Raw genomic sequence first — 144,179 nt, 5'->3', positions numbered from 1 at the left:
ACAGCATCACTCAGGGGCACCACAACATCACTATGCGCTACCACAGCATCACTGAACGCCACAGCATCACTCGTCGCCTCCACAACATCACTCCGCGCCATCACAGCATCAATCTGTGCAACCATTCAACAACAACTGGTTCAAATATGTTCTCTCAATGTTTCAAGCTTTATTACAAATGTCACAAAAAGATGTTAATATTTCACTTCTGTTCTTGGATTTTTGGCACAATAAAATACACTGAACATAATCTTCACAAAAGTTATTTACAAAAGTTTAAGCTATTGCCATTATAAATTACAATCACTTTTATTTAAGTATTAATTCATTAAAAAAATTAAGCCATTGTTATTTGTAATATCAATACATCTAAGTCCCGTAAATACAAAACGTGTTGCATTACAAATGCTATAGGTGTCACATTTGCGAAAGTTATAACTATTGGCATTGTAAATGACAAAGCTATTAATTTAGCTATTTTCAAAGCCAACACATAAATAAAAAAATTGTCATTTACAAGACCAATAGCTCAAACTTTCCTAATGCGAGACCTATTGCATTGCAAATGCTTGTTTTCAATTTGAGGTGCTATGCAGGTTCAGCCACGTTACTACCAAAAGGTGCTAGTTGCAGATTAGAAAACTAATGTGCTCCAAACAATGAACATGTTAGAACCTACTTTTAAGCACTCTCTCCCCAAAAATATAAAAGACCATTTAGTCATCAATGTAATATCAGCTTGAATATAATAATCCGTGATGTGCCCAGTTCAAAACCGAAATCCAAAGTTAGACTTCTCTCTTCTCGAGACATAAGTGACTGAAAAAGTCCAAAATGTTAATTATTCCCACCATTGTTTTATTATTTGTTTGGTCCAGACATCAGCCGACACGTGTTTCATCTTATTCATAAGACTTTTTCAAGGCAGTTCCTCAATTTTGTCTCAAGACATCCATGGCCTGTTGTACAGATAAAACCGTCCACAAATCAACATCCAACTAATCCGTAGGATTTCTAGAGTAAACCGTTTTTCTAAGAAAAAATATATGGGCATGCAATGTTGAATCTTCAATGCGTGTTGTATAGGTCCATATATCAAAAGTTTGTGGCTCGCGACGCAGCACAGCGTGGAGTCCTTGATAAGCTCCTCGATTCAGTACGTCAATTGACTACCGAGACACAACGCAGATTTGTATTTTCCAGCTCTGTGTGTGCGAACTCATGATTGATGGCTTTTTGTGCGCCCTCCAAACAAAATCACTAATCGTCAACAATCTCCGTAATTACCTCAGTAATTGCTGAAGGAAGAAAAAAAACTTGCCTTCAACAATACAGCACACCGCAGTACTGCATGTAAAATGGCCGCCACTTCACATAATCCAACGCGACATAGCGCATCACAGAAAGACTGGTCTGCTACTACCTCAGCAACTTCCCCCACAATGGCTGCACCGAATTTTGTAGCTGCACACAACGTTATAGCATGACGTAGCACGTTATTTGTTAGGAAGATGACGCACAGGCCAGGCTCCGTCCCTCACTCCTTGCCTGGAGGTTTGTCATATCTCCACGTTGCAGCAAGCACTTCGCATCCTTATGTCCTATAGTATCTCCAACTGCCGTTATTAATGCTTCACTTACCCCCAGATCACTTAGTATCGCCAACTGTCGCTATGAACGCTTCACTTACTCCCCAGATCATCGCCAAAATGTAATAAGTTCATACGCAGATATTGGATAAGTTGTATTTTATTTATTAGACATTCAATAAGCCAAGGAAGTGGGCCCATAAGCTTGCATCCATGCAATCATCAACTGCCAACGAGCAGAACGTCAAAGCCAGAGTGCATCTATTAGGTTACAGTCAAGAGATGCACTCAAGGATACAACCTAACACATGTAATCACCTTGTTTCCTTACATCTACTGCATCTGACTGCACCCAGACAGGACACTTTCAAATATGTACTTTGGCACAGTCTGCCTTAGACTGTGCCACTGTGCACTAAGGTGTGTTCTTACTCAGTTTACCATTATCTGTTGTATGTTTCAACACATGCATGCCGTTAGTGAGTTAATACATCAAAGTTTGTGTATAGCTGCCAAGGTTTCCAATTGGTATGTGTGACATTTTTATAATTTCAGAGTAATTATGAGTGACGTTTCAACCACCATGAGTGACACTTTCTCGCGAGCAAAATCAAGCAGTATAGACGAGGGACCATATATAAATATCAGAAATGACACTCATTTGAGCAACAAGAAACAAAGAAAATCTTAAAACTGCAGGAAATCACAGAAATAGAGGAGCACTAAATGTGCCCTTGTAAATTGATCGTAGTTTTTGGAATATGCAATGTATCATTGGTACAGTCAAGTGCTTTCAACAGGGATATTTAACCCTTCTCTGTTCGAAATCACTTTGTTGGCATTAATTAAATTATACATTGTCTATAGTAATGTCACAACACTAGCAGTGCTGCACCTATGTGGGGAAAAATAATAGAGCTGCCAAGGCCTTGAGAAGTGTCTCTATGTGTGTTACCTTCACTGGCTTAGCCGGCTTCATACACACACTGAGAGCTGGCTTTAGTGCTGGTGGTGCCCTGTGCGACAATGTTTGTTGGCTCCTCCCAATGACCACTGTTGCCACAGATTCGCTCACTACCGCCGTTTAACAGCGCCCCTCAATTCTCCATAACTATCTCTCAGATTTATTTAGGTTTATAGCGCCACACATTCCAGTGTGTGGTGTCAGAGCTCTTTACATCATACACACATTTAACAGAGACAATCACAAGTGTAAATCAGTGTATAGGAAATGTTACATAAGATATAGGAGTCACATGTCATCCATACTGGTAGGCAGTATAGTTTAAGAGTCCTTAGTCTGGAAAAGCACAAATTCAGAATTTAAACCATAACACTAATTGTTAGTTTTTTTTCCTAATAATAATTAATATTTCTACCCAAATGAACCCCGTTTGCAAGATTAGGTTAGGGAAAGACCGGTCAACAAAACATGTAGGTCTAATATACACCTTGCAGTTTGCATACAGCTCTGTGACAGTTAATAGCTCATTGTTTTATATTAGGATTTTAACTTATAAACTGCAGGTAACAAAAATATCTCTCTGACTTTGCAGTAACCCATTGACCTATTAACATTATATACACTTTGTGATCTGCATGGCACATGTTCTTAGCAGCAGCCATTTTAACTCTCTGCCCTACCTTACAAGGCGTAAAACTTCCACTAGACAAAACTCCATGTCTCCCCAGGAAGAAGATTAATCACCGGAGTTATCTTGACATTTTTACTGATGTCTGAAAATTGCTGGAGGCAAGGAACAGGGCAGCAGGTGGTTTTCAAGCCATAATATATTTGCAAACAGGGCGCCCCCACCCCAAGTCAACACCCGGTGCGGTGGCACCGATCGCACCGCCCTAGAGCCGGCCCTGCACACACTCAGCTGCTGTACAGTAGCAAAGTGAGTCTATCCCCAGTCACGACGCTGGTGAGGACTTCTGGGTACAAAATTGGTCACTGGGATGCATATTTGTATTTTGCACATTAATGGGAACTTTTTCTCTGAATTACCAATGCTTCAAACCTGCATGGTTTCTGTTAAAAAATTGCCTTCATTAGATTTACAGTTTCCTGCTAGGTGTGTATGAGAGGCGTGCCTGCCCTAAACACCACCTGCTCAGCCTCTCCCGGACTCAGCAGTGTGCATGAGGAGTTCGAATCTCGTCAGGAGACAACTACAGTTACCAGGGGCCCGGGCTGGGGCAGAGGCTGAGGGAGGGAATAAACATAGGAAAGCACTGCAAATGTTAGTGTACTAGTACGCTACAATGACCTAGTCACATAGCTCAGTACTGTAACTGCAATTTATATATGCAGTTATGGAGAAGTGTTTTTAAGATGCAATTGATCACTACAGTTAATATATTACCTGCTCTCCCAGGCACTTACTGGTTATGCATCATGATCGTCACCGGGCAACTGTGCTCAGCTGGTGGCACTGGGTCCCGGTTGCGTGAGATTTTACATCTTTACCGCCGATGGCGGTATCAGCAGCTTTTAGCCTAGCCTGTAGCCCTGCCCTGCCTGAAGCAGTATTTTTACTCCGCTGCAGCGCTGAAAACGGGACAGCGTTGCAAGAAGTTTGGAACAACGGATATGTTGGATCACTCTCAAAAGTCATCTCTGAATCAAGTTTACCAAACAGGTTTGCCTCTCTGATCCAAGTACACTGTGTCCGGTATAGGGAGGTCAGAAACGCCAGCCCACAGAAATCACTTTGAGCCTCTCGAAAGTCAGCTGCAGTCGACGTTGGTTATTATGTCGGAAATCTATTACCTCATCCTGCAGCCCTGCTGTGGTGAGAGCGGCGAGCTCAGAAGGAGCAGGAGCTGCGCAGAACTTTAAGAAGCGCGGGCGGCAAGAAGTCAATTAACTTCACCAGTGGGCACTGACTGCAGTGACGTCAGTTTAAGTTCGGCGCCACATGTCGGTCCGGGTGCATCTCCACAACTTGGATACTTTGTAGCAGTACTTGCAGAGCTTCAGCAGATCTAGTCAGCCCCATTAGCCTCTGCCTGCTGGGAGTAGTGCACACCGCGCTGACAGGCGCTGCAGCTCAGTTCATGTGCATTATAGTAGCACTCCAGGTAGCAGCTGAGGAGGTGGAATAATGCGTGACAACAGTAGGGGCTCGTAGTGGGAGTGTTGCTGGCCTTTGGGGATAGTAAACTCCGGCATACGGCTGACCGGAGGTAAGTACATAAATAAACAACAAAATAGAAGGGGGTTCCCAAAAGGGGATTTAGGGATAACAGGCAGGCCAAGGGGTACAACAGCAGAAAAGAAAACAAGAAACCCTGCCCAGTTAATATACAAAAGGTCCTTCTAGACTAGAGGATCCTACTTCTTACATGTAAGAAATAGGATCCTCTAGAAGGGCATAAATAAATAAAACTAATTACATTGCGTGAGTTGCAACGCAAATGGCGTTGCAGCGCGTGCAATGTAATTAGTGTTATTTATTTATGTACTTACCTCCGGTCGGCCGTATGCCGGAGTTTACTACCCCCCACCCTGCCACTGATCCCCCCATTCCGCTTCACCGCCCGCAACACTCCCACTACGAGCCGCTACTTCGTGACAATGCATTTCAGTGCGGTGATGCGGTTCACCACACTGAAATGCGTTAGACTAACGTGTGATGCGTGATACTCGGTAGGACTGTTTGTGGTTTGTCCAGTTTTGAGTTCTACATACATTTTGAGTGATTGCCAGTCAGCTAACAGGTGTGTTTTCATTTAAAAGCCCTTTTGTTCAGCTTGGGAAACACAAAATAATAAGGCAGACCACGTTAGGCCTAACATGTCTGCTCATTATCTGCCTATATTTTTTCCAGTATTGGAACGATCTGCGGTCATTAAGGTTGGGCTGGAAGCAGTTGCTTGCCGGAAGGGAAAGGTGTGGTCACACCGGAAGCGGAGGGTCATCCGGCTGGGATGGAACATGGAAGCAGAAGTGGACATACTCTGAGTTTGTGGGATCCGGGAGGGCGACTGGGTGAGGGGCGTCTCCGTTATACCGGGCCATAAATGACCACGAGCCTAGCAGCAAAACATCGCCCCTGATAAACTCCTTCACTTTCTGCAGGGGTCATAAGTAATAGTCCGCCCCTCCTACCGTTTCTGAGGGTATTGGAAGAAGATAACAGCGTCCCGCCCTCCAAGATGAAAGTTAGGTTTTTCGCAAAGCAAGTCAGCGGCGCTGACTTGCTTTGCGAAAAACCCAACTTTCACCTTGGAGGGCGGCGGGTGTAGTTCTTTTCAAGGTGGGCGACGGGAAATGTAGTTGCTATTACGGACAATGGCGCCAGTCGTGGTTCTATTTCACGGGCATGCCGGGAGATGTAGTTTGTTTGATTACTGGCCGTTGCTAGGATCCCCGCCCCTTCCTGCTCCCGCTGCCCGGCCCGGGAGACTCAAACTGCGGTTGAAGGAAGGGGAGGCGGGGGCAAAGAGGAAAGGGCAACGGACAAAAAGAGCTTAGAAGCAGACGCTGAACCAGCTAGTCCCAGGCAAAAGTGGACGGGGCTCTGCAGAAGAAGACCTACAGCGTCAAAGGCGACCCGAATAGTCTGACGGCAGAAACGTAATACTGTCAGAGAGTGCATATCATCACGAGTGTTGCACTTAAATGATGGTCGCTGAGGTCTGGCAACAACTGAACGTGTTTAATCGAAAGGCATACGGCAGATAGCGACCGCATTTAAGCTTCCACCAGAGAGCGCCACCCAGCTATTGAGACAGCACAACAGCGGTAAATCCATCAGACTGCCACCAACAATTCAGACTGCTAGTCAACGGCTACCAACAAACCGTGCAACGAATCGGAAGGTTAACCGCACACTGGAGAGTTTGAAACAGCGCTAAAAGGGCGTCTATCAAATCACTGGGGAGTACGTCCCATCAACCGATGCAGCACAAGCAGTAATCTCAACAAGAGAGGCTCTCAGTATAAGGAACCACTGAACGATAAAAGAAAACAACGTGTTGCGATGTGTCAGTGCATATAAGACTGGGCTACTTGAATGATAAACACCTCCAGGGGTAAGAAAACATCCACTTATGCTTGACCTTACCAGGAGATATCAGCAGAAAAACTAACGGAAAGGGCAAGCAGTAGCCTCAGTGCACAGTAAAACTGGGGCTGTTTTTTAAAGTCTTGAGGTCGAAGCACTTAAGCACGTTCTGGTGTAACCCCTAGAGCCTAAGACGATTGAGTTGTGTTATAGACCCAAGGGACAGAGACAAAACTATGTCCTCATCAAGGAATGATGGGTCTAATGAGGAAAGTGAAAGAGAAGATGCACAAGATGTTCGGTTTGATAGCCCCCTGCAAGAACCAACATGGGGCATGCGGCGGAGGCAGACTCGTGATGAGGAGCCCACTGCACGCCAAGAGATCACAGAGGAGGAGCTACGCCGGGAACTGGCTCTCCTGGGCTTCAGTGGCATTCCCCGTGAGAGACTCCTGGAGTTCAAGCAGGACTTGGAGCAACTGATGGAGCGCCGAGCTGGGCTGATACCAGGGCCTGAGGGAGACATGGCGCGGACTGCCCAGAATGAACTCACACCAGAGACGTCCCCCTCTTCCAGCGACCCATGGTCTGATGAAAACCCTTGGCCTGGCGATGCATGGCGACCAGACAACCAACAGCAGGAACCTAGCTATAGTCCTACCAGTGATGAGCATGCTGTGGATCCAGCGCAGCATTGTGCTGTCAAAGCAGATTCAGGAAGAGGAGCATGGGCTGGCCCATCTTCTTGGCAGGCACCGAGTGACAGCCAACCCCCTTCCAGAGGTCCTGTTGCGACTGGGCAATCTCGTGGCAACACTGCACCAGAGTGGCCCCCTCGCCCCACCGGGGCTCCTCCGAGTGACTCTTACAGCAAGCACACAGTGGCCATTGGAAGGCACTGGCCATCAGCACCCATTTCTAGCAATGCCCCTAGATTGAGCAGCCAAAGAGGTGAGAGGCTGGTACCCCTCTCAAACAGCCCAGGGGGCAGCAGCCCTGGGGACAGCAGCAGCAGTTCCCAGGATTTTCCTGGACGGCGACCTGTGATGAAGAGGAAGGTGCTGCGAAGGAGACATGATGGCAAGACTTTAATTTCTGATGAGTCCATCATCTCTGAAACTGACTCTGACTTCTGGGAACCTAGAGCAGTGTTCCAAGGAGAAACAGTAACTGACAGTGATTCGCTTTCCTCTGACATGCAGTCAAGCAGGTGGATCCAACGGCCTGCCAACTGGGACAGACACAAGTCATTCATCCGTCCTAGAATGGAGCCGCTGCTCGATGGCTACCGGAAGAGGACTGACCCTGTGGCTAAGTACATGAACTACAAGCAGAGCTGGGACTCCATGCAGATGTCTGTGGAGAAGGGTCGAAGGGAGCTGTGCTGGGGCATACGTGAGCAGATGCTGTATAAGGCACCACAGGTGATTTCTAGGCCTCCACAGGTTTATGTGCCCAACAGTTATGTTGTGCCCACTGAGAAGAAGAGGTACGCCTTACGATGGGGGGTCCGCTATGACCTCGTCAATGGGATCATACCACAAGCCCACTAAGTTTTTTTTCTTCTCATTTTAAGTTCCTTGTGTAGTTAGGTTTTATATGCACCTACATACACCTTTCCCTCATCATTTTGCTTTTAGTACCATCCAATGAGGGTTCCCGTCTTCTCTTAAAAAAAACAGCGTATTTCTCCATGAATATGCAGCATACAACCATATGTCACCTGGATATTTTTTTCGTCCTTTGCAAAGACCTGCTGTCTGATCAGCCATTGGTCTGCCTTGAAATTCCATAGTAATTCCTCCCTCTTAAAGACCATTTCTATCCCAGAAACCAACTGCATCACCTTAGTCTCATCCTGAGTAAGAGACTAATTCTTCCCTAAAGATTCGACATTTACCATGTCGCCATCGAGATCTTAGGGAATTTGGTCTGTGTCTCAGTAACGTCTACCACCACAAACATATATGGCACCATTGTTCCCCTGGGATTTCTAGTACCTCCAAAAGACTCCTTACATTGCAGTGATCCCTCTCATCTTGTGTAACTCTTGGAGATTTCGTAGATGTTCATCTCTCTTATATCAAATCCGACCTTGAGGAATCACCTCGGCATCACATGCGTAAGAAGATCCAATAAGATTTCCCTGCTGTGCTAGATTCATAACATTTCATCTTGCTTGTCCCATGAAGTTTCTTGTTCCACCAAAGGACTCCAGCCTTTCACCTCTTAGATTCAATTCATTTAGCGTCTTTTCACCTTGAATATCCCTACTATGTTTTTGTTCATCTTGAACATTTCAGGCGTCTTCCTGCGTCATCCAGTGATGCTTCTCACACCAGAAAGACAGCAGTTACCCTTTATCCTTTCTGAACACCCCGAATGCTTTGTCTCACGAGTCCTTATTTCCTGAAAACTCACCACAGCTGGTTTGGGGTAGCTAGAGACCGCAAACCAGTTTCTAACCACTCTGAAGACACTTCTCCCTCACACCCTTCATGGTTCTTGAGTTTCTGATTCATCTTGCATGTTTACTATCCTGCACGATATTCAGCCCACACCTGCATTCAAGCCATATTTACTACCAATTTACGACTCCTACTCAGAAGCCTAAGCACAATCTCTCCATTAGCTGGGTAATGAAATCTGGACAAATGCCTTTCTGGAGGACCAAAGACCATAATCTCCAAATTTGCTTATTTTAAATTATCAACATGTACTAAACAACCTTGTGCTCAGAATTTACCAACTGGTTCAATGCTCTTGTCTTAAAATCAGCTTGATTGTAAACTTTTCTCTGAGGGGCTTTCTAAAAAATAAATAAACCTATGGTCACTTGCCGTCTTTCAGCCGATGCTCTCCTCAGATGTGTGCTCTGTTTTTATGAGTGTGTCCTTTCAAAAAACATGTTTTAATAAAATATTTGCAGATACTTGTTTCTGTAGAGGCATCATTTAATATGGGGATAGATGAGTACTGTGCTTTTACATGCTTCAAATGTCGTTGTGAGTGCTCTGATAGTCGTGTTCGGGGGGGGGGGATCTGGGGGGGTTAAGATCATCATGCTTCCTGACCTCTAGTCCTGGCAGTTCATGCAACATCTATTGCATTCTCAGTGTTAGTCTGGTTTGTCCCTATTGCTCTAATTAGAAGTGGGGGGATAGTATTTATTCATTAAAATGTTTGTGATTTTTAGGGAAATGGGTAATTTTGTAGAACAGGAGCCCTATACACCCTTGGGTATTAGTGCAGGTTACAAATTAAAATTTAATTTCTATAGGTTAAGAGATTAGTGATGGCACCTCGCGCTGGAGTGCAGATCTCTACAGTTACTTTACAGGGATGTTCTATCAGTTCACTAACATTCTTTCATCCTGCTCTTAAAGGAGATGAATGAAGGGATAGTCCTGAGTATCAGAGTGGTGCTGTTCTAGCTTCAGGTTCACCCCTGAGAATGATTTATTTTCTGCTTGTAAAATGTAAGAATTTCAAGCTCTAGTCACTCCCTGTGTTTGTTTTTTCATCTTAGTATGCTGTTTGTGAACTAAGTAGGTCTGGAAACTAAATTGTACTGCTTTATAGGTTACACATGCCCATCTGACTCAGCAGCCAATTGAGAGATCTTTTGAGACCGTTGTCAAATATGAAACACAGGATCTTTGCTTTACTAACAATAATTGTTGTGTTTTCTAATGAGATTGAGTCCGGGATGAGAATTGTAAACTAGAAATAATTTGGTTTTATCAGAGTTAAGCCTCATTGTGTGTTTGGAGAGCCGTGTCCTAGTCACTTTGAGGCCTGTCTTTAGATTGGTAGTTTCTGTTCAAACAGTGAACTTGAGTTCTGCGAGGTAAGGTGTAAAAGTATTTTAGCTTTACCTGGTAGGGGCACTTGATTGTCTCTAGCATTACCATAGTAATGTATTCAACAGGCCTCCACATTTTAATATTTAAAGAAAAACTAGGTCGCAAAACAGAATTCTAGGAAAATTTAGTATCGGACGTGTACTTGGACCAGAACGATCACTCATAACATTACATTTCATGGGTTTTGTTTATCTTCAATTCCATCCAGAGTAGCTCTTCTGCGTGAACCTGTACACATTCCGGAGAACATAGGCATTCTTGTGCTGGATTTGGCCCTAGTGGCATCTCATTGACTCAAACATGATTTTCAGTGCTAGCCCAAACCCATTATACTGACAACATATGATGACTCCTATCCAAAATTGCATGCTTGTAGACATATCAGTTTGTCAATTGAAAAAGTACTCTATAGATTGTCTAGTGTGTGGTTTTCATTAATTAAAAAATTGTATTTCACTCAGATGCTCCACTCGTAAAATACAACCTGAATGTGGTACACTTTAATTTTGAGATGCTCCTGCTGTTATGAAGCTGTTACTTTAAAGGGCTTTTCCATTAGTTGGATTTAAGTTCACAACAGAGAAAATACATAAAATAACAGTGATGGAAGTCTCTCTCTACTGCGCTATCTTGGAGTTTTTTTTAACCTGTAATGTAAATTGACGTGTTCAGTAAACACTCAAACTACTCAGCCTTTATTTGGGATTTCAGCTTTTAACTTTCAGGAGAAGCAGCTGTATTGAAGATGGTCAACCCTATAAGCTATTTATCATCAACTTTTTCTACGATGAAATTCATCAAACACAGACCCCTCTCAGTATCCTTCACCACTGCCACCATACCATATACTTTTAGTCCAGTACACCATCATGTGATGTAACGTCTCTGAAAAATATTGTCCAGCAGCATGTAAGTATCTCTCCAGCCTATTTCTTTAAGGAGTCCAAGTAGCCGCCAGTGATTTCTTCATATGTGCTATAGTGAGTAGGAGATGTCCTAATCATCCGGCACGGAGAGTGAACCCAGGACAGAATCAGCTTGGGTCTTCAAGAACTAAGTTGCACTTGATTGAAGGAACAATCCACTACTTCTGAAGGGGAAAGGGGCTGGTATGTATTTACAACCACCTCTTAGTTGCGCTAAGAGGTTTGAGCTACACTGAGCAATAGGTCAGAAGGGCAATGGGACTGCAAAGTTCAGGGCTTGTCAAACATTGGCTTCTGTGAGTGCCAAACCGACATCATTACTTTCAGGAAAGGGGCGTTGGCAAGTTTTATAAACTGCTCTTACAAAATGGCGACCTGTCAAATGAATTCTACCCGAGGTTTCCAAATCCAACATTAAGTGTTCTTTTACTGTGATGTCAGTTCCCACTTGAATCATATGAGGCATTTACAAGTGATGAATACTCTCAGCGCATCCATTCCCTTATTTTTCATTATGTTTGCTCCCTAGTTAGTATTTGTGTGCCTGATTTTTAGGTTGAGCCACCAGACAGCAGAAGCTGTGTTGCAGTGACCTTTTGTAGACTTACCAAGAATTTGCAGGGGTTTACAGTCTGCCCATTACTTACTGTTTGTGTTTATTGTTCCTCTCATTTGCTTGCTTCTTTTTTTGTGGTTTCCATGTCCCAGTGTGTCCAACTTGTTCATCCCTCCCATGGAGCATAGGCTTTTTACTGTCTCTGAGGGGCTGTCGTTTATTCTTCCACTGCTCACTTTTAGGCAATTACCTTTTTCTTTTTTGCTAGGGCACTTATTGAGAGTGCATATGTTTTTCAGCACATACCTCGTGCTTCTCCCTTGCCAAATACTACCCTGCATTCTGTGTTGACTCCCTTGTGCTGCAAGCCACCTTTCAAATTCCATCTCCCCTCTGCTCTGTTACTTTGTAACTTGTGTGGTTCTCCTCCCCCTGTGTTGCTAATTTACTCCCTCCGCCCACTTCCCTTTGCTACATCAATAGGTCCTTCGTTACGGTGCCCTCCCACCAGGCCACCAACATTTTTTTCTGTGTTTTTTGTGGAGGGTTGGGCTGGCCTAGCCCCTTTGCCTTAAAGAAAAAAGTACTTTCAGGCTGCTACTTTTTAAATATTTGTCTTATTTACTTGTCCAACGTGGATCGGCAAATAAGAAAAGGGTGCCTGCATCATTTTGAAGGTGCACCTTCCCAATAATCGATGCACGTTAACATGCACGCAAGCACTTATAATATGGCGATTTTGCTAATGCTGTACAACATTGTGAAAAGGCATTGGCACAGCCTGTAAGTCACAAAGGTGAGACCTATTGCCTTTGGCAAGGTTTGTTGCTTCACGCAGTTAAAACGTCTGGGTCTACTTCTAGATACTCTTGCTTAGCTCTTACATCTTCTCTGATGTCTAGCGGAGTTTGATGCCTTGCTAATAATATCTGTATTAATCTTCATTTCCTATCAAGAAATACAAGATTTTTAAAATACTTTTCCCTCCTACCCTGAATGTTTTATAATAATTATGACAGCGACTCTAGGTGCAGCATTTCCACTCACGCTGAAGTAGTTGGTAAGTCGAAGAACTTTGCAGCAGAATGGGCACTGGGCCGAATCATAAACCGGTGAACTAAAGATGCATCTGTACTAGACAAATGGGAACACTTGCGGTAAACAGGCAGTGTTAAACGTGAAGCACTGAATAGTTCTGCTACCATATCTGATTTTTGTTATTTAAGCAACTGTTTATTGATTTTTGGATTTAGCTGTGTTTGCATACACGTTACATACATAACATTTGCTCGACTTTACAGGAGGTGAATAGTCATGGTACACACCAAATAATGGTTACAGCCATGTTGGCACGTTTAACCATGAGCATGTAGTGTGTCTCTATAGCAAAGTTGCCAATGACTGTGTAGATTCGAATAGGCTGTAAAGTTGTTAAGTCCACTAATTCGACAATTATGCAACAGATTTAAACATGAGCAACACGAATTTCTGAGCATTCTAGTACAATTTCACTTCACTGCATGAGGTAAGCTGTCTCTGGCTTGCTTCCCCCTTAAGCTTACGCTGTACTATAATAACAAAGCAGATGTTGTGCGCGACACTGCACACACAGCTCACCACTGACTGATTTATATGGTTGATTTAATACTGAGAGGGCAGTATGCAAACCACCTGGGTTGCAGAACATATGCTGCTAATGTGGTATGCTTAGTTTGTGATTGGGTATTTCATGCATGACTGTTTGGGCTGTTACCACTGGGCCCACTCCAGTAGTGCCCCTCCCAGCCCCCCATCTCAGGGGCCGTAAAATAAAACAAGCACGTGGGGAGGTAGGTGAAGCAACAACGCAAGCCAGCCGCACCTCAAGGGGGAGCTGCAGGCTGCAACCTCCCATCGAGGATGGTGTCTACAGGGGGGCAGTGACTGAGGACCCTGACCCACCCTCCAGTAACCTGTGAAATTACTGCAATATGGCCTCCCATTGTGTTACAATAGGTACTTTACGGAGGCCACTGATGTCCTCCACGCCGAGCGCTCTGCCCTCTGTTCTAGCCCATGGTAAGAGTGATTGACTCCACTCCTCTATGACTGGTGATCTGAGTTTTTTTTTCCTGGTTTTTGGTTGTGTTTTGCGGTTAACAAGCCTAGGTCTAGGAAGCGGGAAATGGCTTTAGCTTCTTACTTCTAGGATAGAGATGCAGTGTACATTCCTCCCAGGTGTGCTCAAGCTGATGACTCGTGGCTGCCGCTAGGGCATCACAGACTTCATTCCAATATGTATGTATGTATTGGTTAGTAGGCCCACCGCATGTGCAACAAGGTGGTTCCTAGGTGATTACATCTGGGGCTTGCCCCATCTGCCCTTCTGTAATACTTATTCATTTTTTCCAGTGTGAGATAGGCCCTCTGAAGTACATAGTGTTGTATAAGTCTAAAAGCATGAGTTACGTTGAATGTATGTCGGAATGAGTAGTGCCTCTGACCATTTGTCTGTGAATAGCCGTCCTCTACCTCCCGCCTCTGTCTAACGGGCATCATTGTTGCCGTTGTGTGGATCCGGAGTGACTCTGCAAACCATCTAGTATGGTGCACACCCCTGCCCATGACATGTATGTATTGCACGGAAAGGTGTATGGGCTGCTCTGCACTCATGTCGCCCCAGTTGTCCCTCAGTGTTGCTAAAATTGAGTAGTATTGTAAGAACTGACCAGGTGCTAGCTCGTACGCCTCCGCCAGCTCCATATATGGAAGAAGCACACCGTCTTGATAAGGATCTCCCAACGTTTGTACCCCCACAGACAGACAGGTCACCAGTTCTGCAGCAACTACCAGGGTCTGCGAGGCGTGCCCTGTAATGATAAAGCTGGGGCATACAGAGTTGTTGAGGGTGTTATGTACAGGCTTCTACGATTCGCTTTATGCGCAACTTGAAGAAAAAGCTGATCCGGCTGTCTGCATCTGGTACATGGATGAAACGTGGAGTATGTCTCCCACAGACCAGGATGGGTCCTCTGTGTCAATGTCCTATAGCTGTAATCCCGCCACCCACTGAAGTTGCGAGGCCAAATAGTATTGCTCCATGCTGCATACCCTTAGGCCACCCTCGTTGGATGGGAGATAAAGCTTCGCAAGAGCTACACAACAGCAAGAGCCAATCCAGATGAATTAAAATCTCTGCAACAGAGCTGGTGCCACGTAGATGGGGAGATTGGTAAAATGGTATAACAGTCTGGGGAGTACCACCATTTTCAACAGTACAATGCTGCCAGCAATCGACAGCAGGAGCGTGCGCCAGAAGGACATTCGCAAACTCAATACAGTAATTTCTCGCCTCCGATTGCCCTCCAGTAGATCCTCCCGTTTATGATATATACGGATCCCTAGATATCGGAACGTGTCCGGCGGCCAAGGTATACACACATCATTATACCAGAGTGCCGGATAGGCGTGTTCCTGACTGAAGGCATACAGGCAGGATTTGCTCCAATTCCCTTTCCCTTTCATTCAAAGATCAGCGAAGTTTACCAGCGTATGTGTAAGCGTAGGCAGAAGGTCACGCGCATCCCTGAGATCTATCAGGATATCATTGGCGTATAATGACACTGCATGTGTGCCATCACCCATGGGGATACCCCACTCCACACCCTGTTTTCTGAGCATTGCAGCTAATGGCTCCACTGCCAAAGCAAATAACAGTGGAAACAGGGGGCACCCCTGACTGGTACCACGCCGCCTGATCGATAAAGGGTCCAGAAATATAATTGCCTGTCTTAACTCTTGACGTTGGTTGTGCATACAGCAGCTGGGCCTAAACAGAGAAACCGGCCTGTAACATCCAGTTTATTAAGCACCGCAAAGAGAGAGTTCCATTTCAGTGAGTTGAATGCCTACTCCAAATCCAATACCAGGCAGCTCGAGTGTGGCCAGCTTAGGGGAAAATAGGCAGCAACCCTGAAGAAGCGGTAAAGATTAAATGACTTATTGAGGGCCGGGACGAAGCCATTCTGATCTGCACCCACCAGCAGCGGCATCAACAGGGCCAGACGATCAACAAGCACCGTAGCCAGTATTTTGTAGTCTGTGTTTAGTGGAGCTAACAGGCGATATGATCCAGGCTCCGTCTGATCTTTATCCGGTTTGATAAGAGACAGGACCAGTGCATCCCGCAGAGAGGGAGAGGAGACCCACATCAAATGCAGTGTTACACAATTGTTACAGGTGTGGTGTCACTACAGGTGCATAAGCTCTTATACAGTCAGAAGGAAGGCTGTCCGTGCCCGGGGGTTTGCCTGTGGCTAATGCTCTTATTGCTGCTCCGATCTCAATGGAAGTAGTATGCTCTTCCAACTCTAATATTTGTGCCTGATCCAGTGTTGGGACACAGAGACCAGAGTTAACCCAGTCGAGACCCGGGTACAATATGTATACAAAAAAACATGTCTCACCTGGAGATTATTTCTTGTAACAAATTTAGAAGCAGATTTAATCAAATCGAAGAACAGAAAAAATGTGGGAGACCCCAATACAGTCGTAGAGAAACAAAGGGTTCTTATTTGCAAGTAGTTATGACAGCACTACAATACATTGTGTGGAGTGGGCGAAGTCAAATAGACCCGTCGAATTGACTTCGCCCGCTCCTCACAAGCATTGATTGCTCCTTACACGTTGACCGCTGCAACGCGTTCCAGTCAGCCCGCTGAATTTCCCTCACAAACGGCATTTCCAGTGTAGGACGAATGCCTCACGAGGATCGTTCCAGACCTCACCTACTCCAGAACGCTTCCGAATCGAGCGTTAATTGTTTCAGTGTCGGTTAGCTTACAGCAGCTCCACTGCCCTCCTTCAACTGCTACCTGCTCTATCCACTGCAGAACTTCCTGGACCTTCCCCTTTCCCAACGATTGCCACTTGGGTCGTTCTCTCCCCTCAATTCAGCACTACCACCAACTCAAGTAACCTGGTCCTGATGACGACCTGATGTCAGACAGGTCGAAACTCCGTCAACCACCCAGCGTCATTCTTTGGTTCTAATGTGGTCAATTTAAATGAATTGAAATTACTTATGAAATAGTTCACCTGTACATATTTCCTCCTGTTAAATGACCACAATTTTGTTGAAATGTTTGCGCCGTTCACGCTGCTCGTTCACTTTTTTGTGTCACTGCGCCGTTCACTGTCACTAGCCCGTCCAGTGCACAACCTATTTATGGTTACTTTTACATACAATGTATTGTAGTTCTGTCATAACTACTTGCAAATAAGAACGCTTTGTTTTTCTACGACTGTCTTTGGGTCTCCCACAGTGTTGGGAGCATTCACTGGGAAAGTATGGAATCAAATTGTGTGTCACTTAATGTGTTTCCGGATGTATAGAGGATGGTATAGTAGTGAGCCAGTCCAGCGTGTATTTCAAATTGTGTGCAGAGCAGCCATCCATCTGCATCACGAAGGACAGTTATGGGCTGCAATATTTGGTCTTGCCGTACTGGCTGAGTGTGCCGCATAGTTAACATTTCGCAGGTGCTCCAATAAATCTGCTAATTTGCCCCGTTTTGCTTCGAGTGCCGCCAGGCTCTCTGACCTGACTGACCAGTCCGTTTCTAAGTGCATTAGCTCGTTCTCTACCCTCCCACCTCTCCCTCCAGCTGCCTTCGGATGTGCCAATTACTACCAAGACAACTGCCCCTGATGGTCACCTAAAATGCCTCCCATTCTGTTAGTATGCCACCGTCCGACCCCTGTTAAGTTCAATGAATTCAGCAGTGGCTGTACCCACACCCCGAAATGGTGCGTCTTCTAGGGCCGATGGTTGGAGGCGCCATGTGGGTATTATTGGGCGAGGTGCTTCCCATTTCAGGTGCATAAACGGTGGGTTGTGATGAGAGTGTGTTCAGCTTAGATATGCTGCATGTTCTAACATGGGGTGGAATGCCAGAGGCCCACTATCCGATCCATTCGCACATGCAGGCCGCATGGCGCAGAGTAGTAAGAATATACCCTTCTGTTTGGGTAACGTGTCCACCATAAGTCTGCCAGTGTCCAATGATGCATCCATTTGCGCAGGGCCCAAGCGTTATTCTGGGATTGCGTACCTAGTAATGGAGGGAAGGAGCGGTCCAGCGATGTGTCATGGACAGCATTGTAGTTGCCCACAATCAGCCATGGAAGACTACTCCATCTCACCAGGGCCGCTGAGAGAGACCAGAGAAACAGGGGCGTATATCACACCCAACGCCAGTGGGATACCATTAAGACGGGCTTTTATGAAGACGTATCGCCCTATAGCCGTGGTCCCCAAAGTGTGCGCCGCGGCGCCCTGGTGCGCCGTGATGAGAAGCCAGGGGCGCCGCGACGCCGTGCAGGATGTGGGTCGTGAAAACTGCAGCCACAAGTCCTCCCCCTCCTTTGTGCTGCCAGGTCAATTGATCCCAGCCCTCGTCCTCTGCATATGAATGGCTCTAGGGCTGTGCTCATCAGACCCAGCGCCTTGCCTGCTCCTGCTGCCTCAGTAACGAGCTGCTAATTACTGGACTCCATTGACTGTGCAGATAAGGCCGGCCAGGGCGGGGGTTCTGTGATAACAGCTAATGTCAGGTGTGCATTTTACATAGCTGCCAAGGTTTCAGATTGTTATGTGTGACATTTTCATGATTTCATTGTAATTATGAGTGACATTTGAACGACTATGAGAGACACTTTCACCCAATCAAAATCAAGCAATGAAGAAAACTAGGCAAACATATAAATATCAGAAATTACAGCCGTCTGAGCAATAAGAAACTACAAGATGATCTTTAAACTGCTCCGAAGAACCAGAAATGGAGGCGCACTAAACTAATGCCCTTGTAAGATCGTACTGTTATACAAATGTGCAATCATGATATTAAACAAGTCTTTTCGAGGAAGTATTTTATTATAGTCCTGTGCCCATTTGCAGACATGCACAGTTAAATAGAAAAGGTAATACTAAATCAATAAAGTCAGCTGACTCGCGAACACTGACAGGCACTGGACATTAATTGGGCAAGCCTCAGCTGAGGCACACACAGTAACATACACTACATCAGCGCACCCTCGGTGCCCGCTGTGAGTTATTATACTCTCCCAATTCATTAATTCCCTAAATCAGTCCCGTCTGCCCTGGTTGGCGCACAGCTACCTGCCAGCCCCTCAGCTACTCTATGATGGTGTTGTATGCATTGCAATGTACTTTATAAGATCTTTGTGATTGCAAATAAAGTTTTAAATGGTGATGGCTACTCTGAATCCTTCATTACGTCTAGGCTTGATTCTTCATGTAGACCAGTGGTTCCCAAAGTGTGCGCCGCGGTGCGCCGGTAAAAAAATGGTGGGGAGCCACGGCCAACTGCCAATTAGGTCAAGGGAGCCACGGGTCAAAAAAGTTTGGGAACCACTGCCCTATAGGGTCAGTTTTTACCTCTTCCGATATGAACGGGGTTTCCGCCCGCACCCATATTAGCGCCACTCTGGCGGTTGAGGAATAATCGGTAGCATAGACCTGACCTCGCCAGCGGCGGCACAGGTTCTTTGTCTCCTGGTGGATCTCCTGCAGGAGAGCGACGTGTAGCTCTGTGCTTCAGGTAGGTATAGACCGCATAGCGGCGCGCTGGAGTGTCCATACCCCTCACAGTCCATGTTATTATATTTACGTGAGACATTGTCGCTGTGGCAGCACGTGCTTCGGACCATCCCGCCCCCGTGGCCAGAGGTGTCTACCCTCCCAAAATGATGACGTGTGCAGGGGGGGATGCAGCATTCGTGATATCATTGCTCAGTAACTAGGTAACTAACATAACAAATCATGAGATGTAATTTACGCAATCATGATGGAGCAACAAATGCATTACCCCATTTGTGTTGGAGTGGGTGTGCATGTCATGCAAAGGTTGGGGGGTGAGGATCACTATGCCCCTGTGCCCATTTAAACACATAAATTATATGCCAGAGTGGTACCTTGCAGTCGCATATGTTGGGTCCACTTCTATGTGTTCCTGGAGCTGTCCCCCTCCCGCGTGTGTTTTGCATCTAATGTTGACCACAGTTGTGGATCAGGAGTGCTTAAGGGGGGCCCATAGCACAAGCCTGGATCCATCAGCACTGTAACACAGAACAATCCGTGTTAGTGATTACAATGAGTGCCCTTACTAGGAGTGTGTGCCACCGATTTAGACGGTGTGGTCAGCTGTTTGCGGTGTCACTTCCGGTGCCAGTGTGTCAGATTCTGAAGTATGCCCTGTTATGGAGTGGATTTCTCCCTATCATTGTCTGCATCTGAAACCTGCTGTACAGGGTGCGGCACTGCGCCGTCCGTATGGCATTTTTTCTTGTTCCAAAAGCCCTCTCCAATCCGGCGGGGTGCGATGCCACTGCTGCATGTCCCACCTGCTCCATCCAGTCCCACACATCCGTTGGATCATCAAAGAATATGGTGTTGCCATTATCCACCACCCGTTGGCGTCCAAGTAAGAGCAGTGAATTCCATATATTTAGCTCATGGAGCCGCAGCTTCACCGCCAAGTAGGAGTGCCTCTGATTCTGGACTGTTACAGTGTAATCCGGGAACAACATCAATACAGCACCGTAAGCCTTGCACTCGTGCCCATGGCGGGCCTCTTGCAGTATGCTGTCAACGTCCCTGTAATTGAGTAGGCGGAACAGGAAGGATCTGGGGGCAGTCCCCGGCGGTGATTTCCATACCGGCACACAGTGCGCCCTCTCGACCTCAAATGAGACAGACTGCGCTGCTTGGGGCATCCATTCATGTAGCCGGCCCTCTATATACTTCACAGCATCTTGGCCTTCTTTCCCTTCAGGCAGACCTAAGACGCGTATGCTGTTGGGCCGCGATCTTCCCTCCGCATCCTCAACTCTGTCTTCCAGCACAGCTATGCCACCAAGGAGTGCCTGTAACGTATCAGCTTTTTCCCGGGTGACTGGTTGTAGTTTTTCCAGTTGTATTTCAGTTGTGCGCTGTTTGTCAGCCAGCTTGCGCTGGTCCACCTACAGCTGGTTGAAATCTATATTGAATTTGTCAATTTTGTCAGTTTTGCTTTCGAGGGACACTCTTGTGGTTTCTAGGTATGCCCAATTTTCTCCACTGCAGACAGCACACAGTCTAACTTGTTGCCCAGTGCCACATCAATTTGTACGGGTTTAGGCTGTGAGTCACTCTCCACTAGTTTCCCCGGTGTTTGGTAGTGCTCCGCTGGGGTGAATGGAAGGTTAAAACAGAGACGACCCATGACTAATTGTTGTGCTGTGGGATACGGAGCTTCAGGTAGGCACGTCCATCCATCTTGGCTTGCTGGCCATTGGTACCATAGCTGATAATCACTTGATACTTTTGTACTTTTCTTAGGATGTTGATATTGTGTATCATTTTCAAAAGATGTGTTTACATGCCTAATAAAAGCACAATAAATAACTTGTGTTCCAACTTGCCCCATTTGAGATCATTCAGAGATATGGGCCTCAGTCCGGGCCCTTTTAATAAGCAAATTTGGTTAACTAATGTAGGCTTGATGGTTATGTGGAATATGGGTGGTTGGAGTGGCAATGGTGCTGGGGGTAAGCATGGGGTTGGTAGTTGAAGCTACTGACGTTGGTCTATTGTCCGCGTAAAGTTGTTTTTTTACAGCCTTCCTTTCTCATTCTAATTGCTGACAAGGTTTGGATGTGGATCACGCTATCTTTGGCGTCTGAGGCGACAGCTCTTAACTGTTGTAAATTCTGTGGGGTGGTAATCTGAAGCATCCAGTGTGTCCACTGTTAGGTCGGTTAAGCACCTCCCATGTGTTTTAGGGGTTTGCGCCACTGGACCTGATTGACTGAAGTTCTGTATTTAGGCATGTGGGTGCAAGGGTCTCCAAAGAATTTGAATGCTAATTAGCTAGATGGTGCCTGCCCCTCTTTCACATGATCGTAATTTCCTTTAACATTCGCTCGCTTTGCCTACAATGCACCGGAGGCACTGCTTACTAATATTCATTTTATATTTGTAAACGCCCAAGTATTTAATGTTGTTTTAAACATAAAGGGGCCGATTATGATGAGGCCTGTAAAGGCTCTCCTGGCCGCATTGTAACAGGCCGCTAAGTTTACTTTCCGACCACAGCATTATAATGCTGGTGTTTGGAAAGTAAATCAGTCATTGCGGCTCGCTTCAGACAGGCTCATGGAGCCCATCGGCCAGTCAGAGCCGGCTCGTATTCCCAAAGGGCGAGCCTTTCCGCACTTGGGATTACGATGCACGGTTTCCAACATGGTTTTCATGCCCGCCTGTCCGACATTGAAACCATGTTGAAAAGCGTGTTTGGGGCCCCCCAGAAGGACTCCCGGGTTGTGACCGGTTGATCCCTTCACCTTGTGGCAGGCACCTTGAGGTGCCTGCTACGAAGTGCAAGGAGGAACAACACCTCTCATTTCTCAATGGAACCTTGTCTTACGGCCGTACCACGAGCTCCCATTGAGAAATGGGAGTATGCGATCAAACAGTGTTCGGTTACATTGTAATCAGCCAGTACGGACCGCTGACTGGAGGTCGGTCGGTCCCTGGCCTGAGACTGTGTCGGGCAGACGCAAGTCCTCCCAACATCGTAATCAGGCCCAAAGTCTTGTCTCAGGCACACATGTGGATGATATCAAAGGAGCATATTGTCTTGTAGCAGGACGGTGTACTGTTCATCTCTACTAGGCTGTGTTATGTTGATGTACAAGACTTAATGGAATCCTATTTGAAGACGGTTTCTTTACCTACAGTAATGTCTACAATAATATCCACATCGTTAGAAAGGTAAAATTACTTATTGTACTAATAATTTTACACTTGGAGGGTTGTGTGGCTGACTTAATAGCATATAGTCATCTCTTTCTCCTTTTTCCTGGCAGAATGCAAATACATACATGTTTAGCCACGGTACCCTTAGGAAAACTTCGAAATATTCACCTGTTTAAATTATTGAATTGAAATGGTGTATTCTAGAGTAATTTGTGGGCAAATTGATAATTGTATGGAATATTCCAAACTCACATTTTTGGCCAACTAAAAGTATGTTTAGCATTCGAATCTAATAACATAAGAGTAAATCAGTTTTTACTGATTTTCCAGGATGATGTTTTGATAACTATATCTTGTATTCAGCATTTCAAGGAGATAATTGTGAGTCCTGGAAATTAGGATGCATGTTAATGGCCACACATGTCACTGGTCATTTTGAAATTCCACATTATCTGTTACTCAGTATTTGCAGTCGGGTATTACCTGTGGATAGTCTTGCTAGAATTGCCTGTTACTGGGTTTATAGGGACTTTAATTGGTGGTTGATGAACATCTGCACGGTGGCTTTGCCTGCTGTGGAGAATGGGGAGAGTTGCTTTCCACAAGTGAAATTTAGCCATGCACCTATTACTGGGTATTTGGAGACTGAACGTATCTGTTGATAGTCATGTGGTGTTGTGCGATACATAATGCAGGGCAAGTGGCGGCTGGGCATGTGGAGGCTGGTATTGCCATTAGTAGGTTATCTAGCAGCTGGCATTGGCTTCTGGTATGGAGGGGAAGGCTAATATGAAATGTTGCTGGGCATGTGAGGACTGCTGCTTTTTATGAGGTAGCCAGACATACCTGTGGTGCGTATTGCTGGGCATTGGGAGATTAGTCGTCTTGGTTTAGGACATCGGCAGATTGGCATTTATGTTTTCTGAGCAGGTGGAGGCTGTTTATGCCTATTGTTGGATTTGTGAAGCTGACCATGCATAATGCTGGCCCTTTAGAGGCTAGTATTACATGTTGCTGGGCGTGTGGAAATTGTGAATGCCTGGTACTGGGCATGATGGAGCTGATAATACATATTGCCAAGTGTATGGCATCTGGTCTCACTTATTGATGGGCCTATTGAGATGGGTATTACCTGTTACCGGGTATGTGGAGGCCGCCCATGGCTTGGATTAAAACGCAACTTGAATAGAGGTGGTGTGTTTTTTAGCTGTGCAACAATACCGCTGTGATGGAGAATAGCTACTAAGGTTAGGAAACATGGCCTGGTACCGTTTGTCTGAACTACTGCTGTGTGGCGAAGATGGAAATGGTATTGGTTTCTTAAATGAGAAATTACTGGCCTGTCTGGGGCAAGAGGATGCCATCAGAACTGAGGATTGGATAAAACTTCAGGAGATAACCATGCTTTGCAGGTTGTGATCGAAGGGGCAATTGGAGATTGCTACCATGGTATGGGAGAGGTAATTCTGGAGTGTTTGGTTTGTGAGAGATCCATTAGGGTTGTAACAAAACGTGAACAGGTCTGCCCTCCATGAATTGATGTGATGTTTCTGTAGTAGGGGATCTCTGTGTATAGTCATAATCTAGTGAATAGTCCCGCCCATGTGCGTGGACCCCGGAGCCATCAAAAATAATCTCTTACAGTGTCAAAAAATGCAGAAAATGCATAGACACTTAAGAGAGAATTTAAAGACAGATAATGCAGCCAAAAAGGCTACACTGTCCAGTACTTCAACTAGAAATTCCACCATAAAATCCACAAAACAGCAAAGCCTGTACAGATTTCCCTTGCTTAACAGCAAAATCCCTCAGGAATGATAGAGAGAAGAACCTGGACAGACAAGCCCCATAGGCTGCCATTATGTGGCTTAATTAGGATACTGTGCCTTTAAGGAACCTTCCAGAACCATCTCTCAGTATCCCAGAATGCATAGCAGGTCCAACTTAGCCTCAGTTCTTTTTTCCGGCTCCTGCAAGCAGGACCCTGGAGCATTGAGCTCTCCCTTTTCAAGGGTTTTTGTTAGTGTTTTACACTAATTTCGATTTTTGGTGCTTTTAAAGTACTTTGGTGACTTTCTTTCTGTGTTTCTGCACTCTTTTTTGTCCATAATGCCTGCATTATTCGACAAATGCCCTGAGTGCTCAAGGAAGAAGGCCAAGTCAGACTCCCATGAGGTCTGTATTCTCTGCCTTCCCTCTTCCCACATTCCTGAGGACTGTGTGATCTGCAGAGGCTTCTCTGGAAGGACCCTGAAGGAGAGGAAGAAGACCAGGCTTCAGGGACTTGAAGAGAGAAGGTTGAAGGCACGAGGTGGGTCAGGAGGGGCTCCTTCTACCCATGCTGAGGCCTCTGGGGGGCTCCCCAGGGGCAGGAAGACCAGCCCTCGCCCAAGATCTCCGTCTGGGTCAGTTGCGCTGACCACGACGTCGAGGGGGCGGTCAACGGCCAGTTCCAGGTCTCCCCAGGGCTCTGGGTCGAGAAAACGTCGCCCGTCGACGTCGAGGAACGTGTTCCGGCCGCCGTCGAAGCCGGTGTCGATCTCCTCGTCGTCGGTGTCGGCGTCGAGTGGTCGACATCGGAGGGCCCGGCGTCGGCGCTCGCCGTCGAGGCGACACCGCCGTTCGCCGTCGAGGACATCGTCGTCGAGGGGATCCTCGTCGTCGAGGTCGCCGTCGAGACGGAAGGCGTCTCCGGCGCCGAAGAGGTCGACGTCGAAGCATTCTAAAAGACCGACGTCGAGACGGTCAAGGAGATCGACGTCGAGACGGTCAAGGAGATCGACGTCGAGAAGGTCCGAGAGGTCGACATCGAGAAGATCCAAAGGGTCGACGTCGAAGCGATCCAAGAAGTCGACGTCGAGGCCGGCGAAGAGGTCGAGGTCGCCGTCGAGGCACCATCGCCCGTCGTCGAGGTTTCGTGGTTCGTCGATCTGGTCGGGGTCGACGTCGAGACGGAGACACGGTTCGACGTCGAGAAGTGTGAATCGGTCGACGCCGAAGGACCGTTCGACGTCGAGGGGCCATCGGTCGTCGTCTGGGCACCGATCTTCAGCGTCTGGAGGTCCTAAGGACAGGCCCAGGACTGTGGGGGGCTCCCCACACTCCGCAAGAGATGGTGGCTCGCCGGGAACGGCGCATTCCGGGGTGGATACTCCGATGAAGCCTTCTACACCTCCTTCGCGGCCGGCTGTGCCGAAGGGTCCGCCTCCGAAGGCCCCGACCCCACCTCCGAAGCCGGGTCCGCAGACCCCGCGTGCGGTTACTCCTCCACCCCCGGTTCCACCGAGGGCGGTGTCGATGCCTAAGTTTCCGACGCCTCCGAAGAAGACACCTAAGAAGCCTGGGGCTCCTGACCCTGGGAGGCCGAAGGAGCGTCCGAGGCCCAAACGGTCGAGGTCTCGCTCGGGGAGGCGGGACAGATCGAGGAGTGGGCATGGATCTTCCTCACGATCCAGGCGTCACCACAAGAGACGTCGGTCCAGGTCACGTTCTCCCTCTGGGACCCGTTCCTACTCGCCCACGCTGTCCGATTCGCCGGAGACTAGGGTGTCTCCGATAGACGATATTAGCACATTTCAGGAAGTTCTCCTGCGTGGAGCGGCGAAGTTGGGCATCAAGGTTGAAGCGCCTACGACTTCTACCTCGGTGATATTTGAGACATTACACAAAAGGCACTTGTCTCGCCCCCTGTTACCTCTGGTGCCGGGGCTCCTTGAGCCCGCCGAACAGCTATTCCTGACGCCGGCAACGGTGAAGTCTGCACCTTCCAGGATCCTAAAAAAGTACAGGGCTCCGGACTCAGACCCAGCCTTCTTGAGGAAGGACCCGGTACCGGATTCGGTCATCGTGACTGCTGCACGAAAGCTTCATGCCACCTCCCCTGCGTCCACGGTGCCTCCGGACAAGGAGAGCCGCTGGATCGATTCTGCTGGTCGTAAGGCGTGTGGGACATCCGCCTCGTCGATGAAGGCCGCCAGTGACTCGGCTTTGCTGGGGCGTTACGACCGGTCCCTGTGGGACTCGATGGAGCAGTTCGCAGACCTTGTCCCTCGAGACCGCAAGGAGGACTTTATGGAGATCGTCCAGGAGGGGATGCTGGTCTCTAACCAGGCCATCGGCGCCGCAGCGGACATATCATTGCTGTCCGCGCACGGATATTGCCACGGGATTCACCAGAGACGCCATGCTTGGCTCAGGTTGACGTCACTGAAACCGGAAGCACAGCAACGCGTGGCGAATCTCCCGTTTTCCGGAGATACCCTCTTCGGGAAACACGCAGATGACGAGATGGCCAGGATGAAGGCCGAGGCGGAGACCCTGACGGCAGTGGGCTTGGAGAAGCCCAAGGAAAAGAAACCCTTCCGACAGTACCAACGTCGGTTTGGGTCGCAGGGTCGTGGAAGGGGTCAGTCTGCTGGACAACATCAACAGCAGCAGCAGCAGCAGCAGTACAGGCGGCCCTTCCAGAAGCGCCAAGGTGGTAGAGGTCGTCAACAGCCCTCTACCGCGACCAAGGGCCCGGCCGGGTCCCGTCCCTGAGCTGTTACTTCCCCCTCGTCCGTTACCCGCTCCGGTGGGGGGAAGCGTTCAATTTTTTCTGGCAGAGTGGAGAAAAATTACTCAGGACAAGTGGGTGCTGAATATTGTTTGCAATGGATACAGTCTACGTTTCACCAGCCCTCCTCCATCGATTCCTCCCGTCAGCTCGCAGTATCAACTGCGCGAGCTTCAGGCGGAGGCGGACGTTCTGCTAAGGAAAAGGGCGATCGAGGACGTACCTCTGTCTCAAAGAGGAAGAGGTCTGTACTCTCGGTTCTTTCTTGTCCGCAAGAAGGACAAAAACGAGTTCAGGCCCATTCTGGATTTGCGGCAGGCAAACAAGTGGATTCGCAGAGAAAAGTTTTGCATGCTGTCGTTGCATCAGATCTACCCTCAGCTGCAACGAGGAGACTGGATGTGTGCCATAGATCTACAGGACGCATACTTCCACGTGCCCATTGCATGCAAACACAGGAAATTTCTGCGCTTTCAAGTCGGCACCAATCACTATCAGTACACGGTGCTACCCTTCGGACTGAAGTCTGCACCCAGGACATTCTCAAAATGTATGGCAGTGGTAGCGGCACACCTGACGAAGAACAAGGTGTTTGTCTACCCGTACCTGGACGATTGGTTGATCAAAGCCTCCTCCTTCTCGGAAGCTCAAGCACACTTCCAGAAGACGTGCGTTCTCTTGAACAAGCTGGGGTTGCACATCAACATGTCCAAGTCGGTCCCGATTCCGGTACAGTGCATCCAGTACTTGGGGGCCTCCATCAATACGCTGTCAGCAAGCGTGTCTCCTTCGGAAGAGCGACGTTTATCACTCGTTCGGAAGGCTCAGGCTCTCATGAGAACTCCGTCTACGACTGTGAGGACGGTGTCTTCTCTACTGGGATCGATGGCCTCTTGCATCTTTCTCACTCCTCACGCACGGCTACAGATGAGACCTCTGCAGGAGTGCTTGGAGGATCAGTGGGACCAGAGGAGAGGTTCTTGGGACGACAGGATACGACTGTCTCTACATGCTCTTCAGTCTCTGAAGTGGTGGTGCTCGAAGGAGAATCTCCTCAGAGGGGTTCCCTTCCACAAGGACATTCCCACACAGACCATCGTGACGGATGCGTCTCTCCAAGGTTGGGGGGCGCACTCCGGAGACCTGCAAATTCAAGGGACGTGGTCCCCGACGGAGTCCACGTACCACATCAATTTCCTGGAACTGAGAGCTGTTCACTTGGCACTGAAGGCCTTTCATCCGTCCTTTCAGACCAACTCTCTGCTTGTTCAGACGGACAACACGACAACGATGTATTACCTCAACAAGCAGGGGGGCTCGAGATCGCGCACTCTGTCGCAGGAGGCGCAGGCGATCTGGCACTGGCTTCTGGCTCGAGGACTGTCGATAACGGCCACCCATCTGCCAGGTGTGCAGAATGTTCAGGCAGACGAACTGAGCAGACTCATGCAGGAAAACCACGAATGGGTCATAAACGACGAAGTACTAGGAGAAGTCTTCGCAAGGTGGGGAACTCCAGACGTAGATCTGTTCGCCACCGCCGACAACAGCAAATGCCGAGGCTTCGCCTCCGGGTACTACCAGCCGGGGACGCTGGGGAACGCGTTATGGATCAACTGGTCGAACAGCTTTCTGTACGCTTTTCCACCAATTCCCCTGATTCCGGCGGTTCTCATCAAGCTGTCTCAATCCAGGGCGAGAATGATTCTGATTGCCCCGGAATGGCCCAGACAGTGGTGGTTCACGGACCTGCTTCACCGATCTCTCCTCCCTCACATGAAGCTGCCGTGCAGGCCGGACCTTCTCACGAAGTTCGGGGGGCGGATGGTGCACCCCAACCTCTCGTCTTTGAGTTTGGCGGCATGGCTCCTGAAATAGTGCAATATGGCCATCTGAATCTCCCAGAGGATTGTATGGACATACTGAAGGAGGCTAAGCGACCTTCCACTAGGACTTCCTATGCTTACAAGTGGAAGAGGTTTTGCATCTGGTGCAAGTCTAAGAACTATGACCCTACGACATGCAAGGAAGATGTCATCCTTCCATATCTGCTTCATCTGGCGCAGTCGGGCCTTAATGTCCATTCCATTAAGGTTCATCTGGCCGCTTTGACTGCCTACAGGAAAGGCCCTTCACAGACTTCCTTTTTCCAGATCCCTGTGATCAAAGATTTTTTGGAAGGCTTGAAGAAAGTGTTCCCTCCTGTCAGGCTTCCTTCGCCTTCATGGGACCTGAATGTGGTGCTGTCCAGATTGATGAAGGAGCCTTTTGAACCCATTCATAAGGCTTCGTTGCAGCACCTGTCCTGGAAGGCGGCGTTCCTCGTGGCCATTACATCGGCCCGCAGGGTGAGTGAGATTCAGGCATTGTGTTGCCAAGAACCTTATACTGTATTTCATAATGCTAAAGTTGTTATGCGTACTCACCCTAAGTTTCTTCCCAAGGTTGTTTCTGATTTTCATATCAATCAGACTATCACTTTGCCTACGTTCTTTCAGAACCCTTCATCTCCAGCGGAAAGGTCTTTACATTCCCTGGATGTGCGGAGGGTGCTGAAGTTTTATCTTGATAAAACTAAAGATATTCGTAGGTCAGACCAATTGTTCATCAATTATGGCTCAGTCAGGACAGGTCTTGCTACCTCTAAACAGTCCATCTCTAGGTGGATTGTGTCCTGCATTCAGTTGTGTTACTGCAAAGCTAATAAGACCTTAGGGGGCAAACCTAAGGCTCATTCCACCAGGGGCAAGGCTGCTACGACAGCTATGCTCCGTAATGTTCCCATTGCAGAGATCTGCAAGGCGGCCACTTGGAAGTCGGTCCATACCTTTGCTAAGCATTACTGCCTGGACACTGATGCCAGGGCAGACGCTCAGGTTGGGCAGGCTTCGCTGCGGAATCTGTTCGCACAGTAGTGGCGTTATTTTATTCTCCACCGCCGCTTGGTGTGGGGATGGGCTTGCCATTCTATTCACTAGATTATGACTATACACAGAGATCCCCTACTACAGAAGGAGTAGTTTCTGTCCTGTAACTCCAGTTCTGTAGTAGGGGTATCTCTGTTATAGTCATAAGCGCCCTCCCGCCTCCCCGGTGGAGTGTTGTTCATGATCATAATGCTACAGGTCTGGCGTTTTCTGCGCCTTCAAAAAGAACTGAGGCTAAGTTGGACCTGCTATGCATTCTGGGATACTGAGAGAAGGTTCTGGAAGGTTCCTTAAAGGCACAGTATCCTAATTAAGCCACATAATGGCAGCCTATGGGGCTTGTCTGTCCAGGTTCTTCTCTCTATCATTCCTGAGGGATTTTGCTGTTAAGCAAGGGAAATCTGTACAGGCTTTGCTGTTTTGTGGATTTTATGGTGGAATTTCTAGTTGAAGTACTGGACAGTGTAGCCTTTTTGGCTGCATTATCTGTCTTTAAATTCTCTCTTGAGTGTCTATGCATTTTCTGCATTTTTTGACACTGTAAGAGATTATTTTTGATTGCTCCGGGGTCCACGCACATGGGCGGGACTATTCACTAGATTATGACTATAACAGAGATACCCCTACTACAGAACTGGAGTTACAGGACAGAAACTACTCCTTCTCAAACTTCCCCCAGGTAGCTATCGTCCGATCTGAACCATTTGTCCTACTTGTGTCATCTTCACCACTGACCTTTTTTATTTGAATTCATACTTGTGACCCACAGATTATAAGTAGTTCTCCAATACCACAGAGATATTTTATGAGCTTTTGTTTATTTTATTTTTTTAACTCGAGACCTACATATTACTAAGATGTCTACTACAAACACACTAACCACCTGATGCATCTTACCAGTATTGGATTCAAATACACAATGACTAAACTCTCCAACGTGTATGCGCTCCTTGACTCAATAAGCTAAACATCTAGAATATGCACTTTACCAGAAGATATGGCCAGTATTAGAGCTTAGTGGACGGATGTATGACATTACAACGCATGCTTTTACATCGCATGCTTTTACAACGCTGTTTTTACAACGCATACCATTACAACGCATAGTGCTTTTAGGCGCTGGATAGTGAATTGTTTAATTTACTATTCCAACTCCAGTCCCCGTGGACAGTAGGGAAGGTGTTGGATAGTACATTAAACACATTCCCTATCCTAGAGCGCCCCCAGCGCAATGCGTTGTAATGGTTTGCGTCGTAAAGGCACTGCGTGGTAAAAGTTGCGTTGTAAAGGATGTTTCCCTTCGTGGACCAATGCAGGAGCAGGATAATCTTATTTAAAAACCCATAAATTAATTGAGGGAGAGACTAGTGAAACAATAGGGTGAAGTCATGAAGGGTGGAGGCAGTGGTGAGGTGGCACCATGAAGATGGTGACAGCTAACCTATGGGTTACCAGCACATATGCGTTCCCTGCACAATCTCCTACCCTCAATAAATTGGCAGTAAAAAAAGGGCGATAGTATAGCTGTTTTGCTTTAATTAATTTACATTTTAGATAGCTTAGCAGTTAACGAACCTACAATGGGCGCATACGCGAATCCAACAAGTCTCCGGGTATAATACTGGTGACGATAGCTCGGGATTCAATGTACTTGCTGGGGAGATCACTGTGTAACCTTGGGTAACCGGTTTGAATCATACAAAACAAGCTTCTAGTATAAATGTACCTCAAGCAGAGCATAATGTGTAGGTCACAGATTTGTATGATCAGTAGGATAGCTTAATGCATTGATGTGGATTGTTGTAGAGGTCCTGGTCAAACTCTCTGGTCACAAGTTACATTTCTGAGAAAGTCGTTCGGTGAGTTATGCATGCACTGCCTATGACCTGCCAATGAACTCAATCTTTCTTAATCCAGAGGTTCATAAAAGAAGTTATTTTTGGCAGTATTAACACCTATTTTCAAGAGCCAAAAAACAGTTAAGGTGCCTCGATAGCCAGTGGTAAAACATTACTTAATCAATAGGTCGCAAGTTTGAAACCAGGCTCTGTGAGGAGTTGAGTGCCATTAATAGGAAAAGGACATTATCATTAGTCAATTTCATGTGGCTACTTTACCTCTTTAAGTAGGGCTATTGTAGCACTTAAGTACGCGCCTCATTTCACATACATATGGGGCTTAATATCAGAAAGCACTTTCATATCTCAATTTATGTATTGGTTACTTCTGAAGTTATTGACACGCTTGATCTTCCCCTGTTAAACTGCTGCATCCAAGGTGAATCCAGCTGTGCTCTTTGTCCTTCAACATCTGGGTCAGGAAATACTGATAGTCCATGTAGTCAGGTACTGGCAGCTGGACCATGCTGGGAAGGGGAAACAAGACCCTATGTGCCCTCTGCTGACCGCCCTTCTATACAGCACAAAAACAATGAATGTGAAAGCACTGCTACCTGTGTCCTAATGTTGGTATACTGGAGAGGGAAGGGGGGTTATTGCAAAGGCTGGAACGCAGTATGGTTCTGGCTTAACAGTAGCTGCTGGAACCTGAATTTGTCTGGTTCCCCCTTAATGTCTGTACTGCAGCGAAATCAGTTTCATCATGTGGTTATTAGGGTTTCTTGACGGTTGCTGGTTTTCAAACTCGTTGTTGCTTTCTATGCTTTTCACCCTTCTAAGGTTTATAAAAGGAGTACTGTTAAGGTAAGGATTCCTTGCGAGTGTGCCTGTGCACATTTCTATGTATAGAACTGTTTGCGTGTAAAAGGATAATGCAAGCACGTTTTCCACATCACATTTAAATCCCCATTTTTTTAGAACTCTTAAAAGAAGGCCACCGGGACGAGACTACACAACTTGACTTGGAGGTAAAGAAAATGACAGATAAGTGGAGAAGTGAATGTAAGAAGACAAAGAAGAAGTGAAAGACAGTAACTTTTTCCCACTCTGGCAAAGTGATGGAGGCAGAGTCTGTGTTCAGTAAAAATATTATGCTGAGTCCAGCAGAACATGACTGGCATAGGATAATTAGGGCTCATCTGAAACATTGTGCCATTACAGGAATAATTCATATAATAAATTGCCACCTGAAGTTACCTCAAACGGAAAATAATTTTCCTTCACAATTAAGACTACCATTTCAAAGACAATCGTTCTCTGTTACAGCAACTGTAAAGAACATTCTGACACCCACTGAAAAATGAGGAATGCATGTATTTGATGGCACAGCAACATTAATTGAATAGTTTGTTTGTACCATTACCCTGTGAAAGTACTGTGTCAAAGATTAAGTGCCCTCCAAAGTTCCAGAGATTTTGCCGTCCAGAGTTTCTATGTCACATGTCAAGGAACAGAGCCAGAAAATAATGGTGTGTAAAATTATTGCGCCCGAAAGTTATTGTTGGTTAACATTTCTATTCCAAAGGAAATTGGCGGCATCCTATCCACCCACCCTGCACTAGCATTCACACTTCACAATCTGTGATCTTGGTTCAATCACTTGTTTCCTTATTTTCGTTATTTGAAACAACTGTTTCTTTATCCGTCCACATGTACAGATGTAATACCAATGTTGCTGTGGGCTATAAATAAAACCTGTGTCTTTCCAAATAATTATGTATCATGTACCTCAAACTGCATTGGCTTTTGATTCCTCCTAATAAGTTCTGGTAACCAACAATCATTTTATCAGCTGGTAAAGCCTTACACATCTTGACGAAGGAATAGTATTTTGCCCGAATACTTAAGAATTAGGTTAAATACTATGATTTTAGTGGCAAGGATGCAAAGATAGCCAGTATGCACTATAAGGTATCGACCAAATCTCTCTTAGCTGATGGTATGAGAGCAATCTCTAGATGGATGACGGAAAACTTCCTCCAGTTTAATGCAGCTAAAACTGAAATCTTGCTATCCGGCAACACCAAACCACTGTGGTCCCCCAACTGTTGGCCCTCAGTGCTGGGTTCAGCCCCTACGACTAATCTTATGGCTAAAAATCTGGGAGACCACATCATGGCCACCTCAGGAACCGTTTCCGCATGTTGAGTCTTCTGTGTAGAGTGTTCCATCTCCATCCCTTATCTGTCCGCAGGGCCCTGATTCAAGCCCTAGTGATCAGCCGTCTTGAATCCTGCAACGCCCTTCTTATGTCCGTTAATGAATCCCTGCTGAATAGACTGCAGGTGGTTCAGAATACCGCAGCCTGCCTGGCTCTTAACATGCCCCCATAAGCCCTTCTCAGCCACTGTTGCAACAGCTCCACTGGATTCTCATCCGTCAGAGAATCAAATTTAAAATTTGCAATCTAGTCCACAAGGCACTACATGGCAGAGGCCCAAGATACCTTGCGGAAAAACGTAAGCCCTATCTACCTGGCAGATCCCTTCGCTCTGGGGAGAAAGCTCTGCTGATTATTCCCCCGCTACAGAAATCTTCGGGCGGGAGGCAAAGGTTTTGAATATCTTGCTCCAGTGTACTGGAACTCATTGACCGTTTAACTACAGAGGTGCACTAATCTCATCCACTTTAGGAAACTCTCAAAGACTCAACTGTTCAGTAACTAACCGCCTTGGCTCTGCATCTTCTGCTACCCTGGCGTGGAGATACCCCTTAGGGAGCGATTCCTGCGCTTTACTAATTCAATTCAAATTTACAAATTATATATATTTTTTTTTTATTGATGACTAGTTCACACATCTTATACATTTTACCAACAGTAGCAATCAAGAGTATATCCATTGTTGGCCTTTCACAGAAAGTACAGAGCCTGACTACGACTATAAGATAATATATTTAACAAGTTGACTCGCTGGTCTACAATGGGACATCCCCATATCTTTGCCTCGGGGGCTCGCATATTTCTCCCATGTAATTATTCCACCTCTCCCAGATCTGCGACCACTTGCTGGGACACCCTCTAGATTCATACACTGTGCTCTCTGTCAACATACACCAGTTCCAAGTCGTTTTTCCAGTCCTTAAGGGCCGGTGGACCCTGCGCCCCCCACCCCACAATCTTGCGATGTTACGTTTTGCATTTGTCATACCAAGAGTCACCCATATTTTCTCTTTGGTGTTGAGATCAGTGGGGCCCCATACATTCAGAAGGCACAGCTTGATATTATAGTTAATCTCAAAACCCATCACTTCTGCCTTACATTTCGTTCACTCGGACCAGTACACCTGTATGTATGTATATTCCCAGAGTGTATGGATGAAGGTTCCCTCCTGACCACACTTTCTCGTACATCCGGTTCCATTCTGTAGCTCATCTTTACCGTTGCAGAGCCCGCAAGATAGATCCTGTGGAACACCTTCAATTTTACCAGTCTCAGCCTGGAGGAGAGAGCTATCTCCCTAGGGGACACAAGTGCCTCAAGCCATTCTTTGTCTTCCAGCCCCGCCACATTGTGTTCCCATTTGGACCGAAGGCGGAGAAGGGGATCAGACATATTAAACATTTGTTTCTTATAAGTCAAAGTAGTGGCTTTTTCTGGCATGTATCCATCTAAGATTCTATCTTCTAGTGGGGAGAATTCAGGTAATGTCTCCCGCGACTATTGTAGTCTGCAGTGCATGTTTAATCTGCATGTATCTAAAATATTCAGTGCTGGCCAAGTGTCTACTTCTCCCACTTTCCAAAGATATCCAACCCTAGAGATGCAGATTAGATCCCATCAGTCGAAAACCTTAGCTTTCCTGAGGTTGCCAAAAACCTCTGCGTCCCAGAGAGGGGTGGTGTGTGATATTTTCCCTCCCCAAGCCAAGCTTTTCGTAGCTGCCCACCAAAACTGTACTGTATGCATTGTGGGGCCAGTCAGTTTTAATCTCATGGGTTTGGTATATAACACCCTTGTGAAATCCCCGTCTGGAAGCAGCCACCTGTCCATTTGATATCCTGGATTCCCAGGGGGGCCTATAAGTGCAATGGTTAATTGCAGGTAGTTGTGAAGCCCAGTAGTATCGCTTAATACCGGCAAGCACAATCCCTCCAACATACCACACACAAGTGAGTTTTTGAATGGAGCCTTCTCTGGGCACTTTCTATGGATCTAAAATAGTCTGCCCCTACCTGCCAAGGCGAGTTTTGTAGTACATATAAGAAAAGCGGCAGGGTCATCATTTTGAGCAATGTTGCGCACCCCAATAGGAACAGCAGAAGAGATTACCAATGTTTAACATCTGATCTTAGTCTTTGTAAGGGGGCAGGAGATTTTGCTCGTAGAAGAGGTTTAGATTCTTCCAAACATGGATCCCCAGATACCTAAAACCTGATTGTGTTTCACTAATATTGATACCCAGTGGCAATGTAGGTGGTTTGCTGCACAGGACATAGATGACTGACTTGGACCAGTTTATGCTATTGCCAGAGCACTTCCCAAAAGCTATAAAGATATGCATTGCTCTATTTAGGGAAGCACTGGGTGACACCAGATATAACAGTATATCGTCAGCATACAAGGAAATACGGCCCTCCCACTCCTCAGCCCATTTTAATCCCCTGATAACAGGATCCTTTCTTATCCACATTGCTAATGGTTTCAACATAAGGGCGAAAAACAGTGGAGAAAGGGGGCAACCCTGTCTGGTTCCTCTCCCGAGTGCAAACATTGGGGATCTTCGATTATTGACCACCACTTGAGCCAACCGGTCAACAGGTTTTTGTACAGTAGGTGTATCCAGCTCAGAAAAATCGGGCCAAATCCCAATTTCTTCAAGACAGAACATATAGGGCCATTCAGTCGTATCAAACGCCATTGCGGCATCCAAGGACACCACCACTGCGTCTTTGCGTATTGTATTCACTCAATCTATTACCCCATACAAGTTAATAGCGGTGTTTCTGGCTGGCATAAAGCCGGACTGGTCCGGATGGGCTAATTTGGTAATAACTGGTAGCAGGCGGGTAGCCACTATATTAACTAGGATTTTTGCTTCCGCATTGAGCAGTGATATCAGTCTGTAAGAGGAGCTTTTGTTTTTAGGTTTACCATTTTTGTGAATCACTACTATGGTAGCTAGTCTCTGATTCAGCGGGTGAGTTCCCGACTCTCCTGAAACATAGCTGTAAGATAAGGTGCGAGTCTGCTGGGGACAAGTTTATACAGTTCAATAGGCAAGCCGTTTGGGCCCATTGCCTTGCCCGAGCTCCAGTCTTGTATCGCTTTTTCTACCTCTGTAGTGGCCAGCTATTGCTCTATTTGTTTCATTGTTCATCAGAGAGCACGGGTAGGGAAATATCTTTCAGGAATGCATCTGCGTCCTCTCCTGTGTAATTTGTTTGGGATCAGTAAATTTGGTCATAGTAAGTGTCAAAGGTGTTCGCAATTTCTTGTGGCTCAGTGTGTATATAATTAAAATCATTGCTGAGTTCCACCACCACTCTATTGGCTAGCTCTCTGCTGTCCAACCATGCTAATAATTTCCCGGCCTTATTCCCCACCTCGTATATTCTATTAAGAGTTGCCCTGTGTTGTGCTTTGGCAGCGTCTGTGGCTTGGGGCACGTATTCTTTGTCTTCAATTTCAAGGAGTGTCTGATATCATCTGCGTTGGTTACCCTTAATTGACTTTCCAATACCAGTATTTCTGCTTCAAGACTTTCCATTACTACCTGCTTTTCTTTCTTGGTGCCTGCAATCAGGAAGACAGCATAGCCTCAGATTACTGTTTTAAAGACCTCCCATAGTGTCTGAGAAGGCTCCACCAAATCCTCGTTTTCACTGAAATAAAGATTGATTTCTTTCACTGGTTTTTCTTTATCAATGGAACCTTAAGATACCATGGGTTTATTGGGACCACCCTTCCAATCTGCAGCTCCCCCTTTTCTATCAGGGCCCAGATAGGCGAGTGATCTGATATACCCCTCGCTAGATGTCTCACTTCAGTGACCTGACCCAGCTGATCCGATCATATAGTCAATTCTGGACATGCTGCGGTGGGCACCTGAATAAAATGTATATGGTAGCTCCATGTGGTGACGCGCCCTCCAAGTATTGATGATCCCCATTGCTTCCATGAAATTATGTATCTGCGTATGTGAAGGCGGCAAGTTTTTAGGGGGCCAACGATCAAGACTATCCGAGACAATCAAATTGAAATCTCCCCCACAAGGAGTCTTCCCTCCGGCAGAGCCAGCAGCAAATCACCCAGGTCACCAAAGGCTTAGGCATGGAGGCCGGGTGGGATATACACTGACACTAACTTCAATATTCGGCCCTCCCATCTCCCCGAGATTGCGACAAATCTACCCAGGTTATTCGTTCAGGTGTGGCCAATCGCCAATTGGAGGCTTTTACGTACCATTATGCCCACTCCCCGAGCCCCAGTTCCAAACGCAGAGTGCGCCACGAGTCGGAAACCCCATCTGGTCAATGCCTTACAGGCGTTTCCCAAAAAGTGTGTCTTCTGGAGTAAAATTACATAGGGCGAATGTCTCTTGAGATATTGCAACACTATGCCTCTCTTTAATTTATTTCCCAGGCCGTTTACATTCCAGGATAACAGTTTAAGTCCCTACTTTAATAGAGGACCCATTGCTAACTACGCTAATAGTTTGTTTCGTCCCCTGTGTTCGTTCAGGCCTCTTTCAAACCAAATATAGCGATGTCAAACAACGCGCACGACATTCCTCTCTTCACTCAGTGCAAGGTGTGTGAGCCCAATTGATCAGTCTGTTGTACCAAGTCATCAGTCTTCAAAGTAAACCTAAAACACAACAAACTTCCCTTCACCCCTTTTCTGTCAGAACATATGTCTGGATGCATTTTGTTGTGTTTCCCATCGTCCGTGTCGGAGTTGCTTGCTAACAGAAATCCCACCCCCAAACTTTCCCCCTTACCCCCACCCACCTCCCTGCATGGCGGTGTTAGAACCTCCTACCTCCCCATATCTGCAGAGCGTTTATGGCCCACCCTTGAAACTAGCGGTGCGTGGATCAGCCGCCAGTTTTTTTCGGCATCAACTGTAAGAGAGAAAACCGTGCAAAATTAGAACTCTTTTCAGAGACCCGATCTATCCCTTGTTCCACTCCCCATTCTCTATTTAGGAAATAAATTATGCATTGTTCAAGACCTTACTTGTATGTCCATTGGGGCTGCTGCGGGCCATCTAGGTAGAGCGGAGCAGAGGAGACTGCGTCTCATTTCTAATTATCAGCAGTCCAAAGTATCGAGCAGTTATTTTGGAGTGTCATCAGCCAGTGGTGCACCACCGGTTTCGTTCCCTGCATCGTCCTCAGTGTGGGATTTTCCCAATTTATCCCGTTGACTTTGAGGATTCTTTTCCCCCACAGTTAGCCATCCATCGAACCAGTCCCAAGCTTCATCCGGGGTAGTGAAGAACCAAGCTTTTCCTTATGCTTTTATACGCAATTTGGCTGGGAAGAGCATTGCATATTTGAGTCCCCTTTTACGCATAGCCTTCTTTATGCTTTTAAAATCTGAATTAATTTCCATGCTATGTGCTCATTATCCAATAATTGAAGTAAGAACATGGCTTGAAGGCACTGCCTCAGCCCTAATTTTTTTAAAAAAAAGGAACAATCCAAACTTTTCTTGGCTCTAGATAAAATTTGCAGAACAGGACATAGTAGACTGGTCGGAGACGTTGTCACATGGAAACAGTATTAAGTTGCGCGACCAGTCATTCAATTTCGGGAAAGACACAAGTCTATGAATATTACCCAATCATAGCCTGGTTAGAAGTAATCTATCAAAGGTACCTGGTACGAATGATAGGTAAGGCTCCATCCCCAGGGTAGTGCGTATCAGCTGGTGATGCCTCACTTGCTTCCAATAACTGCAGGCCCTCTTTCTTTAAGGCCTTTCTAGAGATCTCCAAAATTGATGTGGGGTTTAAAAAATATTCTGAGTGACCCAGGTCATTCATAAAGTCATGTACAAATGTGATCCAAGGGATTGATAAGGCCCCTTCTAATCTCAAGCTATCTGTCAGGATCTCCCTGTTTAGCCTTGTCTGATCCTTACACCAGACTCTATGCCACAGGAGTATAGGCTCATGTTTGACAAGATTTGCTATGTGATGGAGAGCTAACTCTTCATGGCAGATAAAGGTGGATGTGCTAGGGGGTATAGAGAGAATATGCCTTATACATTTTTTTTGACTATTTGTAGCGGGGTGGTATCTACAAAATCCCACACCCCAGCCCCATAAATTGCCATGGTGACGCATTTTGCTTTGTACATTTGTACTGTTCAGGGGAGTTTTCCTACCCAGTTTATTAGCAAAAGTTATTAGTGCTGCAGTAGATCTGGTAAAAGCCATTTTTTTGCAGATATAGTTGCGGCCCATGAGTCATGCTGATTAAAAAGTACACCTAGATAGGATTTTTTTTTTTTTTATAGATGATAACTTCTTCCCGTCTATAAACATTTCACAGGTCTTCTGAGTCCCTTACCTATATCTCATAACATAGGTCTTAGTTATGTTAGTTTTAAGACCAAGGTCCCTCATGAAAGTACTAAAACTATCCAGGGCTCTCTGAAGGCCATTTTGAGTGTGTGCCAACCGTATAGCATCATCTGCATAAAGAAGTGCGGGAATAGGGCGACACCCAGCTTGGGGAAAGTCTTTACCCTGGAGAAGCAATGCATCTTCAAGTCCATTAATGTACAGATTAAAAAGGAAAGGGGCCAGAACACATCCTTCTCTGACCCCTCTCCAAATTGGAAAGGCTTCCGTGCATTCACCCTTCTGGCCGATCCTGACTCTTGCGGAAAGCTCCGCTATACAACCGCCTTAGGAGCGTAATAATTTGTAAATCAACCCCTACCTTTTCAAGGACCTCCCACAGCCTGTTATGCTTTACTGAATCGCGGTGAGGTCGACAAAGGCAAAATATAAGCTTCCTTTTTTTGCTCTGGTATACTTGATTATCAGTATTGAGAGATTTAGAGACTGTTCAATGGTGTCAAGTCCCTCACAAAATCCGTACTGCAAGTCTGATAGTATCTGGCTATCCTCTGCCCAGTCTGAAAGGCGCTCCAGGATGACCCTCCCTAACACTTTGACCAAAGAGTCCAGGAGGGAGATAGGTCTGTAACACCCGGATCTTCACAGTTACCCTTTTTAAAAATTGGAATTATTATTAATTGCGCTCAGGTCTGGGGAGGTTGGACTTTATACCAGCATTGAATACCTGGGTCAATATAGGCCCCCACAGGGAGACTTTGTTTAAATATATCAACAGGGACCCCATCAGGTCCAGGGGCTTTGCCACCCGAACTTTGTGCCAAAGCCCTAAACACCTCCTCCAGGGTGATTTCTAGGTCAATCTGTTCACCATTGTTTGTATTTCAATCATCAGGTTACCCCCCTGGGTTCCCCTGTTCATTGTATAGCTTTGAAAAATGGCTATTCCATGTTTTTTCAGCAATTGCTATTTCCACAGAGGAGCCATTGCTTGGACCTAAAAAAGGGTTTCTCAGAACCTTCCAGAACGCAATACTATCTTTCTGCTGGGCAGCGCTGTGTAAAGAATCCCAGGCTTCATTTTGCAAAGTTTGTTTCCTTTCTTTTAGTACTCTTCTGTAATCTAATCTGGCTTGACGGATATTAGATGTTGATCTGGGTTGTATGCACAATACCTTTTTAAAGTTAGGATAAGCCCTAGTGCATTTTTCATTGAACCAAACAGGAGATTTCCCTTTGTTACTTAATTGTACTATTAATACATTTCTAACCTCCCTGGTGATGTCTAAGAAAGAATTCACAATAGCTACGTCCGGAGCAACCTCATTCAGGCAGGTATCTAGTGCAGATTTACAGTTCACTATGACATTATTGATTAACACGTCTGCATCCACTTTAGACCACTTTAGTCAGTAGCCATTTGTTTTATTCAGTGCTACATTTCCCAGCATTCAGGTAGATTGCTCAGGCTTGTTGGAACTGTGAATAGGTAGCTTAAGCTTTATAAGGAGGGGTAAATGGTCACTTAAAGCAATATCACCCACCTCAAAAGAAAAAAACGAACGCGGGTGGGAACATGAAGTCAATATGAAATCAATGGTGGTTGTGTGACCTCTCCCATTAAAAGTAGGGGGCATACCAACTGGTTTGGTTAATAATTTGTTAGCAAATCCAAGATCCAGTTTGAAGATAAGCTCATTTAAAGAGTCCCCCATCTTGGTGTGGTTGAAATGAGTACTACTGTCTACTTGGTTAGAAATACCACATAATCTATCATCAGAGTAATAACATATACCACAGTTGACATCACCCGTCAGCAGGATCATTGTATATTTAGCTTTCCGAAAACATATTTTTGAAACAACCTCCATAATGCTTTTTACCACTAGCTCTAGGTTATTTTGGGTGGCATTATTATATAAATTAATCAAAAGTATGCAATGGGTTGCATTTGGACTTAGCTCTACTAAGTGAAAGTGGGTACCTCCCTCGTGAAACAAAGTATTACTTAGAGACAACTTATTTGAGATGTAAGTAGCATTACCGCCTTTTGGTCTCCCTACCAGACCTTTCACTGCCTGGGTGTGAAACGTCATATAACCATTTATGTGAATACGTTCAATTGCCCAAGTCTCCTGCAGACATAGAATATCTATGCTCTCAATGAAAACATCCCATACTGGATTCTGTAGCTTAGTACGTAAGCCTGAGATATTCCAAGAAACCACTGTGCTCATATTAGAGTCAGATATACATAGGGGTTTAATTATAATCGGCCTAGCTTCATTGGGAGGGTCCAGGTTGAGTGGCGTAGATAACCCTACCATATCATCATGTTGATCCAAAGGGAGCACTGGGGCCCGTGGCTTCCCTTCCTACTTGTAAGTTCCTCTATACACTCGGGGGTTAAAGCCCTTGGTCATTCCTCACTCAAATGTAGGCCAGATTGCGGGGAGGAATCCAGAATAGTGGTAGCTCGTTGTTCTCCCCTACCTCTAGGCGTATCAACAGGTATCACCAGTCAATCAACCCCGTCCAGGCTATAAAGGGGATCAAAGAAATTGGATGTTGGAATACCATATCTATATTGTGCAATGCCACTGGTGTTGGAAAGTGTAGGGGCCTGCTGGGGCACCGAAATGGGCTGATAGAAGAAACCTAAAGGGACCACACTGACACCCCATTTGCTGACCGGGTTATACCCAGACACGTCTAGGATACTTTTGACTAAATCCGGGGACCAAAAGGTGATCACAACACAATCCCCCGCCAATGTTTTGGGTGAGCATCCTACCCACGGGATTCGGCGAGCCATCTTAAATTCTGTGAACAGAGCATTAGTGTATCCTGTCTTAATGGACAATGTGTGTAACGCCTTATTTTTCAGGGAATACCAGTGCTCGAAATCTCCATTTGGGAGTGTGGGTACATTGGTTAAGACAATGGTGTAAGGTGTGGCCTGTGGGGGGAGATGTAAAGACCTCAAATCTGGTAAATTACTATGCTTCTGTCTCCCACTAATCGCCCCAATTGGCTCCCTGGCCAAGTTTATCTGTTTTGCCTGGGTTGGGGCATGTACAAAGCCCACCTCCCCTCTACTGCCACAAAGACTGTTATCAGAGGGTACTTGATGATACAGTCGGGGGGCCGGGTGCGGACAACCAATGTCTCCGTATCCCGCTCAGGATTAACTGTGGAGTTGCCAGGCAGTCAGGTTGTCAGGTGGGTGAATGTTGTGTAAAGGACTCAATCCAGGTGTGCCCTGGAAGTTATTATCCATGGGCTCTCCTCTAGTGCCTATCTTTTCCGCCTCTCCACATTTCTGCACAAAGAGATGTGAGGGCGCTAGGGAGCATTTAACCGCCCCTTCCAGAACCAGTAGCCTTTCTTCGATGGAGGATAACTTAATTATCACTGATCTGATTAAAGCTACTATGGAACCCTCTAGTTTTTCCCAGAATTCCTCCGGATTCATATTAGTTATCCCCCCAGTTGCAAGGTTATCAACTGTGGGCATAGGGGCTTCCAGTGGTGATACTATGGCTCCATTTTCCGCCTCTATCCCTATGGTGTTATGCCTATGTCGAGGTATTTTATGAATATTTGCCCCCAGCCCTCTTCTTTTTTTAGGTGGAGGGGCTGATCCTTTGCCCTGACTGATCTCCATTTTTTGGCCCTTCGTCTGAACATTCAGTTTGGTTGTTGTGGCTGGGTTTGGTAGGTCCTGTGAATCCGGTGGTGAAGCTAATGAGGTCGGCAAGACTTCTTCCCCAGGGAGCAATGTGGGTAAAGGGACCTCATCAAGTGAGGCGGTGTTAAACGTTCCTACTGATAGCTGGGTTAATAGGTCTGATATATAAACAGCGGTACAAAAGGGGGTGGTGATGGACCGAGCATCCGAATCAATCAAACTCTCACACCCAGTCAAAAGATCTGGGTTTAATCCATCACCGTTCTTTAGCCCACTCTGCCACCCCAGTTCAGACATGGCTATATGCAAATCAGTCTGACCCTGTGCCTCATGGGAACAGTCCAGCCCGAACTGCCAAGCCATGTCTTCCCTGGACCGGAAACAAGCTTCCGAGGACCGGTTTCTGGCATTCCAGCCGTCTTCAGCCCGGCTTGCTTGAATCCAGTGGCAAAGTGAGCAAGGGACTCACGTCTGAGCACACCCTGCCACACTTATGGCGGCCAAAAGCGGTACAAAAGGGGGTGGTGATGGACGGAGCATCCGAATCAATCAAACACACAAACCCAGTCAAAAGATCTGGGTTTAATCCATCACCGTTCTTTAGCCCACTCTGCCACCCCAGTTCAGACATGGCTATATGCAAATCAGTCTGACCCTGTGCCTCATGGGAACAGTCCAGCCCGAACTGTCAAGCCATGTCTTCCCTGGACCGGAAACAAGCTTCCGAGGACCGGTTTCTGGCATTCCAGCCGTCTTCAGCCCGGCTTGCTTGAATCCAGTGGCAAAGTGAGCAAGGGACTCACGTCTGAGCACACCCTGCCACACTTATGGCGGCCAAAAGCGGTACAAAAGGGGGTGGTGATGGACGGAGCATCCGAATCAATCAAACACTCAAACCCAGTCAAAAGATCTGGGTTTAATCCATCACCGTTCTTTAGCCCACTCTGCCACCCCAGTTCAGACATGGCTATATGCAAATCAGTCTGACCCTGTGCCTCATGGGAACAGTCCAGCCCGAACTGCCAAGCCATGTCTTCCCTGGACCGGAAACAAGCTTCCGAGGACCGGTTTCTGGCATTCCAGCCGTCTTCAGCCCGGCTTGCTTGAATCCAGTGGCAAAGTGAGCAAGGGACTCACGTCTGAGCACACCCTGCCACACTTATGGCGGCCAAAAGCGGTACAAAAGGGGGAGGTGATGGACGGAGCATCCAAATCAATCAAACACACAAACCCAGTCAAAAGATCTGGATTTAATCCATCACCGTTCTTTAGCCCACTCTGCCACCCCAGTTCAGACATGGCTATATGCAAATCAGTCTGACCCTGTGCCTCATGGGAACAGTCCAGCCCGAACTGTCAAGCCATGTCTTCCCTGGACCGGAAACAAGCTTCCGAGGACCGGTTTCTGGCATTCCAGCCGTCTTCAGCCCGGCTTGCTTGAATCCAGTGGCAAAGTGAGCAAGGGACTCACGTCTGAGCACACCCTGCCACACTTATGGCGGCCAAAAGCGGTACAAAAAGGGGTGGTGATGGACGGAGCATCCAAATCAATCAAACACTCACACCCAGTCAAAAGATCTGGGTTTAATCCATCACCGTTCTTTAGCCCACTCTGCCACCCCAGTTCAGACATGGCTATTTGCAAATCAGTCTGACCCTGTGCCTCATGGGAACAGTCCAGCCCGAACTGCCAAGCCATGTCTTCCCTGGACCGGAAATAAGCTTCCGAGGACCGGTTTCTGGCATTCCAGCCGTCTTCAGCCCGGCTTGCTTGAATCCAGTGGCAAAGTGAGCAAGGGACTCACGTCTGAGCATACCCTGCCACACTTACGGCGGCCAAAAGCGGTACAAAAGGGGGTGGTGATGGACGGAGCATCCGAATCAATCAAACACTCACACCCAGTCAAAAGATCTGGGTTTAATCCATCACCGTTCTTTAGCCCACTCTGCCACCCCAGTTCAGACATGGCTATATGCAAATCAGTCTGACCCTGTGCCTCATGGGAACAGTCCAGCCCGAACTGCCAAGCCATGTCTTCCCTGGACCGGAAATAAGCTTCCGAGGACCGGTTTCTGGCATTCCAGCCGTCTTCAGCCCGGCTTGCTTGAATCCAGTGGCAAAGTGAGCAAGGGACTCACGTCTGAGCATATCCTGCCACACTTATGGCAGCCAAAAGCGGTACAAAAGGGGGTGGTGATGGACGGAGCATCCGAATCAATCAAACACTCACACCCAGTCAAAAGATCTGGGTTTAATCCATCACCGTTCTTTAGCCCACTCTGCCACCCCAGTTCAGACGTGGCTATATGCAAATCAGTGTGACCCTGTGCCTCATGGGAACAGTCATCCCGTAATTATTACGCTCTCGCGCCGTAATTTATATCTCCAATAGTAGTCTGTATGAAGAAAATATATATGTGTAAAAAACCCTGCCTGCCATACAGACTACTATTGGAGATATAATTCATGGCGCGAGAGCGTAATAATTACGGGAGGTCAAACGATTGAGGGAGCAATTCAAAGTACGTTTTATTGTCGTAACAACGTTTCATCACAGCGTGAATAGCTAGCAATAAGCACACTCAACACAGCTGTCATTTGTGCGTTAACTCTATCTTTTCTTGCTTTTCTTTTTCTTCCTCTTTGTGGTGTTGTTGATCAGATTGGTCTTTGCCTATTACACTGAAAAAGGAAGCCTATGATGTGAGGCTTATGGAATACAGGTAAGCTTGTTGAGGCTTCATTGGTGGCATAGAGATGTAAAAATAGGTACCAAGGTGGAATCTTGACTGGTTCTTTTTGTTGGTTTTTACAGTGAGGTTGGTCCTGATGAGAACCCGGATTTAAAAGGGGTTTGAAACGCGCAGACCGTGGAGCTACCAAACACTTGCCCTGAACAATTGGTTTTGAAATAATTGTGCTTTGTTGTATCCAAATAAACGAAAATGTACAATAGGATTTAGTAATATGTAAATATTGTATAGGATATAAAAGGATTTATGTTCTAGTGCAAGATTGTTTGGTATGAGTATGAATGGTTGATACTTTTTTCTTTTGACAGTGTGGTTGATGTGAATGTGGGATGGCGAGAGAACTGTGGACTGTTGAATGTGATTTCTTCATTTTCTGTGTAATGTGTAGATAAAATGTGTATTATATGTATGTTTAATGTTCAAATGAAAATTCTTTTAAAATTTAGACAAATGAATAAAAGCGACTAATTAGCTTAAAGATGGTTTGATGGTATGTCCACACATTTTTGGGATAGAAATAATTTCCAAATAGGAAGCAGTACTGGCATTTTGTTTGGTTGTTTATATATGAGTGCTCAGCCTCACTGCTCATGAGCCACACCCTTTTGTGTTGAGGTCTGAAGCATGATTTTGAGCTCGGGGTAAGCCGACTTGTGGCTCGAGCGACAGTCTACGCTCTGTTAGGGCAATTTCATGCATTAGAGCTGACTCAGCCCTTAATATAAAGGCGTTCAGAGTCTCCACCACCCCCTGCCCTGTTAGAGATTTTCGCGTATTTATCCTGCCCCTCCTTCAGTTACGAATAACAATAATTAGTGAATAAGTTGCCAAGTCTCTGTAGGTCTGTTGATCGTGGCCCTGCCCAGCCTCTTCCAGTCTCTGACGGGCTCTGGCGGGCCCGCCCTTGGTCAGGGCTTCGTCCCGCGCCGCGGGGGAGAGAGACCGCTATATGCGCGATTACCACGCCTCTCCCTCATTCGCGGCAGCTGAGGTGGGAAGGGATGCACCCTGAGTGAAAGAGGTGGTGCGGGAAAAAGAGCGTGACCCTGGGACCCTTGTCCCACCAGGGATTCCTCCGGATTGCAATTACATAGTCCCGCACAACCAGTGAACAGCAAGTATGTTTCCCTTTGTCGACGCTGCGCCCCGATTTCTCCGCACGTCGCTGCGGTTATCTCTGAGTCATCTGTAACTCTGCTGAATCCGCACACGGGGGCCAGGTCCATTCAAAGTTTTTCGGGAACACTCCGAGTTAGGTCGTAGCCGGGACCGTCGCCAGGATATTTGTCTCAACAGTCGCCACCGTCCGGCACACTCCGCTTCTCCCCCAGACTACGCAGTAAGGCCCGAGTCGTGTGGAGTCAAGCCGATCTAAGTCTCTCCTCACCTTGCCTTTGATTTTATTTTTCACAGGTTACTCCATGCAGGGTCCGCTGCGATTAGTCAGTAATTTTGCCGGGTCTCCATGCGTATAAATGTACAGATTTGAGCTTGATCGGGTGTGTTTGGCCGGAGCCGCTCTGCTGTACAGCCATGTATTCTGGCAGTTGGCCACGCCCCCTCAAATTTACAAATTCAATTCAAATACAAATAGGCAGTTTCTACTGCGGTGTGTCGAAATGAAGTGTTTATTACTATTGTGATTAAAAAGGCACTGTAAATGTAAGCATTTAAGTATGATTATTTGGCATGGAAGAATTCCAATGTTATACAGGCCTCTGGTCAGGATTATGGTATAGCTCTGTAAAGACCTCACCTTCATCGTGAAATAGTAGGATGCAGCAGCATAGTAGAGGTGCCGTTGGCCTTAATGCATGGAAGACAAAGAGGCCTCCCTGCATTTCGGTTCGGAAGTAAAGGACATCCATAATTCTTTTTTTCTTTTTTTTTTAAATTCATACCCATAGTAGACTATTTTACAATAATAAAAAACATGATAAATCATTTCATATAGATAGTTGGTAAAAATGCATAAAATCAATGTATATCACAAATTCATCACAAATACTGTTTAAATGTACTAAAAAGGAATAAATAGCAGTTGTTCAAAAAATACAGTACATAGAGATACATAACGTATTTAAATATAGCCCGAGTTCTTCCATAAGACAATTGAAACAATCACAGATTTATATAAAAAAAAACTTTTCGCAATATTTTATATACTGCAACCTATTCCGGTCCCCTACCTTCTCTACTCCATTCAGCGATATGTAACCATATTTTTAGCCCCCGGGCTCAGGCTTGCCTGCCCCTACATGCATATAGGGAGGCCTCTTGTTTCCAAACACCATTGCTAGCCATTTCGGAAAGGTCGGGGGTTCTGTATCTTTCCATCGAGCGGCTAACATTATTATATAGATAGCTGTGCCTAGAAAAAGACAATATTTCTGTTCCCTGTTGAGACCCAAAGAACTATCATCCCAAGATCACTAAAGTGGGGGTCAGTTCGAAACTGAGCCCAAAATGTTTCTGCCAGAATCTAAGCAGCCCTAATTTTAGGGGGGTCAATTTCGCACACTCGTAGAACATATGTGTCAATGCGGCCGGTCCCATCCCACACCTGGGGCATTTATCATCAACCCTTTTCCCCATGTAAATAATTTAGCAGGTGTAAAATACAGATTAAACATAGTTTTATATAATTGTGCTTTTAAGTTTGATGATGAAAACATATTCTGGCAGATAGGTCTAACCTCTTATAGATATCCACATCCGGATTATCCAATTTCACAGTCCAGGATGTCTCGTTCTTCTCTAAATCGTCTGGCAGTGCTATGAGTAGTGAAGTATATATATTTCTGATTCTGCATGACATTTTCTTGATAAGATCCATCAGGGCTATATTATTAGTTCTAACAGTTGGTCTATGTGCCATAAGGATGCTCTTGATCTGTATAAACTTAAAGTGATTGGGAGCTGTTCTAAAATCATGTTGGAGCTTAGAGAATCCGGCAAGTTGTTCCCCCCATAAAACTCTCCAATTGTATTCACCCCCTTACTCTCCCAATCTTTCCCCAAAGCATCGTAGACTAGTGTCGGAAAGAGCGATACACGCCACAGGGGGGTATATTTATTAACCTTAGGGATTCCCATACATTTTGATACTTGTTTCCATATCCTCCATGCACTCTGTATGGTCTTCAAACTAACTTTTTTTTATAATAGCTTGGCTCTAGTTGTTTTAATAGCAGTCCAGATGCCTCCTTCCCTAAAGCAAGTTCAAATATTGTGGGTGTTCTTGCTATCCTCTCCTCATTGCTGCTTCTATCTATTACTAACAAAAATATCATCTGTTGTAATAAAGTGGCCCAATAGTATAGTGTGATATTTGGAATTGCAAGTCCTCCACTACCCTGTGGTAGTATCAAATACTTCAAGGCCCTCCTCACCTTCCCATATTGCCAGATAAAATTAGAAAAAATAGAATCATTGATCTTCAATAAATGATCCTCTAAGGCAAGCGGAATTGACCTGAACAAATACAGAATCTTGGGCAGAATAGCCATTTTTAGATAATTCCCCCTTCCAATTATGGATGGATGTAGCCCATTCACTCTTTTTAAATCAATGGCTATAGATTTAATCAGCGGGTCAAAGTTCCGTTTGATTATGTCATCAACCTTTGCTGTATTTCGCACCCCAAGATACACTGCAGATTCCGCTCGCCTTGGATCATTCAAATCCATGTTATCTGTACAGATAACAATTGTTTTTCCTCTATTTAGAGCATATCCTGAAAGGAGGCCAAAACTTTCAGCTATATTATCAATTTCCCCAAGGGCCCCTTTTGGATCTGGTGTAAGATCTGCCACATCATCGGCATAAGCCAAAACTTTGGACTCATACCCCCTAGTAACTATAGGCCATCTTGTCTCCCACCAGGACATCCATAAATCAACTGCAGCGGTTAATCATGCCACGGGCACAGTGTGACTGCATCAGTGACCGCTTTACCCATGGCAGGGGGGCTGGACCATGCAACACTAACAGATATGTGCACCCCCCAGCTCTTGTGTCAGAGAGGATACTGAGCTCCTGGAACGAGGATATGAAATGCATTAGTATATTTGTATTTTTGGTCTCCTTTGGTGAAGAGTAGGAAATTCCGCCTGTTTGGAATGCAGTGGTGGCTGCCATAAATAAAGGGTGGTGAGGCGGGTGGAGGGAGGAAACTCGGTGAGGGAGGTGGTCGGATGGGGGAAGGTGTTAGAAATAATAGTTTAAAAAGAAAACTTACCTTTAGCCGATCGCTGCCTCCAGCATCGTGCCAGCACTCCTCTTTCTAGGTCCCAGCAACCCCTGGGACAGACTCCCATCCAAACCCGTGTTGCAGAGCAACCTGGGTATTGGCCTGAGTGCGCTAGAAAGGCACTCCACTCGGGCCACGGAGTCTGAGGGGGTTTCTCCAGCCCAGCTGCTCAATGCAGCCGAGTTAAAGAAACCGAAGTGCGCATGTGGGTGGTCGGCCTGAGAGGGCTGGCCATACACACATGAGCACGTAGGGACTGCACGTAGCTCATCTTCTCACCCCTACCATGCCACAGCCCTGCCCCTTCCTACAGCGCTGGCTAAGAGCCGGCAAATACAAAATAAAACAATGCAAGAACATCGTTTTATTTTTCGTTTGCTGGCTCTGAGCCCAGCAATGGGGCGCCGCTCCTCCTCCATTGCGGAGGAGCCGCCGATGATGGAATGAGGTGCCTTGTAAGGCTGTAAGTGCATCTCACCAACAGCATAACAAAGAGTGTGGCTGAAAAACCAGGACAGGGATGCATCGAACAAGCTTTATTTGAATCTCACCAGTGATGGAATATTGGAGTGCTGCTTGTCGTGAATGGCGTACGGGATGAAAATCCTGTCAGTAGGATTGCATGCGGTGTTGCTGGTTAGAATGGAGTAGAACTCTCAGAGACAGGGGTGGATCCAGCCCTTTAAAAGCAGAGGGTGCTGCAGTTAGAGAATGAGGCCTGGTGCCACCTCTCTACATGGATTTCAGCACTGTTCTAGAAAAGGGATAATAGCAATTCTGGACTAGCCAGGAATGGGTGTATCGGCAGAGCTTAGGGCTTCCTATAGTTTACGTGTAAAAATCCTGCAAAATGAACACATCTAGATGCAGTTATTAATTAGCGTAAACTCATTCCTTAACAGTTTGGCCAGGATTTTGATGTGTCCCAAATATTTTTCATCTTCTCTTAATTTGGTATTTTCCTCCCTATGCGCCCATAGGCCTAGAGGACCCAGTACAAATTGCCGTATTCATGCGCGATCTTCCCTTCCCGGTCCTGTCGGATGACACACAAAAGATGCTCGAAGGCCCTATGACGCAGCACAAGATACGCGCTGCGATCAAGAGCCTTAATCGTAATAAAACGCCCGGTATGGATGGGTTACCGGTAGAGTTCTACTTGACTTATTCAGATATCCTCGTACTGGTTCTTGAGAAGGTGTACAAAGTGGCGTTTGAGGAAGGACAATTACCGGAATCAACCATGCAGGCCCTGGTTACATCCATACCTAAGCCTGGCCGAGATACTCTAGACATGGCTAATTATAGACCTCACTCCTTGCTCTCGACGAAATATAAGATCCATAGCAAGGCCCTGGTCATGGGCATTCAATCTCATCTCACTACACTTATACATCAGGACCAATGTGGTTTCCTTCCAGGGCGTAGTACATCGTTGAACACACGTAGATTGCATGCCTTAATGTTGGCCACGCCTCAGGACCTCCTGCGTGCGGGCTGTATAGCACTCGATTTGAAACAAGCCTTCGACTCTCTGTCCTGGTCTTTCATGTTCAAATCGCTGAAACGCTATGGTTTTCCAGACACCTTCATACGCTGGATACGCTTATTGTATACTAACCCTACGGCTAGGGCGCGCACGGGCCGGTATGTCTCTGAACGCTACACAGTGCACAGGGGCACCAGACAGGGCTGCCCCTTATTCCCGATTTTATTCGTGCTGGCACTGGAACCTCTTGCGTTGGCACTACGGGGCACCATGGACCGGATAGGCATCCCGGTAGAGGGGACTCACCATTTGATATCTATTTACGTTGATGATGTCATGATATACCTACGTGATCTAGAGGCAGATCACACGGCGATATCCAACATTTTCCAGCAATTTGAAATAGTGTCGGGCCTAGCAATCAATCCTGGAAAATCGGTTGGATTCTTCTTTAGGGAAGGACTGCAATCCTCTCATATCCGTTTTGGAACGTATCCGATTCCGATAGCCCCTGTTTCCTTTAAAAATCTGGGCATACAGGTATATAGGAAGCCTGAAGACCAAATAGATGGGAACATCAAACACGCCATTACACGACTCCGCGGTAGCGTGGGATTATGGACTTCACAACCCCTGTTCGTAAAGGGCAGAGTCGCTATCTCTAAAATGATTATGCTCCCCCGCTTTTTGTACTATTTTGTGAATATACCAGTGATTCTTCCTCAACATATTTTTAATTCAATCAATACTCTCCTGATAAACCTTATTTGGGGCACTGGTCGGAGACGTATCAGTTTGCGTACACTCCAATTGGGAACCAGGTTGGGGGGACTTGGGGTACCGGATTTCAGGAGCTATTACCAGCCAGTCAACTTCAGTGGCTATCATATTGGATCACAGGCAGGAACCTACATGAGATTGCCTTTACGAAAGAGCACCTGGACCGCGGGGAACTCCATTCCTTGTTACCGAAAGCCCGGATCCCCCCGAATTGCTCTCCCCTCCTGCACTCAGCATTAACATGCTGGAAGAAAGCCTTGTCATACACGTCCACAGTACCGCCTTATGCGGCGAATATTCCATTGTTGGGCATTCCGACACCGCAGGGTAGACTTACACTAAATGCGTTGCGGATTTGGATGGAAAACGGGGTTGAAGAAGTGGGGGCCCTTTTTTGGCGACGAAATGATGTTGAACCACGACTCCTTCATGCATATTACGGGGGCCCCTCCAAGATTATACCTATTACAAGCCGCGGTATCTCATTATATTAGGAACACAAGGGCACCTTTAAGATTAAAGCCTACACAACATGAACTGGTCTACTTGATGTATTATATGGGGGCGGGGGGGACACCTTGTACGCTGGTTATACACTGGGATCAGGAACTGGCAGTAATTCCGCTTACAACTCTTAGGATGACCTGGGCTCAGGATTCTGGTTCAGAACTAACAGACAAGACGTGGCAGCTTATACTGGAGCACCCGAAAAGAGTATCACGTTATGCTGAATTCAGGTTTATTCAGACGATGGTGCTCCACAGGGCATACTTAACCCCCAATCGAATACATCGTATGTTCCCAGACTCCCCACATTGCTACCCCCGCTGCCAAGGCGACAAAGCTGATTTCATTCACATGTTGTGGTCCTGCCCGGGATTACTGAGCTACTGGAAGCCCTGTATTGTTTGGTGGGGGTACGTAAGAGATCCAAGTCATTGACGGTTAAACTAAAATTCCTAGACCTGGCCCTGATTCTGGCGATTAGGTGCATAACGATGAGATGGAAGTCCCCCAGGCCCCCTTAGGTTAACTACATGGCAATCGGATCTAGTACAATGGGGTCGGGCAGAGGGTGCGGCCTTAAGGAGGGAGGAGGAGAGAGGTCATAGGAAACAACCCATAGCGATGGAGTGGGATGCGTTGATACTGAAATTGGAAGGACTGGATTCAATCATCCCTCAGGTAGCTGGGTCCCAATAGTCCGCTCAGGATGTAGGAATTTGGCTGGGAGGATGCCCCCCCCCTGCAGGAAGGTGCACATGATAATTACGCCCTGACGCTGCTGCTCGACAGTCATTATTATTTACCCTAAGAGAATCACCTAGATGATTCCGAAGCGACCAGGAGAGGGTGGGATAGAGGGAGGGGGGTGTGTTGGGGAGGGTTGTTCACTGTTTTGAGAACGATACTGTACTGTATAAGGAGAACGTATAAGATGTAGTCAGTGTGGGAAACTGACAGCTGATGAAGATGGTATTTGCCCTGCTTTTTCCGTATTTACGAAACTTTGTTTAGAGACTGTACTTATGCACTGTGAGACAGGAGGTTAAATATGGTAATACAAAAAAAAATGACTGTGATGTGCACACGTCCTGGTACAAATGTAAGTTCTCACTGCAGTCACCAATAAAGAGTTTAATAAAAAAAATCAGTAACCTAAGTGCCAGTCTTTAATGGCGGAGGAGCTCCCCCCCCACCCCCCCTCCCCGGCAGCCATAAAGAGTGTATGTTAGGCTGAGCAAAGACCAGGTAAGGCATCCAGGTTCTATACATGTGCTAAATGCACAGGCTCCTGGCTGCCTGAGCTCAAGTTTGCTGGGCTGAAGATGTCACAGCCCTGCGGGCATGAACTCCTCAGCTTGGCAAAGTGCTTGACTCCCCCCCCCCCCCATGACGAAGAGGAGCGTCACTGATATTCTTGGCCCTGGACACTTCAGTTTTAAGCCTTGAAGTGCCCAGGGCTGAGTGTCAATTACTGACACCTCGTCACAGAGTGGGATGGGGTTAGCAGTCTCACTGACTCCATCCCACTCTGTGATGAAGTAGGTACTGCTGCCTCCCCACATGGCGAACAGAGAATGCGGCAGTATCAATCCTCCAAAAACCTGAGGCCTGTATCACTGCTGCAGACAGTAAGGGCTCCATTTGGATGGCGGGCAGATCGCCCACGCCGGTACCGGCGGTAGCCACCGGCGGGGGCAATCCACCCGCCATTCTTCCAGCAAAGACCCCTCGCCATATTACTATGGCTGGGGGGTCCGCGGCGGAAGGAAAGACCTTCCGACGCTTTTCCGCCCAGTCGACAAGTCGACCGGGCAGAAAAGGGTTCAATATGTTGGCGGTGTCTGTTACACCGCCAGCCATATTAGTATGTGGGCTGGGACATGCCTTCCTGGCATTGTGGCCGGCGGTGCTGAGTGCACCGCCCGCCACAATGTCAGGAATGCAGGATGCGCCCGCCACTGTGGCGGGCGCATCCTAATGGCCCCCACGGGACCCTTGCCCTTATGGCGGGCGGTCCCATTTTACGATAGGATGGCGGGTGGACAAAGTCCGCCCGCAATCCTAATGACCCTCTTAGTGTTTTTATATTTTTTTTTATAAAATATTCAATGTGTGTGTATTTATGAATGTATGTGTATTTGTGAGTGTGTTCTGTGAATACGTGTGTATGTGCTTGTGAGTGGTAGGTGCACAGTTGTGAATACAAGGGGGTGTGAGTGTGCATGTAGATGGATGAGTGTGTGTGTGTGCACACATGCTCCTGCTCTAAATACAGGCCACCAAAGTCAAGTTGTCAAGTGCTTCTTTACCCAATTCAAGAGTCCCCGTGAATCAATGCAGCTCTGCCCTCTTAAGACAAACATACCCAATCACTCCCAAACTAGCAAGGTCACTGGCTGGACACAATCTGGAGAGACAAGAGGGTGCAATCAATTTCAGTTTTATTAGATTCTGTGGCCAGCACAGACATTTTCCTGCCACAAACGTTAACAAATGTTAAAAAGAGTTAATTTATAAAAAATAAAAAAAAACACTTGTTACTTCAGGTACTGCATCCATGTAGGCAGGGCAGAGAACCATTCCCATGGGAGGCTGCAGTCTGTATTGGTTTTGGCAGTGGCAATTTTGCATCGATCAGAAGAGCACATGTTGGATGGCAGTTTTGTCAGCAGTATCAGTAGAGTAGGTAGGGCAGTGTACTAGATTCATAATGCGTCGATCCTTAGGTAGACAAGACTTTGGTAGAAATTAAGCTACAAGGTGGGACTACAGCAAGTCACATTCAGATGGAGCCTGACTTTAAGATATTTGGGAACTGTAGGCTAATGTAAGTATGGTGCCCTTAAGGAATTTTCTCTTCTCTGGCCTTGTTGGCTTTTTAGAGACAATAAGCATTGACTCATGGATTTTCAGAGGCCAAGTGAGATGGTGTTTTGCTGTTTCGGCCCTCCCTTTCTCCAAGCCACGATGGTCATTTTTGGGGCTTTTTGTTTCAATGCGATGACTTCTTCTGGTGGCGGCTTAAGTGGTCATTCATATACATCAGCCCAACATGCATATGGCTACTCCAATCCTTGCAGATTTTCTTAGTATTTGACCTGTCACGAAAGTCTGCCTTCTTAAATAGAACCCGCGGAGTCTCGCTGATGACACCTCAGCTGGATCCCAGTTAGCAGTTAGTTTAAGTTAGACCACCATTCACTCACTACCAATACTGCCTGAGCAAGTTGCAGACCATTTGTTAAAATCAACTATCATTTCTCAAGATCATCAATCTTTAGTCAATACTGTGCAAATGAGCTTCAAGATATCCTTGTCTCATCAGGGCAAACATTTGTGGAGAAATGATCCCCTAGGCTTTCATACTACATATACTGCCCTTCCAATTAGATACGCAGACCACTTCCAGGCAAACACCACGACGGATGACCTGCAAAACTTCTCCCTGCCGTCTCTTGTTTCATGGCTTTGTCATCATCCTTCACGTTTTTGTCTCGCTCCTCTGGGTTTTGCCTCAGGGGTTTCCCAGTGCCTCACCCACACGAATCTTCCTGCCGGCCAACAAGCCAAAGTCAAAGCGTCGTGGAGCCTCAAAGATCAGGACAATAGTGGAGCCAAGATTAAATTCACCCAGATCGGCACCCTTTGCCATGAAGACCCCTAAGGGCCCATAAAGTTCTGTGTAACTTGCGTCATGATACCGTCCCTTCACATGACGTGAGCAGTTTGTGCGTAGTTCCTGTGACAAATGGGAACACAAGTGTTTATTAGGTAGGTAAACAAAATTAACATGGAATATATACGAAGTCACAATGACTGGAGAACAGGAAAGCAATCACCCAGTGTGCACTGCCGAAGAAGGAGTAGACCCAAAGCGGAAAGCTACCCCCACCCAACCCTAAACCGGCTTTCTCTCTCTCTCTCTCTCTCTCTCTCTCTGCTTCATTAACCCCAATATGTATAAAATGACCCACAAAAGCTTTATGAAGATCATTATACTATCCTTTGTGTCGGGATGGGAAAAATCCAATAGTTGCCTAAAACAAACAATTGAAAAAAAAATTCAAGCACACAGATTTCATGTGTAGGGGAATATGCAGAAAGAAAATTGCACCGCTCCATTATAAGGTTTTTTTCCACATATATTTAAATAGTATACAATTCCCGCAATTATATTCACCTTTATCTGGCCCTATTGCCTTGGAACTCAATACTACCACGCTTCATGGTGACGGGTGTAAGGGGAGTGGTGCAATTGGCAATCCACTGTTGTTCATCTAAGGTTTACCTTTAATTTCATTCCTCCACACTTTGAGAATCTCTGGATGAAAGCTGACTGGGTCAGGAACAGGGGGCTCAGTAACGGGAGATCCTGGGAATCTATCAGTATCTATTGTGGAAAATGATGGCGGGCCCTTCCAGACCCCTCTGTGATTAAAGTAATCGCCTATCTGCATTACATCACAGCGCCACTAAAGGGATGGAGGATACCCTAGAATATTGCATTGTGAGGGATAAGAGTTAATAGTAAAAGACTAACCCATTTAAGAAAGCTTCACTAAGTCCTTGGCTTCATATAACAAATGTAAAATAGAAATTTAGTGAAAAAATGCAGTACACTCATCCTTCATGCAATGAAGGACAGTGAATGCACAAAGCCACCCTCTTCCCCTACCTCAGTTTGCTCTATAACCCATAGGTAACATGGATTAGGTTAGAGGCTGTCTAAGGAAAACGTTCCCCTTTTTGTGCTGGTGTTCACATGCTTCCCTCTTCAGCTGTCGTAGGGAGTGGTGGGCTGAACTGAGCGTTGGAGCAGAAAGAGAGTTGCAAGGCCCAAGAGAGCGCTTACCTGATCACAGTGGATTTTTATGGAACCCACGTTGGTGGCACCCACTGCAGTGAGTGAGAAGAATCCGTGCTGCCACTCTCCTGAGAGAACCACCCGCTCATTCTGGCAGAAGAGGCCTTTGATCCAGTGGGCAACTCCGGGGTTCACGGACATGAGAGATCCTGTGAGACAAGGAGAGAGGTCAGCATTGGTGATGCATAGAAGATCTCATAATTGTAGACATCAGGACAGTGAGTTTTTGTATACAAGGTGGAGATGTGTGTGAAGTTGTTGTTAAAGGACTGGTTAATTCTATAGGGTTATGGGTATCGGTATCGAAGATGGTCAATCCAGACAATGTGGTTCCCATTTCAGGTGAGGTTTTTAAAGTGGTCATTTTATGGCAGAGTTGTCTCCCATTGGTGTAATGGGGGTTCCTTTGGGGCTGATCGGTGCATGAGGCTGGTACTCAAATGTAGTGTTCCCACTAGTGAAGCAGTGAGTGAAGTGCTTGCTCCACGGCAGGATGAGTTCTCATTGGTGGAATGCTTTTATGAGAGAGGTGAAGTTTGAGTGGGATCCAGAAGTGGCAGTTTGTCATGGGACCCACTTGGGTATGGTTAGTTCGGTTGACTAGTTCTCATGCGTGCGTGAGGTGCAAACACCGGAGTTGGTTTCCATGAGTGCAGTGGCATCAAGTTATCCCTCCAGGTCGGGGTTGGCTTCTATTGGTGAAAATGTGTAAGGTGCAGATCCTCAGCAGTACAGTTTGTTACCACAAGTAGAGCAGTGTGACGAGATGTTCTCTCAGGATGTATATGCCTATGTAAAATCTAAGGTCAGCAAATGTAGGTATGGTGGGATGTTGCCCTGTTCAAGGGAAATGTTTTTGGGAGTAAGTCTCTTCAATTCTTAGGACCAGAGTGGGGGGGGGGACCTGCTAATCCCTCTCCCTAAATCTGAGTGTTCAATCAAACTGCATTTGTGAAAGTAAAATTAGATACTACACACACAAGTAAGGCAGAACAGCTTATATTTTTTATCAATTGAGCCACTTAGGTGAAAGAAGTAACAGGGCATTGGTGGAGATGCAATGTATTGTTGTCATTTTTATTTAAGGCTCTGGGTGTGAGAAGCAATATTAAAAATTGACATTACATCAGAGTGCTTCTGCCTTTGCATATATGTTTACGTTTTTCCCTGTGGAGGAAGGCATTTTTAATGAAAGTGGAACAGTGGAGCTATTTATTCCTTGGTATTTAGGAAGATTGGGGCCTATTTACAAGGGAAGTGGCGGAGTGAGGCGTTAGCCTTCATGCATAATGCCTCACTCCGCCACTTCAGAAACGCAGGGCTGCACCATATTTACAAGAATATGGTGCAGCCCTGCGTCTTTCCCTGCGCTGGAGCTACACTTAGTAGCCTAGCGCCAATGCAGGCACCCTTGTACGATAGTGCGAGGGTGTCTGCGTGCAGGGGAAGATTGTTTACGAGCAGGAAGGTCCCTCTTCCATCTCTAAAACAATCTTTAAATGCCGTTATGTAACTTCTATGTGTGCTGTTTAATGCAGCACACATAGAAGTTGCAAAATTACATTTAAAAAAATGTATTCTTTATGTGCAGGAAGGGGGACCTTCCTGTACATAAACAATAATTGACCTTTTGCTGTGTTCATGTGTGCTGCACAATGGAGCACACATGAAAACAGCAAAAACGAGGAGGAATGTAAAATTTCTCCTCGTTGCGCTAGGGTAAGACCAGGTTTTCCCTGGTCTTAATTCTGGCGCTGCCTCCTATTTACACCTCCCTTGTAAATAGGGGGCAGCGCCGGAATCAATGGGTGTTGCTGTGGAGCGCCCACGGCAACACCCATTGCCCTCCCCTTTCACGCTAAGCATAGTGTGAAAATGTGCCTTATTTACAAAGTAGCGTTAGGCAATGTTAATTGGCTGAACGCTGCCTTGTAAATAAGGCGAAGCCCCTATCGCCACAGGAATGTCGTAAAAAGGGACGTTCCCGTGGCTGTAGGGGCTTGTAAATATGCCCCTTTGTGTCTTGTAGTAGTTTAACCTGAGGAGTTTAGGTTTTGTGTGACAGCACCATATGCACTCTGTGTTTCTACAGCCAGTAAGGAGCTTTACTCTTGTTTGAGAGAGAACCACTAAACATAATGTTGTTTAAATAGTATACATCTTTTTATTGACATTTAAAAATTATATAATGCAGAGACCCTAAGTAAAGCCAGAGAAGAAGCAAGATAAGAGCATTATGACTCCTTTAGGAAAATCAAATGAAGCAGAGGGACAAGTACTGAGGCAAATGAGTGAAGACAATGACACCAGGAATCGGAGCAGGGAATACGTTTTGCTGCCCCAACTTTCTGGCAAGAAGTTGTTAAGCTTCTAGGCAAATCTGAAAGTATTCTCAGCATGGATTCCAGATTTTCTGATGCTTCTGGGGGCATTCCAGGTACATGCCCTTGTTCATACCCCTGATCTAAACTTTTAAGATGGGCAGATTAGTGACTCTCGATTGTTGTGTAGCATCTCTTTCTGCTAAGACCAGACCGAGTTTCACATGGATCTTAAAGTTCCTATTTGCATCAATGTTGTCCAAGGTATTTAAGAGAGTGGGTTTGGGAGGCGGTGGAATAGACCAGCCCAAGACTTTTGAGAGCATGGATTTACAGCTATGGCATACTGAAGAAGGTCCCTAACGTTAAGCTGTGATTTACCCCTGAAAAAGTAGACCCTCTGTGAGTACCTTAGTTGTGCACAATGACAGTGGAAAGATATATTAACTGTTTTAGGGAACATAAGGATGTGCCGCCAGTCCTCATCCGTTAGGGCTTCTATGTTCTCTTTACAAGCCTCTTGTAATGTGTAGAGCGTATAATTAAGGAGTGGTACAGTCAGGAGATGTTCTTGCCTTCTCAGTGGTTTATGGTAAGCTCTGCTTCTACCGGGTTAAAGTTGGAGATGTCACCAGTTACTTTCAAGTAAAGGTGGATGTGTCTTAGCTTCAGATAATGAATGAATTAGGACTTTTGGAGTGTGAATTGTTGCAGCTCTGCAAACAACCGAAGTTGGGACTGCGTGATTACATCTTTCAGTGAGGAACCCTGAGGTGGCCCACCCTTCAAATCACTTGAGGAACTAGACATATGTCCATAGAGGAGTCTTACTACTCAACTGGTTATGCCACTGGATTAAGCATATTGTGTCCAGTGGCAAAGTATCCAGTGGAGCCCCCGATGATCATCTGACCCCCATAAATATGGCACTTGAGTGATTAGTTGACCATAGCCTATCGCTCAGTCGCATAGGCAGGGTCATTCTGCTAGCTATAAAGCTATTCGTTTGTAATTAAATGGGAGGCCCTATAGTAGGAAATGATATCTATCATGCCTGTTTATCCTTCTTATGGTGGTTTACAGAAGTTAAATGGAGCTAAGCAGGACACCACCTCCCCAACAGGAAATTATGAAGGAGGGGTTAGATTTTGCACAACGTTTGGTAATCCGGTGAGGAACCTTACGCCTTGTATTTGATAATTTGGGCAGGGTGACCGGCTTAATTAATGCAATGCAACTGAGAATAGCCAGGGATGAGGAGAGCAGTGCTTTAAATCCCTATTTAGGGATTTCACAAGTTGGGGATGTTGCCAGTCCAACTTTATATTGGCGAGGACATAGCATAGACTCCGATGTATCTGCAGCCTTCTGATTCTACCTTGAATTATGGGTACCCTTGCATGGCCTCTCTGTGGAAACTCTAACCACTTTTCTTTCATAACTCCTCAGATCTTTGAAATTCTTTTCCCTGCTTCTTGATTTTATCTCACTGATAACACCCTACCTCCCACTATCTTCAACCTGTCCATTATAACATCTGTATATACTTTACAGCCTTGGAAACGTCGCTTAGACGAAACACATGTTGGCTGCATTAGCTTCTTAAGATGTCTTCGACTGTTTACATCAGATATGCATCAGATCACAGAACTACGTACTGTTTCCTAATAAGTCTTCAATTGCATCTAAAATTGACGGCAGTATCATATTGCTGGTTCTGCCAATAAATGGACTTCACCACATATGCTGTTACATTAACCATGGACACTGGTTTTATTTGAATTATGAACTCCTGAGAAGTTTTTTTTAGATTTTATTGGCATATTTTTCAAATATGGAGGCAATCACTTAGTTACAGCAGAGTTTTGGAAATGTATACACTTATTACCAGATCATATATTTGATATGAACATAACTTAACAAAATAACTCCAATGCAGTTGTGTATGTCCATTACAAACGCCTGAGAAGTTTAATAAAATTAAATACTTGATGTAGAATATTTGCTGTGGATGGTCGATAAGTTACTGACACTTATACTTTGAACTTTAACCACTGATTTGCTGTGCTCCAGGCTACTTCATAATTTCATGTAACAAAGTGTATTTGCTTTGGTGTTGCTTTCGACTTCCTATGGGTCTGAATAAGTTTTGTTAGTCTGGGAGAGCCCTTATGCAGTCTGTGTGTGTGTCACAAAGGACCGAATTTAGGCAGCAGATTACTCTCCAAATCTCTGGTATGCCATTGTAAATGATCACTTTGGCAATCACTGGACTGGGCGGTGCACTCGTGGAAGGCCTCTGTGGAGAGAAAATTTGTAAGCACTACAGAGCTCAGCCACAGTTCAAGGAATTGTTTCCTTCGGCACCCTTCAGAAAGCTCACTAAACACAGGTTGTTTCACTATGTACTGACCTCTATGTCTCTGATGCAGTTTTCGAGACAGTAGTCAGTTGTGCAATCAAAGATAGTTGTTGTTTAACTGTTCTAAATCTGAAATCCAGTTTCAGCTTTAGGGACATTATTGACTGTGTTGTGAAGATAGTGCTTGATTAACCCACTGATATTTAATAAGCACTCATTCTCTGACTTAGACATCTTGGTGCTAGGAACAATAAAACTAAATAATAAAAACAAAAAAATGTAAGAAGAGGGTGCTAGGTCAGCAGAAATGTTGACTTTTTACTACCATTCTGAAGGCTAGGTAAGAGTCAATATTATGAAAGTGCAAAGGGAATCTGTGTTGGGGCCCAAGCAAATGAGAGAGCGCCAGTCCTTCCAAGAAAGCTTCACACAGGGGAACAAGACCAAAACCTGGGAGCTTGGATCCGAATTTCTCAAACCCTTGTGCCATGTGAAGCCCTAGCAAACTGGTGATCTTTCAGCACCATAGAAATCTGTACATGTATGGTATGGCACTTTGAAGAGAATTCTTTGTTTTACTAGGAACCAGTGAAGATGGAGTCTAGCCAGGGTAACATGATTGAACTTTCATAAGTTGCTTAGTAGGAGGACAGCAAAATTCTGAGTCCTCGTAGCTGTCCAAATGAGGATTGTGGCAGGCTCAGGTTGAAGATGTGACAGATTGTAGGCAGAGACTGCCTGATTGTGAAATAGTGAGGTTTTTCTTAAATGTCTCCGGTAGAAAAAACATGCAGATGATAAAGCATTGATCTAGGCTTGAAAAGAGAGATGTGAATGAGCCTTAACTCCGAATGATTTGACTTTAGTTGCTGATGAGGGAGCTTTCCTCGTAGTTGTGGGCCAAAGACTGATTGGCATCCCTCAGTGGTATTACTGACTAACAGAATCTCCGTCTTGTTGGTATTAAGTTTAAGGACATTGTGGACCAGTCATCATTGGACTTCAAAAGCGTAGGAAACTCTGAGGCATCCAAAATACCTAACCAGCTGAGTTAGAGGGCGAACATGGATGTTAAACAACAAATAGACAATATAGTAGCTCTATGGGACCCTGCAGTTGACAGACTGAGGAGACCAGCGATAAGATGAATGAGCCACCATCTGGGTCTGCCTGACAAGGAGGCAGGTAACCCGTGCTAAGACAGGCCCTTCAAACCCAACTTCGGCTAGGAGGCAAAGCAGTGTGGCATGATCCCGATGTAAAAGGCTGCTGAGAGATCAAGTAAAATAACAGCAACTGAACTCCCTTTGTCTAAAATGGATCCTAATTCATCAAGAGCAGCGTCTGTGCCTCAGCAAGGGCGGAAGCCTAGTTGCCAAGAAAAGAGCCAGTGGAATTCTTCCAGGTAATAAGCTAGCTATTTAGCTAAAATCTGCCCAGTGGCTGTTCCCGATACATGGAGGTGGATAATTCGTCTTTATCGTGTTCCACTATTGCTCGGTCCAGGTTCACCATTTTGAAAAGAGGGAAGACTACTTCCACTTTTTGTGCAATTGGGGAGAGAAACAGATTGATGATAGTTGTCTAGGATTGAACTAAGACCTGTTAACAAGACTGTAACTAACATTGGCAAAGCCAAAATGTCTGACTTTATTGTGGATTTTGTCAATGCAGGTTTGGCATTTATCATACAAGACTTTACGTATAAGACTGCCTGCCTACACATGTGATGTGTACTAATATTATTATTAATGTAAGATGTACATTGCATATGTGGCAGAGGAAATGCTTTGCAGGGAAAAAGTGTAATGTGCCAGTTGGTGTAGATTGGTACAGAGGGTGCTGGTGGCCCTTAGGATAGGAATTAGGCAGAATCTTGGACCACAAAGTGCACAAACATGAATAGGACAGAGCTGGGAATCTACTTGTAGGAACTTATTGGACAGATATGAGGCAAAGACGAAGGGCTGCTACAAAAGCTTCATAGGGATGTGGGCTTGGAGGAGAGTGGTTAAGGTGAGGTTAGGAGGAAAGGAAAATGGAAAGTGTCATTTCTTCTCTATACCAACACTTGTAAAAGTCCTGTTTACACAAGAGCACATCAATAGAACACCGAAACATTCAATGAGAAATGGCCACTGGCAAATGGTAAAATATAAACCATTTATATCACCTTTTATTGGTCCATAGGACAAGACATTAAATACATTTTTCGCACTAAATGTGTGCCTTATTTTCAATTAACCTTCCAGTAAACATTAATTCCCAGGAGGAGGCAGGCTTGGCCCAATCATGTCTGAGATCACTAAACATATAAAGATGAAGGAAAAGTAAGGTCACATATGAATGCAAAATATATATTTTATATGAGACCATTTGGAGAGAATCATTTTTTCACGTTTAAGTGCAAGTTACACAAAGTGTAGAGTTGAGTGCACAAGAGGAATAGTTCTGCATAGCAGCCTTTTGAGACAAGCGTTTGCAGCAGGTTATATTGGGGATGTTGGTAATAAGAGTTTGTTTGGTAGCATACAGGATGATAGCAAATGATATGGCATAAAGTGGATGTAAATGCCCCATAGGGCCAAGTCTGGGCAGCAACAATGTACATAAGACCTTGAGCAAGCTGTTACAATTGTCAACAAAAATTAAGGCACAGAGCATGAAGGGGCAAGTGTCCTACACGCGTGCATTGAAAAATGGACGATGGTGCAGGATACAGTAGGTCTTAGAGAAGTATGAAATTTCATCGTCCACATAGGGCCCAACATTCACTGTATCCTTTTAGCTGAAACCGCCAATCAGTGGGCGAAACACTGCACGCACTTTTCATTTTGCTTTAAGTCCAATGGGAGGAACATCATATTCTGGTGTTCAGGGTGGACAGACACAGAAAGCAATACTCCAAGCATGGGGCTGGCTGGATAGTGATTAACACAGCTGGTGTGCTTCAGTGGCACTGAAAAGCTAGAGAACAGTGTCAGCAACAGAGATTGGGAATGATCTTTTGTAGTACCATAAACATGACATTATCTGACACACAGAATGGCTTTCTGTGCAAAGCCCTGCCGCAATTTGCATAATCTCTGAGCAGCATTAGCAAAATCATAGTTAATCATCTGCCTCATGACAACAGGCAGAGATTTTTAATCCATAACAGCACATAGTGCACAGCACAGTCAGGTACTGTACTCATGCAGCACAGACCTATTTGCTCTTGTGACTTATTTACCTTCCACTACACCACTCTGGAATTACATTCTTTCCACTTGACTTCACTTCCTTCCTTGTACTGGAGCTCTGAAAGCAGTGATGTAGGAAGAGACTGTTTGGCTGTCAGTTTCACTGTGCAGAAAAGTTGCTGAGTGCTGCAACTGTTTCCGTGTTACTTTCTGTTGATCCAGAAGGGCTAAGGAATGCCTGCAGTTGTCTCCAGGTTAGACTAGCAGGAGTCAGGCCTACCTTTCAATAGCCATATGCCCTCTTATTTTACTTTTGTGGTTTTATGTGGTGTGGACAGGGCCAAGAGGCATCAGAGCTCTTTACAAGAGTGCAGTGACCAACTAGTCATCGCAAGTATATTTTTGCAATACGGTATAGGAGACATGAATAACTGAAATTCGAGACTGTGTGGGAGATTATAGATCTAGCCCAAGTGTCATTCAAAGATAAGAGTCTTAAGTTCCTTTTTAAAAGTAGCATGGCAGAGGGGGGCGTGGCTAGCAGCCGGACATGGCGGCAGCTTAGAGGACTAGCTCCGAGAGGGAAGCGGCCTCTCCTAACATCCGTAGCCTGATCCATGGCTATTACAGGACCCCGAGGGAGGAATCGGAGGCCCAGGACCGGGCGGCACTGGCGGCAAAAACTCCGACGCGAATCGGACGTTGGAAGGTGGAGTTCCGATCGACTATCCCGGCGGCCCGGAAGCTGACCAGAAGCATGGGGCTCCACTACTCGGAGTACCCGACCGGAAGTGCCATCAAGCCGGCTGAGTGGGACTGGATGTGACCGGCGACCGGAGGGTGAGGATCGAGGCGTCCCAGCAATGTATTCCAGGCGACCCTGATTGTGGCAGAGGAGAGCCCCAGAAGGTAGCGGACCAGCGGCGGCGGAACAACAGAGGAAGCCGCCGCCGATAATTCGCGCTCGGCGACAACACGGCCGGGTGGCCGAGCGCCAGCGCGGGGGACCAGAGCAACATACCGGAGGCAGCGAGGGTGGTAGGGTTCTCCGGAGCAACATTATTAACAAAGAAAACGAAATAAAAAGAGATCCTCCCCCCCCCTCTCCCCGTGTTGAACCTGACTAGGGAAAAAAAAAAAAAAAAAGCAAAGGGGAAAACAAATAAACAATTAAAATAGCGATGAACATGTGGTGACACTTGGCAAACGGAGACGAACCTGGCGGAGGTAGGACCCGAATTGGCTCGCAAGGGACCACCACGAATTTGAGCAGTCAGGAGCACAGGTGTTGCATTGGAAAGATCGACACGGTCAGGAAGCAGAACCTGCCATAGCGCCTCGTTTCACAACTATCCCGCACCAATAGCGATACATCTCAATTTTGTCGCAGGGCGCAATCCACAGAAGGACGCCGCGAGAAGGCGCCATCCACAGTAGCACTTGCACCCTCAGTCCCTCGGCCTTAAAGTGGGAATAAAGCTGCATGAAAATAGGTGAAGGACCGGGTACCCACCTTGAACACGTACACTGCGGTCCCAAAGGAACTCAGAAACCTAAGTGCGGAGCCCGCCCTACCTGAACCCCGGCTGTCTGGACATAAGAACGCGGGGTGAAGGCTGCAATAACAGCTGGACAGAGAACGTACGCCAGTACCCCCTCCCCCGGACAATTCCTTGTAAATACCGTCCGGTGCTGACGACCTATAGAGGAACAGTAGCCGTTATGGCGGGTAAAGGCACCAAAAGTGGCACGACACAAACTCGCATCGAGCGATACGCCTGCAATAAAAATGCCTCACCCCCGGCGGAAGGAAGATTGAGCGCCACGAGGACGACAGATTGCAAAGGGGTGAAAAAAGCGACATTGGACGATGTAATGAGGGCGCTGACGCAGGTACAAACCACGGTGGGCTCCATCTCCACGGAGATAACCCTCATACGAGCGGACCTCCACAAAATGTCTGAAAAAGTGGGGTCGCTGGACCTGGTCACAAAGTCTCTGGTGGAAGATGTGTCAGAGCTACAAACAGCGATGGAGAAAATCACGGCAGAGAACAAGGCGCTGAAAGAAAAGCTGGACGACCAGGAAGGGCGTTCCCGAAGGAACAACATAAGAATCCTTGGAGTTCCGGAATCTGAAGGTGTCAGAGCAACTGATCTCTTTGTGGAAGACCAGATTAAATCGAAACTCCAACCTAAGGGACTGTCAACCTTTTTCTCCGTTGAGAGGGCACATAGAGTCCCGGGAGGACGGCCAAAGCAGGGGGCATCCCCAAGACCTATCTTAGCAAGACTATTTAACTTCCGAGATAGGGATGCCATCCTACAAGCAGCAAGAGTATCTCCTCCGGTAAGGATACAGAACTCCACTCTGGCCTTCTTCCCGGACTACACAGCGGAGGTGGCCCGTAAACGGAAGACATTTTTAGAAATTAAAAAAGAATTGAGACAGAGAGAAATTCCATACTCCATGCTGTTCCCGGCCAGACTGCGAGTGGTGGCTGAAAACAAGACTTGGTTTTTTGATAATCCGGAAGTAGCCCGAGACTGGCTGGACGGCTGGAGACCGTCTTCTCAATCCCAACGTGCGGGCAGGAACGCTAGGGACCAACGTACGGATGGGCGGGCGGACGTCCAGACGACGGGACCCGAGGCAGCGAGTCGCTCACCAACCAGAGACAGTGCTCACGAGGATGTGGAGGCGGAAGGATAACAGTCCGGTGGGCAGGGACCATTTAATAATGCTGGGAATGCCGGGTAGGCTGTCATGGACACTGGGCTGAAGACCTCCAAGGAGAGTATGAGGGGTCGCTGACTCCGGAGTGTTCTTCTCCCCCCAACGAGCAAGTACCTTTGAGTTTATATGTGTGTTGGGTTAGGCACTCTGCTAAGTTGGGGTGGCGGGCAGTTCAAGGTCCGTGTAGCAGGGGGGCAGGGTGGGGGGGACCACGGGGGAAAGGGAGTATGTTAAAGGTTGATTGTTTAATTTGTTTGACTCTCAAGGAATATGTGAGGTACACTACATGGCACTATGTGCTGGTTAACACACGCCGGTCACGATGGCATCAGTCCAGGGCGCGAATAAACCCACCACTACAGTCTAACATCAACAGCTCTATGGTTAGTCATGGGCTGTGGTTACTGATGACGTCTCATATGGAGTTAATCTCCGTCTCTGTAATTAAGCGATGGCACGGGCTGCGCAGACTGATGGTTTAGGGGGGAATCCCCACTCAGGTCCGGTGGCCCCACTACAATTGATGTCCTGGAATGTGAGGGGACTGGGGGATAAGATTAAGAGAGGGTTAGTCATGCAAAGCATTAGAAGGATACATCATGATCTGGTCCTCCTACAGGAAACACATCTAACAGGTGACACTACTAAGGCACTAGATAGACGTGGCTACCGCATGATAGTCCACTCAGACTTCACTTCAGGGTCCCGGGGGACAGGTATTTTAATGAAGAAGACCTCCCGGTTAATACTGCAGACAGTTAAAACTGATGACCACGGCCGCTTTGCAGCGGCATGTGGTCAATGGGAAGGGACGCCTCTTAACGTAGTGTCTGTATACATTCCACCGGCGTTGCATGCGGCCGCACTTCCGGACCTGGGTGGATTTCTGCTAGGACTCCCAGAGGGTGATCTAATAGTAGGGGGAGACTTTAACGCTGTAGCTCACAATACACAGGATAGGTTCCCGATCAGAACCCAGACGCCCGGCCCATCTCGCTTTAGTGAATTTCTGGAGGCACAGGGTCTACAGGACATATGGCGGCATCTTCACCCTGAAGGCCAACACTACACCTACTACTCGGCAACCCACAATAGCCTATCCCGTATTGACTACTTCCTCACACTAGGAGAGGGCCGCCTCACCGTTAGTGACATGCTGATAAGGCCCCGGGGTATATCAGACCACTCCCCACTAACGCTAAGCTTGTCATGCTCCGAAAGTACACGCAAAAGAGTATATCCAATTTACCCAGGGTATCTCAGGGTTCCGCACATCCGTAAGGCCCTGAAAACAACGACCAAGTATTACTTTTCAGACAATGCAGACTCGGTGTCATCCCCCACGACCTTGTGGGAGGCCTACAAAACAGTGTTACGGGGACAGGCGATAGCAACGATAGCAGGGCATAAACGCGCGCAACAACAGGAACTGCTAGATTTAGAACTAAGGGTGGAAAGATCTAACGCGGACCATATGGCAGACCCGACAGAGGATGCGCTTCATGCGCTTCACATCTGTCAACAACTACATGACGATCACCTTCGACGACGGACAGTAGAGAATATAGAGGCGACAAAACACAGAATATATGATATAGGGGACAAGGCCAGTAAACTCCTGGCATGGCTAGATCAAAAAAAGGAAGGCAGCAGGACTATACTGCAATTGAGAGACGCGGAGGGGCTGCTACATTCACGCCCCTCTGAAATTATAGATATCCTAGCTGATCACTTCCAAGGGGTGTATACCCCGGAAGCGGAGGTCACAGCGGAAGAGGCGATAGCGGCTCTTACTAATGTGCAGACTGAGATCCTGCCGCGAGAGGCCGTAGAAGACCTGGAAACTGACCTGTCGGTGGAAGAGATACGGACGGCGATTAACGCGCTTCATACGGGTAAGGCACTGGGCCCCAATGGGATCCCGATTGAGTGGTTTCAGACTATGACAGATGTACTGTGCAAGCCCTTACAGGACATGTTCGTGGAGAGTCGGGAGAGAGGTACTTTACCTCTGGATCAACGAATGGCGACTATAGTGGCCATCCCAAAACCGGATAAATCACCCACAGAATGCACCTCGTACCGTCCGATTTCGCTTCTTAACGCCGAAGCGAACATCTTGGCGAAATTGCTAGCCAATCGACTGTTGCCACACCTCTCACACCTGATTCATCCAGACCAATCAGGCTTCATTCCACATAGGAGCACGGCTTTGAACCTCAGACGCGTGCACGGAGCTCTGGCTAGGGCACACATGCTAACAGACCCGGCAGCCATACTTTCCTTAGATGCCAGAATGGCGTTCGATATGGTGGAGTGGCACTACCTCTTCGCAGTCCTAGCACATATGGGCTTTGGCCCCGGGTTCATCTCATGGGTAAGACTACTATACACGGAACCAGTCGCACACGTAGCAGCCAATGGCCACATTTCCCGAGCAATCCCCCTGGCCAGAGGGACACGACAGGGATGCCCATTCTCGCCCCTACTATTCGCGTTGGTTATAGAACCATTAGCCACAGTCCTTAGGACGACACCATTATTGAAAGGAGTGCAGTGGGGAGATAATTGGGAGGATAAGGTTTCCCTATATGCAGATGACATGCTAATCTATCTATCTGATCCGGAGGCCGGTATCCCGAGGTTACTGGCGCTATGCGATACACATGGAGTAAACTCTGGATATACGATTAACTGGTCGAAATCGGTCATCTACGTCTTACGGGATCCTGCCCCGACCCTACCTAATGACTGTCCATTGACGATTGCAAATACGTCGTTCAAATATCTGGGCGTCCACATCACTCGAGACGCGGATGTATTCTATACACAAAACCTGCTACCACCACTTGTTTGCTTAAAGGCAGACGTAAGACACTGGAAAGCCCTCCCTCTGACGCTGCTGGGGAGAGCGGCGTTGTTTAAAATGATGACGCTACCCCGCCTCCTATATATATTAGAAAACGCCCCGGATGCGGTACTGCCTTCCTATTTTAGAAGGGTGACTGCGGCAATGACGGGTCTGTTATGGGGAGAGCGCCCAGCCAGGGTGGCGCACGCAAAACTTAATCGAGGATGGTATGACGGGGGAATAGCCCTGCCAAACATACAATTATATTACTGGGCATCACAGCTTAAGGTGATAAACCAGTGGATACACGCCCCGCAAAATGACCCGGCATATCTAGCGGACAGAGCGCTACTAGGCATACACAGCCTCTTAGCCCCACTATATAATCAGGGTCTCACGGCGAAGCTGATTGGCCCAACCAGACACACGGTGCAGCTCTGGCATAAGGCGCAGACGCGACTCAAATGGAACGGGGTTATTACTAAACTTACACCATTATGGGACGCCAAGCGGCTCGGCTGCCTGAGATTTAGTAAGGGATTTACCCAGTGGGATAATATTGGAATCACAACAGTGGGGGACTTGTGGACCAGCAACGGGATGATCCCTTTCTCACAACTGCAGCAGCAGTATGAGTTGGGCTCTAACGAAACCTACAGATACATACAAATAAGACATGCATTGATGACAGTTATCGAGCCAGGGTCGACAGTCCCCGAATCTTCACCATTAGAAGACCGTCTACTCACTGATTTCATGCAGACAGGTGCCACATCACTCACATACCGGAAGCTACTGAATAATCTTCCAGATCCCCTGCTTAAATTAAAGGAGAAATGGGAGACCGAATTGGGTGCCATGGACGAGACAGACTGGAACGCCGCGTTGGCATCACCACGAGAAGCAGGCGTTTCAGCGCGATTTAGACTGGTACAATTTAAGATACTACACAGAGTTTACTACACCAGAACCACCCTGCATAAAATGCATAGAGCAGAACACCCGAACTGCCTTAGAGGTTGTGGCGAGGAAGGGACACTGCTGCACACGCTTTGGGACTGCCCGATTATTGCTGCATATTGGAGACAAATTATGCGCACCATTTCCCAAACCTTAGAGACTTCACTTGCACCGGACCCCCGGGTGTGCTTACTGAATGTTTGGGAAAGAAGTGATCTGACGCGCCGGAGGCAGCAGTGGGTTACGATTGGGGTCATGGTGGCCAAGCGAGATATAGCGCAGAAGTGGGGGGTGGCAGAGACACCGACGCTAACGCAGTGGTGCAGGGCGATGGACAGACTTATGGTGATCGAGCGAGCAGCATATAAAATGAGAGCTAACCCTCGCAAATGGAATAAGATATGGCAAGCATGGAACAGCTATAGGGGTGATCTGTGCGAACCTCTACCTGAGGACGACTTAGACAGCTCAGGGGACGAAGAAGGGATGGAGGGCTGATGCACTAGAGGACGGTTGGGAAGAACTGGGAAGGGGACTGGGACACGCATACATCTAAGTTCTGCCAGGATATGGGACAGGAGAGGGTTACGGGGGGATGCATGGGACCCGCAGCCAGCATGTGGTGCCTGAAGTACATAGCCTTTGCCATCTGTAAATACCTGAACTTAATGAGTCTAAAGTTTCATTGTATAAAAATAAAAATGTAAGACTACTCATACCGCATACATATCACGCGAAAGCCTTGTATAAACTATCGACAAATGCTGCGGGACCGGACGGTTGTCGGCTGAATAGCTGTGTAACCATGACTGTGAACTTTTTGTGTGATTAACGTTGAACCACCGGATTATACTGAACTAAGATGTATTTTATTGGCAATTACAAATAAAGTCTTACGGTTAAAAAAAAATAAATTAGCATGGCATGAGGTCATACGGAGTGTCAGAGGAAGAGAGTTCGAGAGTCTTGAAGTGCTTCCAGATAATGATTGGTTCATGTGTTGTTTTCGTTTGAAAGTGGAAGGCTCCAGGAGAAGGGATTGTAAGTTTTATGAACCCTGTTTTGCACCTGCAAATTTCAATTTTTGGGTTTAGGTAGATGAGTGAAGAGGAATACAGGGCTTAATGTGGGATGAAGCAGCTCTAAACTGAGCTCTCACCTCAATAGAAAGCCATTGGAGGGATAGCAGGACAGGATAGACATTTGAGTCCAGTAGCAAAGCAGGCTCCACCATGCAGAAATGCTCTGAGCGGAGCTAAGTGTGCTTTGATGATGCATGAGAGGAGTGAGCTCTCGTGGTCTAGTCTGGAGAGAACTAGTGCCTGAACAACTGATTCAAAGCCCTGTTCTAAAATGAACTGCCTGATACCCCAGAGTTGACTTAGTTGGAACTGGGTGCTCTTGGTCATGGCCGCGATTTGACTGAGGAGGTGATCCGATTGTTGAGAATGAAGCCAAGCGGATTGGCGTTCTAAATAATGGTGCGTTGACACTCCACGTCAAAGAGGCATTCTGTCCATTCTTGTACAGGTACGTCGTAATTCTTGCCAAGGTGTTGGAGAGAAGTGTAATGTCACCCAGGGTAGAAACATTCACATTGTTATGGGTAACGTCAGCGTACAGCTGAAAGAGGATCCCAGAGTTCCTAAGGGGCTCACAAAGTGGCTCATGATAGAGGTTAAATAGGTTTAGATAAAGGATCGAGCTTGAGAAACCGCTTATGACTTTTTTTTAAGACAGAGCTCCCAATTTTCTGTACTTGTAAATTGTTCATGAGATAAAAGGTAAACCAGTCAAGAACTACCCCATTGATGCCCCTTTGATTCCTGAGGATGCTGATAAGGGCGTAGTGGTTGGCTGCATCAAAGGCAACAGAGGGATTGAGAAGAACTAGAAGACATGATTTTCAAGTGCCAAGGATGCAGAGTGAGTCATCAACAATCTACAAAATGGTAGTCTCAGTGTTGTAGCCCTGTCTGAAGCCAGGTTGGAGAGTGTCCAGAAGGTTATTTTGCATGGCAGGATCATAACGTAAGCTGCTGCATCCCCTGTGGCACAGGAGGGATCCTAGCCCTTCACGGGGCTTCCAAAACTTCACGGGTCCCTATTCTGCCCAAGGCCAGAATACCTATGCGATATGGGACACCTCGTCACATTATGCAGAGGGGCCCTATCATTTTGCGTTAAGCCACTGTTGCTTGCATGTGAGATGGCAATCGGGAATCTACGCAGCTTGATATCACCTTACCTAGTAAAGGTAGGGAAGAGGCTAGATGTAAGTTGGCTGGGTCATCAAAGTCCAGTGATCTTTTTTTTTTAAAGCCGAGCGAATTGGCCAACTTTCAGACAGCTAGGGAAAGTACTTTTTTCAACAAAAGAGTTGACTAGGTTGGACTAAAAGGGGAGGAGCTGGTTGGTGAGCTCTTTACTGATGGAACCACCGATAGTGTCAGAATGGTGGTTTGATGGCTTCACCTTAGTTATGGTCTCCAGTAGTTCTGACACTGGCGCAAAAAGAGACCATGAACACGGTGCTTTGCACATTAAATTATCTTCAGCTATTTTCTAAGAAGAGGCTGGCAAGGAATAGTCTATGCCCTTTAATTTTTGTTGAAAAACTCCTCAAAGTCATTGCATGAGGACGTGGGCGTGGTTGTAGATGAAGGTTTGTTATCCAGCCTGATTACTTCGAATACATGTTTAGGTCGGTTCTTTATCGTGTCCAGGAGGGATCTGATATGCGTTGACATGGCTCTGAAAATGTGGTCTTGGTATCTTTTTCCCCTGGTTCTCAGCCTAACCGGACTCAGTGGAGAGGGTGATTGTCTCCATTCGTTCTCAAGTTCTCTGAGGTACTTTCTTCTTTCACACGTCTTTTGAGAACCAAGGTAGAGAAAGAGATTAAATTCCTCTATAAAGTTTTCAATGCAGTTATTAAATTTGTCAGTGGCTGCTTGATGTCAAGTTGGGGAATTAGCAAGGTGAGATTTGAGCGATCCTTATTTGCAAGGGCCTTAATATCGATGTTTCTGCAATCCCTAAACCAGATATTCTCCTTCCTTTGGTTGGCCAAAGGTTTTAGTGCACAAAAAGGTCACTGCGATGCAGTTGCAATGCAGCCATTACCACGCAAGCGTTGCATCGACTTGTGCTGGATGGCGCTATAACCTAAGGAATAGTAAGATTTACTATTCCAACACTTTCCCTACTGTACGTAGACTGGTGTTGGAATAGTAAGTCTTACTACTCCTAAGTCCAGCGCCCTCCAGCGCAAGTCGTTGTAACGACTTGTGTTGTAAAGACTGCGATGTAACATACCGCGAACATTTTGATCGCGTTGTTACATCACATATTCATTAGATACAGAATGTAGCCCTTGTAGTGTGTGGGTTTCTGTTAGTGTTGCAGGAGATCATTGTCATTAAGAAAGGAGGAGCAGGTGTTCATTGGTTTGCTGCTCTTGGTACCCAAGTAAAGATTGAAGTCACCCAACAAGATGATGTTGATGGAGCTAATGTTTTGGGATGAAATGAAATCTGTGTATTCTTCAACAACAGTTATAAGTTTGTCTGGAGGTTGATAAATAATGTTCACTCTGCACGTGAAGAAATGATAGCGAATCAAGGGAAGAAGCAAGCAACTTAGCAAGTTATTGTGGATGACAGCTAAACCCCCACTGTGCCTGTTTTTCCAGTCGCAGCGCAGAATGGAGGCAAAAGTCCAGTATGTTGTTTGCAGAACTTACTGAGCCAGGTTTCAGAGAAAAACATGATGTCCAGGTTGAAACTTGTGATCGTTTTAATGAAATCTCAAGGCAGTGTTCAGCTCCTTAGCAGTATTTATGAAGCATGCACCTGATATAAGAGCTGGTGAGTGTAGGCACCGGGTCTCCAGGGGGTGCGATGGCCATTTAGATAAGGGTAGTGTGAATTTGGGTGGCTGTGTGAGGTGGGTCAGGGGGTCTGTGGTTCTTGATAATGGTGAAAAAGGATATATAGCTTTGAGCTTCTTTGAATGGTTGCCTGTCAGTAAATTTAGGATGTTGTAGCTTTCAAGGAGAGTGACTGTTCCTTCTCATCAAGAGAGGAATACACCCAATGGGGTCTAGGAGCGTGGTTGTTTCTGGGAATACTGTACCTCTGTGGTCTGTTATTTAGGGGAGGGTATTGAAGTTACTGTATGCAACATTTGTAGTGAATCGCTGTGCAGACAAAAGACTTGGCATTAAGGACCTTATATATGTAGCATTAGTAGTTGTACTAGTAGCAGTACTAGTGGTCAAAGAAAGTATTTTGAGCAAGATCAGAAATGTTCCTGTGTGGTAATGGCAGAGGGATTTTAATATCATGTGCTCTACATCCATCATACTTCCTGACCGCGACTCCATCTTTCTCAAAAACCAATCCAGCCTGGATTTCCCTAGGGGTATCCAGGTCCTTTAACATCCATGGCCAGCTGCTCACAAAGCTGGTCTGAGCTTCTGATACATGTTTTTCATTAATGATACCGTAACTATTGAGCATCCTTTTGTTAGAATGGACCACCTATCTGGTGATCTCTCTTCAAATCTTTGCAACTGTTTGTTAGCAACTCATTGGAATGTCACACAGATGGAATGGCCATTAACTCAATCAGGGCTGCATTACAGACTACCTGTGAATGCAGCTTTTCTTCTGCATATGGGTTGCTCCACTGCAGATCAGATGATCATATTTCTCCTTATTAGTATCTCTTAAAGGGAATGTGTTCCTAAAGCTGTGTTGTGTATCACACCTTGTGTGCTGTTGCTCCTCCTTACCTTGCAGTGTCAGACGGGGAAAGAAAATCAGCCCTGGCAAAAATGTTCAAACTAGCCTGCTCCCTTCCTCATCTTTCTCGCTTTCTTTTCCTCCTCTCAGCTAAACTATCCACTGTGCCCGCTGTGGTTACCTGGTGGAGGGGGGGCTGGTTGGTGAAAGTGGTCGATGTGCCAGCAGTCGCCCGCTACCTTAAAAAACCTAGCATTTGGTGCTGCTACCCCCTAAAGAACTGCTCAATGGAATGAACGGGTAGTCCAGCACAGCCTGGTACCCACAGATGTCACTTTTCAAACAGAAAACCGTCTGTGATGTAAACCTGGAGACTTGGTGGTTAAAGTACCTGGACCCAACAGCACTGCAAGGCCTTGCTATATAAAACTGTTAACATCTAAACAAATGCCTGCCTGCAAGCACCTCTGCACAGCTCATGCTCACTAAGTGCAGGACTGGGCAAGTGACCTCTCGTCAGGCCACTCAAGGCGATGTCGGCCACACCTCCCTCTCCCTAAGATACAAGTCTGCTATAGGAGTCACTTCTCCCAGGCCATAGGGGTAGCATATAGGGTTGCCACATTTTCCAGAGAAAAGTACGGACACTCTATTCATAATTTAAGATTCTACAAAATCCCCAACATGATCCCTATGTACACTTTATATTAAATTGCCTGTACTCATTTTTAACACAACCAGTCTGTCCATGCTTACTTTAATAATTAGTCAAGGGTCATTAAGGGAGCTGTAGAACACAATTCAAAGTGTTTCTTCTTACATTTACTGTTTAAAGTATGTATTGATAAGGGGAACATTAAAATACCGGGCAGGTGTCAACCCTAGTGGCATACATGCCATTTGGGAATATATTTACTGGCCCTCAAGAACCTCAATTGGCACCCCATCGAAGGAAGATGTATTTAGAAGACTGCTTTCATCACCCACAGAGCCCTTCACTCTCATAACCCAAACTACCTAGGTTCCAAACTTTAGAAAGCAGGTAGAGCCAGGGCTCTCAGAAGCTCCAACTCACTTCTTCTCCTTTTCCTTCCAAACTGTAAAGTAAATCCTCACAGACTTGCTCATTCTCTGGAAATGTTCCTAGGATCTAGAACGCGCTCCCTAGAGATCTCCGCTGTAACCCATCCTTTCCATGCCTTAAACAGGACCTTAAATACCTTCTGCTCAACATTACTTTAATACTCAAACAAACTAAGCTATGCTCCCAAATCTTTAAGACCCTTTAAGGTGGGCATTTGATGGTTTAAGCTTCCACTTTGTCATTCACGCCATTAACGTGTTCTGTTACAATGTCTGTAACTATCCTGACTGTACAACTATTTTCTTGGTATGTGTATTTGGGTGTACCTCTATGTTTGATCTGTATACTTATATGTACTACTATGGAACGACCCTGCATTATATGTAAAGCGCTCTGATACCTTTGGGTCTAGCTAGCGCTATAAAAAACTTATAAATAATAATAATAATAAATAGTAAAAATATATAGTAAAATAGCGTACCTGCCAACAGACCGGATCCAGGCGGGAGACTCCCGATTTTAAAAGCCAAAATGGCTTTATTTTAACTTGCTCACGCCTGAAATAGCTTTTGTGTCAAAAGAAGTCAATGGGGAAAATACATTACCCCGATATTTTTTCAAAATCTTCCATCTTTCCTGCTCTGAAATGTTGATACTAGGTATGTATGAATTGGATACTGAGAGGTCGAGGGGTTTTCTTTGATTTCAGTTCCCCATAACCTTTCATTGATTTGGAGGCCATTTAAGAGGAAAAAAAGATACAATTAAGCAATTCTTATGATATTTAAAATTCGGTATCCCCACGCATATAGGGAGTGCCGTCATCAGGCATGTGATAGCCGCTGAAACGCTCACAATATAGTGGCAGTTTCCTGTTCGACCCGGTGACAGGCAAACAAACACAGTTGGCACGGCAACCGCACCACAAGGCGCACATAAAGGCGGCAAAATTATCTGCCGATGGAGTCGGTTACTGGTACTCAAATTGTGGGTTTCCGGCCCTCAGCCGAGGAAGTAAGTAATTCTAGACAATAGATTAGATAAACAACTTGCAGTTTTGGATTGTAAACACTAGATGGCGGAACGGAGACGAAAAACTACGACTAATAACCTCCCTTTGTTTGTGTCGCAAGAATAATACCGAATTCATCTGTCAGAATCAGTCATTATTAATGGAGTTACCGGAACCCACTCCATTTTTTTTGTTGCCTCCTTAGGACGATGGCTTTAATATTTTAATTCCCGCAGGAATGGAGGAAAGCAGCCCTTTTAACCTTGGACCGCTAGTCAACTTGCTGGCTTATCTCCAGTTATTCGATTTTGTTGGCCGAATTGAAAACCGAACGTGGAAAAAACATGTTTTTTTCAGACTATGGGCCCCTGCATTGGGTTAAGAGTTGCCAATCTAAAAATTCCCTTCCTCGGTCTATTGGACTACCCTGTTCGACCTTTACGTCTGATAATTTAATTAAATCAATTACTTCTTGTCTGTATACTTGTATATAGTTTGGGCACTCTGTTTTTTTTATCAAAATACCCAGGGACGGCTCAGTGTGCAATAAGCGTTTCCAATCCAGGATGCAGAAACACTTATGAACCTAAACCGTTCCATTGAGATTTTAAAAACTTGCTCTTGGGCGGGGTTCTGGAATGGCACCCTATGCCATGAGCTCTCACCAAGCTCAGGCAGGCTTATAGGCTGGGCTTTGTTTGAAAAAGAATAAGTGCTGGGGCTCAAAGTTTTGCTCAGAAGCCCGCAGCAGGCGGGGTTGAAGGTTGGGGAGCGAAATACCAAGGCCGCGTAGTCTGGATTGCATTTCATGCCTCTTTAATCTACTCCAAACGCTTCATGTCTCTTTATCTCATGCTTGCAGGTTATTTTTCATCCCTCCTTTCTCCTTTTGACACTGGTTCTCCCTTTTTCTCTTCCTCCTTCTTTCTCCATTTTAGATTTTTCTCTCTCTCTTGCCCTGGATCAAAGTGTGCTAAGGAAAAATAAGTGCTGGTCCCTAAAAATGAGTGTTGATAGGACTCCCTGCAACCACCAGCTCAAATTAAACACTGCCCATAGCATGCATGTCAACCCTTCTGAGTCAGGTGGGAAACCACCGATTTTAAGGCTAGTCTCCCGCCTCCCGATTCCTGTATGCAAAAAACCCAATTCCTCGTTGAAAAGATGCACGGGGACCACCACTGTGGTAAGCAGAAGCTTTATTGACCGTCAGCCATCAACCTCAGGCAGCAAATGCCGACCACAGAATATTGCAATGAAAACGTTGCTGACCCCAAGGTTCCCATTGTAATACAGACCCCACACATATCCCTTCGTACACAAAATAACATAACAAATAACAACAAATGGAGAAACAATAAGCAATAATGAAACAAGAAAGAAAACGCAAAGTATATGCAAGAATAATGCAATGATGGGAACACGAGAATGAGGTTGAAAGTAAAAGCTGAGAACACAATAGCACAACAACATCAATGCATTACATACTCACTATAACGTGTGGGAGGTTTCTTGTTTCGAACAGTACCCTCCGCTAAAACACCACTGCAATTCCCACCAGATACTGAGGCATCATTGTCAAAACAACCATCCAACTGACAACCACCGTGCTCAAACATAGCATCACGCCGACCACCCAGACTATCACGCACCACAGAGGTTTTATTTTCAGGAATAAGCTCAAACATAGCATCACACCGACCACACAGACTATCACGCACCATGGAGGTTTTATTCTCAGGAATAAGCTCGAACATAACATCACACTGACCACACAGACTATCACGCACCATGGAGGTTTTATTCTCAGGAACAACAGACAGCAGACTCTTACTCCACACCTTTCCTCCCGCAACCACAATCACATGATCACAAACACCAGCCACTTTGTTGGGAGAAGAAAATTTGGAGCAACCTTTCCTCTCAAACCCAAGTTTTTTGATGCGGACTCAGTCACCGGTTTTGACTACAAAGTCTGGCCATAAATCTTCACGCTGACTTTATTAGCCAAAGCTTTTCCCACAGCCAACACTTTTCCTAGCACATCATTGTCCACCATCTTACGATCCATCCAACTCCTGTTCAAATTAGTTCCAGCCACTCTTCCTCTCATAAAAGTGAATGGAGACACTCCAGTGACACCATGCGGGGTAGGTCTGTACACCCACAACATGTCCTTCTAGACCTTCTTCCAGTTCAAGTTATTCACCAGAGCTAACTGCAACTGATCTTTCACCACATGAATAAACCTCTCCACCAAATCATTACTCCTGGGGTGGTAAAGAGACGTTCTAATGTGGCGGGTGCCATGCTTTTGAAGAAATTCACGCATCTCAACAGAAACCAAGTTCCTCGGGATACCCTTCTCTGGCAAAAACTTCACTAAGGAAATCCAACACAACAGAAGGGGAAATATGTTCAACAACCTTAATATCGGGCCACCTAGATAAATAATAAGTACCAAAACAAATGTGGGTGTATCTACAAACACAGCAAAAGGTATCAAAATATCCAAACCCAATTTGTTCCAAGGCATGGACGGTGGCCCCACAGGTACAACAGGAGAAGGTACAGTAACTTGGGACTTGTTACTAATGACACAGGCATTACAATCTTTGACAAAATGTTCAGCCATTCTGTCAATACCGGGCCACCAGAAGTCTTCCCTAATTCTACATTTAAGCGCCCTAATGTCACAATGGCCATTATGGGCAAGGTGTAAAATCTTCATTCTAAGGCCTTCCGGAACAACGAGTAAGCCACCTCTACGCAAAATGCCATCGACCACAGATAGTTCATCACTAACTGTCCCAAAAGCAACAAGATTTTCCTTAACCTTGGGCTAACCCTGAACCATACACTTCTGGACATTTGACAAAACATCATCCTTTCCCAAAAATTCTAACCACTCCTTTTTGCACAACGCCACTTCAAATGCATTGTCCAGGGAACTCATCACACAAACCAAAATCAAATCTTCGTCATCAAAATTCACATCCATGTTACAATCGTCTTGTTCTGGTAACTTATATAAACAATCTGCAGCAAAATTCTTTTTTCCAGAAACTTGTTCTAGCTTATACTGAAACTTTTGCATACGATACTGCCACTTGGCAATGCGGGGAGTAGCTCTTCCACCACTGCGGGTACAAAATAAATTCACCAACGGTTTATGGTCTGTACGTAGGATGAATTCTCTCCCCCACAGGTAGGTTTTAAAATACTCAGTTCCCCAACACATGGCTAGGGCTTCCCTTTGAATGGTGGAATAGGTGGCTTCTGCCCCACGTAAAGTACGGGATGGAAAGGCTATTATCTCCTTACTGCCATTCGAGTGCTTTTGCAATAAAACTGCACCCAACCCATGCTGCTGGCATCGGTCATCAACATTCTCAAATCCTTATTGTTGAAAGACTTCAAGGGGTGTGCAGAAACTATGCATCCTTTAATTCCTTTAAAAACACACTCGCATTCGCTCGTCCATACCTATCTAGTATTCTTCTTGAGAAGATTACGTAACACTGCAGTCTTACTAGCAAATTGAGGAACAAATTTGGCATAAAATTCAATTAGTCCTAAAAAGGACCTGAGTTGATCTTTATATCTAGGTGACGATGCATCCTCAATGGCTTTCAAGATCTTCAATTTCGGTTTGACCCCATCGGCAGACACATGGTGTGCCAAATACCCTACAGCAGACCGGGCAAATTTGCATTTGTCTTTTCGCAACGACATGCCATTTTCCCTAAGAATTTCCAAAACCCTTCTTACTCTAGTATTATGCTCCTTGTTATCTTTACCATATATCAAATTATCATCTTGAAAAAAGATTACTCCTTTCACGCCTTTGAACAAAATGTCCATGACTCTTTGAAGCAAGGATGATGCGGACGCCAAACCGAAAGGCATACGGATATAGCGAAAGGCACCCTCCGGTGTGACAAATGAGGTTAAATATTTAGAACCATGATTCAGCTCAATTTGGTGATACACTGCTGACATGTCTCGGGACGTGAATACAGCAGCATGGTCTAAAGTAGCCAACATTCCATTAACAATGGGCAAAGGTTGGGGATCACCCCAAATGTTGCGATTAAGATTGAGGAGGTCCACACACAAACGCGAAGATTTGTCCGCCTTGTGGGCCAAGATGATTGGGGACAACCATTCAGAACCTTCTATGAGTTCAATGATAGACATGGCACACAATTTATGAAGCTCTTTAGGTTCTTGTCTAAGACACAAAGGTACTTCCTCAATGTATGAACCACAGGAATGTTATTGGATTTTAACACTATGCGATGTTTAAAACCACACAGCTTGCCTAAATGGTCACAAAATACCTCTTTAAATTTATTGACCCAATTTGTGCCATTAACATCTTGTTCCCCTTACAACAACATTAAGACTTGGATTCATCAAACGATCCCTAGTTATCACTAACTAAGGATGGTTGGGATCCAAGATTATGTTGAGATTACCTTGGTCATCCCAACACAATCTGACCCATTCTGTGCTACAAATAAATCAGTGTTAGTGGAATTGTCACAAAACTTTAAATCCGCTTTACACTTGCCAATGACTTCCACTTTTTTCCACCATACTCAAACAGCTTAATGTCAGTTGACTCTAATATAACATCATGGAATTTAGCAAATTCATCTACACATAAAAGGGTAACCAGAGAACCAAAATCAGCCATAATATTTACGCTATGGCCATTAACTGAGAGGTTGCAAAACGGAGGTTTCCTTTTAGCAACTTGTTTGATGAATACACAACTATCATTAAGTTGCCTTCGTTCCTCTTCACTAATCATTACGAGGTAACCATCACTACGCATGCTTGTATTATCAGCAATATCTTCACACATAGCACTAACAGCTTATTTTGTTTGACCACTTGCCCTGTAAATACAAGAAAAATGAGGCCACATTTGAAGCAAGTTTGATTCAAAGCTGTACAATGTTTAAAATTTGCCAAATGTGTTTTATCTACTACCACACCTGTAGCAAACAAAATCCTTATCATAACTTAATGAAGACCCCCTTGGCATTTTTGCAAATTTGAAACTTTGGTAAAGCATTAACTTCCTTGGATTCTAATTTGGGGCAACTAGCAACTAATTCTTTCATATAAATATCTGATTGTTCAATGCTTCTTGCATTTTGAATGCCAGTTCCAACCTAGGATCCTCACTAGCCAATAACCGCTCTTGGATTCTTCTATTGCATGTTTTTTCAATAAGTTGATCACAAATTATTTCTTCCTTCAAATCTCGATAATTACAGTTCAAGGACAAAGTGCGTAGGGCTGAAACAACATCGTCGATTGATTCTCCGGGAAGTTTTGCCCGTTGTAAAAACCTATGTCTTTCTAATACTACATTCTTTTTAGGGGAACATCTTTTGCACATAGTTTGAATTAAAGATGCATATTCATCAACGATAGGTTCAGCATTTCCCTCACTGCTGGGAAAGACATATACCATTTCGATCTGTAATATTTTCAAAATCGATCTACCCTTGGGACCTAAATTATACACTAAAAGGGCTTTTTTCTTTTTGGGTGTGAAGGTGTCACCCTCTATAGCATCAAGATAAGCTTTGAAAGCCTCATGCCGTAGTACCCAGTTCAACGGTGGAGAACCAGGCTCTGCTAAAAAGGGAGTTGGTGGAGCTATTCCCTCCATGACTAAAATTGCACTCAAGGATAGTTGCTGCCAGCATAAAAATAAAGTAAAGTAAGGACAGGCAATGATCAAAGGTGTGCCTGTCACCGTACACAAGATGGCACTTGAAACGTTGGTCACCGCATATGCAGCGATGGCATTAGGAAGAAAGTTTGGAGATCAACAGCAACTCTTTAGGGTGTGCCTGTCACAGTGAAGAAAATATACCTTAAAGCTGGGTGCCGCACGTACAGCGGGGGCATCTTGACATCCGGGGTAACCCTCTGTAGAAGAACGACACGTGCACAGCCACGCGATCATCCGCTGCCGCACGAGCTGCGATGACTTGGTTTCACGCGAGCTCGAACAAACGCCACCCAAATCCTGCTGAGGTCCCAATGGCTCACCAATTTGCTGAAAAATGCCACGGACACCACAGGAAGAGCAGCCAGGAACCCTGATAAAGAGAAGAAGACTGGAGTGCTAGGAACGCCAACACAGCATGTCCGGCACACCCAAGAAAGCAGGAACCGTGCTCCAGGAAGGGCGCAGGCAGCACAAAGGAGGTGGACAGTCTGACAGTCACTCGTCACCACTGAAAAGATGTATGGAGACCATCACTGTGGTAAGCAGAAGCTTTATTTACTGTCAGCCATCCACCTCAGGCAGCAACTGCCGACCACAGAATATTGCAATGGGAACGTTGCTGACCCCAATATTCCCATTCTAATACAGACCCCCCACTCGTCAGGCTTCTGCAGCCAGGGACTGGGCTTCTGTGACTCAGAGTATGCACTGCCAGTAACCTGTTCCTGCAGACCACTGCACAACATTTATTATTATGCCCTCTTTGCCTGCCATATGACTTTCTCCGTGCTCCTGACCGGTAATGTAAAAAACGACTATATTTTTATTTAGTCCCAGTACATGACAATGGACCCGATTCAGCTGGTGCTTTCCGGGGCTCAGCACCGGCAGTGAATTGGTTTCCGGTGCTCAGCACTGGCACCTAATTGTCAACACCATACTTGGAACAGTCTACCACATGGTGGCACTGCTCATCTAATTTAGAGAGGAGCAAAACAACGGTTGTTTAGGAATCCAATATACATTAAAATTGCTAATACCTGCCTCCCCAGCCATTCCTTTAGCTTTTGATACCTGGAATAATCTGAACTGTCGCATTTACATGCAAGAGAGATGGTTAGCAGTTGTTTTGACAGCGATGACAAGGGCGATGAGTGGTGCAAGGTGCAGTGGCCTCCTGGTCAGAACCCTGGCACTTAATATTTTACAAATTAAGCACTGGTTTGGTGGCTGTTTGTGGGCCTGTGTTATGGCCTGTGGCCACTTTTTCACTATTGAGATTTCCCTGATATTACCGTAAACATTGCCTGCAGCAAGCACAAATGCATGCAGTCTTGCATACTTTGCAAAATAACTATACAGCTTGTCTTTTCAAATTCAAATCAGCCCTGATTTGCAAAAGTGGGCCACATTTTAAGCTGTTTCATTCACTAACAGGAGTTACTTTTATTTTGGAGCCTGGGCCTATTTTCTGTCCCAGTCCAAGCCTCTTTCTTACAGATGCCTCCTTCTCTGAATTGTTACACCAGTAAGACAAGAGAGGCCGGTTTTACCTGTGAAATCTGTTGGATTTAACTCAGGATTGCAAAGTAGCTTTTGGCCACAAATGAGCAGTGGTAAAAGGAGAGAATCAAGCAGATGGAAATACACCATTTATCAAGTTCTAGATTTCAATTGTGTATTTGATTTTCTTTTCTTATTGACCTACACCCCAACCCTCAAATAGCTGCTTCTTGTCAAGGGTCGACAAGATAATGCAAAGGTTGTCAAAGAAATGCGAATAACGAAATTGTGTCACCATGTTTTTTGCTGACAATTAATGGGGGTGTTACACCTTGTCGGGAAGGTCATGCTACGTGTTTTGTTTATCAAAATTAGTTCATTGGTAAAAAACATAAGTACATAATATAAAATGTAGCAACATCTGCTAGCTATGTACACATCTGCGTCTTGTGCAAAAAGATATCTTTCAATGTCCATACCCTCTAACATAACACGACTTGACGTGAACAGGTTTGTTGTCTATTAGTTGACCATCATGTGAAGCTGGACTGCCATGGTTTGTTCCCATGGGTGGAATAGTATGTAAGGAGATCCAACAGGGGCACAGATGGTTCCTTGAGAGGGACGGTGCATGAGGTGGTCTCTCTAGGGATCTGTCTGTGGGTGGAGCAGTGTGTGAGAGAGCTCTCTAAGGTTGGGTTGTGGGCTGAAGTTAATTTATCAAACTAGTGTTGGTTCCAGTAGGTGGAGCAATGTGCAAATTGTACATACTAGTACTCACCAGGAAAATGGCGCCGGTGGTGGATGCACCAGTCCGTAGGCGAGTGAAAGCGGTGGTAATCCCCCGGAGCGAGGTAGATGACACAATGGTATAGCCGGTTACCTTTCTGCAAGCCCAGCTGCTCTTGGAAGGATCCTTTGACATCACCTGGGGGAGATAAAGGATATTGAAAGGTGTTCAGTAGCCTCAAGACTCCCAGACGAACCTTCAAACAGCATGGTGAAGTACAATCGCAATGAGGTCTACAAAGCGATCTGAGTGCAGGTGCACCACAATATTAATCTCCTGCGCCCAGAAATTGATGACAAAAGAGATTTTATTGACCACTTATTGACCACTTAAATGGGCCGTAAGAGATGATGCTGCCTCTATTGAGTCCCCAGTACAGAATAGTTCCTCTACACTAATGCAATATCATAAGGTTGCTGTTCAAAACAACAGTATTGAAATAGCGCAAAGAAGCCCATTCCTTCTAACATTGGTCCTAGTATAATCATGTATGGCCCAAGCAAGTAGTAGATAGTGTGAAAATCTAGGGGCCTGCAAAATGAACATGTAAGAAGTGTGGGGCAAGTAACTAGACATTCGGGTAGCACAATTCACCTGGATGTACACATTTGGAAGGCAATTACTTACCCAGTGGCCTGCCCCTTCATGGCCTTCTACCAAAGGGAAGGGCATCAACCACATGCGTACCATCCCACACTGTGTAAACTCTGTACACCTACACAATTTATACCTCTCCCAGGACTCTAACAGCTTTCGGGTATGAGACATCAAGAGGTGATTTCAGGAAGATATACCCCAATGCATACACTGATGAAAGATTCCAGGGAAAAACACATATGGACACACCCAATGAGTAGAGATTACATGGAAGAGACGGGAAAACACCAGAGACACAGACCGCACGATTGGACAGGGGCATAGATGTGCAAAACACTGAGGCTTTTAGTGCAAGTGAAGGGCTGAACTCCTATGCAAACGTTTGTTTGAGCAGGGATTGGAATTACAAGTTGTGTGATAATTAGAACTCTCCCACAGTTTTATTGTGATACATTTCCACAGGGTTGACCTGCCAGAATCCATCAGGCAAAAAGGCCTGCAAAAAAAAGCCAGAACAACGGAATTGTGTGTGTTAAATAATGATACCAAGGGTATGCCTCATTTGAAAGTTAGAAAATGTATATAGAAGCTCTTTATCATAGGTGGTAAATTTATCACCCCGGGGTAAAGGTATCTATACCACTTGCGCTAAATATCTCACCATATTTTGCCTAACTTGTAATGAAAGCTTGGGACTGTATTGTATAGAGACACACCTCTATAGACTTCTAAGGGGAATTCCAGTGAGGAAGACAGACACACACTTTCCTGTTCAGGCAGAGAAACACTTATACAAACAGTTATATTGAATGACACAGATATGGAGGCATATAATTATGAGAAGAGGCTCTTGGGAGATGCGCACATGTAAAAACACAAATTACAATTCAGAAAGTCATACCTGCACTCCGAGAACGCAGGCTATACAAACGCAACAAACGCATAGAGGTTCTAGGGAGGCACCCATATCCTAGTCGGATATACAAAGACGAAGAGTGGATTTCGGGGGGGACACATGATATTTTATGAAAACATTTGTAATTTCACCGAAAATTAAAGGGAGGAACTTTATTTTCATATGAAGGGCCTGACCAAGTATCACACACCTTTTGTTCACTCTCGGCTGCTGGAGACCCTTGAGTTGTCACAACTTTTGGGTGGGATTGAGGCGAGGTTCCAGGCAGACATATTCACTCTCTAGAATAATTCAGTTACATTTGGTTCCAAAAGTTACAGAAACTTAAGCGACAAACACACATTGTAGACAATAAAAGCTACAAAATTACAAAACATTAAAGAGAGTTAGTCTACTAGAGGTCTTGGTATAGTACAAGGAAGGAATGGGGACACTCTTTGTCCATCGATTTTTTGATATAATGGGTTTTAGGATGATGCATTGCCAGTCAATTGGAATCCAAACTAATGTTTCATGCCAGATGCCATCACTCACCTTCGATCTCATCATAACAGCTCGCTCGCCAGTCCTGCGGCCCGAAGAAGGTCTCGAGCGGGTAGGTGAGACCCTTTACCTGCTCCACCTGGCAATGCTGCACTCGCCCAAAGTGCAGAATCTTCCCATCTGCCGGGCTGACCTAAAGGAGCAGGAACAGTGAGGGTTAACTTGGGCTTCAATTGAGAGGCAGAAATAGAGATGCAGAATTAGCTTCAAGGGAGGGGTGTTTGGGGTGTTGCACCTAGTATAAATGTATTCTGCAGTGGCGGCTGGTGATTTTTCAAAGTAGTGAGGCGTACAAGTCAGGGATGAATTTTACGTAACAAGTGAAGCGAGCAAGCTCGACTACAGTGAGGGGAATTAAGTGGGATTCTCCCTGTGAGAATTTTTTTGCAAATGGGGCATATTAAAGCTAATTTCAAAAAAGAATTTTGTGAGACAACAAGGTTTATAAAACAATTCTAAACCTGTAGTCTTGAATGAGTGCATTATTTAAAAGCATCGAAGACTGCGTCGTACCTTAGTGCATTAAATATGTTCAGCTGTTACTCTAGTGTGCAATTGTGCAGTGCCACAACAAAGGTTTTTAATTGTCACATTTAGATTTTTTTCTGCATCATTAACTTGCTTTCATGCATGACATCTTGAAGACGCCTCTTTTTGTTTAGAAAGTACTGATCTGGTTTAACATATGTCGTAACGGTATTGCTAGACTTAAGCCTGTCCTATCCTTCTCCTACACTTATTCTTACTTTTCTGTACTCCTCTATCTTTAATCCTACCCTCAATCTATAGACAGCACAGGGGGACCCTGCCAAAATGTACCTTTCCTTTCATACCTTGTATTATATGGGGGCAGGAAACCCATATAACAATTGTTTTGCTGTATGTATATAAAATCACACAAAAAAACCAACAAAAACTGACAAGGGTTATTTTTAAAGCAAACAAGGCTAGAATTAGCCCCACTCTAGTAGTAGAATTTATTTGCTTCGTCCTGTTTGCACTCCAGCAAACTTAACCATATCACAACCCCTCTGAACAGGAACACAAGCAACAAAGACATTTGGCATAGGCTTTCTTCGGCCTTGTCAGAGCAGGTCTGCGGTGACATCTCTTTACAAACTGCACATTGCACATACATCTTCATTCTGCGCTGTGGTTTATGTTCAGGAATAGAACATTCACAGGGCCTACCCACCTGCATTAACCTACCATATCTGCAGTGCATGCACATATATAACAATAAATAATATAGTATACATATATTTACAGATTTATACTGCACATGCTTGATCTGAAGGTATTGGAGCACTTTAAGAGAACACATTACATTGAAAGAGCCCTGATTTATTTTTCAAGCACAGGGTCATTAATGGACTTGCCCAGAGTCACGGGATGGTTTAGCTAACGCCGAGACTTGAACTTTGCTCTTCTTTTCAAAAGAGGCAGCTAGGCATGTAACGCAGAACAGCAGCTACCCCTTGATATTGCACGTGTTAGTATTACTTTTCAATTCAGTTGCCATTCAGCACCCACAGTAGTTGTAAATGTGTGACAGACACCAGCTAGAGCATTCGCCCTATTAAATATATTGGCCCCCTTTACCCAGCACCTCTGTTCCCGGTTTATTCCTCCATTAGGATGGCAATGGGGGAAACGCCGATGTTTTATTTAAAATAATTTCGTAATTGCAGCCATCATTGCTCGAGGATGTATGTCATTACGACGCTGTGTTTACTCCGCGCTACCATTACAACGGAGTTATCACAACGCAAGCCGTTACAACGACTTGCGTGGGAGGGCGCTGATTTGTGGATTCTTTTAATTTTCTATTCCAACTCCAGCCCACGTAACAGTAGGGAAGGTGTTGGAATAGAAAATTAAAATATTCCTTGAGCAAGAGCGCCATCCAGCGCAAGTCGTAGTAACGACTTGCGTTGTGATGGCTGCGCCGTAAATGCCCCGCGGTGTAAACACTGCGTTGTAAAGGATGTTTCCCACTCGCTTACGCCCGTTTTACAGAGGGCCACCAACTTCGCCAAGCCCCTGATGAGCGTACATTTTAGGCTCCTTTTTGGCAGGTTGTATAATTTGCTCTGCACTTCGACTATCCTCTACGTTTACGTTGGACACCTGACCTGCCTGCTGTTCTGTACCGGTAAAACTAACTTAGAGCGGCCTCTAACACACCCATCCCCCATCACCTCCCAGGCCATTTATGCACAGGGTTAATTGAAGTGCGCAGCCTGGGATGGATAGCCATGTAAACAGCTCGATGGGAGTTGAGATAAACATATGGACGGACACACGGATGGAAGAATGGACACAGAAAGACAGAAAGTGCATGACCATTTCTGGTGTGGGGCTGTGTCCATACTTACCAGGCGGGAGTTTAGCTGGGATTGACGGGCGCTGGACACCCTGGTGGGATTAGAACGGGTATGGCTTTTGTGCGGTACAATGATCGGATCTCATGTAGACGTGTGTGGAGGGAGGAGGGGGGAGCCGAGAGGCTCAATGGGCTGTGTTCTTTTCTCTCCGAGGTTATGGATCTAACCCTATACCCAGGGCTTTAAGTGGGATGAAAAAACTGGGGGGGTCTCTCAAAGGGGCGTGACCAATGGAATTAAAGGCGTGGCTTAGAAACACCTAAGATAAAAATCTGTGCTTAGCAAAGTGTGCTGCCGGACTTGTTTTTTGCTGTTTCTATCATTGCATCCACATATCTGATACAACAAGTAACATCATACCTGCAAGTCAGTACTATTGGCTTTGTCAATGGTTGTTAACTGCATAAGACAAATAAGACAAATAAGCAGCAACTATGGCTTGTATTAAATATTGAAAAAGGTGGCACTTAAAGCCCTAGTGACATCACGACAAAGTTGCTGCTCCTGAGTTTCAAAAAGAGAAGGGAAATCCAGAGAGAAAATGAGAAGGATTGCCCTTCCCCTACAACGCTCACCTGGCATGAGGTCATGCCCTAACTTCTCCACTTGTGTGAAGTGAGCACGGGCACATAGATGTGCCTGCAGTCCGGACAAAAACGGATGCCTGTGCCGGGGCACAAAACAGAGCCCGATAGAGACCCGGTTTGAGACCTCCTTTAAAAAACTGTTGGTGCTCAACACCGGTGAGACCCGGCCCACTTAAAGCCCTGCCTATACATTTAAACAGACTGTGCCTCACTTCTTGCGTCTACCTGTGCGTTCTTCCTCAAGCCCAGGCCCGACCCCCTGCAGCTCCCCCCCCCCTCCCCCCCGGTCTGGTTGCCGTCAGCTGGCAGTGACCTGGGCTGGGGCTTTGGAGCCAGGAGGAGTTCAAGCCGGTATTAACCTGCTATGTACATCACAGAACCTTTCGGTTCATCAGGGAGTGCCTAGAGGCCATTCACTTGGTGGTATTGTGCTATGAAAGTCTCGCTCACTCTGCCCGCGTAGTCAGTAAGTTATCATTCCCTAGAGGTCAGTCTGTACCCCCTTTGTAATACACTTGCACAATGTCTCACTCAGTCACGGCTCACAATACAGGGGGGGCCGGGTAGAACAAAAAATAAATAAACTTACCTAACCGGGTCCGGGGTACCGCGTGCCAGGGCAGGCCCTGTAAACAGTGAACTTGAGTCTGACTCGGGGAGGCTCCGACGTCACCATGCTAGCTCCTGGCTGGCTGGCAAGCACCGCGTATGTCTCAGCCAATCCAGATGCTGCTTCAGCAGTGCCAGGATTGGCATGAGCTGTGACACTTGCAACTCATTAGGAGACCGGGGGCAGCAGTATGGAACAACCCTTGCTTTTCTAATGAGCAGCCTTGTGCGTATGTTCGGGCTGATCGCATAATTTTTCAGCCCTAAACAGAACATGCGCACTCTTGCTCTCGCTTTGCCGACCACCTGATTATCGATATCATGAGCACTTGCATGCACTGAACTCCTGCTGCCCTTCTGAGCCGACTGGCTCAGGCAAAAATGTGAGTGAGTGACAGCACACACGCACCAGGCTTGCTTGAGTGCCTCTAATTAATTAGTGGGTCAACGCCCAAGCGCCCTAATGGTATTGTGTGCATTCTGTGATAAATAGTTGGTTACAGGTGCTTTCAGTCGGGTATGGTGAGGTGTCTGTCATATTTCACAAGGACTTTTAAAAAAAAACAGACAAACACTCACACACACTCTCCCTCTTTCGGTTTGGAAAGACTTTAAAGAGTTTGGTTATTTCACAAAATAATGTACGTTCTCTCACTTAGTACTCCCACCAATCCGCATTCCTCTCCCTTAAGCCCCTGTCATGCGCCTTGCTTGTCGTATAATGTAATTTAATATTATGTTCCAGAGGAAATCGAACCTCAGCCCCACCAATCTTACTTACCAAGCTACACCCCTGTAGAGATGGGCAGTTATGACACCAGTAATCTAATGAAGACTTGCTCAGGAGCACATAGCAAGGAGTGGTAAAGCATAAGCTAGCAGGAGAGTCCTGTATGTTCACCACAGCATAGACAGCCTCCATCCCCGGTGCCTGCGCAAACCCAGCTACAAGAAAGATTGTCCACATACCAGGCTGTGGGAGTCCATAGGCCTCACGGAGGGCTTGAGATGGCGCCGGAAGAGCTCGCCCAGGTTGCGGTACTTCTCCAGGTCCTCCACAGCCGCTTCCTGCATGTTCACAGAGAAAGCCCAGACGTACACTGCAAGCAATGGCCGACGCAGCCACAGCGGGAGGTTCACGGTGTTTAGGAGTCCCCAGAGGCGTGAGAAGAGGCGAGTGGGCGCTCTGCTATACACTGCCTGTGGGAAGAGATTTGGATCATTGATGCGAGGGCCAGTTGTAAATACTGTCGTTCACACAGACCGTCACGCACCCAGCAATATTCCTAGCTCATCATGCCATTAACGCTAAATCTACCTTGTCCTATTGGTCTAAATTAACCAAATGAAGTTAATTCAACTGTTTGCGTCAAATGTACTTTATCCAATTGCATACATCAAATTTAGATGATCTTGATGACACCAAATGCACCACATTTCGCCCCTGACAGCAACGGCATCTCGTGCATCCCTGTAGTGACTGCAGTCCACCTTAACACTCGCAACAGATCTCACTCATATCACTCTCCCCCCACTGATACTAAATGTAGCTCATCAACACGGTGACACCAGATATAGAGCATTTCCTACCTGGCACCAGATTTTGCTTATCCCAGTGCTGACATAAAATTCAGTCTATCACAAAACTGAGACAAGAAGTAGATCAACCCAAGATCAATTGCAATTTAGCAAAGCATAGTTGGATCCACTGGTAACACCAGTTATAGGTCACTCGGCCACTGACAGTAAATGTAATTATTGTCCTGCTGAAATGAAATGTAGATTATACATTTACTGACATCAAATGCAACTCATTCCACCACTGCCATCAAGTGGAGCTAATCTCACCGCCAACACCAAATGTAGATCATCTTAAGAGTGGCATCAAATGTTGCATATCCCTTCACCGTAAACAAGCTTCGTTTGTCCAACTATTGATACCAAATATAACTCATCCCACTGCCTAATGATATAGGGTGCCATAATTACAGTTAATGTAAAGTTTGACAATGGCTTTTTCTACATTTCAGTGCTTCCAGGCTGATTCAATTTTTGATATGGCATGGTCCGGGTCAGCCAAGTCTCCTAGAAATCCAGATAGCTGCCCCATCTTCTGGTCTGATTAAGAGGTGGTTTGGGTCAACGCTCATATCTTCATACATGTAGTATGTGAAAGATTCCCTGCTCTTCTCCGGACCAGAGTCCCCACCATTGTCCGCATGATCATACCTTGCTTGTAGGCCTCAGACCAGCAAATGCCAGGGGTTTCAGCACCTGCCAAGATTTCAAACGAAGGGCATGGCGAGGAAGCTGGCTAAGGCGTTTCTTCAGGGAGAATCTTGGCATAGATGCGAGCCTTGGAGAGGGACAGAAGGAGAAAATGCTATGTTAGATGCAAGCATACAATAACAATAAATACTTTAAAAGAAAACACATCTGCTCAGACCAGTCCACGCACTCCTAAAAACATTCCTTCTAAGACTATAACCAAGATCAGACATACATACCAAGCCAAGCTCAAAGAACACCATGCAAAAACAAACCTTCAATAGGGCAAAGAGACACGTATATCTTAAAAAACACCACGTAAGATTCAACACACTGTTACCTTGTTACCCAAAGACCTGTCGATACATATGAAAAGTCTCTATGAACGCGTTATTTCAATCAGCAAAATGCTTTGAAAAGGTCTGTGATAGAACACATTACTTAAAGATCTATGCATCATTCCAGAGTAGTCTGTATGGTATCATTCTTAAAATGTCCCATCTCACAAAGTCAATCAACATTGTCCACTTAAACCCAGAAAATGGTCCAGATGACACCATCAAAACACTCTCACGTGGCTCCTGTTTAAAGTAAATTGTTTGGTAGCTACATGCACTTCCTATACGAGAGTGATTATACCAAACCTAGAAAATGTATCCCATGCAGATCTATGTGTATCTGTTTTGGGGAATTCTGGTACATTTAGGTAGGGCAGTTGTTTTATCATTTTCTGTGACTTATTATCGACAATTCACAACGGGAAGGAGAAAGGGGAACTTTCAAAATAAGTGAGAGCCAGACCCTGGGATACTGACTGAACTTCGTTTCTAACAGAGCCTTGAAACAAGCATTGACAAAGGCAAAAGGCTGGTAGAAATTACACTCTGATTAAACTTTACAATTCAATCGTTTTCATAAATACAAGTTATAGCCTTAATGCTAAAAAAATAATTCTAGATTTGTAATTATTTACCTAGTTATGAAGCTATTAGACTAAATAATCATGTACTGTAAATTTTTTGAAAGTGGTAATCACTGATAATAAATATGAGAGCTTTTTTGAGATTACAAATGGCTCAATTCGGAGAATTGGACTGTTTGTGACCGCAAATAAGGTTTTTTATATGTACAAAAGCTGCATTGTGATTCAGTAATCTGTTACCAAATCTCAATTTGGGGTTGCGAATCGGGATTTGGAAGGGGCATGTTTAGGGCGTCCCTTCCTAATACCGATTCCCAGTGGTATGTATGAATGTTTTTGCGACCAAATTTTGTTTTCAAAACATTCATTTTTTATCAACACCTCAGAGGAGATGGTAACCATTCGTGAATGGGTACGAGTCCCCATAGGACTCCTTCCCTTTTATGAATGTTGCTACAAATATTTTTTTAAGAGCAGGCAGTGGTTCCATGGACTCTTAAAAAATTAAACCTGAATGTTTCATTTTTTTCTTTTTTAAATGCTTCCCATTTTCCTTTAAGGAAAACAGACTGTATTTAGAAAAAATATTATTATGATTAAAAAGCAATCACAGACATGGTGGTCTGCTGAACCGAGCAGGCCACCATCCCTGTGATGACTGCAATTCCTAATGGGTTGCAAACTGCGGCCTACCTCATAAATAGTCATGAGGTAGGTCGATTTGTTACCCACTAGGAACCACTAAATGAAACTCAATGTGTTTCATACATTGGGAATAGCAATTTCCTATTTGTAATGTGCAGAAAATCACAATTAGGTAATCACTATTCCTAATTTTTTTATATATGGCCCTTAATGTGTTGCAATTGTTTATCGCACAGTGGGGCATGAGGGTTCGAAGTATGAAATGGTTAAGATTCCCCATTTTTGTTGGTTTTAATCAAGATTTATAAAAAACAATTCTATTCCAAAATGCAATTTCTATATTGTTGAATGATATTGTGTTCTTTAATGTGAACAGGGCACTTTGTACTACAATTGTAAAGTTACTCTAGAGTTTGGGTAAAGGTCGTGCATATTTGAAATAAGACCAGCAGAGATGGCGCAAGTAAAATTTGCTACCTTTTTTTTCTCTGTAACATGTACCACGCCTGCACGGCCAACATGCCACCTCACCTTCTTGCTCTGTCCGCCACATACCACATGAAGGATGCTTGCCCCTTGCATGTTCAACTGTTGTTGTGTGCTATGGTAAAATTAAAGCACATATAATATCTCAATTGATTCTGACAGAATTTGAAATAAAGATCAACAAGAAGGATTTAAAAAAGCAATACAGTCGAGATTAGAAATAATTACTTTACCAGACAGATTAGAAATAATGACAAAGCGAGGCAAGATTAGATGCGAAGACACTACCAGAAAGAATTAGAAATACTGACTATATCAGACAGAATTAGAAGCAATGATAATGTAAGGTAGGTTTAGCCAGTACTATTTCCAGGCTTTGGCATTCTTACCATATAATGTAACCTGTCAAACAATGACCATATAATACAGGATTTGAGATAACCATATGAGGCAGGGAAACATCCTTTACAACGCAACTTTTACCACGCAGTGCATTTACGACCCAACTTTTACAACGCAAACCATTACAACGCATTGCGCTGGGGGGCACTCTAGGATAGGGAATACGTTTAATTTACTATCCAACACCTTCCCTAGTGTCCACGGGGACTGGAGTTGGAATAGTAAATTAAACTATTCACTATCCAGCACCCCAAAGCGCTATGCGTTGTAAAGGTTTGCGTTGTAAAAACCGCGTTGTAAAGGCATGCGATGTAAAAGCATGCGTTGTAATGTCATACATCCTATGAGGCAGGGTTAGCTCCAATACCCATATTAGGCAGGATGGGAAAAAAGAACTTATGAAATGACCACGTGATGCTGGCATTGAAATAATGCCTATGGGAGGCACCGTTTGACATCCTGGCTGCTTCAGACAGGTTTTGGAAACTAAATCATATCAGACAGAATAATCAACAATGGGCTACATTAGGCAGGAGTAGCAAAAAATGTCTAAGAAATGCAAGATATGAAAAGAAGACCATCTTAGGTGGGTTTTTAAACAATGGCCTATGACACAGTGCTAGTAATGACCATCAAATAGCATTGGGAGAATTGACCATCACGCGCAACCTCTCCTTGTCACACATTGAGCCATGACATAGAGACCCCAATACTTACGACCATACACAGACCCGCTGCACATATCTCTTTCAAAGGTTGCTCACATACCAAACACCATCCTATCACATTTACAGATTCTGCCATAAATACTCTATCGGTGCCACACAGGCATCCCCAACACATACAGAGTAAGACTTCACTCCCAAACCCCCTCGCACATACGTTCACACACAGACTTCTCGCATACACTGAACCACATCCCACAAGACACAGACTCCACGATACACAGACTTCTATCACACACAAGCTCTCTGCCAAATTGACTTCCTGTCACAGATATTCTCACAACACACACACTCCTTGGCACACAGACTGTACACACACGGATGCCACCAACGTTCTCCCCACACACAAAGCTCACCATACATCATATGTTGCCCCATAGGCAGACCACAGCATACACAGTTCTCAAGACACCCACGCTCTACAAATGTAAAAGAACTCTCTCTCTCTCTGTCTTTGTCTCTCTCCCCCTCAAAATTACACAAGCGAAACACACAAAGAAACTTAACGAATGTAAATATAAGCTCAACAAACACACACACAGAAACTTCCAAAGCAAGTTTTCATTTATCTATGTATTTATTCACTTTTGTAAACAGTCAAAGACGTTGCTATTTGCACAGAATGGTTTGTCATGTTTCACTCTAGTTTCTCGGTTAGAATCTGTTGTCTCAGCAACAGCTAGGATTCCTTACCTAAAAATCTCTCTACCATTACCTGTGCAGGTGAGGAGGAGGAAGGAGGCGGGGATGAGAAAGAGACTAGGGGAGAAAAAGATGGAGAAAGGGGACACAGATGACAGAGAAAGAATGCCCCAGAGAGTGTAGAGAGGGGCTGGCATTTGATGGAATGTGATAGGATGAGGAGCAGAGAGACAATGGACAGAAAGGAAGAGTGACATCAATAGAACAATACAGTTTTCATGTGAGCATTGAAGTGCAGGAAGCGTATGAGTCTAAAAGAGAGTGAAAGAGACAGTAAAGATCTGGAAGTTGAACTGAAAAAAGCAAGAAGAGAGACAAGTATTGGACATAAAGGAGCACTGTGGAGGAAGTCTAGAGGTGCCTAGCAACAAGGCTGTTTGTTTTGATGAGTAAGGCATTTTCCTGTGCACTTTTAGAAAATGTAGGTAAATCTGAACTTCTGCTATCAAAACAGCTAAAATTATATATGTATTCACCAATGTATTTGAAACAAATTAGCCTGACTGTGTATCCTTTGGCCACATATGGAAAATGAATAGGTGGAGTCGGTGTCAGAATCCATGAACTCTTAGAATGAAGGTGCTTTGACTAGGATGACCCAGATTTGCCAGATGAGACAATGGTTACCTTAGCCAAGCTGAACTCTTTATCAGCCCGGGTTACAACAGATCGCAGAAAAGTTCTTTATTAGAACTTTATGGGTCTATCATGTCTTGGGAGTTGGTTGGGTATCCCCGCAATCTTCTAATACAGAACTAAAGGGCTAATATTTGATCCGGATGAGCGAGAAAACACGAGGCATCTGCGGATCCGGACTTGCCCCGGGATGAGGATGCTTGAATACACTGCAGCTATGGGGAAGGGCAATATGTAAGACCGACTAGCCTAGACAAACTGGTGACCAAGCCTATGAGTTGTAATATCCATTCATACAGCCACATAACTGCCAGATGAGTGTTTTAGATGATGTACTTGAGAATGACCAGAAGACGGAAACAGGGTGGGGGGAGTTGGGGGGGAACGGGGAAAGGTTGGGCGATACAGTATCCTATTGACATGTTATATGCAATAACCGGACTTGTTATCCGGAATTTTACGAACTGCGCTGAACGGACTGATGTATGGAGCTCTGCGCCAAAGCTACGTTTCAGAAAACGGAAAAGACTGACAGTATGTTAAAGGTTGATATGCAAAATGTAATATCTGGTCCAGTCATGAATAAAGAGTTTAAAAAAAAAAACACGAGGCATCGATGGACGCCACTCTTCTGGAATCAAATTGGCAGAATTACCAGTATTTCTAATTCAGTAGACTGCAGGATATTAGCAAAATATTGTTTTATTGCATTGTGTATTTTGCTTAAAACGGAGAATGGGCATGTGAGTTCCAGGGAGTGACTGCTGTGTGCAGGTTTTAAAACGTTGAAATTAAGTAAGAGATTGTTCCATGTATGGTCAGGACAAACTTGTTAGAGGGTCAGTAGTTGATAATGTACATGTAGAGCAGGTGCTATTGTTAATAGGTAGTTCTTAATGGATAGTGCTATTTCTAAGAACGATCTGAAAGCCCAGCTATTATCTAATATGCAGATTGGAAGGGTGATCTTAAACGCCAAGTTGTCAACAGTTAAAATATATCTAACTGTACCGAGTATCTCACAAATGGAAAACAAATCAACGTACCTAACTTTTGTAACTAATCTACAGCATAGGTACATCCTGGTGAGATTCCGTCTAAACTATATTCCTCTAATGTTGGGTATCCCTGGTAATGTTTATGTTGCTGCCGATCTCCCACTCTGTACTTGTGATAATCAGTCAATACAGAATGATATGCATTTTTTGCTTTTTTGTAAACATTACCATAATGAGAAGAAAAGGTTTATTATCCCCATTTTGCGAAAAATGAATTTTAGACAATGTTGTGTGACCTTTTACTATTTACAGCTATTGTCTGACCCCTTTATCTGTTCCTCTGTGGCATCCTTTCTTTTAACTGCTCTAAAAAAGAGACGTTCAATCTGCGGATCCAATTAATTGTAATATGAACTTAACCAAGTATGAATTTTTGTCATATGTTTTGAAATTGTATAGCTATTGTATCTTAACAATTATCGTACTGTAAGGATGTGGAATGTTTTTTTTATCTTTTATCCTTTTATACATGTAGTATACTTTTATGCCTTCATCATGTCGGCGAAATAAAGTTATTCTGACTGACTGGATAGTGCTGTCTTTCAGAGCTCCAACGGAGCTGGGAAGAATCAGTACATGTGTTGATCCGTGGTGTTGTCAGAGAGTGTTTTACAAGTATAGTTACATGTTCTTCAAGGATCACATTAACAAGAATATTCCTGAATTAATTTTACTGAGTCCTTCTGTTTTGCTTTCGACTGGTGACCTCTGAGCTTTTTCAAGGTGTAATGTTTCTCTTCAATCGTTTAACTGGTTTTGCACTAAGGTAATTTTCAGTCAGCTTTTAGTTCATGTACGGTCCTTCTTTGGTCTCTTCCTAGAGCTGCATCCACATATTGCCCACTTACTCTGTCTCGTCATGCTTCCATCAATTTAAAATACTGTATTAAGGGTTCTTTAGAAGCTAAAGTAGGTTATATTCAGACTTCCATGTCTCGAAATTATGTGTTAGTTCAAGCTGGAAGCTGTTTGTAGCTTTACCATGTTCAAATGGATAGGTGGGAGATAAAATGGATGTGATTTCTTTTCTTAGCATCTCAAAACCCTTTATCTTCCTAGATGCATGAATGTGAAATTAAGGCAATGTTTTTGGCGAGTAGCACGTGAGGTGAACAGTGGCCACCGGAACATGGAATCTGCATCCCATGTGTGGTGCTTTTACTCATTTCGAAACTGAGGGATGCATGAATGCAAAGACAGAATCTCAGATGAATGGCATAAACATATTCCTGTATACACATTTTAATTTTAATAGCATTGCTATTTATACATACTAACATCATGAAATAGGAAAAACATTGAATATGAAAAAAGCTTTTTGCCCAGTAGCACATCAAGGCATCCCATTCAGCACTTTCTATGGAGCTCAGTTAACATTATATTTCTTTGTTCAGCCTGACTGCAGAGTCCCAGAGCAGAACTGAAGGCCAGTCTCTCTACTCCCAGGTCTCCTAAGTAGTGGAAGATGGTCACTGCTTAATTTATACTGGTGTTTGCCAGTGCTCGGCACCAGCACCTTTTTCTAAATGGCACAACGTATTTAACCACCATATGGTGGTGTTGTGTGTCCATTTTCTTTTTTGCAGAATTCCTCAGTGGCGATTTAATATGTATTTTTAAAACTACCACGTATGTACTACTATCACTGGCATTTGGCAGCAGTGGCAGGAGCTGAGGTGTGGTGAGCTGTAGTAAACTCCAGAAAAATACTTTGGGCGCTTGCGCTTAATTTTTTCCAAATTGAGCCCTGAAAGATGGTTAAAGGTGTTCCTCATCCACTCTGCCACCATCAAAGAGCCCCTGTAACACAGGCTTGAAAGGTTCTAGTTGATTTATGAAAGCTGCAGCGATCCTGCTGGGGTAAGCCCCCAACGAAGGATACCACAGTGATATCAAGGACAGCCTACAATAGTGGTTCCCAAACTGGGGGTCGCGACCCACTGGAGGCTCTTGATTGTTGGTGGGTGGTAAAACACCAAGCAATAAATAAAGATGACTTTAGATTCTGTATGTGTCTAGTCAAATTTGCTGTGCTTCAAAGACAGAGGTCAAATGTCAAGCTATGTCTTCTGACAAATTTCTGCTTATTTTTTAACATGGGGATTGCTGTTTAATAACTCCTCTCACTTTGCAGTCAGAGAAAAGTAAAGAAAAGAAAAGTAAAGGGAATTATGTGACAGTCTTGTTGGGGTAGAGTGAGTGTAGAAGGAAAGGTGTACGATGTCTTTTAGTGACACATAAAATAATGAAATACCTGTGAATGAACTGTACACATTCAGCAGTTAGGAAAGTTCAAATGAAGCATAACTTTTTTGTATTTCTGAAGTTTGATGGAAACAAGATTTTAATAGCATCACAAGAAATCAAGACACTTTTAGTTGGTGATGTTCAAATGATAAATATTCAATGAAACCCTGAATAGGAGAACTTCCAAAACGATGGCTCAATGTATTACAATAACAATGAAAATTAGGGTATGGATGCCCACAAACCAAAAATAAATTAGGGTACCATATAAAACCATGCCTGCACAATGTTTTCTGTCACTCTTAGGAGTGCTACAACGTCTAATCAAATTGCCCTACTATGTATTCTAGGCAAAAGCCTGTGCTTTAAAAAGTGCTACAAACTGATTTCAGTCCCCTAGTTGAAAGTATTTGGGAGACTATCAGACTTTTGGTGAATTTTAGTCAAGTATTTCAAAGATTATAGGGGGAAAATGTAGAAGAATTCCCAGTAGAAGATGCAATATCGCTTTACCTATGGTTGCACAGGCACCTGCTGCCGGCACTGCCGAATGCCAAGGTTGCCGAATACCAAGCCAGCCTAGTTTTGATTCCATCTCATGCCTCTTTCTTCCACCACCCTACACGTCCTCTCTGCTTATCTCATTCTTACAGGTTCTCTTTTGTCACTCTGCAGTAAAGAGGCTCATAAGCTCTGGGCAGTTCTCAGATAAGTTTTTTTCAGTAACTGTCATCACCAACTCAGCAGCTGGGCTACCGTCAAAGAGATGATATATTTATCCAACATTTTTAAGGAGCAAACCAATTGGCAAGTGAGGGAAGTGGGAAGAAAGCAAGGTACCAACAGGGAGCAAAATGGAGGGGGTGAAGATCAGGAGAATAGGTATAACAGTATTTATAAGCTAGAACCTCAGTACATAAATGAAACGCTAAAACCGTAGATACAATAGACATTAAGACAAGGAAGCATTATATGACAGGGAGTATTTATAAAGTACAAAGCCACTAAACACTGCTTTCTCACTGTTTTCCTACCTTTTGCCTTTTTATCTCTCAAGTCAGATGATGAAAAGAAAATATTGGTACCCAAAATGAGTGCCAGTGTCCACCGCCTCCAATCACTGGCACAAATGAAGCACTGGAGGTGCAACTGCCCTATCTAAAATTGCCTATAGATTTAGAACTCTTTGGGAAAGATTCAGCAACTTTCAAATAATTTTCTTCAATACACATGTGTAGTTTGGTGACACCTAGTGAAAATGTCATAATTCAAAAACGTGTTCTGAAGAGATTTTTAGCGGTTATTTTTTACAGTGGGCTGCTCGACAGTACATAGAAAAGCAAAAATAGTTCAGAAGTGTCCAGATCAAATGCATACTACAAGTAAAGAACGCATTTGGACCCACAGCTGCATAATTACAAAATGGTAAAAAGTTGTTTTTGAAAGAAAAAAAACTGTTTTAACCCCAATCTAATTTATCAATAATGTGGGCGTATGCAAACTGAAGAAAGTGATATTCAGTGACTCGTTGGGAAGCACATCTTGCAGTACTCAAAGAAGCTATTACCTATACATGTTTAGGTGTAATAGAGCCACATTGACATGTGCATTACGTAACAAAGGAGGTACAATAATTGCAGCTGAGCCCAAATGAATATGCTTACCAGCCAAAGGGCATTTGGACTAACAAATGTACATTTGAAGTACAAATTGATTGAACATGATTTTTTATTCGGGTTATTTATAATATACAAACCTAACCTCCTTTCTGGACTGGATTGCTCCATAAACACAGCATCCTTAAGCCACTGGTGGGCAGCACAACAGCTCACCAGGGCAGTGGAGATCCTGGCCTCCCCTCCCCAGGGGGTGACCTTCCACCATCTTATGAGATCCCCAACTGCCTCTTGGAGATCTCTGGGCTTTCGGTGTGACCACCAGTGCGGCAACAGACCTATCGGCAGAGGAGTGCGACGAGTGAGAATCAAGATTGTTTGGATCAACCACTACCCCCATTTGCTTTCCCTCAACCAAACTCTCAAAAGCAGGAGTTAGTTTCAGAAAAACAAAAAAATTCAAGGCCCCCATACACATGAAGGTTTCTGTCTTCACACCAGGGCCGTTGTGTTTTTTTTCCAGGCTGTGACATCCAGTGGCAGGGTGATTGTCACTGTGACCTCATGTCTCAGAGGCAGACAGGTTGTCAGGTCAGTGGACTGACACCCACTGAGGCTCTACCAGTGCAAACTCCATGGTTTGCCCACTTCCATGCGCTTCATTTAGGGGGATGCCTGAATCCGCCAGCCTTTAAATACCCCAAAGTTTTCAGCTGAAGTTGGGTGGACAGTGGTGGCAGGCAACTATAATTATAAAAAAAATTAAAGCCCCAAAAGTAGGGCAATACATCAACCTAACATAACACAGACAAAGTGACTTAGACACAATTAGAGAATTGCCAATGAGTTTTTCGCTTCATTGGCCACTGTTTCCAAGCAGGTTTCAAACGAGTGCAATTAATGTATAAATGTAAAAATGACAAGTGCAATCATAGCTATATTCTCTGACTTGCACAACATATTTAAGAAAGCGAATGTCCATGCTCTTTGCACACCTAGTACCCCACATACAAAAGAAACAAATTAATTCAATTGAGTTAAGTTCTCATTAAGTTAACAGGTTTCCAGAATACATTTAAAAAACATCCTCCTATATGTAGTGGAATGCCAGTGTCAACGTACGATTGCAACATTAACTCACATTATCCCACTCAGTAATGCCTTGTAAGTGATATGTCGGGTCACAACAGGTCATGTGGATGTATGTCATTACTACGCATGCTTTTACAATGCATGCCTTTACCACGCAACTTTTACAACGCAAGTCGTTACAACGACTTGCGTTGGGGGGCGCTGGATAGTGAATAGTTTAATTTACTATTACAACTCCAGTCCCCGTGGATAGTAGGGAAGGTTTTGGATAGTAAATTAAACTATTCCCTATCCTACAGCGCCCCCTAGCGCAAGTCGTTGTAACGATTTGCGTTGTAAAAGTTGCGTGGTAAAGGTAGTGCGTGGTAAAAGTTGCGTTGTAAACGCTGTTCCCCAGTCATGTGTTGCAGTAGTATGGCTTGCAATGTGCTGTGATATCCTGTCACTTGATGGCTTATGAAATCCTGCGGACTGAGCTCTAACCATTTGTACCTATCATATCGCATCCATCTTGAGTGGGAGTTAAGGCAATATTGACGCCTCATCTCTGATGATAACCCACTAGATTAAAGTCTTTCTTCTGTATTCTTTTTTTGCTAAGTGATTGTTAGAGCTATAAATAAAATGTATCTAATTGTCAGACTCTATTCCAGAGTTTTTTGTTGTGAATACCTAGATGAATATGTGCATGAAAAGCTAACGTGGTATTATTGGCGAACTCCAGGGAATCCTGCAAATGCTTTTGAGAAATTTGCCAGTTTGCCACTGATGAAAATGTAGCATAGAGACACCTACCAGCGCTTGGGGCGCAGCAGCCCTGGACCAGAAGCCTTCGCTGTTTTCCGCATCTTCTGGCACAGCGGAGATGATATTGATAAACCTGTCTAAAAGTTAAAGAAGACGGGGTTAACATGGCTTCCACATCAGTCAGCAAATACACAGATTCCCCCACTTTCACCCGGTTAGGTTAAGCATATATGTTATTTTTTAAAAAGTAACACATCTGTTGGGATATACCGCGGTGGCAAGTGTCGGCAACCATTTTAGGAGCAGGATGTCGGTTCAAGAAGAAGTTCAAAGGTTGTTATGATCGCCATTGAGTCTTGGTGCAGGCAGCGCTTGCACGCCATTCATGTTTCCTTACATATCTGTTTTCCACAGAGAGCTCACTCAGACTGACTCACACATGCCATTCGCTCTAAGTAAAGGCAGTCCATGTACGTGAGACCCGACATGGACATGACCTTGGTTGTGAGCTCTGGCCGCATCGCACTCATCATCTGCTCCCAGAGCAAGGAGAACCCGCATGTCTGAATTTACTGTGGTCTACACTCAGTAGAGAGCACTATGCATATCACATTCATTATTCAGCCCCAGTGGAAGCATTATATACATGCAAAGATCCACCCAGATCTGTTTTCAGTAGTGAGTTTAGCTTGTGTCGCACTTGCCGTTTGCTCCTAATGAGGGCAGTGAATGATTGTGCAAGTCCTCCTGAATCTGGGTTCAGTGGAAAGCTCTATTTTGGGGTCACAATTGTTACTCGCTCGCATGGAGACTGTGCATTCACGTAAAGCTTGACTATCATCTTGACTGAATAGAGAAAGCTCTCCATTTTACACTTGTCATTCACTCCCAGCTGAATCGGTGCAGGCAAGTGACAATTCACATGTCATTCGACTCAACTGAAAACCCCATCCCCAAAGCCTAAGCATTTGCTTCCATAGGAGGCACGTAGGGCAGACAGCGCAAGGTCCCAGCATATCAGCTCAGCAGAGATCTCTGCCTGTTACCCTAACGATTCTTTAATGCTAGGGCCCATGACCCTAGACCTACACCGTCCCCCTCTTGCCCCATTTTGATTAGCTCCAGGTTTCAGAGTTGCTTTGTTTCCCCCATCAACCTCTTCTTTAACCTGGGCATTGCTTCTTTTAAGTTTAACAGTATCTACTGCTTTATTTAGGGAGAACTCCCTCTCCCCTCTGTACAGCAAACAGCCCTATACCACAGGCATGTACTATTAGTCATATAGTGTGTGCGAAGTGCTTTCGAGTTACTTCCTTGTCTAGCTCTCATCCTGTGCGGGGGGGGGGGAGGGGGAGAATGCTCTAAGAGGCCTGCTTCAGCATCTTTCCCTCTGTGCAGTAAACTATGACGTGGCATCTAGCACACAGGGGAAGTTGTGGTGTGGCACCTGGTCTGCATCGCTATTTGACGACTCAGAAAACTGAGTATATACAATACGCCAAGGTATACATACATACATACATACATACATACATAAATGCTTATACACTTAGCCCATGCCATAACAGTTGACAGACCTGTGTATGCTACTTGCGATCCTATTGTCACGCACGTATGTCCTACTACACCAGGTCTGGAGGACAGACTATAGGCCTCGCACATGACACCAAACCTCACCACCAATATGAGTTCTGCCAACGCCCTCATTCCATCTGTGCATCACAGGTGTAGCAAGGTGTGCACAGATGTAGCAATGCGCATTACAGGTGTAGCAATGCGCATTACAGAAGCAGCGGGGTGTATTACAGATGTAGCAATGTTGCCTTACAAGTGTAGCAATATGCATTACAGATGTAGCAAATGTGGCATTACAGGTGTAGGAATGTGTATTACAGATGTAGAAAGGTGCATTACAGATTTAAGAATGTGGCAGTTCAAGTTTAGCAATGTGTATTACAGCTATAGCAATGTAGCATTACAGGTGTAGCAATGTGTATTACAGGTGTAGCAATGTGGCATTACAGATGTAGCAATGTGGCATTACAGATGTAGCAATGTTGCATTACAGATGTAGCAATGTGGTATTACAGGTGTAGCAATGTGTATTACAGATGTAGCAATGTGGCATTACAGATGTAGCAATGTGGTATTACAGGTGTAGCAATGTGTATTACAGATGTAGCAATGTGGCATTACAGGTGTAGCAATGTGCATTACAGAAGCAGCGGGGTTTATTACAGATGTAGGAATGTTGCATTACAAATGTAGCAATATGCATTACAGATGTAGCAATGTGGTATTACAGGTCTAGCAATGTGTATTACAGATGTAGGAATGTTGCATTACAAGTGTAGCAATATGCATTACAGATGTAGCAATGTGGCATTACAGATGTAGCAATGTGGCATTACAGGTGTTTCAATGTGTAGTACAGATATATAGCAAGGTGCATTACAGATTTAAGAATGTGGCAGTACAAGTTTAGCAATGTGTATTACTGATGTAGTAATGTGGCATTACAGATGTAGCAAGGTGGCATTACAGGTGTAGCAATGTTTATCACAGATGTAGCAAGGTGCATTACAGATTTAAGAATGTGGCAGTACAAATTCAGCAATGTGTAATTTAGATGTAGCAATTACCCACCTGATAGTCTGGAAAGTGTTTTGTGGCATCTACAAGGGGTTGGGAAGTGCTAAGTAATTGCTAAAATACAATGCAACACATACATCTGTGATGTATCAGTGCACATTTTGGGATTCTTGCCCCCTCTCCCACTTCCTGGCTGATCAAAAATCTAAAAATAAATACATACAGGATATATCGTCAGAATCATTAATTACCCCTTAGGTAAGAAAGCCATATCTCAAACGTATGACACTTTAATAAATAACTAACCAGACCTACTAAGGAAGGTTAGAGAAAATGGGATTATGGTGTTGCCCATGACGAGGACGATGAATGGGAGAAAGCCAAGGGGGAGGCGGGTTCCGACTGATACAATTTCAAGTGTTTCATCTTACATACTACAAAGGAAAGAAACGTTGTTCTATACATTGTGTGCAGCCTGACCTCTGCTTAAGAGGATGTGAAAACGTGGAAAATTCAATCCGCACGTGGCGGGAATTCCCTAAAGTTGCCAAATATTGGAAAAGAGCCGGTGAATGCTAGAGCAAAGACACAGGGACTGAAACTGACTGAGACATTTAAAAGATGTTCTTGGAATATGGGGGGACCGAGCCCATACGAAACATAAACTGCTGTTCTGCAATCTAGAAATGGCCATTTCCGGGGGAAATATACCCCACTTATGGGATGTGAGAATAACAGTGAAGGTGAAAGACCGGCTGCTGAGGGTGGATGGGTGTCATGAAGCAGAAAGAGAGGCGAGGGTGTTTAAAGCAGCATCGGAAGGTCTGGGGGAAAGGGTGTGAGTTACACAGCTTCGACTATGAAAGAGAGCGAAATTCATAAATCTATATATTTCCATATAGTAACAGGGCATATACTGAAAATAAATATACGACAGAACCTATGTATATGATGTATGGAGGGCTCCCAGACAATGGGAAACATCCTTTACAACGCAACTTTTACCCCGCACTACCATTACAACGCAACCATTACACCGCAAGTCATTACAACGACTTGCGCTGGAGGGCGCTGTAGGATAGGGAATAGCTTAATTTTCTATCCAACACCTTCCCTACTATCCACGGGGACTGGAGTTGGAATAGCAAATTAAACTATTCCACTATCTAGCGCCCCCCAACGCAAGTCGTTGTAACGACTTGCGTTGTAAAAACTGCGTTGTAATGGCATGCGAGGTAAAAGCATGCGTTGTGATGTCATACAACCCCAGACAATTAATAACACAGTCTATTGAAAGAGACCGCAAGGGACGCTTGTAGAGGTAACCTGTAAAAGTCCCCTCTGTACTTAACTGGGAACCTTGGAAGTTGAGGGCAGAGAAGCCTGCAGTGCAGAAGGAAGGGGGCTTCTCAGGAGTCATGATCTGTGCATGCCTATGTAGAAAGCCTGTCCCTGGATTACTGCAGGAGTCTTTTTACCCCTACTGTTAGCACCTACTCGTGCTCAAATGCTTTTCTGTGAGTACCTATTTATGTGACCCTGCCAAGAGGGGAGGACTTCTGTTTCCAATCTCTGTCTTGTTTTTACCAGCACCAAATACAGGACGTAAATGTACCCACGTTCCCAGACAGGAGTTCATTTGGAATGGGCACCTGAGGAATAAACTCCTCTGTCAGCCTGTTACGGAGCACCGTTGGTGACCTTCCAGGCAGCGCAGGATTTACGTATAAGCTACACAAGCTATAGCTTGGGGCTCCCACTTTCTTGGGGGCCCCCAAAAAATATTATTAAGTCATATTTGTCACAGACATAGTCACATAGAATATCTGGACTTATAAAGGGCCCCATATTTCAAATAGCTTAGGGCCTTATCAAGTCTACATCCGGCGCTGCTTCCAGGCCTTGGAATATATGTTGCATGTGCTTGATGAAGGCATCTTGTGTTCTGATTCTCCTTGACCTTGTGGTCATCTTGCTCATGAGACTCCACTGTCCATAGTCTCCATCAAAAGCAAGCCATCCAAAACTGAAAATAGGACAATGCGCTCCAGGGTTGCACCACGGACCATCCTACCGCCTTAACATAAGAAATCCATAGGAGTCTCTGCTTGCTCAGTACAAGTCGCCAAACTCTAGAATTTACTACCAGAGAAGATTCCAAGCGTTTAGATTTCAGAAGGGAGCTGCTATTTCCAAGATAACTATATCACCCTATAACCCTGATAAAGAACGGAACCCAGAAAAATAATGACATCTTCAAATACAATGTACAGCCTCCAGTCACAGAAACTGAAAAGCCGAAGCAGCACACAATGTCCTGTGTCCAGGTGAATTATGTAGGGCTGACCTGTTTCTAGCCTGAGTATTATGTAGTAATGTCAATTCATATATAACCTGCCTGGCCCTCGCTGATATTACTGCCATGCGAGGCAGCGGCCAGGCAGCCGGCTGTAGGTCAAACAAGCTGCATAATGTCTCCCTTATATTGCTTGACCCTTGTACACACACATAATACAGAACTCCTATGAGTCGCGTCCATCGTCCAGTACAGTACCAGTCCTCACTAATAAACCATCCATCACCAACTGAACGGGCATGGAATAAGTGAAGAGATATGCAACATGCCGCTGGCCAACAGAGGACTTTAATTTAGTCCACTGCTGCGTGTCCCAAATTGCTACTTACGACAACCACTTCTAGATATCTCACACTGATTATCAGATAAGGGAGGATGTAACAAAGGGCCAGATGTATGAAGCTCAAATGGATTTGCAAATGCCGAAATTCGCATTACCTCATTTGGGCAAAATGGTATGTATGTAGCAAATTTCAGTGCAAAACAAGGAATCGCAAATTTGCGATTCCTTATTTTGCAATTGCATTTAAGGAATCGCAAAATTTGCGATTCCTTAAATGCAATGTATGATGCAAAAAAAAATTGCTAATTGTCCCTAAGGAATCGCAAATTACCACCAACTTCAAGTTGGTGGTAATTTGCGAATTTTTGAAAAATGCCCATTTTTGCATTTTTCAAAGTGCCATGTGACGCACATACATGCACTTAGGGCATGTATGTGCACCACATATGCACCCATGCTTATTTCAGGGGTGCAACAGGGTGTCCTTTGGACACCCCGGCACCCTTGAAATTATTCTCAATTTGCGATTAGCAAATTGCGAATTGCAAATTGAGAATAATTTCACATTCATTCCTATGGGCCTCCTGGCAATTAAGGAATTTTAAGAAATCGCTAAAAAATAGCGAATTTTTACATACATACCATTTTGCAATTCTCAAATAGCGATTCCTTAAAAATCGCTATTTGAGAATCGCAAAAGTGTATCTTGATACATCTGGTCCAAAGTCCATACCAGCAGAGCTCCCGCCAACCTATGCCTACTCAGGACCATGAACCCTATGCTAAAAATCGAAGGATGACATCCCAGTGCAGTGACCAACCAAGTAGCAAAGCTGTTCAAAGCTGCCAGCTTACTGAAAACCATAACCCATGACCGTCTTCCACAGTTCGGCACACAGCACAGTTCTAAGCGCTAAGTTCCAAAAGAGGATAACCGCGCATCAGTGGTCATCACGCACGACAAGGAAACATTTTCCATACAGGATGAAAGCAAAGACAGCACCCTTCCAACCACACAACTTACACACTGTAGCCTGCTACCCGTGTGGGCAAAGTGCTTCAGCGCCTGACATAAGGGTAGTAAGTGATAAATAAATATTGCAGCTGTATCCTGGCCTGCAGCATGCAGTTCAATCCTAACTCTGAGACATCCACAGGGCTCTCATAACACCACTCTGTCCCTGTTTCCGGTATGGACATGTGATCCAGTGCTGTGCCTAATGGAGGATCTCCCAAAAATAAAGGGTTCTGAATACCGAAGAGCCCAAAGCTACCACAATGCACATCAATCCTGACCTGCATTGCGTAGCACAATCCCAGTGCAGAGACTTCAAAGCGCTTTCACGAAGCTTCTCTATTCTGTTTGCACTGCTTCATTTGAGGCGGTGGTTTCCGGTGCTCGGCACCGGCACCGCAGTTTTAACACCAGCACTGATGACAGTCTGACACATGGCGGCGCTGTGGATCTAATTCGGAAATAAGCCCAACAACAGTAGTATATTAATTCACTATAGAATAGATTAATAGGGATTTATACCTGCCGCCCAAGCTATTCTTATAGTGTTGGGCACTTGGAATAGTCAAACCTGTCACACTTGTAGGAGTGTGATTGTCAGTCGTTGTGTTGATATTGTCATTGGCAGCGCAGGCATGGCAACGGGTGGTGCAAGGGCTCTAGCGCTTTTTTGTTTTGTTTACAAAGTAAGCACTGCTTGTTTGCAGCATGCCCTGGTGAACCAATGCTGGGGTGCAGGGGGAGCTCTGGGAATGTATCAGTATCTGAGGCTAGTGTATGCCCAGAGCTTGCACAATGCACCTCTGATCTGACCTGCACCCGATGGGAATCCCCAGTACTGAGCTATCGAAAGAGCTCTTGCAGTGCACCTCAGGGGAAACATCCTTTACAACGAAACTTTTACAACGCAGTGCTTTTACAACACAGGTTTTACAATGAAAACCATTACAACGCATTGCGCTGGGGGCGCTCTAGGATAGGGAATAGATTTAATTTACTATCTAACACCTTCACTAGTGTCCACGGGGACTGGAGTTGGAATAGTAAATTCAACTATTCACTATCCAGCACCCCAAAGCGCTATGCGTTGTAAAGGTTTGCGTTGTAAAAACTGCGTTGTAACAGCATGCGTGGTAAAAGCATGCGTTGTAACGTCATACATCCCACCTCAGGCTTGATTCCAGTGTGGACTTGCAATCTTAGCGCTGAGACAAACACGGAACTCTGACAAAGCGCCTCTGGCCTGACTCGAGGTGCTCTTTCATCTCACCACTGAGGCTCTCACCACATTCTTTAAATACCGGATTGAAGAACTTCGTTTTCTTCAAATCGCGCGGGGAGGAGGCGGCGGGGGTCAAAGCACCTGCTGCGGAGAATGGATCGGAAGAACTATCCGTCTAAAGTTGTTAAAGCCCATTTCCCCATCGTGCTGGGAAGATACACCACTTAAACTTGCATGAAACGCACCTCTGCACTGTCTCGGTTTATTTCCAGTTAAAATGTGCTCTGTACGTGTCCTCCACGTACTCCGAGAGCATATATTCAGAACTATATAGAACGGGTCATATGTCAGGAGTCCAGCCACACCAAACATGATGATGCGATGATCTCGAGCAGCCAACGGATCTTAATTATCGATCTCAGTAGGATAGCTCAGGGGGTTGAGCTCCCACTCAAGAGAAGTGTGTCTAACCTGCAGACCACACACAGTTTCAATCTAAGTACAATAGCCCACTCTTCCAGCCCGTCTGCTCTTCCAGCCCCCGAGTCTTTACTCAGTTCTTCTTCTCCCCCTCCCGCTGCTCAACTCACCTTTTCCCCCATCGGACTTCCCATTCCCACCTCTCCGGCGTCGGTCTCATGCGCGGCTTCCTTCTCGTTTGCTCTTTTGCTCTCTGTCATTCTTTCTTCCTTCCTCTCTTCCTCTCTGCCCTGAGTGACCCCTTTCTCTGCTGCCTCTCATCCTCAAACCCCGCCTCCTTTCTTTTCCTTGCCCCCTCTCCTGTGCTATTCGATGTTTACCTTTCTTATACATCCCTCCTCCTTCTTTTCATTGTTATCCCTCCGATCTTGCCTCACCACCTCCATCTTTCCCTTCATTTTCTCTCACTTGCTTCACTCATCTCGCTCCCCCTTCCCCTCCCCTCCTCCATTCTCTCACCCACTTCCCTTTCCGCTCTCTCTTCACTCACCTCGCCCGGGCGCCGCTGGCTCGTGACAGCAGCTGATCCAGCAAAGTTGATATGTTTTAAACCTCTCCGGCGGGTTTCATCACTTCCTCCTTCTGAGTCAGAAAACGCGAATCCGCCCCCACCCAGTCCGGGCACCGTCACCGGCCCACCCCCGCGACACCAGACAAAGGGCCTGAAGTAACAGCCTTAAAATAGCCTCCTGCCAATAAATGACCTGGAGCCTGGGGAATAACACAGCTCTATCCGAAAACACGAGCCGGAACCCGGGGAAAACACATCCCTTTCGAAATTCACGAGCCGGAGCCTCTCTGGGAAATAACGCATCCCTATCCAAATAAATACACGAGCAGGAGCCTAGGGAATAACACATCCATATCCAGACACACAAGCCGGAGCTTGGGGAATAACACATCCCTATCCAGATACACAAGCCGGATTCTGGGGATGAAAGAAGTAATCTCCTGGAGCACGAGCCAGAACCAGGGGAACAAAGTACTCTCAACCCAAAACACAAGCCACAGACCGGCGTATAAAGTGCTCATATCCTAATACACGAGCCACAGACCGGGGTATAAAGTGCTCATATCCTAAAACACGAGCCACAGACCGGGGTATAAGTACTCATATCCTAATACGCGAGCCACGGACCGGGGTATAAAGTGCTCATATCCTAATACACGAGCCACAGACCGGGGGTATAAAGAGCTCATATTCTAATACACGAGCCACAGACCGGGGGTATAAAGAGCTCATATTCTAATACACGAGCCACAGACCGGGGTATAAAGACCTCATATCCTAATACACGAGCCACAGACCGGGGTATAAAGAGCTCATATTCTAATACACGAGCCACAGACCGGGGGTATAAAGAGCTCATATTCTAATACACCAGCCACAGACCGGGGGTATAAAGAGCTCATATTCTAATACACGAGCCACAGACCAGGGTATAAAGACCTCATATCCTAATACACAAGCCACAGACCGGGGTATAAAGTGCTCATATCCTAATACACGAGCCACAGACCGGGGGTATAAAGAGCTCATATTCTAATACACGAGCCACAGACCGGGGTATAAAGAGCTCATATTCTAATACACGAGCCACAGACCGGGGTATAAAGAGCTCATATTCTAATACACGAGCCACAGACCAGGGTATAAAGACCTCATATCCTAATACACGAGCCACAGACCGGGGTATAAAGTGCTCATATCCTAATAGACGAGCTACAGACCCTGGTATAAAGAGCTCATATCCTAATACACGAGCCACAGACCGGGGGTATAAAGAGCTCATATTCTAATACACCAGCCACAGACCGGGGTATAAAGTGCTCATATCCTAATACACCAGCCACAGACCGGGGTATAAAGTGCTCATTTCCTAATACACGAGTCACAGACCGGGGTATAAAGTGCTCATATCCTAATACACGAGCCACAGACCGGGGGTATAAAGAGCTCATATTCTAATACACGAGCCACAGACCGGGGGTATAAAGAGCCCATATTCTAATACACGAGCCACAGACCAGGGTATAAAGACCTCATATCCTAATACACAAGCCACAGACCGGGGTATAAAGTGCTCATATCCTAATACACGAGCCACAGACCGGGGGTATAAAGAGCTCATATTCTAATACACGAGCCACAGACCGGGGTATAAAGAGCTCATATTCTAATACACGAGCCACAGACCAGGGTATAAAGACCTCATATCCTAATACACGAGCCACAGACCGGGGTATAAAGTGCTCATATCCTAATACACGAGCTACAGACCGTGGTATAAAGAGCTCATATCCTAATACACGAGCCACAGACCGGGGGTATAAAGAGCTCATATTCTAATACACCAGCCACAGACCGGGGTATAAAGAACTCATATCCTAATACACGAGCCACAGACCGGGGGTATAAAGAGCTCATATTCTAATACACGAGCCACAGACCAGGGTATAAAGAACTCATATCCTAATACACGAGCCACAGACCGGGGTATAAAGTGCTCATATCCTAATACATGAGCCACAGACCAGGGTATAAAGAACTCATATCCTAATACACGAGCCACAGACCGAGGTATAAAGTGCTCATATCCTAATACACGAGTCACAGACCGGGGTATAAAGAACTCATATCCTAATACACGAGCCACAGACCGAGGTATAAAGTGCTCATATCCTAATACACGAGTCACAGACCGGGGTATAAAGTGCTCATATCCTAATACACGAGCCACAGACCAGGGTATAAAGTGCTCATATCCTAATACACGAGCCACAGACCAGGGTATAAAGAACTCATATCCTAATACACGAGCCACAGACCGGGGTATAAAGTGCTCATATCCTAATACACGAGCCACAGACCGAGGTATAAAGTGCTCATATCCTAATACACAAGCCACAGACCGGGGTATAAAGTACTCATATCCCAATACACGAGCCACAGACTGGGGGTATAAAGAGCTTATATCCCAATACACGAGCAACAGACCGGGGTATAAAGAGCTCATATCCCAACACACGAGCCATAGATCGGGGGTATAAAGAGCTCATATCCAAATACACGAGCCACAGACCGGGGTATAACGTGCTCATATCCTAATACATGAACCACAGGCCGGGGTATAAAGTGCTCATATCCTAATACACGAGGCACAGACCGGGGTATAAAGTACTCATATCCCAATACACGAGCCACAGACTGGGGGTATAAAGAGCTTATATCCCAATACACGAGCAACAGACCGGGGTATAAAGAGCTCATATCCCAACACACGAGCCACAGATTGGGGGTATAAAGAGCTCATATCCAAATACACGAGCCACAGACCGGGGTATAACGTGCTCATATCCTAATACATGAACCACAGGCCGGGGTATAAAGTGCTCATATCCTAATACACGAGGCACAGACCGGTGTATAACGTCCTCATATCTTAATACACGAGCCACAGACCGGGGTATAAAGTGCTCATATCCTAATACACGAGCCACAGACCAGGGTATAAAGAACTCATATCCTAATACACGAGCCACAGACCGGGGTATAAAGTGCTCATATCCTAATACACGAGCCACAGACCAGGGTATAAAGAACTCATATCCTAATACACGAGCCACAGACCGAGGTATAAAGTGCTCATATCCTAATACACGAGTCACAGACCGGGGTATAAAGTGCTCATATCCTAATACACGAGCCACAGATCAGGGTATAAAGTGCTCATATCCTAATACACAAGCCACAGACCAGGGTATAAAGAACTCATATCCTAATACACGAGACACAGACCGGGGTATAAAGTGCTCATATCCTAATACACGAGCCACAGACCAGGGTATAAAGAACTCATATCCCAATACACGAGCCACAGACCGAGGTATAAAGTGCTCATATCCTAATACACGAGTCACAGACCGGGGTATAAAGTGCTCATATCCTAATACACGAGCCACAGACCAGGGTATAAAGTGCTCATATCCTAATACACAAGCCACAGACCGGGGTATAAAGTACTCATATCCCAATACACGAGCCACAGACTGGGGGTATAAAGAGCTCATATCCCAATACACGAGCAACAGACCGGGGTATAAAGAGCTCATATCCCAACACACGAGCCACAGATCGGGGGTATAAAGAGCTCATATCCAAATACACGAGTCACAGACCGGGGTATAACGTGCTCATATCCTAATACATGAACCACAGGCCGGGGTATAAAGTGCTCATATCCTAATACACGAGGCACAGACCGGTGTATAACGTGCTCATATTCTAATACACGAGCCACGGACAGGGGTACAAGGGTGTTCATATCCTAATACACGAACCACAGGCCGGGGTATAAAGTGCTCATATCCTAATACATGAACCACAGACCAGGGTATAAAGTGCTCATAACCTAATAAACAAACCACAGACCAGGGTATAAAGTGCTCATATCCCAAAACACGAGCCACAGACCGGAGTATAAAGTACTCATATCCTAATACACGAGCCACAGACCGGGGTATAAAGAACTCATATCCTAATACACTAGACACAGACCGGGGTATAAAGTGCTCATATCCTAATACACCAGCCACAGACCGGGGTATAAAGTGCTCATATCCCAACACATGAGCCACAGACCGGAGTATAAAGTACTCATATCCTAATACTCGAGCCACAGACCGAGGTATAAAGTGCTCGTATCCTAATACACAAGCCACAGACCGGGGTATAAGGTGCTCATATCCTAATACACGAGCCACAGACCGAGGTATAAAGTGCTCATATCCTAATACACAAGCCACAGACCGGGGTATAAGGTGCTCATATCCTAATACACGAGCCACAGACCGAGGTATAAAGTGCTTGTATCTTAATACACAAGCCACAGACCGGGGTATAAGGTGCTCATATCCTAATACACGAGCCAGATCCCTGGGAATAATTGATTTATTTACCAGTGCACGAGGATACCCTGGGAAACACGAGCCAGCGCACGAGGAATAACGGATTCATATCCTACTGTATGCATTACATGTGTGGGATAAAGATTGAGGGCCTGATTATCTTGGTGACAGGGACGTAGGAGACACTACATTTTGGAGAGGGGCAGGGTCAGCCTTGGGACCCAATAAAAAGTGCCAGGGATCTTCATGTCGCTGGCTTTGATAAACCTGTACCATTACAGAGTTTTGAACAAAATAGTGATATTAAAAAAAGCTATTTGTTATACAAACTTCAGGTGCGGTTTTATTAGACACAGCCTAATGAATGGTCACTCAGGGAGTCAAGGCATCTGCTGCCAAAGGCCTAACGCAACCTGGAGGTCAAGGTTTGAATCGCTGTAGGATCCGCTTTTCATCCTTCTAAGGTTCATAACCTTAGAAGGATGAAGAACATGGACGGAAGCAATTCAGAAGTAGAGGCTTTTTTTTGTTTATTTGCAGTTTTATATTGCGGGAACTTGAGCCAAAGTAATTGGAGACCTACACATGAGCACCAGTTACATTACACAAGACCACATTAATCTTTTTTGACACAGGGAGATTAACTGATATACCCAGAACCACAGGATTTTGAGCCCATACCAAGACTTGAACCTGGTTCCCCAGTTCCAAAGTTGGCATCTCTGGCCATAATGCCACATCAGCTCCCTTTGATAAAATACAACAAAATGTATTTTGAGAAGCAGGTAGCTCTGCTAACTGGATTTACGGCCAGAAGAATACATCTAACTCGCCTAACTGCACATTGATATTCTAAATGTATTGTGTCAAAGTGCTCTGAAGTGGTTGAAAAGACTTGTTGCATACTAAACAAAATGTACTAAATATGGCTCAAAGCAGAGAGGCAACAGGAGTGGAGAGAGACCCCTCAAACATATGTCTGAGCTTGACCTGGAGCTGGGAGCCTTGAAACAGATATACCTTCTCCTTCTATGGTCTTTTTTCTCATAGACTGGGGTAAGTAGAGAAGACAGCACATCATGTTGCTCACAAGCCTGCTACAAATGGAGTGGGGCTGTCAGGTCTGCGCCTCATGAGCAGGCAGGAAAGGAGGGACTGTGTTTCATCATCATGTCACTTTGGTGTGTGTTGGGAAGGAGTGAGTTGGTATTGGCCCATCTGCTTGTTCCTTTCACATGTTGCTGAGAGCACTTGGGCTATGCCTGGGCATGTGTAGATAGAACATGTATGTGCCTTGGAGGGACTGCTGAAGTGCAATGGGAGGCCCAGGGAAGGTGTAGGGTGGAAAGTGTCTGTTTTTCTCTGGTTCTGCCAAAATAGGGGGGCAATCCCTTTGTTGTCTCATCTCTGACCCTGTCTCTACATTGTACTCAGGATCACAGTTCCCATAGTTTTCATATGCGCACAATTCAATTTCTGTCTCTTTGGGGGGGACCTTTGTGACAGCAGCCTCATTGTGTGACCTGCACTGTAGTCATAAGTGCTAGAGACAGGGTCAGACTGGGACAGAAAACAGGCCCGGCTCCCAATCAAAAGTGGCCCAAGTAGCGAATTAGGTAGCTTAGAAAGTGGCCCACATTTGCAAACTGGTGTAGGACTACACTTGTAAAGATACTGCATGGGTGTTTTGCAAGATATGGCCAGGGCCACTGGAATAATGTGGCAGGGAAGAGCCAATCTATGTAGCAGAGTTCAGTAATTTATGTGGCAAGAAAAAGAAAACAATGCAGCACATTTTTGTAATAATATTATTTACACATTTTTACACTTCTTAACAGTGTCTGAGCATTGGTTGCACTTCATTAGTACCAGTTTAATATCCAAACACAGCAATATGCAACAGAAAGGTGACTAGTCAATTTTTGCAAAGGGGCTTCCACTACATGTTAGTCCATGCTGCTGCATTTATTTAGTAACCTTTGAACCCTTTGAGCTACAAGCATTTTCTTTCATTAAAATCTAGAGATTGTGTAACATATTATGGATTATGTGGCAATTGCATAATTATTCGCAGAAACACTGTGGCTGCACAGTTGATAATTCCAGTGGCCGAGGAATCGCAGGGTACACAGACATCATTTCGACCTCACAAATATCGACATACACAAATATCGAGTCAAAAATATAGACTAGACAAAATATCGACCAGACATAATATCGACTACAAAAATATCGATTACTATCGATATTAATAGCAAAAATATCGATTCAAAAATATAGACTAGACATAATATCGAGTAGATAGAATATAGACAACAAAAATGTCAAATTAGGTGTTTTATAATTTGTAATAATTGTGTAATATAAATCTGTAGCGGGTTGTGGGTTTATAGGGGAATAGGGTGGGAAGTAATTTAAATATAATTATATAAATATGTAATATAATAGTAATTGTTAATTAATTAATAATTGTTAATTAATTACATTATAATTGGTAAATAATAATAATTGAATAATTGATAAATCATTACTTTTTACTATATTTTTTTTTAAGCGGGTTGTGGGTTTATAGGGGAATAGGGTGGGAAGTAATTTAAATATAATTATATAAATATGTAATATAATAGTAATTGTTAATTAATTAATAATTGTTAATTAATGTAATTATAATTGGTAATTAATAATAATTGAATAATTGATAAATCATTACTTTTTACTATATTTTTTTTTTTAGCGGGTTGTGGGTTTATAGGGGAATAGGGTGGGAAGTAATTTAAATATAATTATATAAATATGTAATATAATAGTAATTGTTAATTAATTAATAATTGTTAATTAATTAAATTATAATTGGTAATTAATAATAATTGAATAATTGATAAATCATTACTTTTTACTATATTTTTTTAGCGGGTTGTGGGTGTATAGGGGAATAGGGTGGGAAGTAATTTAAATTTAATTAATTACATATGTAAATAATAATAATTGTTAATTAATTATTATTTGGTAAATAATTAAAATATAATTGGTAATTATAAATATTTAAAGAATAAATAAATAATAATTAGTAAATTATTTCTGTAGTGGGTTGTGAGTTTATAGGGGGATAGGGTGGGGAGTAATTTAATAATAACTAATTAAATATGTTAATTAATTAAATTTGTTAATTAATTAATAATTGACCATTAAATAAAATTTACTTAGTAAATAAAAGTAATTGGTTTTGGAAATTAAATTTAAGTTTTGGGTTTTTGGGTAAAGGGGTATTTTTAGGGTTCAGGGTCAGTTTTGGGTTTTGGGTAAAGGGGTATTTTTAGGGTTCAGGGTCAGTTTTTAGTTTTTGGGTAAAGGGGTATTTTTAGGGTTCAGGGTCAGTTTTGGGTTTTTGGGTAAAGGGGTATTTTTAGGGTTCAGGGTCAGTTTTGGGTTTTTGGGTAAAGGGGTATTTTTTGGGTTCAGGGTCAGTTTTTAGTTTTTGGGTAAAGGGGTATTTTTAGGGTTCAGGGTCAGTTTTTGGTTTTTAGGTAAAGGGGTATTTTTAGGGTCCAGGGTCAGTTTTTAGTTTTTGGGTAAAGGGGTATTTTTAGGGTTCAGGGTCAGTTTTGGGTTTTTGGGTAAAGGGGTATTTTTAGGGTTCAGGGTCAGTTTTGGGTTTTTGGGTAAAGGGGTATTTTTTGGGTTCAGGGTCAGTTTTTAGTTTTTGGGTAAAGGGGTATTTTTAGGGTTCAGGGTCAGTTTTGGGTTTTTGGGTAAAGGGGTATTTTTAGGGTTCAGGGTCAGTTTTTAGTTTTTGGGTAAAGGGGTATTTTTAGGGTTCAGGGTCAGTTTTTAGTTTTTGGGTAAAGGGGTATTTTTAGGGTTCAGGGTCAGTTTTTGGTTTTTAGGTAAAGGGGTATTTTTAGGGTTCAGGGTCAGTTTTGGGTTTTTGGGTAAAGGGGTATTTTTAGGGTTCAGGGTCAGTTTTTAGTTTTTGGGTAAAGGGGTATTTTTAGGGTTCAGGGTCAGTTTTTAGTTTTTGGGTAAAGGGGTATTTTTAGGGTTCAGGGTCAGTTTATGGTTTTTAGGTAAAGGGGTATTTTTAGGGTTCAGGGTCAGTTTTGGGTTTTTGGGTAAAGGGGTATTTTTAGGGTTCAGGGTCAGTTTTTAGTTTTTGGGTAAAGGGGTATTTTTAGGGTTCAGGGTCAGTTTTTAGTTTTTGGGTAAAGGGGTATTTTTAGGGTTCAGGGTCAGTTTTGGGTTTTTGGGGTACAGGGGTACAGTGTAAAAATAAAGTAAAATTAAATTAATTTAATGAAATTAAATTAAATTATATTATATTAATATGTTTATTTAATAATATGTTTATATATATATATATATATATATATATATATATATATATATGTATTATTTTTGGTGATATAATTTTTTTATTTATATTAATTATTTATTAATATTACATTTATTTAATAATTATTTCTAAGTTTATATTAAATATATTTATATATATTGTTTTTAACTTAATTTTAAGACATTTAAAAAAATCGATATTCTTACTGTCTATATTTTTTTAAGTCGATATTTTGGAGTCGATATTTTGGTACTTACCTGTTTGAAGATAGGCTGTCGATATTTTGTATTTCGATATTTTTGACTCTATATTTGTGTATGTCAATTTTTTTGATTTCGATATTCTGTCAGTGATTCGAATCGCAGGCCTCATGCATTTGCACTTGCTACAAGTAATGTTTGTGGTAATATCAGGGAAATCAACAGTGAAAAAGTACAAGGACCTTTTCTGTCCCCTACACCCTCCCAACACTTCTCCCCCATGCCCCCTCCACTCCAAAATCTGGGTGGTTGGATAAATCCCCCACATCTCCCACACTTCCTACGCCGATGCTTGGCCGACGGGTTCCTCTTTACAACGGTGACAGATATCCCATCCGCCAAAATATAAGTCCCATTATTTTCTATGTTATTTATAATACAGACCGGTCTAACAGTTTCCAATGTTTAGTGTCAGTGTTTGTCTTTTTGAGCAGAGGAATTACATTTGCTCTCTTCCAATCATCTGGCATGACACCTGAGTGGAGGGAGATGCTAAATAGCTCTTGATAGGTAGGGGCAAGAATATATGAGATGGAGCAAAACCCATCAACTGCGTTGGGATTGGGGTAAATAATATTGTACAAAAATATGGTATCCCAACTGGTATTAGTTAAAGACAATTTACAATGGACATGTTAAGAAACATTATCAGGAAGGAAAAAGGAGACTCGTTTGTTAGTTATAGATGTGCCTATGGCATCATATTTATCCAAAACAAAGGTAAAACAAATTACAGTTGTAGCAGCACTGTAAAAGAACAAATTGGTACAACCCTAATTGTACACGGAGGCGACGCAAGTGACAATGTGAACAGAAAAAAGGCGGCGCAAGGTGACTGGTGCATAGATATATACAGTGAGTTATGGCAATAATGTTGTTCCAGCTGAATTGTGGTACATTTGGAGGCTGGCAATAGTCTTAGGTGAACCACATTGCATGATCGCGCCTTCAATTGCGCTGTATGGTCGACGGCGTTTCGATCCTCCTAATTCGGGATCTTCATCAAGACTGGGTTGGTTAATGGACAGTGCTGAAAAGTTAACGGCAGGGTAAAGAAATCTTGTGTGGTGGAAATCAATGAAGGAAAATCCGATTAGTTGGTGGTGCAGTCATCGGGTGGAGTCAGCGGGGACTAGACCTCGAGGCTGGGGGCCCGTGTGAACGGGGACCGATGGTCTGTTCCTGTAGTTTCTGGCGGGAGTGGAATTCGTGTCCCGTCGGGTGGGGGCGGCGATCCAGAGCTGATCGGTGCGGGCGGGAATAAATCTCAAGCAGTGGCCGGTTGCGAGTTAATCCAGGTCCCCTTCATTGTCAGCTTCCTTAATACATTGAGAGTAAAAGGCACTTCAAGCCCCTTTAAGGTTCTGGTGATTAGGTTTAAGAGTCCATTTGTAGCGTGCTTTATATGTTCCCAGATAGTGACAAAGCTGAGAGCCCATTTTTTGCAAGCAGCTCTTTCCTGGGCCAAACTCTTGTGCTGAGCTGGCTGCAGTTACTTGCCTAACTGCCATAATTGGGGCCACATACGCGTCTGCCTTCATGAGCCAGGACCTAATGACGACGTCACCCTCAATGACTGAATCTAGGATGTCTTGTTTAGATTCGATCAGCGTCCTCCTGAGGTCTGCTGTAGACACCTTGCTCCAACATCTATTTCCATTCCTTGGAAGGAGGTGGCTCTGGTTTTCTTCAGACAATCAAAGTGCCAGGAGAATGAGAGTAAGAAGTGGTATGAGCAAGGCAACCTGATGAGGATTATCTCACTGTATTAGTGCCTTGGATAAAATGCCGTCAATGGCATGTCCAGCTCGGTGTGTCGGGCCTGTCTTGGCCCAAACTAAATTGAAAGCGGCCAGAGTTTCCACAAAGCGGATGGACCACAGGCCATCTGCCTTATGCAAACGAATATTAAAATCATTAAGAACGGTGACGGTAGTATAAGTAATACATTTAGGGGCTAATGCTTGGTCCAGGGATGCTATAGATAGAGTTCTGCCCTCCAGCAGTTATGCAAAAACCAAGGGCTTCGGCTCCTATCATTTCATCTAATTTAAACATTTTATATTTGTAGATCTTCTTATATATAATGGCAACCCTCCCCCTCTCTCTCCAACCCTGTGTAAGTGAACACACACACAGTTCTCAGGGTTGGCGAACTGCAGATCTGGACAGGATTATCTCGATTATCCAGGTTTCTATTATGAACAAGCATTTGCAATGCAATAGGTCTCGCATTAGGAAAGTTTGAGCTATTGGTATTGTAAATGACACATTTTGTATTTATGTGTTAGTTTTGAAAATAGCTAAACTAATAGCTTTGTCATTTACAATTCCAATAGTTTTAACTTTCGCAAATGCGACACCTATAGCATTTGTAATGCAATATGTGTTGTATTTACGTGACTTAGATGTATTGATATTACAAATAACAATGGATTTTAATTTTTTAAAATAATTAATACTTAAATAAAAGTTATTGTAACTTATAATGGCAATAGCTTAAACTTTTGTACATAACTTTTGTAAAGATTATGTTCAGTGTATTTTATTGTGACGAAAATCCAAGAACAGAAGTGAAATATTAACATCTTTTTTTGCCCTTTTTTAATAAAGCTTGAAACATTGAAAGAACATATTTGAACCAGTTGTTGTTGAATGGTTGCACAGATTGATGCGGTGGTGGCGCTGAATGATGTGGTGGCGACGAGTGATGCTGTGGTAGCGCAGAGTGATATTGTGGTGGTGCTGAGTGATACTGTGGTGATGCGATAGATAGAGTGAGTGCGATAGATAGATTGAGGGAGGGCGATAGATTGATTGAGGGAGGGCGATAGAGTGAGGGAGGGCAATAGATAGAGTGAGGGAGGGCGATAGATAGAGTGAGGGCGATAGATAGAGGGACGGAGGGCGATAGAGGGAGGGCGATAGATAGAGGGAGGGAGGGCGATAGATAGATAGAGGGAGGGCGATAGAGTGAGGGAGGGTGATAGAGTGAGGGAGGGCGATAGATAGAGTGAGGGCGATAGATAGAGGGAGGGAGGGCGATAGATAGAGGGAGGGAGCGTGATAGAGTGAGTGAGGGCGATAGAGTGAGTGAGGGCAGTAGAGTGAGGGCAGTAGAGTGGTAGAGTGAGGGCGGTAGAGTCATAGAGTGAGGAGGGTAGAGTGGTAGAGTGAGGAGGGTAGAGTGGTAGGGTGAGGAGAGTAGAATGGTAGAGTGAGGGCGGTAGAGTGGTAGAGTGAGGGTGGTAGAGTGGTAGAGTGAGGGGTTAAAGTGAGGGCGGTAGAGTGAAGAGGGTAGAGTGGTAGAGTGAGGAGGGTAGAGTGGTAGGGTGAGGAGGGTAGAGTGGTAGAGTGAGGGCGGTAGAGTGGTAGAGTGAGGGCGGTAGAGTGAGGGTGGTAGAGTGAGGGCCATAGTGTGAGGGTGGTAGAGTGGTAGAGTGAGGGCAGTAGAGTGGTAGAGTGAGGGCGGTAGAGTGATAGAGTGAGGGTGGTAGAGTGAGGGCGTGAGGGCGGTAGAGTGGTAGAGTGAGTGCGGTAGAGTGAGGGCGTGAGGGCGGTAGAGTGGTAGAGTGATGGTGGTAGAGTGTGGGCGGTAGAGTGGTAAAGTGATGGCGGTAGAGTGAGGGCGGTAGAGTGAGGGCGGTAGTGAGGTAGAGTGAGGGCGGTAGAGCGGTAGAGTGAGAGCGGTAGAGTGAGGGCGGTAGAGCAGTAGAGTGAGAGAGGTAGAGTGAGGGCAGTAGAGTTGTAGAGTGAGGGCGGTAGAGTGGTAGAGTGAGGGCGATAGAGTGGTAGAGTGAGGGCGGTAGAGCGAGGGCAGTAGAGTGGTAGAGTGAAGGCGGTAGTGTGGTAGAGTGGTAGAGTGAGGACAGTAGAGTGAGGGCAGTCGAGTGGTAGAGTGAGGGCGGTAGAGTGGTTGAGTGAGGGCGGTAGAGTGTTAGAGTGACATCATACATACAAGTCAGGACTATTGGCTTTGTCAATGGTTGTTAGTTGCATAAGATAAATAAGTGGCAACTATGGCTTGTATATATTATTGAAAAAGCTTCCACTTAAATCCCTGGTGATACCACGACAATGTTGCTGCTCCTGAGTCTCAAAAAGAGAAGGGAAATCCAGAGAGAAAATGACTCTTTAAAGGATTTCCCTTCCCCTATAAAGCTCACCTGGCATGACGTCATGCGTAACTTATCCACTAGTGAAAAGTGAGCAGTGTGAGCAGGCGCACATTGATGTGCCTGTGTCACTGCAGTTCGGAAAAAAAACGGACCGCCTGTGCCAGGGCACAAAACAGAGCACTATAGAGACCCGTTTCGAGGCCCCCTTTAACAAACTGCCGGTGCTCAGCACCGGTGAGACCCGGCACACTTAAAGCCCTGCCCTGATTAGCCTTTTCTCCGGAGCACCCAGAAACCATGTTGTACTGACAACTCACGAGCGTTTTTGTAAATATTCACTAACATATTGTTTTGAACATGAAAGCTCAATGGAACTTTGAAACTGAACTACACGAAGCTCATAAGAGAAAAACTGCGGTTTCGCACACTCCTATTTCAGGCTTACTGTGACATCCCTTGCTTGGTTGCTTTGCTGTTCCGTGGATCAGTGGCCGTGGCCTAACGCCAAGCTTACCATGTCTTAGAGTGAAAAAATAGTAGAGCTGAAAATCTTTGCAGGAAATGTATTTGGGGCTCTATTGTTTGGGCGGGGATTTCCTGGGCTGAAATACCTGGATCATGTCCCGTGGCATGAAATCTCCTGCCAGCGCCACGTGAAATCCATCCTCCAAGGGCGCGTGCCCTCAGATGACATCCAGGGACAAGAGGCACTAAATTACTCTCCTCGCCAGGCCTTGTCGGCCATACATCTTCGGCCCGCTGTGGCTGATGGAAAAGAAGCGGATTATGGAGGCTGGGAGGGTTCAAGGTTAAAATGTAGTGTCCTGGGTGCCGAATCCAGCTCAGAACAATACGTAATGTGTTTACCCCGCTCTGTACAGAGGAGAAGAACCGAAAGTACCGCCTAGAAAATATGCTTCGAGTTATGGAATTTCCAGGTTTGAAAAGTAATAAACAAGGCAGTGCGTGATGGGGGAAAGAAAAGGTGTGAAAATGAGGGGGAACTGTGAAGAAGAGGAAACGAGGGAGAAAAAAGTAAGAAAAAAGATCAGTAGATGGGATTCACGAAGAAAGAAAAAGGGAGAGAGAAATGGAGGAAAGGGAGGAGTGGAGGTGATGCGAGAAAGATGGGAAGACTGTCAGAAGGTAAGGAAAACAGGTAAGAGAGCGGATTGAGGAGAAACAAAAGGGAGTGGAAACAAAGAACATGTAAGAAAGGAAGGGAACTTGGAGAGGAAAAAAGAAAGGAATCCAGACCGATTACATTGCAAATGCTTGTTATTTTAATTGATAGCCACATTATTCTTTTTGTTATGGGCTCTGAAGTCCTTGGACCAAGTTCGCACTATAAATAATCGCAAAAATAAATAGCATTTTCTGCACCATTTATTTTTTATTCAATCTCTAATAACCAAGGCCTCTAATTTATTTATTCTGAGATCGTTACTTAGGGGTTCTCCCCTTTTGCAGCTGCTCCTTCGGTCATATTCTTCAATACGTTTTATTGATCACAAAGTATTGAAACCATATGTGAAATACGTTCCCCGCTACCAGTTCTTCGGCGGCGTAAACATTGTGGATAACGATGAGGTCCTGCCTGTACCATCTGTCAGTGTAATCCGATTAGAGTCAGAGGTATTTCTCGGTATGTTTAGGGTCCAGTCAGCTAATAGCACTTCAGTTCTCCATGAGCAGCCACCCGCGGAATGAAGATAAGCAACCCCTGACAAGCAATCACTTAAAGCTACACATGCATTGCCTAATTGGCTATCTACATGTGGAGCGATGCTTCGGAGACATCCCTGGCCGAGGGTCTGCAGGCCGGCAGTGCACGCTGGTGAAGTGAGCACGTCAATTCAGTTTTGCGTCCTCTGTGATATGCAAAGAACGCGGAAGCAAAAGATGCCAGCAAGAAACAAAAGGAAAAGGCTGACCATTAGTGACTAACACAAGTCAAGATCAATTTGTAGTCCCACTCTTCAAGTAACAAAATTGTTTTGGGGACAAAAATATAGTTTGAATCCAATTTTCTATAAACAAAATAAAACTTAAACAAGTTAATTAACCGTGACTATCCCGCAAGTGCCAATGAAGGAAGTGGGTGGCAAACGGTGAGCAATTTCGCGGCCGCTTTGATGTTCTCAGTGGCCTCGTGGCTCACTGAGAACATCAAAGCGGCCGCGAAAATGCTCCCACAGCCTGCAGGCGGACAGATGGTGTGCACTTTGATGTTCTTGTCTTGTCTTGCTTTGTGGGAGGGATAGGGGGAGCGAATTGCTGTGCACGCTCCTGGCTCACATGAACTGTACGCGATCCGCTGTGGGTAGACTTTTTAGGTCTGCTTACTATAAATCTCGCCTATCATCTCTACGGGATGTAATAGGCGAGACCTAAAAAGCGCATCCAGACTCTACTCCTCTAACAAGTTACATTTGTTCGAAGCATGTTTAAGCAGGAAACTGATGTCAATCAGTGGGGCCTCGAATTCCTTCTGATTTTTATTTGGGCCTAACATACCTTTGGACTTCTGGTTCAGGATATGTAGACTGTTTACATTTGACACAAGAAATAGGGCCTACGAAGTCTAATAGAAAAGGACTACAGAAATGTGTTGCCCCCTCATACCTTTCAGCAGTATACTTCTTTTTTAACAGGCCCTCTGCTGCTAACCCTGTATTGGTAACTGTGAGAAGTTGGCCTGGTATATGATGTTCACTATTCTAGTGAGCACCTTGCACCAGTCCAAACAAACCTTATGGTGATGGTTGTAAAGTCAACCTTATAGACCAGCTATCCTAATGGTAGCATGGACAAAGCAGTCTTAGGCTAAACTCAAGAGGGCATGTGAAGCCAGCTGTTTTACCACATGTAACCCCTTTAATACCAAGTGAAAGGACACCACACAGGTTGTATATCAAAATATATGTATTTATTTCTAACACAATCCTCTGAACTCTTTATGAGGTCAGAGGCACCAGCACATAACAAGATACTCAATTAAAATACAATAAGTTGCACAAAATACAGTAATGCCCTAGGGGCACTTCGAACCATATACTAAAATAGTGGTATAAGAACCACGTCACGAACAAAGGATAGGCCTAGGGCCTAGAGAATCGCTGGGGCTACACTGTACTACCAAAGGATAGGAAGTAGGAGGCCCACGGGATGCTCGTGCAGTGTCTTTACACGCACACAAGTTACCATAGAGGTAGAATGGGAACGAAAGAATTGGAAACTTGTTCTTTTAGGACACTTCCGGATGGACTAGGGAAAAGCTACTTGAAACTAGGACACTAGGATAGTCAATACCCACAGGAGTACCGAAATACTCGCGTTACCTCACCCACAGGAAGCGGGTGCATAGGTGTCTATGTATGTCGGGTTTCGTTGCTGATTCCTATGGAGCCTTGGAGAAAGATGCTGCAGGCGACCAGGAGCGAAGTGTCCGGGTAGATCCAAGGGCGGATCGAGGATGAAAGCAGAGGGGACAGAGTCAGGTTCACTAGCCAGTGACCAGGAAGGAACCAGGCGATGTCGCGAAGCAATCAGGTGATGTCGTGAAGCTTGTCTCTGAAGCCACGTGGACCAGGAGCTGTCGACAATGACCAGGAGCTGGATACTGACTGTCCCACAAAGGCTCTCGCTGTCGGCGGTGTCGGCCTCCGGATTGGAGTCAACAAGCCTTGGCAAAGGCAACCCACGCAGGAATCGAAGATGGCTTCTTGTTCAGACCAGCAAGGTCTGAGGGGTTTCTCCTTTTCAGGGAAGCAGGGGCCAGTCTGGAGCAACCAGACCAGCATTGTAACTTCAAAGGTTCGTCATCACAGAGGCCACTAGCCAACGGGCAAGGGACCGGACAGACGCGTCGAGCAGGAAAATGCAGAAGGGCCCCACGCAAAACTCGTGGAGGGCTGATCTTCGGAGCAGTTGGTGCTCGGGGCTGGGGCTTCTCAATCCGCAATGTACAACTTCGAGGGTGCCTCAGAAGTTGCACGGAAAGCAATTTGCTGGCTTTCCAAGATGGCCGGTCCCACGTCTCTCGCCGCCTCCACGGGTCTCAGCTCAGCTGTGACTGTGGATCGGGCTGTTGGAAGTCTGGAAGTCCGGGTCTTGACAGGCTCTGTGATCGGTCTCCGGCAGGAGCGTCGACAAACCAAACCGTTGATCGCTTGATGGTGCCTGCTTGTGCAGGGTGGTCACTCCTTGACCACAAGGGAGATTCTTCAGTCGTCTTCTTGCAAAGTAGATCGTCGAAGGTCCAGAGTTTTGTTTCAGAGTTTCAGTTAGGATAAATCTAAAGTCTTGGGACTCAGCTCCTACCTATATACCAAATTTAGGGGCTGGATTACCTGCTAGGTCCCTCCTATGGGTGGGACCGGGGAAGGGGGTGGTTACACCCCTTTCCCTTTATCCAGTTTCGCGCCAGAGCTGGGGCTGGAGTGCCCCAGCACCGGTTTGAACTGGACTGTGCAAGGGACACCTTGTGTGCCCCAGGCAGTGTCTCATTTCATTCAGGCCTACCTGCCCCAATACACTATAGCCTGTCTGGGGTGGTGCTAGCACCTCACAAGACAGGAAACCTATTGCCCAAGCCTCCCTCGCTGGAAGGACTCCCAGCAGCAGAAGGTCAGACTTGTGTCTGTGGCAGCAGCATCTATTTTGTGATGCTGAGGCTCTGGTTAACTTTAACCGGGATTAGTAGGAACAACATGTCTTCTCCCTCTACAAGGGTGGAATGCTACCGCTGTTGCCAGAACTGGCGAGGGGGTAGTATTCCAAAGCGTATGACACCTTACACAACATGTTTTGATAAAGCCAAACTGTAGGAGAGTATAGTCTGCTATCCTATGGTCACCCCAATTTTTGCTTTTTGCTTCACTGGTTTTCGACTTAATGTGGCTGTGGGCCTGCTAATCAGACCCACAGCCTGCTGTTCTCTCTCTAAATTCATAACCATGTACTATAGATACATCACTAATTTGGTACTGGACACCTTGTCAGCCCCTGTACCATGCACTATAGGTGCTCAGGGCATAGGTGCATCCAAGACCTACCAGGGGCTGCAGCATATCTTTTGCCACCCCTGCCTGGTACTTAAATCGACACAACTGGCTGTTCACACAGCTGGGGCAAGGTGGTGAACTCACCCCTTGCTTAGATATAGTATACCTATATCTAAACCTATATCTGGACACATATATACCTATCAGTCACTCATATGGCAGGCCTTTACAATCCTGAAGGCAGAGTGCTTGGTTTTATGTGAGATGGTGCTCTAGCATGAGCTGAGCCTGTCTGCAATGTTCGGAAACATTTCCTTACTGCTGTTCCAGTGATACTGCCATACCTTATACTCTTAAGTGCATTATAATCCTTGCCGTTAATGCTAACTTTGGTTTGGCTTTATCAAAACATCTTGTGTTTGGTGTCATACACTTTGGAATACTACCCCCTCGCCAGTTCTGGCGACGGGGGTAGCATTCCACCCTTCTAGAGAGAGAAGACATGTTACTTTACTTAAAACGCGGTTAATCCTAACCAGAGCCTCGCATCACAAAATGGATGCTGCTGCCCCGACACAAGTCTGACCTCCTGCTGCTGACCGAAACTTGGCAGGGTAGGCCTGGACAAAGGGTTTCCTGTCACAGGGAGGTGCTACACCTCCCCAGACAGGAGATAGTGGATTGGAGCAGGGAGGGTTGAAATAAACTAGACACTGTCTGGGGCGCACAAGGTGTCCCAGGTAAAATCCAGTCAAACCGGTTCTGGGGCACTCCAGCCCCAGCTCTGGCGCGAAACTGGACAAAGGGAAAGGGGTGTAACCACCCCCTTCCTGGGTCCCACCCATAGGAGGGACCTAGCAGGTAATCCAGCCCCTTGATTTGGAATAAAGGTAGGAGCTGTGCAGATGCACCTCAGATTATCCTGACTGAAACTTATGAAACGAAACTCTGGACCCTTCGACATCCCACTCGACGTGGAAGACTGAAGAATCTCCCTTGTGGTCAAGGAGCGACCACCCTGTTGGCTGTATTCAGATGAGACGCGGGACGACGGTAGTTCAAGCTCTTAAGAGGCGGCATTTTTATAACACATCATTTGGGAAGCGCCTCTTCATACGGGTTTCTGCTATGACTGACCAGTGTAGCGTGACTTTCAAAACTATCTTAACGGAGAGTGTTTCTTGTACCGCGTACCCTGAAACGTTTTTGCGTCTCTTTTGTCTTTAAACTCGTATAGATCATATATCTATAGAACCAGAAAGAGTGACCCTGGATTCTTATACATCAACATTGCGGAACATTACGTGAGATCGCTGACTAGAAGAAGCGGCTTGATCTATTTGATCTATCTGGTGGCGGTTGCTTAGTGGACCTAGGAGATATCTATCCCTGTGTCTTTATCGATATTGAGTTCTATCAAGAAATAACTGGGAAGACAATTATATATTCCTGATGAAGGTGGCTATTATTTAAAGTCCGCCGAAACGCGTCGATGCAAGAATTAAAGAATGAATATGCTATATGTCACTTAGAGAATAATTCTGACGCTTTCGCTGAATTAATTTTCTGTTTGATACCTTCTTTTTACCAATAGGAATTCCATTGTTTCCTTACTCTATTTGTCTGTCCCATTCTTTTTAATCATTTTTAAACCTTTTAATCATTTGTACTGTAATTGAATAAACTGTGTAACATTTTCTCATAATCTAGTTGTTGTTTACATTACTTTATAAGTCTTATTGTCGTGATAAATTGTGGGTTTGTGAATGTTTTTCAGTAAGTGTTTTCTACATTAAGGTGTCCCAAAGGGAAATAATTTGTTTGACGAAAGTCTATTGTGGTGCTCCATCCCTTTGGTTGCTGGGGTCCCTCTCTTTTATTAGAGACAAACAGGCACCATCCAGCACCTCACCGTTTGCTTTGTTGCAGTTCCCGCCGGAACTCGAGCGACAGAGATCAACAAGACCCAGCGTGCCTGCCTTCTAACAGCCCGATCCACAGTCCATGCAAAGCTGAGACCCGTGGAGGCGACCTAAAGCGTGGGGCCGGCCATCTTGGAAAAACTACGAAGCGCTGACCGTGCAGCATCCGAGGCTCCCTCGAAGCTGTGCATTGGAGTTTGAGAAGCTCCAGCCCCGAGCAGCTTTTGCACCGAAGCTCACTCCTCCACACTCATCGAGTGCTGCGTGGGGCCCTTTTGCATTTTCCTGCTCGACGCTTTGGTCCGGTCGCTTGCCCGTTGGCTAGTGGCCCCAGTACCGATGAACCTTTGAATTTGCTCTGCTAGTCTGGTTGCTCCAGACTGGCCCTCGCTCCCCTGAAAAGGAGCACCCGCTCAGACCTTGCTGGTCCGAGTAAGAAGCGATCTTCGAATCCTGTGTGGGTTGCATTTGCCAAGGCCTGTTGACTCCGATCCAGAAGCTGACACCGTCGACAGCGAGAGCCTTCGTGGGACAGCTCGTGATTCTCTCCAGGACATCCTCGGTGCCCCAGACTCCACGTGGCAGCTGAGACAAGCTTCACAACAACCACCTGATTGCGCCCGACATCGCCTGGTTCCTTCCTGGTTCCTTCCTGGTCACTGGCTAGTGACCCAGACTCTGTCCCCTCTGCTTTCAGGTACTTTACATCTTCGATCCACCCTTGGATCACACCGGACACTTCTCTTCTGGACGCCTGCAGCATCTTCATCTCCAGGCACCATGGATCTTTGTGATGAAACCCAACACACCTTTGCACCTGTGCACCCGCTTCCTGTGGGTGAGGTAACTCTTGAACGCCGGTGCTCCTGTAGTGGTTTACACCTCTAGTGTCTAAGTCTAAAGTTTTGTCCTTCTAGTCCAGTCGGAAGACTCTTAAAACTGTAACTCGATAACTTTTACGCACCATTGACTTTGCATTGGTGCTTGCGTGTGCTTTAAGCGCTGCACCCGAATCCCGCAGGCTACTCCCGTCCTAACTGCTGTTAGTCCAGTGTAGTCCCAGAGATTCCCAAGGCCCTATGCCTTACCACTGATTGAATAGTGATACTTATACCACTTTTTTGATATATGATTTGAGTGGCCACCGGCCTCATCCATAATTGTGCAACTTTCATATGTTATACTGTGCTTTTGTTTAAACGCTTGTGCTCCTATACTCATAAAGAGTGCAGGGGATTATTCTGAGAATAAATACATATATTTTTATAATATATAACTTGTGTGGTGTCCTTTCATTTGATATTACAGGATTGCATATGGTAAAACAGCTGGCTTCATATGTCCTCTTGAGTTAATCCTTTAGGCTGCTTAGTCCATGCTACCTCTAGGATAGTTTGTCTTTAAGGTTGACTTACAACCACCACCATAAGGGATTGTTTGTACTGATATAAGGTGCCCCCAGAATTGGAGACATCATACATCAGGCAAACTTCTCACACAAACCAAAGTTAGCATTTAACTGCGTGGTTCAGAATGCACTTAAGAGTATATGGTATGGCTATATCATAGAACAGCTATAAGGACATGGTTCCGAAAGCTGCAGACAGGCTCAGCTCATGCTAGAGCACCATCACACATAAAACCAAGCACTCTGCCTTCAGGATTGTTAAAGCCTGCCATAGCAGTGACTTATAGGTGCATATGTGTCTATATATAATGTTAGGTATAGGAATACTACACCTAAGCAAGGGGTGATTACACAACCTTGCCCCAGCTGAGTGATCAGCCAGTTATGTCAGTTTGGATGGCCAGCCAGGGGTGGCACAAGATATGCTGCAGCCCCTGGTAGGCCTTGGGTGCATCTATGCCCTGGGTACCTATAGTACACTGTACAGGGACTCACAAGAGTGACCCAATACCCAATTAGGTATGTACCTAAGGTACATGGAGTCCATTTTATAGAGAGAGCAGATAGCCTGGGGCCCTGATTAGCAGGATCCCAGGCCAACTAAGTCGAAAACCAGCTAAACACAAGGCAAAAAATCTGGGGTAACCATAGTCACGTATCCACCTTCCTACACAACCCCCCTCAAACGAAAGGAGATAAGGCTATCCTTGACCAGGTAAGCCTATATTGCCTAAGTGGCCATATAAGGAAGTACCTGCACTAGCATGGTTACCCCCTGTCTCATAGTCCACTAAGCAATCCCTCACTCTAGGTGTATCAGAGGGTCTCCACCATAGGGAATCTCTACCTGTGATGTGTTTTGGCAAAGTAAAAGGCTGGTGTTGAGATGGAGTACTGAAGTGAGGCTCCACTAACGTAGGGCTCAGCTTCCTCCAATCACTATCCACCATGGGTTCCTTTCTTTCCATGACTGGGTTGCACTGTGCTCTCAGGGTCAACCTCTGGCTGCCTACAGCTGGTGGCTGGGTCCCTGTTGTTGGCTTACTGGAGGGACAGGTCAGGTTTGGGGCCTTTGGATCCCATGTTTGGCTGTGCCCAACAGTGTCCATCTGGGGGAGGTTCCTAACTAGGTGTAAGGGAGATCCCTCTGGAGTTTCTGTAATTTTCACCTTGCTAGGGCTGCTAGATTTGGTGCTCCTAATCTGCTGATGGGGGTGTTCTTGTGGACAGGGGGCCCTTTGGGGTCCACTTGCCTCTCTGACCCCTGCAGCCCTGGGCTGACTGAGGCAGGGTAGAGAGGGGCAGGTTACCTGCTCCAGACTGGGCCCCACCTTAGAAGGGTCCACTGACATCAGGGGCTCTGCCAGGCCAGGCCTGACTACCTCTGGGGCAGTTCCTTCACAAGGGGGTAGGGTCAGTTCCCTGAGGAGGCTGACTCTCACCTACTGTCTGGTGGGAGGGAGACTTTTCTTCCTCCCCAATACTCCCTGTCTGTGTGGAGTGATCCATAGTTTCAGGCTTCACAACACTAAAATCTGTTTGATTTTGGGCTGTGACCATCACAGCCCTACCAACCTTTTCAGGAGGGAACTCTGTTTGTGTGTGGGCTGTGATCATCACAGCCCTGCCAACCTTTTCAGGGAAGTCTGCCTGAGCTTGGGCTGTGACCATCACAGCCCTTCCAACCTCTTTAGGAAGGAATTCTGCTTGAGCTGGGGCGGTAGCCATCACAGCCCCACTAACCTTTTCTGGAAGGCCTACCATTTTGGAATGGGTTTCTTGTTCTACTCCAGCCCAGGCTGAGATCTCTAGATCATTTCCCAGTAGACAATCTACAGGCAAGTTTGTAGACACTGTCACTCTATTTGGGCCAGTGACACCTCCCCAGCTGAGATTTACTACTGCCATGGGATGAACGGTCTGCACTCCATCAATGTTGGTCACCTGATAGGTGAACCCAGGTAAAAGTTGTCCTGAGAGGACTAGACTGTTAGTCACCATAGTGATGCTAGCCCCTGTGTCTCTGTAGGCTTCAACTTTCTGGCCATTGATGTGGGGCTCCTGTCTGTACTTGCCCAAAGTGTTGGGACAAGCAGTGAAGTTGGCAAACCCCATGCCATTTTCATCGACAAGAGTAGCTGCTGTAGGGGACCTGGTTAGGCCAGAGTCCACATGAGTTCCCAAAGTAAACCCAGCCAAATTCTTGGGGGCACTCCCACCACCTGGGGGATTACTACTAATAGTAACAGGAGGTCTGTGAGTAGTACTTGGGGGAATGTTTTCCTTATTGTTGGCCCTTGGGCAACTGCTGTCAGTCTTCCAGTGGCCAGGCTGTTTACAGACATGGAAATAAGGTTTCTTTTGGTTAGATTTTTAGGCCTAATCCTGGTTCTGACCCATTTGTCTGCCCTCTTACCCAATTCTTGTGGAGAGGTCAGATCAGAGTCCACCAGGTGCTGGTGTAGAAGCTGGTTTTGACAATTACTAAGGATCTGCTCCCTCATAATCAAATTATACAATCCTGTAAAGTCCTGTACTTTGCTGCCCAATAACCAGACCTCCAGAGCCTTAGTAGCACAATCTACAAAATCAGTCCAGTCCTGAGTCTGTGTCTTCTGGGTATCCCTGAACATCAACCTGTACTGTTCAGTGGTTAAGCAAAACCCATCAATCAGAGCTCTCTTCAGGGCTGAGTAGTTTTTAGCATCCTCATCACTAACTGTGAGGAGCTTATATATGCCTTTTTCTGAAAAGGAGAGCCACAAGATTGCTGCCCACTGACTTTGGGGGATCTGCTGTACCTTGCAGGCCCTCTCCAAAGCAGTTATCCATTTGTGGATATCATCCCCATCTCTATAGGGGGGCACAATCATATTCAGGTGTCTATTGTCATAGGACCAGTCTTTATCCTTAGGGATATTGCTGTCACCAGTGGAATCCAATCCACTTAACTTTTGCTCCCTTGCTAAAGCAAGTTTTGCTTTGGCTAGGGCAAGTTCTTCCTTCTCTATTCTGATCTGGACTTCCCTCATCCTAGCCTGGTGTTCTCTCCTCTGGGGGGGGAAGTCATTCCCCTCTGAGAACCCCTTGAAGCTTGGGAGTGGATGGAGTCACCCGAGTGAGACCTATCCCTCCTATACCTCTGATTAAACCAACTTGAGGCCTGAATGGGGCTGTCCCATTCTCAGCCCCAAATTGGAGTAAGTTAGCCTGGCTAAGTCTTCTGACTATAGTTTGGCTCTCTACCTCTCCCTCAGAATCTTCTTCAACCTCTTCTTCCTCCTCTTCTGGAACTGGGGGGTCATCTTCTGTGGAGGGTATGCCCTCACCTGTTCTCCTGTGGGCTCTGTGCCAGAGGCCTTGAGAATATCACTCTCATCTAAGAGTTCCATCAGGTGTTGAAGGGTAGGGTTAGAACCCTGTTTCAACTTTCTTGTGGTATACAAGTGTCTCAGTTCTCGAAAGCTGAGGATTTCATATTTGGAGGGTGCCCTGGGAGGGTCACTCACCACAGGTAGAGATCCAGATGGGTCACCTGTGCCAGACATGATCTAGTGAGGTGTGGTGTGTGCACCTACCTTCACTAAGTGTTATCTACTAAACCTCTCTAGGAGTTGTAGTCAGGGTGTGCTAGGCCCTTTGGTCTACAACCACTAAGGTCAGTAGAACTTAAATATTTTAAGTCTTGTTATATGTACCTATGGTACCTAATGTGATCTTTCAAATGATATCTCAAAGATTACAATTGGTAAAACAACAGCAAGCTCAAATCCCAACCGCTGCACACCAATGTGAGAAGTTGGCCTGGTATATGATGTTCACTAGTCTAGTGAGCACCTTGCCCCAGTCCTAACAACCCATATGGTGATGGTTGTAAAGTCAACCTTATAGACCAGCTATCCTAGTGGTAGCATGGACAAAGCAGTCTTAGGCTAAATTCAAGAGGGCATGTGAAGCCAGCTGTTTTACCATATGTAACCCCTTTAATACCAAGTGAAAGGACACCACACAGGTTGTATATCAAAATATATATGTATTTATTTCTAACACAATCCTCTGAACTCTTTATGAGGTCAGAGGCACCAGCACATAACAAGATACTCAATTAAACTACAATAAGTCGCACAAAATACAGTAATGCCCTAGGGGCACTTTGAACCATATACTAAAATAGTGGTATAAGAACCACGCCACAAACAAAGGATAGGCCTAGGGCCTGGAGAATCGCTGGGGCTACACTGTACTACCAAAGGATAGGAAGTAGGAGGCCCCCGGGATGCTCGTGCAGTGTCTTTACACGCACACAAGTTACCATAGAGTTAGAATGGGAACGAAAGAATTGGAAACTTGTTCTTTTAGGACACTTCCGGATGGACTAGGGAAAAGCTACTTGAAACTAGGACACTAGGATAGTCAATACCCACAGGAGTACCGAAATACTCGCGTTACCTCACCCACAGGAAGCGGGTGCATAGGTGTCAAAGTGTGTCGGGTTTCGTCGCTGATTCCCATGGAGCCTTGGAGAAAGACGCTGCAGGCGACCAGGAGAGAAGTGTCTGGGTGGATCGAAGGGCGGATTGAGGATGAAGAGTACCTGAAAGCAGAAGGGACAGAGTCTGGGTCACTAGCCAGTGACCAGGAAGGAACCAGGTGATGTCGGAAGCAATCAGGTGATGTCGTGAAGCTTGCCTCTGCAGCCATGTGGACCAGGAGGTGTCAACGAGGACCAGGAGCTGGCTACGGACTGTCCCACGAAGGCTCTCGCTGTCGGCTCCGGATTGGAGTCAACAAGCCTTGGCAAAGGCAACCCACACAGGAATCGAAGATGGCTTCTTGTTCAGACCAGCAAGGTCTGAGGGGCTTCTCCTTTTAAGGGAAGCAGGGGCCAGTCTGGAGCAACCAGACCAGTGTTGTAACTTCAAAGGTTCGTCATCACAGAGGCCACTAGCCAACGGGCAAGTGACCGGACAGACACGTCAAGCAGGAAAATGCAGAAGGGCCCCACGCAGAACTCGTGGAGGGTTGATCTTCGGTGCAGTTGGTGCTCGGGGCTGGGGCTTCTCAATCCCCAATGCACAACTTCGAGGGTGCCTCAGAAGTTGCACGGAAAGCAATTTGATGGCTTTCCAAGATGGCCGGTCCCACGTCTCCCGTCGCCTCCACGGGTCTCAGCTCTGCTGTGACTGTGGATCAGGCTGTTGGAAGTCTGGAAGTCCGGGTCTTGTCAGGCTCTGTGCTCGGGCTCCGGCAGGAGCGTCGACAAAGCAAACCGTTGATCGCTTGATGATGCCTGCTTGTGCAGGGTGGTCACTCCTTGACCACAAGGGAGATTCTTCAGTCGTCTTCTTGCAAAGTAGATCGTCGGAGGTCCAGAGTTTTGTTTTAGAGTTTCAGTCAGGATAAATCTAAAGTCTTGGGACTCCGCTACTACCTATATACCAAATTTAGGGGCTGGATTACCTGCTAGGTCCCTCCTATGGGTGGGACCAGGGAAGGGGGTGGTTACACCCCTTTCCCTTTGTCCAGTTTCGTGCCAGAGCTGAGGCTGGAGTGCCCCAGCACCGGTTTGAACTGGACTATGCATGGGACACCTTGTTTGCCCCAGGCAGTGTCTCATTTCATTCAGCCCTCCCTGTCCCAACACACTATAGCCTGTCTGGGGTGGTGCTAGCACCTCCCAAGACAGGAAGCCTATTGTCCAAGCCTCCCTCGCTGGAAGGACTCCCAGCAGCAGGAGGTCAGACTTGTGTCTGTGACAGCAGCATCCATTTTGTGATGCTGAGGCTCTGGTTAACTTTAACCGGGATTAGTAGGAACAACATGTCTTCTCCCTCTAGAAGGGTGGAATGCTACCCCAGTCGCCAGAACTGGCGAGCGGGTAGTATTCCAAAGTGTATGACACCTTACACGACATGTTTTGATAAAGCCAAACCAAAGTTAGCATTTAACCGCGAGGTTCATAATGCACTTAAGAGTATATGGTATGGCTATATCATAGAACAGCTATAAGGACATGGTTCCGAAAGCTGCAGACAGGCTCAGCTCATGCTAAAGCACCATCTCACATAAAACCAAGCACTCTGCCTTCAGGATTGTTAAGGCCTGCCATAGGAGTGACTTATAGGTGCATATGTGTCTATATATAATGTTAGGTATAGGAATACTACACCTAAGCGAGGGGTGATTACACGACCTTGCCCCACTGAGGGATCAGCCAGTTGTGTCAGTTTGGATGGCCAGCCAGGGGTGGCATAAGATTTGCTGCAGCCCCTGGTAGGCCTTGGGTGCACCTATTCCCTGGGTACCTATAGTACACTGTACAGGGACTCACAAGAGTGACCCAATATCCAATTAGGTATGTACCTAAGGCACATGGAGTCCATTGTATAGAGAGAGCAGATAGCCTGGGGCCCTGATTAGCAGGATCCCAGGCCAACTAAGTCAAAAACCAGCTAAACACAAGGCAAAAAATCTGGGGTAACCATAGTCAGGTATTCACCTTCCTACAGTAACAATGGTCATTAAAACATAAACATAAAAGAGTGATAAATATAGACCAAGATTAGTACTATATTCCACGATGTCCAGCCGGACACACAAGTTTAATAAATCAAAATAAATGTTTCCAACGAGTTAACAAGCAGCCAACAATAGAGTGGGACGCTGTCCTGCATCCAGTACATAAAACAAAATACATATACATATGAAACATAAAGAATTTCAGGCAAAAGAGAGAGGATGCTTGGGGGTCAATCAAAATACATGACAAGCTATCCATGACAGTAT

The 144,179-nt window shown here is 45.3% G+C and overlaps 2 protein-coding genes across 4 annotated transcripts; one reads left to right on the top strand and one right to left on the bottom strand.

Moving 5' to 3' along the window:
• Nucleotides 1-5,893: 5,893 nt before the first annotated feature.
• HYLS1 (HYLS1 centriolar and ciliogenesis associated) lies at nt 5,894-9,536 on the top strand. Its single transcript, XM_078652673.1, has one exon. It carries the CDS (start codon nt 6,841-6,843, stop codon nt 8,155-8,157), a length of 1,317 nt encoding a protein of 438 aa, XP_078508799.1. The 5' UTR covers nt 5,894-6,840; the 3' UTR covers nt 8,158-9,536.
• Nucleotides 9,537-56,561: 47,025 nt separating this feature from the next.
• LOC144768759 (phosphatidylserine decarboxylase proenzyme, mitochondrial-like) lies at nt 56,562-116,022 on the bottom strand. Of its 3 annotated transcripts, none has more exons than XM_078652672.1 (8): nt 115,932-116,022; nt 107,542-107,630; nt 96,177-96,303; nt 94,917-95,147; nt 90,356-90,497; nt 88,300-88,446; nt 58,990-59,150; nt 56,562-57,876 (listed from the first exon to the last, which is right to left on the bottom strand). In XM_078652672.1, the coding sequence occupies exons 2-8, from the start codon at nt 107,592-107,594 to the stop codon at nt 57,652-57,654; spliced, it is 1,086 nt and encodes a 361-aa protein (XP_078508798.1). In that variant the 5' UTR covers nt 107,595-107,630; nt 115,932-116,022; the 3' UTR covers nt 56,562-57,651. The 3 variants fall into 3 exon arrangements, with proteins under 3 accessions (XP_078508798.1, XP_078508795.1, XP_078508796.1); XM_078652669.1 differs by lacking the exon at nt 115,932-116,022 and adding an exon at nt 115,552-115,929; XM_078652670.1 differs by lacking the exon at nt 115,932-116,022 and adding an exon at nt 115,762-115,861.
• Between the last annotated feature and the right edge of the window lie 28,157 nt (nt 116,023-144,179).

This window comes from Lissotriton helveticus, chromosome 7 (assembly GCF_964261635.1).
Source record: "Lissotriton helveticus chromosome 7, aLisHel1.1, whole genome shotgun sequence".
NCBI lineage: Eukaryota > Metazoa > Chordata > Amphibia > Caudata > Salamandridae > Lissotriton > Lissotriton helveticus.
The sequence above is the reverse complement of the archived record's forward strand: the minus strand, read 5'-3'. Positions and strand labels throughout refer to the sequence as shown.

Bases quoted from the DNA above. Each gene is read 5' to 3' on its own strand.
- LOC144768759 (XM_078652669.1), bottom strand. From the start codon at position 115,641: ATGACAGAGAGCAAAAGAGCAAACGAGAAGGAAGCCGCGCATGAGACC. The intron at 96,304-107,541 runs GTAGGTGTCTCT...TCCCTCTCCAAG, and splicing joins CTGCTGCGCCCCAAGCGCTG to GCTCGCATCTATGCCAAGAT. The intron at 88,447-90,355 runs GTGAGTGATGGC...TATCTCCCCCAG, and splicing joins CTGTTATGATGAGATCGAAG to GTGATGTCAAAGGATCCTTC.
- HYLS1 (XM_078652673.1), top strand. From the start codon at position 6,841: ATGTCCTCATCAAGGAATGATGGGTCTAATGAGGAAAGTGAAAGAGAA.